The sequence below is a fragment of the Argiope bruennichi genome, chromosome 5, assembly GCF_947563725.1.
Source record: "Argiope bruennichi chromosome 5, qqArgBrue1.1, whole genome shotgun sequence".
Lineage (NCBI taxonomy): Eukaryota > Metazoa > Arthropoda > Arachnida > Araneae > Araneidae > Argiope > Argiope bruennichi.
In genome coordinates, this window is record NC_079155.1 from 82305572 (window position 1) to 82424547 (window position 118976).

General features: G+C 28.0%; 2 protein-coding genes across 2 annotated transcripts; both read left to right on the forward strand.

Annotated features, from left to right (window-relative positions):
* The first annotated feature begins 21079 nt into the window (after positions 1-21079).
* LOC129968630 (GAS2-like protein pickled eggs) lies at positions 21080-47618 on the forward strand. The gene is made up of 6 exons (XM_056082725.1): positions 21080-21430; positions 25707-25834; positions 35885-36020; positions 38086-38687; positions 44959-45057; positions 47292-47618. The coding sequence occupies exons 1-6, from the start codon at positions 21346-21348 to the stop codon at positions 47454-47456; spliced, it is 1215 nt and encodes a 404-aa protein (XP_055938700.1). The 5' UTR covers positions 21080-21345; the 3' UTR covers positions 47457-47618.
* Positions 47619-53070: 5452 nt separating this feature from the next.
* On the forward strand, positions 53071-89983 carry LOC129968865 (phosphoinositide 3-kinase regulatory subunit 4-like). The gene is made up of 35 exons (XM_056083174.1): positions 53071-53277; positions 57781-57895; positions 58089-58133; positions 61075-61154; positions 61314-61369; positions 61454-61603; positions 61989-62090; positions 63043-63278; positions 64644-64770; positions 67103-67275; positions 68349-68598; positions 70143-70237; positions 71255-71294; positions 71585-71667; positions 71945-72032; positions 72639-72786; positions 73307-73353; positions 73506-73607; positions 73688-73822; positions 74127-74279; positions 74924-75100; positions 75233-75289; positions 76573-76616; positions 78364-78501; positions 78605-78650; positions 79418-79625; positions 81274-81469; positions 82156-82286; positions 83555-83639; positions 84320-84417; positions 84570-84674; positions 85097-85222; positions 86282-86442; positions 87684-87862; positions 89426-89983. The coding sequence occupies exons 2-35, from the start codon at positions 57807-57809 to the stop codon at positions 89634-89636; spliced, it is 4161 nt and encodes a 1386-aa protein (XP_055939149.1). The 5' UTR covers positions 53071-53277; positions 57781-57806; the 3' UTR covers positions 89637-89983.
* The last annotated feature ends 28993 nt before the right edge of the window (positions 89984-118976 follow it).

Genomic DNA, 118976 nt, shown 5'->3' on the forward strand with positions numbered 1-118976 from the left:
GTGCACCTGGGGTCCCTTTTTTTGAAATTTTAATTAGAATTTTAATTATTAATTAAAAACTAACTTTCCCGCCAAAAAAATCTTCCATTTTCCCCACCGCCAACTTTTCCGCCAAAATAATCTTCCATTTTCCCCAAAGCCAAATGATTTAGGCTTTAGTTCTTTTTTTCTCCCAACAGTAATGAGGCTAGGGTTAAGATTTTTCGGCGGATTATTTCAAACGATTCTGTTTATTTTCTTAATGTTTTATGCATTTAAAATTAAACATTGTTAATTAATCCATGTTTCAGATTCATTCTGAAGTACTTTTGAATTAAAATAACACAGAATAAAGGAAATTAAAAATGTATAATCTGCATAGCGTTACCCCAACTGGGGTAGAAAAATTCACGCATTTGCGTTACCGTAAAAGGCGAAGAAAATTCACGCATGCGCACTGTGTTCTGATTGTTGGCATGGCAACCATTAGCAACGGACGATTTAAATTACTTTTAGGTTAGTTGCATGCTTTTGTAATTAAATTGTATTTATGTTAGTTATATATTTTTTGATATATGCTTATAGTTTTAAGTACATCGTTTTTTAAGTAGTTTTTTTAAACCTGTTTTCGACCGATTATTTTAAACGATTCTGTTTATTTTCTTAGTGTTTGATGCATTTAAAATGAAACATTGTTAATGAATCGATCCGTTCATGATGAATCTGAGAAAATTTTGTTGACAAATTCTTGAGATATTATATAAATTAAGAAAGATATTCTTTAGTGCCCATAAAGTTTAAACGCTGAGTGACTCTATTTTCATTAATCAGATTATAAAAAAATTCTTTGTTTCAGTAAAAAATATTATTATATTAATTGCAGATTAATCCTTTCCACTTTAATTTAAAGTATAAATTCTATGGGAGTCAACAGAAAATGAGAGAGATACATATCACGTTATGACTGAAGGCCTTTATAATATTATGAGTGAATTATATGACTATCAAAATTTGAAGTTTTAAAATATTTTGCTGAAGAATCTATTAAAGTTGGAATTGCATAAAATATTTAATTATTAAAATTTTAACGAACATTAAGATTGGCGAACCGGCTGGTCGCCAAAGGCGGCTAGTATACAATAAATGCAAATAAAATCAAATGTCTTAAAAGTTAGCTGATAAAATCCCTTTTATCATTTCCCCTTATCAGGCCTTTCCAAACAACCCCGTATTGAAATTCTCGTCTCGTCCGAGATTCCTCTTTAAACGGCTGCATTAATTTTTAATGGTGCTTTTCGACTCCACAACAGTCCAGCAATTATGACTGATGTCATGTTCCTCTGTCATTAGACACCTTTAAACGGTCGTTAGGGAATATTCCCCCGTGATATATGCGGACGTCTATGATCCGTTACGACACCGAATCGTCCACGTTTCGCATTTGGGACCCTTTTATATGCTCGCTGAAACGATGCTGTAATTTATTTCTAGGGTTCTCGGTGGCATTCATGCGAAGCTACCCTCAAGTAAATTTTCAAGCACGAGTGACGACGGAAGGCCGCTGGACTGTGGTCAAGTTAGGTGTTACTGAAATATATGAAAGATAAATTGAAGCTTTTGGCCATTAAGTGCTTTAATATCTACTTTGTTGTGAAAGAATGAATGATTTAAAAGCGTCATTAAGTTCGGTGCCTTAATGTCAAGTATGGATTTGCTAATTTCTTGCCTCTTAGCAAAGTTTACGAACGGCTTCAAAGTAAGAAATGCTGTCATTAATTAAGTTATCAGTCTGTCAAAGAATCAGATTATTATCTTGTTATAATGTTTTAAGCGTGTGATAAAGAGATTGATTTTATATATGTTTGAATTGCAAACACATTACTGTTTTAAAATATTTAATGGATGAAAATAGTTATGTTAATACATAGATCACGCAAACTCTGCAACCGAAATAGAATATTTCCCAATTTTGTAATGAGTACGATGCTTTTTAAACGATTCATTGCATGTTTTTTTTTTTCAAACCTTCTTGTTTAAGACTGTAATCAATGGAGAAAAAAATCAGAAATCGAATATGTTTTTATAAGATTAAGATTAGGAATTTTAACTCAAATATATCTTTATTCAGACCAGCCATTTGGCTGCCGTGTTAGTTGTAACATACTAAAATGTGTAAAATTTAGATTGAATAACCAACATTTCATATCTTGAAGTCTTAAGCAAATTTGAATATTATATCGTGGTGCTGTAACTAAAAAAATGGAGCTTCAATCATCAAGTCCGGTAAAAATTCTTCTTAAGATTCATGTCACGGGTGGAGGTGGCCTGGTGGCAAGGTCTCGGCTGGACTGTTTCAGGTTCGAGACCTGATTCTACCGAAAAACCGTCGTGTAAGCAAGTCTGGTGCATGTTAAATTTGTCGGAGCCAAACGTCCTCCTACTGGTGTCGTGGGGAAGTTAAAAGAGGGGGTGTCAGTTTAGGTGTCGCTCTCTTAATCTGACGGCGGTTCAAAATTATTTTAAATGGGACATTAATATATCTGAACTGAACTTAATATTCATTTAGTCATGAGAAATACAATTTTTGAATCTATGCAGTAGTGAATCTTATGAACAGTATTTATACGTACGTATATTTTAAATACCTCAAATATCGTTCAAGAATTCAAAAAAAAAAGTTATTATGCAATAACTTTATTCAAATAGGTCGTATCTTTTAACAATATTTGTTTTTTCTATTGCTTATTTTCTTGCTTTTACAAATAAACTCTTTATCTTTCTTTTATAACATCTCAAAATGAATATTTGCCACTGACTGAGAAAAACCGTAGATTAGTCTATTATTAACGCTTAGAAGTATTGCCAATTAATCTTTTTGGCTTCAGATTATGAAAAAATATTAAATGGCAAAATGATTTTAAAACAATGTGTATCAGATATCACAACTTTAAAATATTATAATACAATTGAGACCAAACAATGTCGTTGTAGAGTGCAAAGAAAATAATGCCATCATTTCTAGTTTTTCTCGCCACATAAAGGAGGTTTGTGCAATTTTGAAAGAGGCCGTTTGCTCTGGGATAATTTTGAGAAACAGAGCTTTTCTGTCTGGAAATAAGGATTTATTCCTTGTAAAGTTTACAATTTAAACACTAAATATTTGTAGAGTTGTCGTAAATATTGCGTCAGATATTAGGATTAATGCTCTAAGACAATATATATTCAGGAATATGGCTATCAATGGAAGGACCACACTTTAACACGACAGTAAATAGATTTATGTTGTTGATGTTTTGATGCTCCCTCATACCAACAGAATGCTGCGATGCTGCGATGAATGTGGTTTGCTGAGATGATTGTGGTTATTTAATGCTGCGATGAATGTGGTTTATTCGACTATCAGATATATTCTTGAATAGAGAAACACACTGAGCATTTTTAAGCTGTTTCTCCACTCATCAAATTATACTTTATTAAAAACGATCTGACAGTTGTAAAAACTGGTGGTTTCTAGTGCAAACATTTTTTTCCGATAAAAAATATCAATTTTTCTTTTTATCTTTTTAGATTAATAATCTGATTATTAAAGTTGCTGATTATTTGCGAAAGGCCTTTGCATTATAAATTTAGGGTAAAGCACATTTTTAAAATCTTAAGAAGCATACATGATAACATAAATAAAGTAATAAGTAATGCTCTAGTAATAAGGTCTCGGCATTGAAACTAAAGGGTTACTAGTTCAGCACCCAATTCCTCCTAAGAAATGCCGTTCAAGTGGTCTGGTGCATGTAAACTTCGTTGGAGGCCAAACGTCCTTCTTCTAATGAGGCTCAGATGTAAGGGAAATGAGATACCAGCTCAGATGCCGTGTTCGTCATCTGATCACGGTTCAAAATTACAAAATCCATCCCAAAATAGTGTTGCTTCTAAACGGGATGTTAATATGACTAAATTAAACAATTCCAGATGCAGTTTCGAGCTTTTTCCGATAAAAATAAAACCGCACTTTAGTGAATTTTATGTAAACAAATTTTTACATAAAATTCAGCAATTTCTAGTCAGTTATCAAGTAATTTTTTTAATAAAATTGAAAATTATGAATGCAGTAAATAGGCAAGAAATGTGAAAAACACTTTTTAGATAACTCCAAGACAAATATTTTCCGAAAGAGTGTGGGCTTTTGAGAACTTTGAAGCTATCATAAACTAGAAATGTGCACAATTAGAATGATGCCGAAATAGCGAGGAAATTTTTGATGAACTATAAATTTATAACAGCGGTCAAAATTTGATTTTAAATTCAGAAGAAAAGATTTGAAAATTTTATTGCTATAGTAAAATACTGCACCAAAAGGCCTAGATACTTGAAAATTTTGAAAAAAATTAATTACATTTTAAAATTTGGTTGTGTATAATTTTATTATTTTAGGACACATTTACTGGTAAATAATACAATTATCAATAACAAGGTCGTATTAGATTAAAAATTATTAAATTAAAAGTGTTATAAAGAATTAAAAAACGATTTTAGTGGGGAGTGGGGGGTCTTTTATAAAGATACATAAAACTTGATAATTTATATAAAATCAACTGTAATAAGATAAAGGATGCCTTGCCTCTTTCATGAACACAATTTATATATATACGTAATAAAAACAATTAAAATTAAATCTTTCTAACTCGGGAACATTTGAGTTTGTTTTACCTTACATTAGCAAACCCCCGGGGGGGGCACCTCGAAATGAGGATGAGATGCTTCTGGCATGGTGGTTGGATCTCGCCACCCTGGAGGGTACACTAATAGGTGAGGGATCTGGCTCCTCCCATCGATGACGGGACGTACTTCCTTCGGGGAGGGTTGTACCGTGGCCGGTGACGGCCCTTAGGACTCAACCACAGTTCCAGCAAATTATGCTGTTGCGGCGGTCCGGTCATTCAGTTTTATGGTTTAAATCCGTGTGCCTTCGGGCGGATCGGAGAGTTAGATGGTTGACTTACCTTACATTAGCATATGAACAAAACTTTCTGCCGAAAACTATACATAAACAGATATAAAAAAACTCATTTACTCTTTTATCTGATAGTCAATTAATGGGTTCTTCATAGCAGTAATATTTCTTGCCTTACATTGCTTGAAAGAACCGGAGGAAAAAGGTTTTGTCATTATAATCCCAATGCTATCGAATGTAAAAATATCAATATAAAAATTTTCATCAATCTTGATTTTTGGAGTTGTAAACTTTCTGATACAACTCGTATACTCTCAGTCGTTTGTCTTTAGATGCCCGCGCAAATCAAATATTTTTATGTGCTTCTGTTCGCCACATAACATGGAAAAAATGAATATTTTCCGTTTTTTTTTTAGATCATTTTTCCGTTTTCCTTTGAAATCAGTAAATGAATAGCATAAGTAAGAAATAAGATTTAAGAGCTGTTTAGAATCATTCGCGTTTCACAATAAATTAAGTGAACTGCCGAAATCATGAATTTCAGCTCATACAGAAAGGAATGAATAAAGACTTGGAATAAACATAATAAACTTGTAATTATATTATGATTCAATTCAGTCACCATCGTCGGATATATTAATTACAAATTAACACTTTAGAAGACTAATAATTGCTACATAAAAATTAAAAAGTTGAAACAGAGGGAAATATTTCAAATTTGCGTAACTTTATCATTCTTTCAGCACCTCAAAAATGTTCTGATAACCTTTTTTTTTTCTTTGGCTTTTTTATATTAAATAATAACTTTTCCATACTATTAAAAATTATTAAAAGGAAAAAAATATGTTCCATACAGTCATCGTGTTTACTTTTTAGATGAAAATCTTTTAACAAATGTCTCCATTATTGAAATTATTATTGATAATCTTTTTATAATGTTAATTTTGGCGCTATAAATTCATCTTGGATATATTGAACACTATATTTTTCATGTTTTATTTTTATGTTGAGATTTATACAATTATCATTAAATTCATTGGGCACTTGATGTTCGTCAAACTGTAGCACTAATCTTAGCGTTTAATTATCATTTGACTCTAACACTTATACAAATGTCTAATTATCATTGAGTTAATTACTCACACCGCATACTTATAATAGAAGCATATTAAACACATTTAAATATTACGAACAGCCTTTGGAAATACTAGCTGTCTCATGTATCAATTGGGACATTTGAATAGATGTTACATTAACATCTTTCATAAATGGTAATAAACTCAACCATGTATAGTTCGAAACTTTTTATCTATTCCATTTCGTATGGCAATTATTACATACTATTAATCTTAGAATACCATGAAGAGCACACGTACACTGTATTTCATGCCAATTTTCAATAAGCAACCCGATAAAAGGCTTAGAATATTTCATATTTATAGTCTATTATATACGAATAAGCCCCTACTTGGCTAGTGTCCTAAACTCTACTTAAAAGGCTTCAAAAAAAATAATTTCATTCTGCCGATAAGGTATTAAAGAAATACATAATTAATCATTCTCTTCTTCATATCCTATTATCTCGCCAAATCCTCTCCGAGAACTGCCAGTACATATTCTCCCATCTGCAAAGAAAACTTACACCCTAGATTCCTTTCTATAGGGGGATAAATCAGAAGGAAAGAAGAGGATTATGTGCGGTTCTTTCTTCTCAAAAGCAGAACGGATCCCCGGGACGCTTCTTATCAAAGAAAGAAAAGCACATTTCTATGATATCTGTCTGTTGCAGAAATCTGAAAAGCTTTGGGATTCAGATAAGCATGCGATTGATTATTGAGCTGGATTGGAGGAATTAACACTTCATTGAATATCAGCAATTGGATGCAAGTTGTTAATGTTTTGCTATGTTCATTTTTTCCAAATTGAGATAAACCCCCGAGGGGGGGGCACCTCGAAATGAGGATGAGATGCTACTGGTATGATGGTTGGATCTCGCCACCCTGGAGGGTACACAAAAAGGTGGGGGATCTGGCTCCTCCCATCGATGACGGGACGTACTTCCTTCGGGAAGGGTTGTACCGTGGCCGGTGATGGCCCTTAGGACTCAACCACAGTTCCCGCCAGTGTTGCTATTGTGGCTGTCCGGTTATTCAATATTCTGATCCGTGTGCCTTCGGACGGGTCGGAGAGTCAGTGGTATGACTTTCCAAATCGAGATAAAAGGAATTTATTAATTTCAATTATTTAAAATTATATAGAATGTGTCAAAACCAAATTAAAAACAAGTTTAATTATTTGCTGTTCATTTAAGCTAATAATATTGAACACAATAATAAAACTTTCTTTTGTAGTTTGCACTTTTAATTTTTACCTTCTCGCATGCGAACTGTCCAAAAAGAAAGAATTGTAATCGTTTAAAAAAAAAAAAAAAATTTGGTTCCAGATTTTATCCGAATTAGACTTTTTTGGAATTACGTCTATCTACAAACACTATTACTTGAAAATGTTTTGAGATAGTTTGCTGATTTCTATCAAATTTTGAACGCAATCCATTCGCAGGAAATTTGTCCTCCTGCCTACCCAAAAGAATGCGTTAGCTATAAAATGTAAAGAGTGGGTTAAATGAAATTTGATACACAGTTTTAATGTCTAAAGCGTAGATCCTCATCAGAATTTGAATCATATTTATAAAATGATTGACAATTTGTCGATCTGTACATCTGAATGAATGTAAACCAGATTACTCAAAAATGTAACGACGTAGATAAATGAAATTTAGTATGTTATTTTATCATAAAAATTATAGTTATGTGTCACATTTTAGCTGCAGTTCATTGAAAAACTCTTCAAAAATGCGTGCTCGGATTTCTTCATAGTATAATGAAACATAATATGTTTATCTGTTAAACTCTGAAAATAAAAATCTGAGCTTTTTATGCATTTTTCTATGAGATACATTTTTGAGGGAAGGGAGGATAACACCTTGGATGACCTCTTTCTCTGGTTTCAAAATCGAATTTGTGGGATTTATTTCCATGTTTTTTTTAAATATAAGTAAGCCAATTCAAATAACATTGCAGCCCCTGCTTAGTGATAAGGTGTATCAAATAAGCAAATCTGACGTATTTTAAGTTCGCCGGCACTAAAGTACATTCCTATTGTTGTAGTAGGCAAATTTTGAGAGGATATCGGGTAAGATGTTATCCTCGTCATCTGATCACGCTTCTGAATTATGTAGTCTCTTCCAAAATAGATCTTCATCTTAAAAGAAAACGTAAATACTAAACTGATCAAGTAACATTGTAATTAATGACACGGGGAGCGTCACTGCGCTTGTCATCATTACAGAATATTTTACTGTATATCGATAATTTAATATAATCTCTTTATATTACAGATATCTGTGCTGCAGTATAACCTACACTTAAATGACATGCGCAGACTTGATATTTATCATTATTATTTCTACATGATGCGCGGTGTGACGTGGTGTGGAGAGGGGGGTGCCAGCTCAGGTGTCGTCCTCGTCATCTGACCGCGGTTCAAAATGACGAGGTCCGTCCCAAAATAGCCCTAGTGTTGCTTTGAAACGGGACGTTAATATAACTAAACTAAACTAAACAAATCTACATGATGCGCAGGCTGTGATGACATAGTGGTAAGGTTCGCATAGAACACAGAGTTCCCAACCCCAGTCCCATTGAAAAACCATAGTGCATAGTGTAAGGGATCTGATTTATGTTAAATCCGTCGTTTGCAAATATCCTTCTTCTCGTGATGCGTGGAAGTTTGGACAGAGACGGTCTGTACCAATGTCATCATCGTCATTCCACAAGTTCAAAATTACGGTTTCTATCTCAAAACAGTTTTCATATTACTTAGAAACAGGGAGTAAATATAGCTAAATTAAGCTAAAATTGCAAATGTATTTCTAATTTAAAATTTCACAGCTCAATGGACGAATGCCTTCGAAAAACTTTACGCTCATTAAAATTTTAAATCCTTTGTTATACTTTTTTCCAAGAATTATATGCTAGCTATCTTGTATTTTTCTGTGTCTATCAAGTTATTTTGCACTTCGAAACACTTAAATTCTTGATAACCTGAATTAAACTATCCCTAGCTAGAAAACTGTGGATAAAAAAATGAGCTGTCATAAAAACGCCAATTTTCGAAGGTATACATTTCAGATCATACAGAAACTAAACATTCATAATTAGTATCAAAACTATATGATAAAGGAAGATAAAATAATCCTCAGAATAAACATAATTAACATGCAATAGTTTCAAAGTCCAATTCAGACGCCATCGTCCTACATATTAATTACGAATTTTAAGTAGTGTAACAGATTAACAATAGCCATGAAGAGCGAAATGCCATTGTAACAAAAACATATAAATTATATAAAGTAAGGAATTTTAGATTTTTTTAAAAATAGAAGGTATTTTCATCAAATATTATTTTTTAAATTTTGGCATCAGTCGAGTCGACTCATTTTGTTTTGTAACATATGCATAGATTTTTTTCTTTTTTGGTAAATGCCTGTTTTTAACATACTAATTATACTATATGTAAATTTCGTCATGTCTTACTTGAGGCGATACTTATATTGAAAAATTTTGTTCAAAATTCTCGTTCCATACTTAGGGCTAGCAAATTCGACTTATGGCTTCTTCTTGCATATAGGTGTTTTAGGAAGGGCTTTAGTAAAATGTTATTAAATACTTACATAAAAAATAATCAATCTATTAACTTTTTAACGTTATATTGAAGCGAAAGTTAAAAATTAACTTTCCAATGAAACCCATTTCTGTACAATTAAATCAAGATAGACGAAATTAAAATTAAGATAAAACGAAACAAATTCAAAATTTTTTTCATTCCATGAAGTCTCGAGCTAGAGGTTTGAATCACCTATAAATTAATATCTTTTTTTATGGTGTTCTTTACAATGCATTTCAGATAACCTATATTTTAAGTACAAGGCTAAGAAAATTTCTTAAAAACTTCTTCACTATTCCATACTACAAATATCAATAATTTTACTTTCTGATTTACAAGGAGCCTTATATGAATCGTTCAGAAACTATTCTTATCTGCGACTATTTAATCAAGAGAAAAAGGCGATTACACTTCTTCGAGTACAGAAGAAATGTCAACTGCTCCTTGTAAACCGATCCTCAAACTACGAATCTCTGACAACGAAAGGACATCTCTGCTTTTTGCTTTTTGCTGCAGCACTTCCTCTTCTTTTATCTGCTCCATTAAGTACAAACATCTTCCAAAAAAAAGAAGAGGACAACCAGAGAAAGAAAACGTCACGTCTTTAAGTCACAAAGAAGAGAAACGTAATATCTCTCTTTGGCGACAGGCAAAAGAAAAAGGTAGAGATCAAAATGATTATCTCGGAACCTGGAGAGTGGTTTTTGGAAAGAATATCTATCCGTACCTATAATTGAAACGGACTTGTCAAAACGTCGACATCGTGGCATCCTTGGACACTTGCCATCGCCAAACCTCTTGAAAAGATACGTAACCATTTCTGAATCATTATTTGCAAAACTTTTTTGCTATAACGAAACAAAAAAAAATCACGATCAGAAGTATTTTCTGTACCATTTTCCGAGAGTATTGCGGCTACTTTATCTTTCTTCTTCGACTAGTTCTTGACTGGTGCATTACATAAATCAAAAGCACGCCAGAGGCCTATTTTGTGTTTGCTTCAGACAGACGATAGAAACAGTAAACTGAAGAGGGAATTGTTTTTATCTTTTTATACATATTTCTCTTTGTCTGAAGGATTTCCTTTCAGATGTGATTTCGTGGCAATTTTTCATTGTTACATATTTGACTTCTTGATAAAAAACGTGCTATTTTTCATTTTTCACCGAAAAGAACTGCCCGAAAAATTTTATAAAAACTTGGCTATTTCATTTCATAAAGGCGATATCTTTCAGTATAAATTTTCGGTAACGGAAAAGGAACTGCGATGGATTGATGACAGAGTCACGAAACTAAGATCTATAATTGCTAGTAAGATTCTTGATTCCGCAAAGGATTATCTATTGAACCTTAAAATTTTCATTTTAAATCTAATATATTTTTCATGTTGGAGTTATAGTGAACTTTTACACGGGAATGTCGGTTCAGGTATTTTCTTGCTTGTTTGAATGTAGAGATCCGCCTGTAAAATGAACTGGATAAGAATATGCTGACTAACTTGAAGAATTTCCAGTAACTGAAAAAACTATACAAAACTTACAAATTTTGTGAATTGCTTGGGGGTTTTTTTAATATAGATTTTTATCTAAAAATATGCAAAAATTGAAACCAAAAGTGAAAAGAGCCAAAATTTAAAAGTGTAGTGGCAAAAAACTTTTCTTGTGATGGTCAGGACGACTTCACTTTCGTTTCCTCACAAATTCTTTTCCGTCGGGCCCCACGTTGGGCGCCAATGTGGTGGTATGTAGATATATTACGATAAAAACAGGAAGCAAGTATTATAAGTATTGTATTCTCCGGGTGATAAGGTTTGGGTAACATCACATCCCATTAGTAACAAATGTAAACGTAAAACGTCGAAATTTGCACCACGTCGAGATGGTCCATACATCATAACGCAGCGTTCTCCAACTACCTATGAAATTGCCAGCCCAAGTGATCCACCTACCTCCTTAGGAGCATATCATACCTCAGCTCTACGTTCGTACAGTCGAAACATGGAAGCGGATACACCACTGCATCCGATTCGCAAAAGAGGCCGACCACCAAAACTTAATTCCCTTTACTCAGGAACCAATAGACTTCCAGACAATTCAAATTCTGTCTCCTTGCCGGGACGTCGTCGGAGCCAGAGGGAGAGGATGTTGCAGTTGCATTACTCTTATCTTCTCTTTTGGATTACTCTTATCTTCTTTTTTGGCGATGCCTGATTAGGCCATCCCATATGTCATCCCATAGTGCATTGCGATTGTAATTAGAATGAGATGTGACGCTGAACTGTGAAGCCGCGAGTGGGAATGTCTTGTCTTTGTGTTTGTTTAGTGTGTGAATGTGATTATTAAAAGAAATGTTCCTAAAAACATTCGTCCTGTTGCTTCCTGCATGGATCATAATAATTTACATACCACCACAAAAGGACTTTCTTAGAGTTGAAGAAAACTCTAAGAATGTCTCTTTCAAAATATTTTCATTTTGCCTGTCCATTACAATTTCAGATTGATGAGTTATACGTATATATATACATCAATATTAATTTTTTCAACATATTTCCTATTGCTAAGAAAAATTTCAGGGACTCAAATACTATATACATTGATGGCACAAAAAAATTCCCATATCAGATTAGAAACCTTCTGGGGTGCTCTCACAAAATCTATCATCCATACTCTCTTTTTGACGATTACTAAACTTCCTCTATTCTACCTATACGAGAAAGTAAAAATCAATATAACTTTCCAATGATTGAACTTAGAAAAAAACTTTTAATGCTGAATGAAGAAGACAGTTCAGAAATTATGAATATTGAAGGGGTAGACATCTATATTTTAGCCTAAAATCAACTTTTCCAACGAGGTCCATGGCTTTATTTGGCTTATAGGTTTTTAATTTAAAAAAAAATGCTTTCTATTTTTTAAAAGTATTAATAAAAACGTGTTTTAAAACATTTGTTTCAACTATTTTCATCTTACTGTAAAAAACATCGAATATTTTGATATTTCACGACTTCTTGTTCGTACTCCCTTATTAAAGCAAACAGAAAATAACTTTCATGTTCTGACGTTCTGACTACACGCCTTCCCACAACCCAACGTCCTACTGTGAAGACAGGCAGGAAACATCTTAATTAAGCATTAGATCAATAACGCGTCGGCTCACTTTAATCAAAGCTAAAGCTCACAGGACTCAGGGTATCTCTGGGGGACCTGAAGACGTGGACATGTTGCGGCGGAAACCCGCCATCCCGAATTATTGCCAATCTCTATGGACTGCTTGATATGGACAGAGCAAACCTTTTACTGTTTCTCGGATTTATAAAAGCAAGATATGTTATTGGATGAATCAGAATTTAGAGTAGATCCTTGTGGGTGGAATAAGTTAGGTTGCCAGAATTGCTTCCTTAGAGAATGATTTTCTTGTATTTTCCTTCCTTAGACGCATACATCTGATGTATTACTGTGATCAAAAGTAATGTGCATTTAACTCTTTATATAATTATTCAATTACAAATATTAAATTTATGAAAGAAAGATTTTTTAAAACTTTATATTTTATAAATATATATATATATATATATATTTGTATCAAAAGGTTTTGATTAAACTAAACTCGGTTCTATTTTTCTAGAAATTTCTTCAAAAACTTTATAAAGATCTAAAAACTGAATCAAACTTTCTTATTTTCAGTAAAAATTTAAAAATGAAAGCTTTTCATCTTCTACAAGTCTTCTTCCTTTTAATTCTCTTTTCCAAAACTAGAATTTTTCTATTGGAAAATCAATGAAGCAAGTATGCTATTATTAAAATAAATTATAGCCTTCAGAAATCCACTGCAATGTTGAAAAAAAACGAATACCAGAAACTGAACTCTAGAAATGCAAATTGAGTAAGATGAACAAACAGTGAAGCAAAATGAAAACTTATTTACATTTTTGCACATCTTATTTCGCCGCGAGCGAAACAAGCATTTTAATAAATCAGAAACATAAATTTTCCACAACACCAGCTCCCCTTTAAACCCGAGGCAGCAACAAACAATTCCTCTTTAAAATCCATTTTCCTTATTCTATACAGAGTAACAATTACTTTTTCTACCAAATATATTTTCAGCTCAATTCTACTAAATCTTCAGATAGAAGTAGGCAGCAAGAAAAAGCAAGAGAAAAGTCAATACCCTACCTTTAGAATGTGGACTAATTTATTTTCGCGATTTATTCCAAAATACTCTGCATCTGATAGATCTGAACAAATAATTTCTAAGCATTTTTGTATGATAAAAAAAGAATTAAATTTGATTAAATAGAAAGAACTAGACAAACTTGTCCTTAGGTGATTCTCTCAAACTATTAAATATTTTGTAATTTCTATTTTTCCCTGTATCACATGATGAATGAGAAAGGATTTCTATTATAACTTGAAAGAGTTTTGTAAAAGTTGTAGGTGAATGTCTTTTGGGTTATTTGTTTATTTTTACGGCTCTTAAGATAAATCTCCAAATAATGCAAACTTTCGTGAACTATCCTGACTAAATCTTGGCATATTATATAAAATGGAGCTTGGTGATCTTGGTTTAATCTGAAAATTGCGAACACACTGAGAAATGCTACCATTTTGGCAAAATCTTGGCATCTTATGTGTAATGGAACATATCTATGGAGTTATTACATTAGCTAATCAAAAAAATCTCCAATTAAATCATTACTTCGTGCTGTGAAAATAATCGCGTAAGTTTCGATACCTCTTTCCTTTGATCTATGAAATCAAATTAAAATATAACGAATTTAATTATAATCTATAATAATGGCGGTTAAACTAAATGCCAGATTTCGTTTATCAGTTTCACTGTGGTTTTGAATTATCGTTCGCTTACGCATTGGCTAATAGACAAGCAGACGATATTTACGAATTTCATCCAAAACCTGAAAAAGATTAGCAATTTTTGTGTAACATTCAGATTTCATTTATCTTATCGTATAGACAGATATAGACAAACGATTTTCGGTTTGAAAAAATTCGAAAACATGGAAACTCATTAAAATTTCGAATTTTATATATTTTTATTATTGTTACAATACTTTCTCTTTTCTATGCTTCGTATAACCAGATGCAAATTTAACTATTTTGGGATTTTAGACAGAAAGATTATCAGATCTCTCATTTAATAAACTTGTCAATTTTAGTTAATTTCCAAAATATTCTTAACTTAATAAATATGTTAATGACTTATTTTATATCAGTTATCTTCAGTTATTATACATATTTTATATCAGTGATCAGTTTAAGTTCCACTTCAACAATGAAATATATTGTTGTAAAATACGCTTAAAATATTTTCAAAAAGTTATTAAAAATGGAAAAAAATTGATATAATTGAAAAGAAATTTTTTTTTATATTTCAAAATGCTGTACAAATTATTTTTTTGCTGTAATACTTTCTGAAGTTACCACAAAAAACATCAAAACACCAACCACAAACCACCTTTCTGAAGTGATCGCAAAAAACAACACCATTTCGATTAATTTTTAATTAATTAAAATTCAAAAAATATCTCTCGGAGTTGTACATTTCCATCCTTAAAAATATATATGTGGCAAATTTGGTAGCTATAAGTCAAATGGTCTGGTCTATATAGGTCAAAACATGAATATTTGTCTTTATTATTAATAGAAATAAATATTCTAATAATAAAGTAAATATAATGAAACAAATGAGCATCTGATGAATTATAAGATGCAACACTATCCTTATATTTTTTAATTAACAGAGGTTGTATTTTTTTACAAATTTATTAATTTGGTAATGAGACCCATTTTATTCTTGATTGGTCACTTTCAGTCCAGCAGTCCCAGGCAGGTGCCTAATTTGGCTGTTCAAAAATCCGTTAGTATGTAAATAAAGAAATTCTTTTCGGAGACAGACATGTTTTTTATTTTATTTAGAATTAAAAAGCTTACATGAAAAGCAGTCAGTTGATATACATTCAGAATAAAATCCAGCCTTCCGAATTTCATTTTAATAACGGAGAAGAAAGCTCAAAAACTTATTCAGAAAATGCAAAACTAATGAAAGGAATAAACAATAGAATGTTTCGAAAACTTATTTACATTTACAAATCTTATTCCCTCGCCAGCGAAACAGAGGCATTTTAATAAATCAAAAACTCAACTTCTTCTCGAATCACGTATTATTCTTTACCTACGGCAAAAAGCTATCCACTTTAAAATCCATTAAGCAGTATATTTTATTCGAAACAGAGTAACGATTACTTTTCCCGCCAAATACATCTCAGTTGCATTCCATTGTTCGTGCTCGGCTGTAGACACAGCAAATAAGATGCTTCATCATAAGTATGCAACATAGAGGGCAAGTGGAAAAATCAATAGCCACTTTTTGGAGGAATGTGGAAATTCTTTTATGCATTTTGCTTTTAGATGGATAACCGAATTTGCTTTGAAGTGAAGGAATATAAATTGCGATGAATTTTGAATTGTGATATGCGTCTTCTCTTGAAATTTTCGGGATCGATTCCGTTCCCTTTCAGAAAAGTGGGTCGTTTCGGAAGTTGAGATGGTTGAAATTGTTTTATTCTTTCACCTCAGGTCTTCGAGTCGTAAGGATGAAATCAATCAAAATTGGTTTATTATTCTTTCTGTGATATTCCGTATCTATTCTGAATTACTTTGGATGGATTTCTTTTCAAAGTTTAGTGCTTATGTGGCTTAAATGAGTAATAATGAAAATGCCAATACATAAAATGTGTTGATTGTTTCTCGTTAATCACTCACGCCTAGTTGGTTCACTAGCAATATTGGTTGTATTTAATTTCAATTCATTTTCTTAAACATAACTTGATGTTAATTTTTTTTCCAGCAAAATAATTTTAAGCAACACATTGTAACAAATATTAAAACATTGTATTTAAAAAATTTTACGATTGCTCTATTCATTCTATATATGAAACGTTCTAATAGTGTCGGCTCGTCTTTGAAGTTTGCCAAAAATGACAGATACCGGCTAAACTTATTTTAAAAATTAATTTTTTTTTTATTGAATTTTCTTACTTTTTCACTTAAAGACTTCAATGTTCTTTGCTTCGAATCTGAGAGTCCAATGATAATCAACAAAAATGAGAAAAAGAAATATTAAAAATTAAGGCAGAAAATGAACCAACAGGCACGAGAAACTTTTATTGTGGAAGGAGGGGGTCATCATGCAGCCAATGAAAGCTCACTACATACACAACCTATTGGTTGATTTGGAAAAAAAAGGCAAACCTTTTCACCTTTCAAATTTTGAGGCTCTCGAACTGCAACCAGAGCAAATATTTTTCTACTACTATCCAACATCCACCTTTGTTCCGATGGTAATATTTTCTCTCTCTCTCAATTAATGTTTGAGTTTAGATCTCGAGTCTTGTCGCCTTGACAGAAATACAAATACTTTATTGAATATTCATATTCATTTATTAGAATATACTCTTCCAATAAAAAAAGTAAATAACTAATTTTCTAACACGTCAATTAATTTAAATTAATTTTCATGAGGGATTAATTACAATTAATTATTACATGTGACACACGATGAACGTTTCAGATCTTTTATTTTACATCGCATTTAATATTCATTTTTAAACAAGCACTTTTAACTAGCACTTTTGTGTGCTACTGTTCTTCTCTCTGTTAAACTATCAATTCAACATCCTCCTAATTTACTGACAAAACTACAAAAAATTTATATCATATACTGATAAATGTATACCATATTTTTGAAATGCTAAAACTTCATATACGGGTTTGCAGTTTAAAATAAAATGATAGGCTATTTATGGGTAATATATATGTTCTAGACAACAGGTTGTCAACATACACACACACGCACACACGGAGAGAGAGAGAGAGAGAGAGAATTCCACAGGTAAATTGCACAACTATTAAATAGAATCCTTCATGGAAAAACATAAGAAGAAAATATCACGCGAAAAAATATGGAGTGAAACAACAAATGCATTTTGAATTTCATTGTAGCAATGAAATCTATTGTTGAAAATTGATAAAAAAAAAATATATATATATATATATATATATATATATATATATATATATATATATATATATATAATTAAAAATTGCCAAAGAGACAGTGTTTTGAATTTTGAAATAGTGTGATATGTTTTTCTTCACTATTTTCTGGAATTTATCACAGAAAAAGACCGAAATTTTAATTCTTAAATTAATAATCAAATTTTCAAAAAAAAATTCCTTTAAGGTGGACGTTTAAACTTTTCAAAGTATATCTACGTTCAATTTGACAACACACACACACACAAACACACACACACACACACACACACACACACATACCTTTATTGTTAATTGTAATTGGCTTGTAAGTATTACTGTATTGTAATGTAATTGGCCTCTAAGTGCACTGTATTGTTAATTGTAATTGGCCTGTAAAATTAATCCTGCAATAATTTCAAGTAATAATAATAAAATGATTGAGGAATATAGGGTGCTTCTAAATATAAACGATAAAATTTAGTTGCACAATCGTGTTCGAGCTAGACAAAGACAGTTTAAGTCTTATAGATCATTAAGGCAGCCGAGTGTATTCATATACTTTAAAATCCAAGAAATTTAACGAAAGATATTTATCAAATCCGATCAAAATTTTGCTTTTATGTTCAAATTAAAAGATTTACCAGAAAAAAAATTATGGCAATGTTTAGTAAATAAAATTTATCGATTGTGGCTCCAAGACGTTTGGCATTGAAATAGTACTTTTGTAAAACTTACTTTTACTCTATCTTATTTTTCCAAATATTAGTAAATAAATTTTGTTCTATTTTTAATTTCTGAAATTTAGAGAAATTTGGATAAAACATGGACATGGTTAAATGAAGAATTTTGATTATAATGTTAGAGTAGCATATAGAGAATTGTTCTAATAGAATTGCTAATAACAATTTTAAAACATTAGATAAATTATAAAAAAAAAACAAAATAGTAAATCAAGAAATTAAAAATAGTTAACACAATTAAATAATAATATTAATTAATTAATTAATTCAAAGCTTTTTAGATTTTTCGACTTAAATTAACTTTATATTCAATTTTTATAAAAAAAAATATTTGATTAATTGATGATTGAGGAATATAGGGTGCTTCTAAATATAAACGATAAAATTTAGTTGCACAATCGTGTTCGAGCTAGACAAAGACAGTTTAAGTCTTATAGATCATTAAGGCAGCCGAGTGTATTCATATACTTTAAAATCCAAGAAATTTAACGAAAGATATTTATCAAATCCGATTAAAATTTTGCTTTTATGTTCAAATTAAAAGATTTACCAGAAAAAAATTATGGCAATGTTTAGTAAATAAAATTTATCGATTGTGGCTCCAAGACGTTTGGCATTGAAATAGTACTTTTGTAAAACTTACTTTTACTCTATCTTATTTTTCCAAATATTAGTAAATAAATTTTGTTCTATTTTTAATTTCTGAAATTTAGAGAAATTTGGATAAAACATGGACATGGTTAAATGAAGAATTTTGATTATAATGTTAGAGTAGCATATAGAGAATTGTTCTAATAGAATTGCTAATAACAATTTTAAAACATTAGATAAATTATAAAAAAAAAAACAAAATAGTAAATCAAGAAATTAAAAATAATTAACACAATTAAATAATAATATTAATTAATTAATTAATTCAAAGCTTTTTAGATTTTTCGACTTAAATTAACTTTATATTCAATTTTTATAAAAAAAAATTATTTGATTAATTAATTCCCATAAATTTAATTAAAATACTGTATGCAGATTTGAAAATATTATAATAAGTTTTTTCATGCCTAAATTTAGTTTTTAGCAATGATACATGCTTTGAAAAAATGAAACGGTAGACTTTTTTCATTTTTTTTTACAGTTATGTTGATACAACTTTACCATGTGATATATCAGTTATTTCCATTCTAAATTGTTTTTATTCAATTAAATTGAATAATAAGTCACTGTAATCGAATATCTATCAATAAGAGTAAAACTTTTAGAATCAGAATTATTTACTTACATTAAATGTTTAATTCTGCCTATTAAAAAAAATCTAAACCATATATCCTCCTAAAAGTATAAGTATTTTTGTAATAAAAGAAGGATAGAAATTGAAACTATTAAAATAAAATAAAAATATGGCTTCCTAGGACAAAATGCTTAAAAACTGTAATATTTTAAGAATATGAATATTTCTCATCATCACATATTTTTATCATTTATGAAACGCAAAGAAATAGTACATTTATCCTTCAATCAATGGATAAATCTTCTTTGAAATGAATGGACAATATGTTACTGATTTTTTTCATTCCTTCCTTTTTACAATTTACTAATAATCTGCCTTTCTATTTATCTTAATTCATCCTTATCTTATATCTTATCTCTTCATAATTATAATATTTTTTTTCAAAATCAGATTTTATATGTTAATAATGGCATTAATGGTACGAAAAGTATGTAGACATGATGAATGATGAACAATTCACAATTTAAAAAAAATGAGGGATATTTTTTTGCAAGAAATGATGACATTCTTTTCAAGAAATAATGCCGGCTGAATCTACTTATATTCATTAAATAAAAGCTGGATTTGATTCCCTTGAGAATTTTACAAAGCAAAATATTCACAGCTTTTTGATATGCCTGATAAAAAACGGTTGTCACCAAAAAATCTTAGATTAATTATTCTAGATTCCATTCTAAAAATTTATTTCAAAAAACTTAATTTTTTTTTATCCTTTAAGATAAATTTCACTTTTCACAATTCGCTTTTTTTCACCCATTTTTAAAGTTTTTTTTTCTACTTATTTATGAAAAACTCTGCAAATTCCTTCATTTATCCGGGCGAAAACGTGAATTTTATTATTATTTTCTAAAACATATCTTTTATAAAAATTAAATGCTGCTTAAACAGAAGGTCAGACACTTTCTCTTCGAACTATATTCCCCTAAAAGAACAAGTACAACATTAGTAGCACTTTTCCAAAGGTCGCTGAACTTCGCCATTCAAAAGGGGTCAGGATAAAAACTAAAAAATATAAATCACCTGAAATAGAAAGCGAATACTATTTTAAATCCCACGCGATAATCCGTCTAAATGCACTGCGTAATCGTCTCAAACCCTGGTCATCGCGTGTGACCGTGAACGCGGTCCTCTCTGCAACAGGCAGACTGCGCAACCAGGTAGCTGAAAGCAAAGAATTGGTGAAAAAGAAACCCCGACAATCGTTGGGCCGTGAACATCACCACTTTGGGACAAAAGATCTCTCTGAATGCTAGCCCCACCCATTTCGGACACAGACCAAAACACGGTGATTCAATAGCCGGAAACGAGGCAAACAATCCTTTTTCAACGCAAAAACACCACACTTTCTCCATTGGAACACAACGGCTGATGTAATGCAATCGTTTAATTGCCACCTTTGACCACTTTGCGTGCTTTTCATTAAGAGCCCTGTTGTGAAGTTGGCCCAGTTGCTGAGATTCCAACCTTCAACTTGGCACAGTCCAACGTCTAGGGTCATACTTTACAACGGGGCGAAGGTTTCTCGAGAGCGAATGGGATAAATAAGTGTGCCTTTGCAAAGTGTTAAAGTATCCAGCGTCTCTTTGCAAGAATTTTGTAGCGTTTAATGGAATGAAAATGATTATTTACGGGAAAGAAAAGGAAATAATAAAGGCTCAAAAGCGGTCTCTGGCAGCTTGGATAAATAACACTCTGGGTAAGTAATGTACTGTCACCATAAAAAGAAATTCAAATATATTCCAAATTGCAATCTTCAAATTGTTATTTGAATCGAAGTAAAACTTTTAGATTTGAAGATTCTTTTCTAACTTGGAAAAAATTATTATCCATGGATACTTTCAGTAATAAATAACAATTTAGATGTATTCAGTTTGAAATTTTGTGCTATGAATATCGATTAATTGTTTAATCCGTTATGAAATACTGCTTAATTTAATTTTCGCATTACTGTTTTAATTCTTTCTTAATACAACTGCCGTTATCTCTATTTTAAAATTTAAATTCAATTATAAAAAATTTTGAATGAGATTTTCAAAATTATTATTCATTTCTCAGTTAAATGCATCCTTATTCGTTCTGAATCAATCTGAATTAAATATTAATTCTCTCAGACGTGCAGCAATATAAAATTATAAATAATTGCTTATTCCAATGAAAAAAAATTTTGATATCCTCAGATAATAAATGCAAATATAAAGAAAAAAGAAAGTATGAACGAAATAAAATATAAGAAGTAAATTAAAAAGATAAAAATTCAAATAAAACAAATACAAAAAAAAATCGGAAAATATTTGATTTATTGAATGTATGAATCAAATAATGAATGAATAATAATGTGTTAATATTAAACTTTGAATGTAGGAATCAAGTCAGTCAATCAAATAATGAATGAATAGCAATCAATTAATATTAAACTTTGAATGTATGAATCAAGTCAGTCAATCAAATAATGAATGAATAACAATCTTTTAATATTAAACTTTGAATGTATAAATAAAGTCAGTCAATCAAATAACAAATGAATAGCAATCAATTAATATTAAACTTTGAATGTTTGAATCAAATTACGCATTCAAATAATGAATGAATAAAAATCAATTAATATTAAACTTTGAATGTATGAATCAATCAGACAATCAAATAATGAATGAATAATTATCAATTAATATTAAACTTTGAATGTATGAATCAAATCAGTCAATCAAATAATGAATGAATAACAATCTATTAATATTAAACTTTGAATGTTTGAATCAAATCAGTCAATCAAATAATGAATGAATAACTATCAATTAATATTAAATTTTAAATATATGAAACAAATCAGTCAATCAAATAATGAATTAATAACAATCAATTAATATTAAAGTTTGAATGTATGAATCAAATAATGAACAAATAACAATCTATTAATTTTAAACTTTGTTCCAGAAGTTATAATCAAAGTTATAGAAAAATAATGAATAGAAATGCTTTTTTTTTCAAAAAATTCTTTTTATAAAGGGAATAAATTAAATGATAACACAATCGGATGACCGATAAACTAAAGATCTACAATTTTTTACATGATTTTTTCTACGTGATTTTCAAATCATCCGTTATATTTCATGTAGTATTTAGTTAGTGATTATTCCAAAATTTTTCTTAATGTAAGTCAAATGAATTTTTAACTATTCAACTAATTTGTTTATATGTACTCAATTTTCTGTTTTTCTAACCTAATCTCTTTTGATGTATAACTCGTTTGCCCGGATTACTGACTTTCTTAACGGTTAAAATATTAATATGAAATGCATAATTATTTACAACTGCACCCTTGTTATTGAAAAAAAAAATTGGAAAATATGAATTTAATGGAAATTTATATTCATGTTTGAATAAATTAGATTTTTCATTGCCTTATTTTAAAATAAAACTTAAACATAGATATAATCGTTAGATCATAACACTTTAAACTTAATGCCAAATTTTTTACTTCTTGGAAAATTTAAATTTGATTTCCATACCATGTTTTTAAAATAACTGAAATGGGATATAAACAAAGATAACTGTCAGAATTTTCCAAATACAAATATTTTAAATGATAAAATTTTCTTAATCGGTTTGTCTAAAAGAAAGATATCCAGATCATTATAATTACGAAATTTTAATGGAACTAAAAATCTGTATTTAAAAGGAAAATGTCAATTCCCTTGATTTAAAAAACTTAATATTTTACTAATACGAGAAAATATTTTACTATACAAAAGATACAGAATGAAATAAAAATTATATCAATTCTGTGCTTAAATCGAGAAATAAATTTTATTTTAAAACATTATTTGATTAGGGTGCTTTTTTTTTACCTTCACGAATTCGAAGAATACACAGAGAAAGTCCTGTAATTCGTCCAAAAATTCGAACTCGAGAAATTAACAAGTTTTGGTTTTCTCTGAATCCGAAAAACACATTTTTGGAATTATGTCTATCTGCCTGTCTGTGAACAACATGATTTAAGTAACAGAAACAATTCAAAAACCCTTTGTGCCTGTCAGACGAAATTTGGTATATGATTTTTATCCCAAAATTGTAGAATTCGGTTGGATTTTGAACGAAATCCATTCTGAGGAAGTTTGTCTTTCCTCTTGTCCGAATATAAGTTAATAAAATATGTATAAATCGAATAGTGATAAGTAGATAAAGTTTGGTACACAGTTTTAACGTCTAAAGTATAGCTATATATTAAATTTAGAACCGAATCCGACAAGGGGTTTAACGTCTGTCGGTCTGTAACTTCGCAAAAATGTAAACGGGAAAGCGCAAAAACGGGATGTCTTAAATATATGGAATTTGATACCTGATTTTGCGACTGAAATTGTACTTTTATATCAAATTTTAATCGGTTGGAAGAAAGAACATCCAAAATACGTATTCGGTTTCCTCGGAATTGTGCATTACTCGCATTTCGGTAATTAATTGGATCAAAAGCATGCAGACAGACGATTTTTTTGAAATAGCAATAAAACAAATGAAGCAAAAGTCGCAAAATAATAATATGAAATCATAGCATAAGTGTATTACAACAAAGAAATATTAGTTAAGGAATGTTAATTTGTATTTTTTTAAATAAATAATTATTTTCTAAAAAAACTAAATACAAAATAGGCTGTTCCAAAAATTATGAATCTTTCGAGCACTTTGTATTCAAAATTTGTATACATTTATTTTAATTATATTGAAAATTCTGTCAGTTATGTTTCAAATTAGTCTTTGGAGAATGTGTGGTTGTAATGAGAACCGACTCTGCTCTACTTTTTGTCTTAATTCCTAAATAATCTAAAATTGGAACTATGGATATGCACTACCCTTGTAAGTACTCCTTAAAGGTTTTCAAATGGAATGAGTTCTGCCCTGATGGCTGTTCAGTTTATATCTGTCACTTGATTCTGCGAAAACCAATGACTTGTTAAGTAGGAGGTATGAATCGATACTTTGTCCTAGTGGAATTTCCAATTTTCCCTTTCTAATTTTCTCGCTTAGATGGTTTTTGATGACATCATGATAATGCTCAAAACAATCAATCCTTTCATGATTTCTGCGTCGTTTTAACTGATATTTCAAAACTTCGCTTGCCTTTATTATTTTAAGATGCATGATAGTGCCTAAAATTCTCTTTTTGTTCAAAAATAGCATAAAATCGAATCAGAAAGCAGTATCTCTTGTTCTGTCATGGTAACCACTGAACTTCGACCTATGGAAGAAAAGAAAAATCTGGACCTAGGTGGAGGGTGCAATGAAAAAATTTTAGTCAGATTGCAATCCAACACAAAAGCAATACAGGGCCCCATTTTACCGCCACCAACACAGTTTCATGACAAGTAATATGCGCCGAGCGTCATTAATAAAAAGATAATTCCTCTACTTTATAATTACTTTCTGAATCGGAAAACCAGTAACAAAATGACCCCATAAGATTTCTTCATCTCTTATCTCATCTATTAGAGTGGCAAACTCTGACGATAATCTCAGATCAGATTCGAACCGTAACAATATGCATGACATATCAGTATAATATATAAAATCGCGCTGAATGCTCTTTGTTAGATGTAACAAATAATGCATCTCTTGCAATAAAACCCATGATACAATCCCTCATCAAAAATGAGGTCATTAACTGGTTTTTTTGTTTTTTTTTCATTTTAAACATGAAACAGACTTCCAGTTATCCTTATGTTGTCTGCTAATCTTCATATTTGTGATGACCCTGAATAAGAAAGAGGGACTTTATGAGTATATAAAGTTATTATTTCAATTTCAAAAGCGGAATGTATTATGAATGAAAATGTTTTGATCTTGTGCGAAATCACTTCACTCTGAAGTAAAAATGTTGTTTACACAGCATAGAAATTTCGAATACAGATGTAAAATGTTTAATCAAATGTTTTAGAAAATTAATTCAAAATTTTATAAGCAACTGATCTATCATTTTGTAGGTGCTACTCTGGTGGATACTGACAACTTGATTCAGAAACTTTCAACGGGAGTCATTTTGTGCAAACTGGCAAAGTGCATTCAGAAAAAAGCCGACGAAGTAAGAGGATGTTATGGAAGCAAAAGCGAAGTAAGCGATTTTTCATTTTTAAGTATTTATAATCTCATTTGTTGTTTTTTCTTACTGGTTATAACTTTTTTATTTAAAAATTGAACGAAATTATTTATTGAACGAAAGTGCAATTTTGATGTATGAAATAAATTTATTTATAAGTATTCACAAAATATCATCTAAACTGAGCTGCTACTCGATGGGTTATTCAAACAGTTTTTGCTGTTATACGTGAAGTTGACCATGACAACCATTGTGAAATGACAAAATATATATTTGATATATATTTACTACAGATATATTAACTATAGATTAACTGATATTTAACAAAGCATCATTTAAAAAATTAAATTCAATGCAATAAGTTTGAAAAGATAGCTGAATTGTATAGAAATTTCTCTATAGAATGATCAGCAAATGATAACATAAAAAAAGATTGATATATGCTATGAAAATACTCAGTCACATACTCATGCTTAATTAAACAATCTTTAACTTCAATGAAAATATTACACTGTTAAAGGAAATACAATTTAACAATAAAAGTGTTCACTGCAAAACCAGATTTCAAGGTATTTGAATTTTTATCACAAATCAATTTGTTCTTATAAATCTCAAAACTGAACTTACGTGCAATTCATAATTCGATATTACAAAAATTCATTTACTGTAAAAACATGAAATACAAAAAAAAATTAAATTATATTCAAATTCAGCAAAATAAATTCATAATTTACAGAAATAAAGCTTTAAATCTATGAATTTTTTTTTTAATTTTTAGTAAACAAAATGTTTTGTAAAAATATAGTTCCTTAGATAGAGATTTTCTGGAACTAATGGCATCAACAAAAACCAGAAATGTCGGATAGTGATTCATTTTTATTATTATTATTATTATTTAGGATTTTTTTTATTGCTATTGTGTTTAAAAATGGACTAGGGTTATTAATGCTGAAACTAGGGTTAATAGATTTCAACTCGAAATCTCAAATGCTTGAAGAAAACATTCCTTAATATTATGATCGATATTTTTCTGACTATATATATATAACAGAATCTCCATAATTAATGGCAAAACTTCCAAAGAACTAAGAAGAATAAATCAATATATCTTGCAGCTACAAAATATCCCGCATCACCATATCTCAGCAGAAATGGAGCATTAATTCCAGAATGTTTAATACCAGACACATTCTTCCACGAAAACAAAAAAGAAAATGGCTGACTCAATAACTTTCCGATTTCACGAAGAATCGCGAAAGAAAAAAATTTTCTTCTTTTGTGAAAAGAATACCCGTGATTTAAGGACGGATCAATAGGGAATCTTGGTCATCAGAAGAATTTTAAACACGTCTTTCATTACCACGCCGTTTGTGAAGCAAACGATTCATTATTAATTAAGCTGTGAGATTGATTAATCTGGCAACGGTATTCTTTCAGAAAATTTCGTCCGATCTCTTCTCACACGTTCTTTTTTTAATGTCAAACATTATTTTTATTTTTCCAATCTAATCTGTTAGTTCTCTGACCCAAATCCAGCATCGTCAAGTTCATCCTCACTAAAAATCTTAATTCAAGCGAACACTGTTATTTTAGGGTTAATGGTGTGATTCAAAATAAAGATTAACTTTTTTTAGAATTTAAGAATTGATTAACTTTCCTCAGTTATAAATAATAGGCGGTTTCTGGGGCTAATTATCCTTTGGTTTTATTATTAAAAATGACATATCACCGTTGTAAATCTCGCCTTATAGTTTTCTAGATCATAGATTAAAGTAAGAAATGCGGAAACAATTTTTTTTAAACAAAATTCCGAAAGACAATAATTATTTTATTTATTGATCTTTTTCGTGTTAATGATGAAGTTTCGGAGAAAAAGCGATAAACAAATAATTTATAACAATATCAACTTAAAAAATTGCATTTTTAAGGAATTGATATTTATAGGTTAGCAAACGGGAAACAAAATTGCCCAAAACGAATTTAGAACTATTAAATTTGGCGAGTAGTTATTTCTTGAAAGGTAGGTATTCTCTCAGAGAGGGCTTTTCAAATTTTTAATTCAAAATTAATCAGTTTTAAAGTTTTCTTTCAAACATTTCGAAACATATTTACTATATCAAAAAAAAAAAAATTAACACTGTCTTTAAATTTAAAAAAAAATTACACTTTTCGGTTATATCAAATTTATCATCTTACTTTTCGTCCCTGAAGTAAATAAATTTTCAAACCATTTTTAAGTATATTTTCAGCATGTTACAGAACATGTATGTTTATGTTATCTCAACTAAATAATTAAATGTAAATTTTAAAAATAAAATAGAAGTAAATGAATCAAGTCTAATATATTACAATATTTTGGACTAGACGTGTAAATCTCCTTTAAATTTTGGTTATTTTATATCATGCATAATACAAATAAATAATACCATAGTCTTGATTGTTAATAAAGAAACATAGTATAAGATTTCTATTTCTAGGTTGAAGGTTTCTATTCCGTTATAATTTTGTTTATTTAATTATGTCCTCTTGAGAGACATAAAATTTCACTTACCAGCTCGGACGGAAATAATCCGATCAAATAGGATTCGACATAAAGCAGATATCCAGAAGTCCGAAATATAAAAGAGTAAAGGTATAGAAAAGAACGAACCAAACTGCTATATTAAGACAGTGGTATTTCAATGGTAGATGTATAATTACTCTCTATTCGTTGCGATGGTCGCCAGATGATGGCACAATCATAGACCGGACGGAACATCTTTCATTATTCTGCCCTTCCTATTATACAATTAATAGATAAGTACAAAAGGAAGCAATGTCATTTAAAAGTGTCCATACAGATGTTTAGTAGGATGCTCTCGCTATAGTTAAATGCTTAATGTGGTGAACCCTCAAACACTGAGCTTTCTTATATCGAATCTTTTTCCAAAAACTTGGATTTTCAACTGAAATGGCAATCTTAAAAAAATAATAGTTCTGTGCATTGAATAATGTTTCTGTATATCGAATAAAATTTCTGTATATCGAATAAAGTTTCTGTATATCGAACAAAACTTTCTTTATTAAAAGAATGTGTATGCATACTGTAATCAAGAAGCACCATTGATTTCTTTCATAAAAAGGGATTTAAAGTAAGTAAAATGAATTGTTTCGCCCATATTTATTTCAACGGAAGTTTTTAGAAGACTGAAAGACTGCTTACAAAAAGGCAATCAAAATGTACGAGTGATTAATGTTTCATCCATTTGATTTTTTAAAATTCTAATAAACTTTAGATTGTTCTTAGTGACTATGACCTCTAAACGAAAAACCTTTTAAGTATAAAAGAAAATTGCAGCTTAGTTAGGGTAATAGGAAGAGGGATAAAAATTAAACTGCAGCAAAAAAAAATGTGAATTTTCAACATTTACATTATTAGTAAATTTGAAAAATCTTTATTATTTGTACATTTTTTTAAATAAATTTCTTTGGTAATTTAATTTTTCTGATTTTCTTAAATCCTAAAAAAATTAAATCAATTGTTTTTAGTTAAAAACTGATGAAGATTTCAATATAATATTGTAATTTCAATACCCCTAATTTTTTTCCATGAATTTTCAAGTTCATTGTATAGAGATTTGACTGTAATTTTAACCTTTTTAACATATTGCTTTTTTTTTCAAATTTATCACTTTATCCCATTCGTTGTTATGTTAAATCATTTCGAATTTAGGAGTGTACAAATTATTGAAATTTTTGTGCCTACAAAATTTTTCTTCTCTATTTTACTCAAAATATCACGAACTTCATATTCCAAACAAACTTGAATATACTATTAGTGTCCTGATAATAATGTTATCTTATTTCTAAATTGTTAAGAAATTGTTTATTAATTATTATCTCGTTTTATTTATTATCGCCTTATACTAATGCACTCACCAATACATACATTACTTGTTCAAAGTTTTCTGAAAGAATGTTTTTATCTTTATCTTTCCCAAAACGAATTGGGAAAAATTTAAATCTGAAAGAAGAAGCTTATTTAAAATCAATATCTTTTTAAATAGACTGTCTGACGTAATGTAAAGGCTGAGATCATTTCATAAAAGAAAAATTTCATTAAATTTCTTCGCAACTCTGTACATTTGGTATTTAAAAGTAAAATTCAAAAATCTGAAACACTCCCAGTTTAAAATGAGCTGCGAAAGAACTAAATTAAAAGTAATATGGTGACGGAAATCAGAACGGATCTTCCCCCGCTAGAAACAATAACGTCAGCAGAAAAATTCTACTTCAGTTTCAAGTTTTTTCACAAAAGTTTTTGAGCATTTTATCTTTAATCTCTCTAACAAAAGATCTCAGATCGGGAAATGAATGTCCAGTATTCTATCGGTTAATTAAATCTGCACCATAGTGTGACAGTTTAGTTTTAAAAAGAACTAAACTTCCAGAAAAGCTTCATCCTTTCTATTTTTAGCTATTCTATTTGAGAATGATTCGAGTATATTTGGTTTTTTTAATTATAGAATTTGAAGGGGAGAGAATTGATTGTTGAATCCATTCTTTTGCTATTTATCTTATCAATTTTAAATTATTAACTTACTTATCCATGTTTGGCGTCAAAAAAATGCTCACAGAAACAAAAGCTAGTTAAATTTAGAGAAATTCGATAACTTTCGTATCAGGTCTGACCCGCCATTTTGAATGTTGTTTGATCTTGGCGTTCTTGATAGATTTTGATAACCACGCAAAATGAAAAATGTCATCTAATTGCAAATTATTATTTTGGTATTAAATCAACCATCAACTAAATATATAGCTCTCGAACCGCTTTAATTAACTTCCATTCAAAAGTAAATAATTATTCATCGGATAACGTTAGAAAATAATCAATTGCTTAATACCATATTCAGAAACGTGATCTAGTCCAATCAAAACAACAAAATATTATATTTCAATTTATCATTTTTTCGTATACCATAACTAAACTGACTTGAAAGACTTCTTTAAATAATGTAAAAATAACCTAACTTACACACAGCTTTCATATAAAATATTTTTTATATGTTTGGTTTGAGATGATAAAAAAACATTATATTATATATCACAACAAATTACAAATGATATTTTATGTGAGAATTAAATAATCATATGCTTGATATGATTGCTTTTGAAGAGTTTGTAGCGTTTGTTTAACACTAGATGCCTACGGTGACCAATTGGTACCAGGGATATTAATTATGTTTAATTTTAATTAAACTTTTCATATATAACTTGTTGTTCATAAATACTCAACAAAATATTTTTGAGCATCAAATTGTGATAGATATTAAAGTCGTATTATTTTATTCACCTTACCTTACGCTTGTTCTGTTTATTGCGAACATATACCTTCCTGATAGAATTAAATGCCTCGATATATCATAGAGCCATTAAAAACTTAACTATCCGGGTAAACTATTTTCTAATTGCATATTGTCTCAATGGTACTATAATTTCACTTTCTTATTTCTCACCTAAATTTTACAGATAATAAAGATAATTTTAATAATGGAAGAAAGCCATGCTATTAAATATGTGATGAAACAATGAAAACGGCTTACATTTTCTTGCAGTAATAAACTGAGTGAAACTTGAGCAAAATATATATGGGTATTTCTACAAAAAAAATATCAAAATTCAGAAAAGAAGTTTCAAGAAACTATGTTAATAGAATTTAAAAGATTTTTTTTTAAATTTAAAATGGAGCAGAAAATGTTTTCAGAAATTATCCCGAAAAACATCAAAATCTTGCTAGACTTTTATTGATTAAAATTTCAAAATTTACCTCGAGTAAATTTCATTCTTAATTGGTGGCCGGGAGATTGACTGATAAAAAGTTAGACATCGTAGTATTTTCATCGGAGCATTAATAGATTCAAACAATATAAAATGTAATTATTTACGCCGTTTAAATAATTTTTTTTCAATTTGTAACATATACCTATCTCAATTATGTAGAAATTAGGCCACGTTTAGAATGGCCACTTTGAAATAAATAAATCTAAAAAGGTGATGTCCTTCTGACTGTCCTTTTTTTGTCCATAAAAACGATATAATGTACTCTTTACCCCTTTAAAATTATATTTTAAAAGCTCATTAAAGGCTGATATGCTTTCAGTTTTAAATTTGATTCTATCTCAATTGAACTTTCATTAATATGATGATGAAATAAGATAATATGAATTTTTAAAGTCTACGAATTAAAAATGTTCAAATATTTCAGGAAAAGATAATAGAAAATGATGTGTGCTCCCATGACATACATCAATTTTGTCATGCCCAGAGGAAGATTATGCCTCATATTATGAGGTCTCTCTTTTAATAGAAAAGTCAATATAATTTCATAATTCAGTATATTTTTAACATAATCAAATGTTAATGATTTTTTTATTTCATTTAGTGAAGGTGAATTTCTTTTATTTATTTATCAAGATTCAAAATTAATAGAAAAGTCAATATAATTTCATAATTCAGTATATTTTTAACATAATCAAATGTTAAAGATTTTTTTTATTTCATTTAGTGAAGGTGAATTTCTTTTATTTATTTATCAAGATTCAAAATTGCATACCACTCATATTTGTTTAAATGCCATTGAATCTCAATGTTTATTAATAATCTAATAATTAAGTAAACGAAAGGTATTTAACGGAAATTGATCAATCATTCCTTATAGAATATCAATGCGTTCTAATGTTTTGTAATTAATATAATTGTATTTTATAAATCATTACTATATTCCTGATATTTTATAATAAAAAGGATTAAAAAATTTTTACTTTGAAAATAAAGCTTTTAATCGACTTACCTAGGTGGAAATTCGACGTTGATCGTATCACTTTTAGAATCCATGGCGCATCTTATAAGCGAAAAAGACTTGACATCATAACCCAGCATAAGACAATGTGCTATCACATGAGATATTACGTAATTATTTTATTTTACTACATTGTTTATAATTGTTTGGATAAGGGATAAAAATTCCATTATCTAATATTCATGGCAGCAATGGTCAAATTAATTACTGAGCACACGGTTGGATCTATCTCTACCAAATTAAGAACGTAATTATTTCTTAAGTTATAAGTGGCTCTAAGATAGTTTTCAAATTTTAAATTAGAATATTAATAAAAGATTAATCATGATTTTAGCGCTTCACCTTCATAAAGAACAGAACATGATTATATAGAAAAACATTTTTCCGCCAATTTAATGTCTAGCCTTTGAAAAATATTTTAAAGCTTTTCCTACAACTACTTTTTATTATTTTATGTAAGGAAAAATATCGCAAATTTTATGGAAAAATAGGAGAAATGCTGGGGAAAATGAGAAGAAATGTTCAGAAACGTAGAGGAAATTTTAGAGAGAAATAATGAAAATTTTTGTATAAAACAAGAAAAAATAGGATAAATTTTAGGATTAAAAAAATAAAATAAAATATGGATTTAAAAATAGGAAAAAAATATGGACGTTGCAAAGATATTACATACAAAATATAAAATTTATATAAAAGACAGTAATTGCAAATTTGTACTATAAAATTAAGAGCAAATTTTTTAAATAAAAGATAGACGAATGAAAAATTATAATATAACGATAGGCGAATGAAGCCTAAAACATACTTTTGCTTTGAATTTTGGATTAGAATTTGTCTTTTAATTTCTTTTTTTTTTTAATTAACAAGCATGGTTATGGTTAGAAGAATTAAAATTATAAAAAAAATTAAAAACACAATACATAAAAGAGTATATAAATACATAAAAATTATTCGCTGTTTCAACAATTTTCTGTTAAAAATTTTAATCAAAACTTTTAATTAAGTTGCGTTTATCCAAAAGAGAAGTCGTTTAGAAATCTTCTGAACATAAAAAAAAGGATTTCTTTAAAGTTAACATCTTTAAAATGACATGTTTAAATGGCATGTTTGATGAAATGCCAAGTACTTTTTTCACTTCACAAAAGAAAAGTTTCATTAGCTTCACTCTCAATTATGCACATTTGACATTTGGAAGAAGAATTCAAAACTTCAAAAACACGCGGTTGAAAGCGAGCGGTGAAACAATTGAATTAAAAGCAATTTGAGGGCGGAAATCAGAGCGGAACTCTTTCCAGTCGAAACAATAACATTGGTAGAAAAATTCGAGTTTTTTAGAAAAGTTTTTGTCATTTTTAAAACTTATCTCTTTGGCAGACGATCCAAAATCGCGAAGTGAATACTGCGACGCAGTCTATCTTTTAATTAAATCTGTTCCAAAGTATGACAGTTTAGTTTTAAAAAGAACTTTTAGAAGGCTTTTTACCCTTTTGGTTTTCAATGAATTGGCCGAGAAGAAAGTTAATGCTTTTAGTTCTTTAGTTCTTGAACTTTATAGCTAAATCTTATTATCTTTTTTCTTCTTTTGTTATTTTTTTCTTCAAATGGTTAAACTAAATTTTCGGTATGCTGAATTATTCAGATAAAATAACTTGGAAGGAAATCTATTATGCAAAACCAGGCAATAATAACTGAAGAACATAGGAGAGTAAACACTATATGTGACCTCAAAAGGGATGGCTGTGGCAAAAAAGCTACTGATTCAACTTCTAAACTTTACCTTATTACCCTCCCACCCCAAAACGAAACAATGATTTTATTACATGCATGCAATTTTGCATATCTCACAACTGCATCATATTTTGTTGTTTATTTTAATTCTTTTTATTTTGAATTTCTAGCCAAGTTCATGAAGGCGTAATCTTTAAATACGAAGGGAAGCGAGGCCTTTTTAATAATTTTTTTCGTTGATCAAAGCAATCTTTAAACATTCAGATATGGATTAATAAATTAATAATAATCAAATTAAGTAGCTGACTAAGAGCTCCACAGGATTGAAGACCCCAGAAGCAGCAAATTTCTTATGTGGTATTTTCAGGAAAATTCAATTTACAAGGATATTGTACTCGAACTTATTCATTGAAATAAAATCTCGATGAAATTTTGTAACATGGTTCTAACAGCATTCTTTCCTAGTTTCCTTTTACAAGTTTTATAGTATGTTGTTTTTTTAAATTCTAATAAGATATGTTGTTTTATAATTTAAAAATTGTCCGATTCTATGATTAAACGGTACTTAGATTGGAGTAAAAAAATATTACATTTTATCTTATTTTGTTTTAAGTTATTTTTAAATTTTAATTCTATATTTTTTTTATAAGGGAGATGTTGAAATCAACTTCCGTGAAAGTATGTCGAAATTAACGGTTTTACTCTTTCAGTTTATAATTTTATACTGAAATTGGCACATATAAAGATAAAAATTAAATCAATAAAAAAAATATCTTTCTTGGGGAATAACAGTTATATTATCTAAGAGCGCCTAGAGATTTCACTAAGGTAGCAATTTTATATTTATGGCAGTTTTTGAAACTTTTTCTACTGAAACTGACTCATACTTGTCTTTTTTAAGGGAAAAGAAACTCTAACTCATCTACTGGAAGCAATGCGTCATATTTTACTCTATTATAAACTAAATAAGCGATATTTTTCAACTTTTAAAAATAAACGATCGATCGATAATATCGATCTTAATATTGATCGGTTCAACTAATCTTAGTTTTTTAACACAAAAATGTAGAAAAATATGCACAACTAGAGTACATTCAGTTTTCTTTTATCTAATTTTCTTCTGCGCAAGATCGAATTGTATTTTAATATCCATCTTTTGTTACTTTTTATAAAAATGGCAATTTCCCTTGTAATAGTAAATATCGCCAATCATTGATTAATAATTTTATAGACCAAAATTATGGTTTTTAATACACACATATTTTTCATGAATGATGTCAAAACTTTTGTGTGAAAGGAAATTAGTTGAACTCTTACCAAACTACTGCAGCACATCAAATTTCATTAATTCAGATCAGTTCAGGTCTTATACTCTTACGATAATGGTTCCAGAAAATCAGTGTTCTGAAAATTCGGACACCTACGGTTACGTGCCTTCTACAAGCCATAAGTAATATTTCATTTCCAAACAAATTTTTTTTTCTTTTTGTTTTTTCCAGCGAGTCTTGCAACTGAAGTATTGGGAAAGTGCCAAACGAGAGACATTTTTCGCCAGAGACAACGCTGAAATGTTTATCCGTTGGTGCAAAAGTTTTGGAGTTAGAGACGCTGTTCTTTTCGAATCCGACGGACTGGGTAAGACAGCCATTTCGGTTCTCTTTTTCATTTATCCCTCGGTCTCTCTCTCTTTTTCTTTTCTTTTTCTTTTTTTTTTCTTCCTCTCCTACGAAACTCACAGGAACTGTCAATTTCATTTATATCACATGTCTTCTGACTTATAGATTTTCCCTTGTTAAGGAATATTCCGATTTTTTCTTTCCATTTTTGACTTCCGTTACTAGAGCGAAAGTGTTATGAAAAAAAAAAAATACGGGAGGGATAATCGAATAAGATGGAACGATGCAAGGAAACCAAATCATGAATAAGTTTTTTTTTTTTCCAGTAAAATGTTTAAAAATAAAAATTGGAAAAATACATATTTGGATGTATATTTTTGCAATGGTACATAAATATTCAGGAGACAAAAATTCCTTTTAACAAATTGGAATCGTATCAATTTTGTTATATTTTTTTCTCCTTTTAATTCAATGAAAAATTTTACAGTTTTTAATACCATTTGTGTTTTGTTTAGATTCCATATCCTGAAAATTCAGCAGGTACTTCTTTATGTTGGTATTTTTGACGGAACTTTTTATTACTGAATTATAATAAAGTTAATACTTAAATAATACATGAATGGAAAATGTGTATTTTTAACTAAATATTTATTGTATTTGCTTACAAACGAAAGAAACTTTCTTGAATCTTTTATAAATGTGCAGAAGTGCATAAAACTATATTTAAAATTGAAAAACCATAAAAATGCTTCTGATGATATCAGAACTCAAAAATTTTAAAAGCTTTCAAACAATTTTAAAATTTGGCATTTTCTCTTATATTATTAGCAAAGTGAGAAAATAAAATCACCCGGTTTTACCGAGATTATAAAGTTCTTGCCAACTGTCTCTGTAAAAGTTGTTTTCTTAAAAGGAAAATGTTTGTGCAGTGAAAGACTCATCAATCTCACGAGTAGAAACTTCCTGCTCTTAAAAGGAGAATTTGGAATTTCTTAAACCCTGCTGCTGTTATTCTTTTTTATGTGAATAAAGTAGGTTTTCAATTTAATGAAGTACAAAGTGAAATTTGTATCTTAAATTAATACTTCATTTTCAGTTTATATGTTTGTTTGTTTTTTAATAAAACGTTCAAAATTTTCTTATAGTTCATTCAGGATTCAAATGCAGATCCAAATCGCAAAGGCATCATTTATAAATTTAATCTTTATTTCAATGAATTGAAGATATCTACCAAAATATATCTGCCATAAAGAATAGCTTTAATTAATATTGCTATTGTCTCAAAGGAATATCAACTTTTTTAAGAGCTGCAAGTTACGAGCTTATTTAAATTATATAGACATAATTCTGTTAATTAAATTATTATTTTGCTTAGATTATTCGCTATAAATTAGCAAATTATTTATTCACTCAACATAATGATGATTTTTTTTAATGCTTTCAATAAATTGTTAATAAATGTTGGAATTTTTAGTAAACTTCATTCGGAATTTTTTTTTAATTTCTTCCTTAAGATTCAGACTAATTAGTGTAGAATTTAATTGCTTTTATTTCAATGGGTTAACAAAAATTAATTCATCGGATCTTCTTAATCTCTTGGTAGTAATAAATCTATTGAGGAAATGGTGTAAAATTAAATAAAGACTTTATGTTATGGAAACCATTCAATAAAAATAATTTTAAGCTTAAAAATTTTTTTAATAAAATGCGATAATGTAAAGCTTTATTTCGAAAAAACATAAGATTATTTTAAATGGGAAAGGATAAAATTTATAGCTTTCAGATCTCCTTTGCACTAAAATTGAATTAAATATCAGTCAAAATATGGATTTTTTTCTAACATCATCTCAAAAACAACTTGCATGTATTTTACAGAGGTGTTGGTTTATGTTGGTATCAATATCAATATATAGAATTATCAATACTTAAAAATCAAAGGCCTCGTATCTTGCTTCAGTAATTAGTAAAAAATTTATTAGCTAAAAATAACTAAAAATATAACAAATTGCAATAGTGAGTTATTGTATAAACATAAGAAATTTTCAAAATGTCTTACATCATATATTTTCTCATTATTATATTAGTTCTTCAGACACAGCCTCGTACTGTGATCCTCTGCCTGTTAGAACTGTCCCGTCTGGCTTCCAAATACGGAATTCTGCTTCCTCCACCCATCCAGGTTCCCGAGACAGCAACCTTGGCTTTAGAGGAAGAGGACATCTCAGAATGTTCAGGAGACGAATTTTTCTACGCCACCACTATCCCGTCTCCAACTAAATTCCAACGCTGGGATTCGGGGTGCTCCAGCGGACCCAGGAGTCCTTCCCCGAATTCGATTTACTCCAAGAACTCCTCTCCCAACTCTTCCCTGAAACGCAGTGGAATTCCTCTCAGGAAGAAGGACAAGAACGTGGTGGTTGTTGTCAGAAGTCGATCTGAAAACCACCTGCAGGATGAGCCCAGTCAGAAGATGACCTTGCCACGGATTTCGTCTCCACCGATGAGACGAAGTTTGTCGTCGGTGAGGTCGGATACAATCAGCAGTCGAATGAGATCCAATTCGAACCTCTACAGAAGCTCTTCATCCATTGCATCTTCGAAGAGCATAGTGGAAAAGTCGGAGAATCGACCCTCGGATTATGTTCCCATAATGCTACAGAGAAAGAGATCTACCCTTGACAAAAGGGTAAGTTAATATATTTAAGAATCTATTAATGGGTTCATATTATGCTGATTACATTTCATGGAATTTTCATTGGTGACTTTACAAAGTTTTGGACTTCCACCGGGGAGCACCTCAGAAAGAGGATGAAAAGCTTTCAGCATGGTGTTTGGTTTTCACCCCATGGTGGGTACAGAAATGGTAGGGGTCGGCTACCTCCTATCAATGATGGGACGTGTTTCCCACGGGAAGTGTTGTACTGTAGCTGTTGATGGCCCTTAGTTCCCGCCATTGCTGTCGCGGCGGTCCGGTGATTCAAATTTAATCCGAATGCCTTTAAATAGGAGAAGAAGAGTAACCATGTGTGGTTACAAAATTTTGGAATGTGGTTTGTATTTGATTCCTCTCTAATTAGTGTTACCATTTACAGATGCGTGACCAATTAAAATTACTTAACTTTATAATGAATGTAAGATCAGTTTCTAAGAGTATGATTTTCAATTAAAAACAACGTTTGATTATTTTAGAAAAAAGAAAACGGGGGATAATTCGGTGAAGAAAAAAGAGGGCAATCTATAACTTTTGAATAAACTTTATTAACGATTGCAACATACAAGAAAGACAGTGTTTATATAAATATTTAAGATAGAATAAATTCTGCTTAAGAGATTCTTATTTTCAAAGCATATTTCTATCAAAGATGAAAATGTCTGTTCAATTAGAACGACATTGATTAAGAAAGATTAACATATGAATATTTATTATTGAAAAGGCGCGAAATCAGAGAGCAAATGAGAGTATAGTTGATCTTTAAGAGCATAAATATATAATTAAATATAATGATTAATTATCACTGTCGCGAAACTAATTGCTCAGATGGTTGTGTTTTGTTCCGACTTTGAAATAATTAGAGAATCTGTGACATTTCTGAAAAAGGAATGTTGTGCGCTGAAAACCCAAGATAGTCGAATAATAAGTCCAATTCTTTTGGAAGGTCTTGTGTTTATAGTAACGGGTTACCGATTCGAGAAAAAACTACACAAAATGAGTGAATCCTTTTCACGCCATTTTCTTAACAAGCATTTGAGATCGATCTCATATCGCTGCCAAAGATTTGAAGGAAAAATATTGGCTTTACTCTCTATCATTTATTAAAATTCATGTACATTCATGTTATTAAAATTTATGCGAAATGAATATATAACTGCATGTTTCACTGCAAATGAAACATTATATGTTATATAAACACTTTTTTTCCTCATCATCATATTTGATGTTAAAAAAAGCTCTGAATGTGTAGATACTTTATAAAATATGTGAACAGTGCCGAATGTAGATACTTTGAGGACCTATGTAGTGTACATTATGAGGGCCCTTTTTTAATTAAATGATCATTTTAATTTCATATCGGTACATTTTAATGTATTAAATGATTCATTTTAGGTTAATATTTTATATTTTATTAAATTTGTGAATATTTATTTGTTACGAATCTAGCCTGCTTGGTATTCAAGTTTGTATGCGTTATTATTATAACAGGTTTTCGGTTTTATAAATAATCTAATAAGATAATAAGGAAATTAAAAGTACACGACCCCTACTTGGAAAGTGTTTATATTATATAGGCTTTTATCATTCATAAAACTATATATTTTTTGCAAACTTATTCATTTAGTAACTAGGGAGCAAACTGTTTAATCGATTGATTTACTTGCGGTCGTAAGCAGCTACTTATTTTTCCTAGTTAAAAGTTTTAGGTATTAATAAAACAATCAAAAATAATTACTCCATTTTCAGAGAAAAATTTTTCAGTCCCACTTTTATCGGCATGATAGGAACAGATCTAAATAACAGTAGAAAAATATGTAACATTATTCACTGTTCTTAGAAAATTAATAGATACATGAAACTCAATAGCATCGGAGTTATTTTGAAATGCAGCTAAAAAAATCCCCTTCCTAATTTTTATAACGTTTGTAAACTCACGAAAAAGGTCTTTAAATATCATAGTTTACATTCTAATTGATTTACACCCTAAAATTTCTTTAAATAAAGGAATTTTGTATTTTAAAAAGGAAGAGAGTATTATTTTTTGTATTTTTTACAGTTGTACCATTTCTGAAATTTTTCTTATGTTTAAAAGCAAAGCCGAGTAATTTACCAACTATACAGTTATATCGATAATCAAATATTCTTAAATGAAACGGGGAAGAAAAGGAATTTTTACAAATAGCTTTTTTAATCGCTGAAATAAATATTTACTAGTATTGTTTTATGATAACTAAATATACGATGTTTATTTAATTATTGTGCTTTCTATGCATACAGCAATTTTTGATATTTTCGAGAAATATTTTAAAGATTGGAGCGGTTAAAAAATTTAAAACTAAAAACCGGCATTCTTAGAAAAGAAATGCAACTTAAGTATATGTTATCTTTTTTTTTTTTCGGTAGTAAACGGTGGCGCAATGTTTTCTCTTTAATGTCTGTTTTTAATGAAAGGCCATTAGGATTAATGAAACCTCAACAATCTACATTATAAAAGAACTTTTTTGTAATGAGTCATGAACTTAAACGATATGTCAAAACTTTTAATATTTGAAATTTGTAAGCTTTTATCTTCTTTTAACCTTTATTATAAATTCCTAGCGCATAATTTCTTGCTGAAATAGAATTATAATTCATTCTGTAAGGAAAAAAACATTGCAAACTTGAGCAATTCATTAGAATACATTTTTATATTTATCGAGAAGAAATAATTTTTTTAAAAACTGAAATATAATAAATAATATTATTAAAAAGAATTAGGAACCGGATTCTGGTAGTATTAACTTAATGTCATGCTACAACAGCGGTTCTTAACCTATGGGTCGCGACCCAAAATTGGGTCGCGAAGCATATTTCTTGGGTCGTGCTGAGTCGAACCAAAAAAGTTAGTTATACAACAAATTTCAGACATTTTAGAAATGACGACTTGAATAAATATCAACAATCGAAAATGAATGTGAACTAACTGAAAAAATTACATGTTTTAAAAATAAACTCAAATTATGGAGAAATAAGGTTGAAATAAAGAAACTTGCTTCATTCCCGACTCTTAATTTACTTGTTGAAGACAATAATATTGATATCACAGATTTTGAAATACAGAAAATTATTATTAATCATTTAGAAAAACTAATAGCAGACTTTGATCGATATTTCCCTGTAGACGATGTTTTCAAATATAATTGGGTTCGAATGCCATTTAATTTTGATGTAAGTGATTTGCATGAGGAATTTGTTAATATTAATCAATTTCAAGAGCAATTAATAGAAATACAAAGTGACCAAGCACTTCGATACAATTTCTACAAAAACACTGAATCTTTGTGCTTTCTGGTTAAAATTAAAAACCGAAAAGCCAATAATTGTTAAAGAAGCCCTAAAAGTATTATTGCCCTTTGCAACAACATATATGTGTGAGGCTGGTTTTTCGGCTCTGTGTGTAATCAAAAACAATTACCGGAACAAGTTAAATCCTGAAATAGATATAAGGTGCTCCTTGACAAGCATTCAACCGAGGTTTGAAGATCTTTCAAAATGTATTCAAGCACAAGTTTCTCATTAAAACTGTATGACTTGCATTTAAAATTTAAAAGACTTAACATATGCTTTGATATTTCTTTTTTTTTTTTTTTAGGAATAAGTTAAAATGTCAATTATTTTCAAAAAGTTATAAATATATTTTAATTTGGTCAATAAAAATTATTAATAACACTTGATTATTAAATAAATTTTCCTTGGATCGAAAAGTACTTTTGTTTATCTTTATTATTAAAAAAATAAATAAAAAAATTGTGAGTTAAAAAAATTTTCATCGTAGGATTGAAGATTTTTTAAAAATACAATCTAAAATAAAGCAATGAAAAATTTTAACTTTTTTTTGGGTCGCGACATGAGCATATTTCTCAAATTTGGGTAGCGGCTTAAAAAGGTTAAGAACCACTGTGCTACAACAAATAGCATTTTTTTTTATTTCTTCATTATTCTGATCAAGAAATAATTTTAGTCATTTTAATTGTATAGGATTAATGTTCCATTTTGAAGCTACAAAAGAGTTATTTCAGACTCGCATTGTAACTTTAACCTGTGGTCAAATAACGATTGCGGCACCTCGCCAAATATCCACATAACATTAACAGGAGAAAAAGTTATTTTTGAATTTATTGTTAAGTTAATTTTAAAGGAATATTTCATTACGGGTAATGATTTTTATAGGATTATTAATTATCTGCTTCGAGTCATATTGGCGCTGAGTCCAAAAGATCTACTTTAAAGAACAATGATGTGAAAATTCTCTTTCTTTTTTTTTCTTTTTTTTTATTGTTGCAAATTTTGATGGTGTTTTTTTTAATTTAATATTGAATTAAAATAATTCTGAATTCAAGGAATAATATACTTGAAATAACTTTAAATAAAAAATTTCCGACTTAGCTCATTTCTAATCGATGTGAATGATATTATGTTTTAATGCATAAAAATCTATACTACTATTATAAATGTGAAAGTTTGGATGGATGTTTGTTAGTCAATCATGCTAGAACGCCTGAATGGAATTGGACGAAATTTGGCACAGAGATAGATTATAGTATGCAATAGGGCATAGGCTATTATTTATTTCAGTTAATTAAGTGGTTAATTTTTTATTAATTAAAAACTAACTTTCCTGCCAAAAATCTTTTCATTTCCTCACCGTCAAATGAGTAAGGCTTCAGGTTTTTCCCACGCTATTGAGGTTAGGCTACACATGTTTTCGACAGATTATTTCAAACGATTCTGTTTATTTTCTTAGTTTTTGATGCATTTAAAATTAAACATTGTTAATTAACCAATCGTTTGGATTCATTCTGAAGTACTTTTGAATTAAAATAAAACAGAATAAAAGAACTTAAAAATTTCTAATCTGTATTGCATTACCCCAACTGGCGTAGAAAATTCACGCATTTGCGTTGCTCCGATTGGTGTTGAAAATTCACGCATGCGCAGTGTGTTCTGATTGTCGACAGCTGTATTTTCAACGGATACGGACTTGATTTTGTTTTGACCAGACTAATCAGCAAAACTATAATTCATGTTTTCATATGACATTTTTGGTGCTAACAGAATGATTGCAATGCCAGGATTTTCACCGACTTTTACCATTCAAGGTCAAGTATATCATAGAATTGGGTCTCTACTCGCTACTTCGAACAGGCAACCAGAGTTCTTATACAAGTCTGTTTCATGGGTAACGAAGAAGCCGAAATTGAGCGACGGTCAAGGCTTTTTATAAAAGCTACCATTATTGCAGGAGCTTCTAAAGGAGACAGCGTTTTAATTCCCCGCCTACCTTTTATTCCAAACAACTTGCCATTTTGTTTCAAGAGGTTACAATTTCCCTTAAAATTGGCTTTTACAATGATGATCAACAAATCCCAGGGCCAAACGTTTAAAGTGACAGGCATTCATTTGAGCACTCCAGCTTCTCACAAGGTCAATTATACGTTGGTTGTTCACGCCTTTCAAGTGCCTAAAACGTGCATGTGCTGACGGAAAATAATAAGCCATTTAATGTTGTATACAAAACGGTATTGGAATAAAAATAAATGTTGAAATTTTCTCGTACATCTTTCAGGGATTTACAGGTTTCTTGATTATATCATATCAGGCTCTGTTTTCAACAGCACCATAATGATACCTTTTGATATCATTTTACATTGTGATCAGACCGTCAGTTCTCACACATACACATCAAAATTTCCACCCGTACGAAGTCGCGGGTAAACGCTAGTACAAAATAAATTAGTTTAAAAAGTGTGGAACCTTCTATTTACTTATCTGTTTGCTCGATGAAGCTCTATTGTTACATAATGTAAATAAAATTCTATTTTAGAAAATAACATTAGCAGGGATAAGAATGAAATGAAAACAAATATGATTGGAATAATTAAAATTCAATACCAGTTTCCGCCCTTTTATCTTAAGTAGATTCTTCAATCTATGTAAGCTACTATTGGCTAGTTTTGCACATGCGCCGATTGAAACGAGATCTCGTTTAATGGTTACGTCACTTTTGTGTATATAAATGAGTACATGCAATCCTTTCTTTTTATGTCTTTGATATTTAATCTCTTGTTGTATTTTTGTGAGTGTTGTCATGAATGAATTCTTTCTTGAATCATCCATTGCGCTAAGCAAGAGATATTTTAACATATTCATCAATTCCATATTTCAGAACATCTTTTATTTCTAACCCAAATTGAATTCTTTATAGGTATTGGAGATAGCAAAGAAATATCTTAAAGACGAGAGTAAAATACATCGTGTATCCGAAGGTCATTACAACTTCAGTGGCAAAAATGTTTATCTCAGAGTAAGTCTTTTGTAAGCTTCTTATTAGTTAAGTGCATTCATGTAAGAATGAATAAATTGAAACATATTCTCAAAATAAATTTCAGTAAATGTTGCTTGATATTACACTATCACAGATTAATTATTCACAGCAAATAAAATAACGACAATTTTTTATGTTTTTATTTCTTTACTTTTGCAGAAAACATATTTAGAAATTCAAAAAAGTAACTTCTTGGTATTCGTAAATAAATCATTAATCTTTACTAAAACTTTCGCTGAAAAAGATAATATTTTCTCATCTTCATCTTACTCCATAATTAATAATTAGAAAAAAAATTTTACTCGTCCTCTTTCAGCTTTACCGATATCATTTTTAAATACGAAAGAATTTAGCTTAAGAATTTTTATCTTTAATTTTCTTTCATGTCCAGATATAATTGTACTTCAACTTCGAAACTACCATTAGTTAAAACTTTTTTTGCGTGTTTTTAAAAAGCACTATCTCAAAGAAAATAATAACCATTAATTAATTTTAATTAAAATGATGCCGCAGTTTGATAATGATGATTTTATTGATTTATATTCTTACAACGCAACTGAATTCTGTGAATAATCTTACAAATGGAAGAAAAGGCACGACGTCACAGCACAGTGTAGGAGGAATTCAGTTAGATACTTCATGACATTCGAATTTTATTTGAGGAATGATTATGATATCAAGTGAAGAGACTCACTTAAGTCATTTTTTAAACCCTAGTTACCTTTGATGACCAATTAGTTTGCTCAAAATATATTCTTTCCTGACGATTTAAATTCTTGTTACGGAATACATTAGTTTAAATTTTCACCTCGTTACTTTATAAGATGGAAAAATATGAATTCGATGGAATTAATCTCTTACAAATCGTAATTCTTGCATATATATACGCAATGAAATAAAAATGAAAGCGCAGGCCCTATTTCAGAGTTAATTATAAGGAGTATATTAATGTTAATTATGTCAGAAGTATGCAGTTGTATAGTTTATGGAACATTGAAATTAGTATATATCCTATTTTAATAGTAAAAATATTTTTACGAAGGGTGTATCAAGTTAATTTTTTTAAATATAAATAAATTAAAATTAGGGAGGAAATTTATGGTAAGTAAATTTGTATATTTAGAAATATAACCTTTGCCACTTTTAAGATAGTGTAAAAATTAATTTTTTGAGATAATAGTGTTTAAAGATATAACTGAAAAACATTAAAAACTTGCGTCTAATTTTTTTTATTTATTTATTTGGACCTTTGAAAAGTTAATAACGACTTTTGTTTTGATGGAGCGTAGATGCCAAATTGCACCAAGACTAGACAAAAAAGAAAACTATATATTGTAATAAAAAAACATACAAGGAAACATTCCTTGATTAAAGAATACCTTGACTGAATCAAAAATAATAAAGGAAATGGAAAATTTTCTTGTTTATGCATAATTTAATCTCTCTCGTCAAGGAATATTTAAAACATTAAAACTCAAAATGAAAGTGGTCTTCTGCTTCTGCTGCTGATAGATAGACATTTAGAGGAAATGATCTCAGAATACTGTAAATTAAACAAGCATTGAGCAGTGTTTTTATCAATTACTCTAATTTTTAATTGCAAAAAAATTGTTATTAAATTATTTGATGAATAAAATATATAAAGAAGTACTAAAAAATTTTAATTTCTTCATCTTTTAGATTATTTTAATTAATTTTTTTAATATCCCTTTTTCATATATGATAAAAACTTGGTATAAAGCATTAGTTTAGTCTTTTTAACTATATTAATACTTCGACGTAATTTCTAAAATTGTTTAAAAATTTTAGGAAAGAATGAATAATGATATAGCAGCTGTTTTATATATTTCATTTATTTCTTTGTGTCTACTAATTAAAATTAATGAACAAAATTGTATACACCTTTAATTTAATTTAATTGATTGAAATATTCAATAGAAGACAAATATATTAAGTAACATCTGTGAAATAATTGAAATTGAATTTAAAGAAGTGATTATTTTCTGTTTTATTTATTTTGTTATGTACTTGATAACTAAAGTTTTAGAAAATCTGAAGACTAATTTTTTCTTCAGAACTAATATTTCGATCTGAAAAAAATGCTTTGTTTTATAATCATCAGAATGATATGTGTTAAAATAAGTCCAAAATATTTTGCGTTGTAATAATTTATTGATGTATTTTTGTCTTTTTCTTGTGTTTTGACTTTTCAGATCGTTCGAGGAAGTAATGTGGTTGTGCGCTTAGGAGGAGGCTGGGACACACTGGAACACTTTTTGACGACTTTGGATTTCAAGAAACCGTCTGTTTACTACAAGCAACCCAAGAAGCATGAGAAACAAAAGGAGTTTCATTCAGTTAAAATTTCACCTTACTGAACATTAAGATTTATCTAAATGAAAAAGATATGATTTCTTTATGTCTTTGATATCCTTGACAATCCTTTGATATCCATTTTGATTTGATATGATAGCAATTTCATATGTTGCTATGACAACTGTTTATATATATTTTAATAAAAAAAAGTATTGGAATTCAAAGATTTGGTTTCATTTTATTAATTAAGCAAATATCTCAGTTTCGTAAGTATTCTTCACTTGAAAAATGAAAGAAGGGTATTGGCAACAATGAATTAAGTTATAAAATCATGAAATATTCTCAGTTTCTAACACACACACAAAAAAAACGTTTGAATTCTTTAGATGCTTTGTCTCAAATTAATGGAATAACAGCTTAATGAAATAAATTTATAGAATGTCAGAGTTACATTGCGCAACTAACTTTGAATATTTCCCGAATAGATATTATACTTCAGTTTTAGTTCCTATTCAACCCAAAAGTAAGTTTTCCGAAACATAATTATGTGCAAATATTTTTTATACAGATTAAGTTACTTTTCAATACAAAAACTACCGAAATGAAGGATATGTCTTGCCGTAAGACCAATTTCTATATATCAATTTCGAAGAAATCCCCATCTAAGAACAAAGTAAGGGTGTGATAGCTTCCCAACACTGTTGCTACTGAAAAAAAAAATACAAAAGAACAGGGTCTTTCTTAGATGTTTGAACTTTTGGTGGTTCCTGAGATAATGATCGAGATTATAAATGAAATAACGAAACACTCCCAACAGAGCCGCTACAGCAATTGTTATCTATGCAAAGTAGCATTAAGACGAGTGTTAACGTGAAAAAAGAAAAAGCAAACATGTATTGTTCTTACCATCCGTTCCAACACGGGAAAAGGAACATATCCGGACATCATTTCCTCAATGAAGACGATAGGCAGGCGGCTGGCGCACGTTGGCTTCGATTTTATCTGACAGATTTCACCGATACACAGAAATGTATACAGAAATTGACCTCACGGTATGACGTGTGTTTTAAATACAGTGATTCTTATTACAAGAAATAGTTAAGAGTGGTGCACCTTTTTCAATAAAATGCTTCCAGGTAATTTTGTTTCCTGACTCTTCATGGCCTTCTTCTTGTGTACATCCGACCACTCCACCACCACTGGAAGAGGCAGTATCGACAGGACTTGTTGTGTCCGACTGTTGTGTTTAATATAATCTATCCATATTACTGCCAAATTCTCCGAATTGGCATACTCTTCGAGGCAATTTACCTTATGCCGCAGGTAATCAATCTCTGAGCATCCTCCTGATCTTCCTCTTCATTTATCTTGTTTTACGAGCAACAGGTCATTACTTTGAGAAGACCTTCTCAAAATTCTTTGTATTCCTCCAAATGTGCATCCCACAATAGAAGAAAGGCAAACACTTTCCAACTTTCAAACAATTGGTAAAAAAAAACTGACAATTTTTAACATCATGCCCTTTAAAGTTTTAAAATTTTCTGGTACTTTTAATACTGTACTGAAGTTGTAATTTTCAACTTTCAGGTTCTTTCGTAGTTTCGAGATTTCTATGCATTATTGAAATTATAGCAAACTATACCGATTCCTCCATAGATGCATTTATTTTCTTGCATTCTTCGAAATCTTTGGGAATATGCAAGGAATCTCCCATGTCCTGATCTAATTTGGATTATGAGTAGATGGTATTTTCTTATTTTTATTTCTGAGTTAGGAATAAAGTCATAATTTACACTTCCGTTTTTGGACATATACCATCTGTCAAACCATTGTAAATTAATTTCTTTTCTTAATTCCCATTTTAAGACATTATTTGATTTGGAGACAATTATATCAAAATCTCTCTTCATGGCTTATGGGGAAATTTACTTTTCAAATGATCCAAATAAATTCATTTTTTCAAAAGATAAAGTTTAATTATTTCAAAATCATTTTCTTTTTAATAGACATATATAACTTGTATTAGAAAGGGTATAGTTGCAAGATATTTATTTCCCATTTTACATATAACTAGGTTTGGACAGAGGTGCATTGACAACATTCTACTTTTCATCCTAAGTTTTAATGTTTTTCCGACTAAAATCTCCGATAATATTGTACCATCCACTCAATCAATAATTAATACAGTGAAACCCCTCGATTAATGAGTACCTCACATAACGACTGATTCATATACGGAGCTAAATAGAATTCAAAAAATGGATGCACTTAACTAGCTATGTTCGTAGAACGAGGTGACGAGAAGTCGCCGTGACATCACATGCTCAATTGACCTATATCATTCTGTGGAAGAAGTTTTGTCCGTTTAGCAAAGTCAAGCGTGATTCAAAGGAGTTTGAACAAGTGCATGTGGAGCCTTAATCGAAGAGATTTTGTCTCTGGACAAACTTATGGGACTATAGGTGGATGGCAATGACATTAATGAGGTGAAATAACATAGCTAGAACTACCGAAGAATTTACAAAGCTGAATTCTGTGTCACAATATAAAGCTGCGGGGAAAATTTGGTCAGGTGAGGAAAAATATAATAGACCCAGTAACCTTCCAGTGAAATAAAAAAGATGTTGAAAGAATGAGAAATTATTGCATCGTATGGTGAGAAGCATCATACTGATTATGCAGTAGCTATGAGTGCTATAAACTTATTTAATGATAATGCTATATCTCATTTTCACCAAATTTTGAAGTGTAGCAAAACATAAATGTCTTTAGACAATTTTCTTATAAAAAAGCATGAATTATAAATTATAAATTGCATTATTATAAAAATTCTGAGTATTTTTTCGAAATGGAACTCACCTGTCCTATTTTACATGGATTTCTTTAGAAAATATTTCGCATAACGATTGTTTCGCCTTACGAGTAAAATTTCGACGAATTAGGGTTGTTAAATGAGATTCGACTGTACATCTTATTGGTTATCGTCTGATTATCACATTCCTTATCTCAGAACTTTTATAGGCCGCGGTGGCCTGGTGGTAAAGTCTCGGCTTGTGAGCCGTAGGGTTTCAGGTTCGTGACCCGATTCCACAGAAGAACCGTCGTGTAAGGGGGTCTGTTGCACGTTAAATCCGTCAGAACAAACGTCCTCCCGCTGGTCTGGTGTAGAGAGGAGGGTGCCAGCTCAGATGTCGTACTCGTCTTCTGACAACGGTTCAAAATTACGAGGTCTGTCCCAAAATAACCCTAGTGTTGCTTTACACGGGACGTTAATATAACTAAACTAAACTAAACTAAAAACTAATCTCGGAACTTTTATTATCCTAGAGTTGATATCGTTATAAAATCCAAATTCTTGATAATGATGTTTTATATTTAAGATACTCCGCAAGAATATGTTAACATCCTCTGGTGGAAACTCGGTCCTTATCAATGCGTCAAAAGGATGACGGGCATTGCACCAATGAAAATCTTTATTAGAATATGTTTTATGAATTTTATCGCTTTATGTGGGGAAAATATGGAGATTTGCTCAAAGATCTGCATGGATTAAATCAGCAAGAGAAATGGCAGCTAATTTGATTCAAATCTGAAACTATAGCTCAATTAGAATTTCCAAGAATGGGACCAATTTTAAACGTTCTCAAAATCACTTTATTTTGAATAAAAAATACGTTCATTACAAATTGAAGAAAAATTGAGACAGTCTTTAAAATGCAAAGTGAACAAACAGCTGTGACAGATTTTTACTATCCAGGAACATTTCTTAAGTGCATTATCCGAAACTAGTTTTATGATAAATATGTTACTTGCTAATTCAAGGTTATGCATAGCAGTGATTCAAAATTTTATTCATTTATTCAAAGACGTGAACTTTTAAATATATTTTAATACTGATACTAACTACTGTATCAGTATTTGATCAGTATTTTATACTGATAACTACTTATAAAATGAAGTTAAAATCGTTAAAGTTTTTCATTTACTCTTGCAATACTAATATCGCTGAAGGAAAATAGTTCGACATTAATTTTTAACTAGCTGTTAAACTGCATTATTGAAAGACTATAATTTGAAGTAACTTGGGACTTCAAAATATAAAAAAAAGGTTTGGATTCTTGTCGATATTTAGGGGCTTAGAGGATTTTTCGAGACTTGTTGACATTTAAATTTGTAGACTAAACAGATTTTTTTAATGATTTCCTTAGCAAAAAAACACAGGATTTAATATCTAGTTTGGTAATCTAGCTCAAAGGAGAAGAAATGGAGCGGTGGTGAAATTTTTATTTTAATATGACTCATTTACTATCAAAAGACAAAAAGATTATTCAAATTAAGCAAATGGATGTCTCATCAAAATGAATAATTTTTGCACTAAAATTCCCCCCCCCCCCATTGATGTTCTTGTTATTAAACTTCACCAAGGATATTTTTGATATGATAATCAAACGATTATTTTGCATTTCGAAACGGCTCTAGAAATATGCACTCATTTACAAAGGATAAAGATATATCTGAACTTTAGATAGAATGTAGATGAGTCATTGTATGTTGTTCACTAAACAAGAGACATATTCGATTTATTTAAATTTCCATTCGATGAAACTACTATTCTGTAACAGAGAGTTATAATTTTGGAACGTTCAAACGGTACTTTGTGATTTGTAAGAATCGCAATATCATCAAAAAAAATTACTAATTGATAATCGGAAATTCTTAAGTCTATGATATTTTCATATCAAATAGTTTTATTGTTACCATTTTTAAATTTTGTTTATTCAATCATTTTTTTATTTTTAAAATACCGTATTAAATTTGCACAAAGTTTTCTGTTGCAAATAATAAGGTAAAAATTTGTCTTTTTTTTAAATTTATTTATTATTTTTTTCAAACTTTACACTTTGCTTCTTCATACCTTCAAAAGGTGGAGCCTCAACTTTTGGTCACAGTATCAAAAATCAAAGAAATCCAGCATTGATACTAAACTTTAAATACGACCTTTGCGGTTTTGAATAATTTCAATTATAGTTATATAAAATTTTAAATAATTATAAATCCAATAAATTCTGTAATAAAGCTATTCTGAGATTTGAAGCAAAAGATAACCCTTTACTTTTCATCTTATTTTCGAATTCACCAATTCCCTTCAAATAATTAGAAATGGAGCTGCTTGGGAGGATTTCTTTTGAATATAGAATCCCGTTCTGGAGGACAACTGGATTGGAACTGTCTTATCGAATCCAATTATCCACTGAATTTCTAGTTCGATAGCTAAAACTGTAAAATTATGAATTTCGTATCGATGATTGAATCAAATCTCTATGTCAGTTCATTTGTATTTATTCCCTTTGATACTAAGAAAAAGAATAATTAGGGGAATATTTCTCATCCCCAACCTATGGCCAATGTGAACACTAATATTGTACAATGTTGGAAGCTGGGGTATTTTGTTAGGACACTTGTTCTTGGGAATTCAGTATGCTAATCATTCAGCTAGAAAAATAATTGCAGATATATATTCTGTTATATTACTTTATATTTAGATCTTGTCCAGGGATATATATTTTTAATTTTTCACTTTTTTGTATTCGTAAACTAACAAGCAAAATTAGAATTAACGAATTTTTCTGTCATGACTTTCGCTGAAAGGAACTGATGTGAAACTATAATGTTTATAAAATTACAAATTATTCGTAGGGTTTTGTTTTGTGATGGGTCTTTTGATTGTGAATTTCGCAGTTTGTATTTATTAATTAAAAATAAGTTAAATAGAATAGTAATAAAAGTTCGAGTAAAAACCAAAAGCTGATAATTTTTTCAATCATATTTCTGTTTTGACAAATACTAATAATTTTTTTAAGGTTTTCTGATTTTGTTTTTATTGTGAGTATTTTCATGCCCATTCGATTTTTATTTACCTAGTGTAATGAATGCTTCGATACTAATGCCTTAAATCTCCTTATGTAATTCGTTGTCTTGAAACTGATTATATACCGCTTTTTTTAGTCAACTTATTAATCCAGTTCTCAATTGTTAAACATCTGATATTTTTTCTTTCTATATAGACGCAATTTTCCAGCTTTAAATTTTATTAATAATTTATTTGAAATTTTAATTAATAACAACAGAGCATTAATAAAGAAAAATTGAACGCCTTTTTCATGTTTGTCATTTATTTTGTGTAACTATTGTATTAAAACCATTCTATTAATTTAGAAAAAATTATATATATGACATTTGATTCAATAACTAGTGAATTCTGAATTGATTTTCCTTTCTGCTGACACTTTTTCATTTTATTTTCTGTGTATATATGTGATATTCACAGAAATAAAATAAAGTTAAATTTTAGTTTTTTGAGAAATGAAAGTTTATGAAAATTAGTTGTTTCATAAATTTCACATTTCATCACACCTTACTTTATTAATTTCATCCTCCCCCCCCCTCATCTTTATGAAATTAGTATTTTTATCCCATGAGATTTATCAGAAACTTATTAACATTCTGTATACTGACTTAAGAATTTAATAAAATTTAAATGATTCATTTTCACTTCTTAATCACTAATATCACACATCCCTTAATCAGGGGATATTGTAACTTTTATTACTGTACTATTCAATGATGTATGTTTTTGCTGTTTACAACTTTAACTCTTTTAATTTGAATAAAGTAATGCTCTGCAAAAACACTTTGCAAACAAAATTTTCTATATTTTTTTAATGTAGAGCTTACAGATCCATGATATTTATCCAATTAAGATAAATATCATTCTCTCGAAGTATTTTTGTCTTGAGATTAGACCCACAATGTTCTGTCTACAAAGTTTTAATAAAATAATTTACTTTTGAGATGGATAATTGTTTTAAATAATAATCAAATTCCAAATTAATTTTCTAAATATTTTTTCATTTCTAACATTTATAAAAATTTGTATATTTACTGGTGAATAATTCAAAATTTGTACAGTGTAGTTAACCATAAACTGCACAAACAAATATATAGGTAGTAGTATATATATATGTAATATATTCCATTACTAACTGCATTTACTATCAGCTTATTTGCTAAGAATACTGTTTTTTGTTTTTTTTTTAATTTTATTTAAATCTCTTTTGAGCTTGATCTATGTTTTCTTCAACTAAGTTTTTTTTTTTTTTTAATTTCAGATTGTGATAATCTAATTTATACTACTTTAGAATCTCCTATATCTGTTTTGTTCACTTCATCTCATCTAAAATTTGATTTAACTTCTAGCTTGCGGCCAGTACAACTGTTGTACCAGATTTTTTAACCTTTCCTTACGGCTCGGTACAATTGCTGTGCCAGAATATTTTAATATAATTTTGTAATTTTATAATGATATATGGTTATAGTTGGGATCATCTATTTTTAAATATTTGAACCAAAAATTTACTAATCATTTGAACAAGAAGAATTACTTGAAGTTTCATTTCTGGTGGAATGCTATTATGAAGGTTATCGGCACCGTTGATAAATTGTTACTTCTTTACTCCCATTCGTCACAATTGATGCAGAAAAACTAAATGGAACCTCTAGTTTTTTTCACTCTGCCATTATATTTTCATTGAAAAGTGACGAAACAATTCTTGTATTTTCTCCATGCTTAAACCCCCCCCCCCTCCGTCCCTGCTGGAGTCTTGGACATATATACAGCCCAGTCACTAATGTATTAGTCTAATATAGTATTAAACGGACCAAAAAAATTTTTTCAGCTTCAAATTCTAATACTTGATCTGGATATATTCCTGCTAAAAATACATTTTGGTTTAGATTTTTAAGGAAGCTGTCGGTTTCACCATTATTTTTCATAATTTATGAAATCGATTGATTTAATAATTTACAATTAATCATCCATTAAAAATTATAAAATATTGAAGGATGTTAAAATCTATCAAAAATAAAAAATAGTAGTTTTTCTATATCAGAAGAGAAATATTAACCTTAAATATTATATCTTCATTTCAATCCACTGAGAAGTTACTAGACACTTAAATTATTCCAGAAATATTTGTATTGGAATAAAATAAAGTAGCTGCATAAAAAAGTCAGGAATTCTCGATTTAATTTTAAGCATTTCTGAAAGATAATCTAAATCAGCTGCTAATGGAACTTGTATTTAATAACAAATGCTGATCATTTAGAATGCCAAATATATTGTTTTAAGTTTTTTAAAAAAAGTTTTTTGTTATTTACTTTTCAGCATAATATTATCGCAGTGTAATCTTATGTATTGAATTCTAAGTAAACCATATCTAATCTTACTTTTTAAAAATTGTCTTAAATCTGATGATTACTTACATATTATTAAATTTGTCTGCAGAAAAATATTTTTTTGTTATATTCAGGTATTTATTGTCTGCAAAATTGAGCATGGTTTTCAAAAATACTACACTGCAATAAGTAATTGAAATTCTCAGCAATAAAAAAAAATCACTATAAATTGCAAGAATTGACAATAGAATAAGAAAATATTACTAGTAATTATATTAAAAACTGTTCGAACTACATTAGGAATAAAAATTATATTCGATTTCTGCAAGCGCAATATATTAAAACTAAAACATTCAAAGATATTTTAATCTACAAAACAGCAGATGATTGTTATCTGTGTTATGCATAAAGAAATGGGAATATTTTTAAAAAGGAAATATAAACAATTAGAATCTTTATGCACGATATATAAATTGTCACATTTAATCAAAATTGATGAATTAGAAGAATAACAAAATAAAATTCACAATGATGTGTTCATGCTTTATAAGAATTAAATTTACAACTTCAGTAAAGCTTGAGAAATTTATTTAATTACAAATATGATTGAAAAATTGATAATATTTTTTTAATGTGCTAAATAAAAATACAGAAGTTATTTCTATTTACAATTTATTTAATGTCATAATATTTAATTCAATATTTTCTCCTACAGAATTAGTAAACTAATGTTTCAGGGGGGGGGGAATAAAACTATGATAAAAAGCTTTTTCTAGGGTTCAGACATGGTAAAACCGCAAAAAGCAACCTGGTTACGACGGAGAGGACAGATGACCAATTATCACTACAGGTGGTCGAAATCGGAAAGACTATTTCCAACAATCACCTTTAAAAGAAGGGGAAAGCATTTTCTAGCTTTTCTCACTGAATGCCTGTATTCAAAGTAACTTTTCTGAGTTTTAGTTCCCGAAGCTTAAAGGTTAAAACAAGAAACTGTGAAAACCTGGCAGCATGAAAGCTGAAATAAAATATAAAAACAGAATCATTCATCATCTGTGTTGTATATAGGTTATTAAATAGGGTTTATTATCTCAGTAATATCTCATAAAGCTAATATAATAAAGTAAGCTATATTATAATAAACTAAGCTAAGCTATAATAAAGCAAGCTAGTGAATTACAATACCAAATTAAAATCTCTAGTTAAAATTTTTTTGATATATGCTAATTTTAATTAATTAAATATCTGATTAATCTCTGATGTACAGTGTCATCTTCAAACATTTATTAGGTAGCTCTAAGTATAAGAATCCAATTTCAGATTATGTAATTTGCTGTAGTTTGAAGGACATTAATATTTATTTTCAGAAATGACTTAAGATAATTGTTGACAATGTTGGATGATAACAAAGAATAGTTTCTTTCATAAAGTAGTATTAACTGCTTGGGAAGATCAGTACTTTATGCGTGGAAATTATTTCACAACCACATTTTCAAAATTTTTCTAATTCTGGGTGACAAATTTAAATTTAAACAATTCCTCATTGTTAAATCTTTGCCTTTTATCAGAAATTAGATGTCAATTTGCAAATGAACATAAATTCTATGATTGTTGAAAAAAAATTTTTAAAAAATTTACTGTTACAATTTGCAGTTCTCACACAGTCGATAAACAATACATGGTCATGAGTCTTAACAAACAAATAAATAAAATAGGTACTTGTATCTTACAATAACCCCCAGATTTTTTCACTGAGTAATGAAAATATGTTGCTTGGGGGTTCTATTATGCATAATAGATCTTGGTCTAATCTGAAAATCACTAGTGAAACTGAGAACCACCATATTATTGAAATACTGTAAAATATCCTGATAAAATTAACAAAATAAGAAATTAATTTAAAATAAATCTTTGTAACATGTTGATGAAGTTCAAAGTGTCTTGAACTATTTGACGAAATTAACCAATTTATTGAATAAGAGGCATTATAAAGTGCTCTATTTATGGTCGCAAATCCCCTACAGTTCAAAAACATATATTGTAAGATACTTAAATATCTATTCTGTTAACTGTAAAATTATGAATATTTTAAACTATTGATGTGGTTTAGTATAAGTTTTAAACTTTATTGGAACTATTATTATTTTTTAGATGCTGTCATCTTGAAAAATTTAATCATGGGCAATTTGACATCCATTGCTCCATCTCAAATTTATCCTGTGGAGTACTATCTAACAGAACTCCCTGATTGTACTTTTGATTCAAAGTAAGAAATGTGTTTGTGTTAAAATTATTTATAATAATAAATAATTTGTATAAATTAAAAATATTTGTTATGATGCATATTTTTAATTCTATTTTGTATTCTGAATTTAAAATAATTTTACATTCAGGAAATTTGTTCAATTTCCTATTACAATTCAACATCTTTAGACTATAATGTTCTTTTTATTGTTTAGCTTGGGAAGTACTCGTTTTCTCAAAGTTGCTAGAGCAAAACATAGGTAGGAAGGCTTTTTTTTTTTTTCTTTAATTAAAATACTTCTTTTATACATTTCATCTATATTATATTTTACAGATATAGTTATTCATCCAGATATCTATTTGTAATAAAAATGTCTTGATGTCTTTAAAGTTATTCTTTGCTTAATCTTTGACACATGCACACTACTAATTCCGAAGTATTAATGCATAATTGTAATTTTACATATTATAGAATTTATTTTGGACCAATCACCTTTAGTAACCAGATGACTCACCAGACATTATTTAAATAAAATTTCAACTAAATATTTTGTAGGAACTTAATGGCTTCCTCATTCAAGTATTTTTAAATTTTAAAGCATGTAATTTTTACTATTTTAGAGCTTTGTGCAATTATGCTACATGCTTCCTAATTTTCTGTCACTTCCCATAAGATTTGAAGTTAAATTTTGAAAGAGAAGTAACTTGTATTGCATGTTATTAGATTAGTTGAAGTTGAATTACTTCATGAAGTAGAAAAAAAACTAATGTATAATTTTTTAAAAAAATTAAATGGCAAAAGCAATAATACAGAAATGTTTAAAAATACATGATTTTTTTAAACCCTTCTTTGCATGATTTCTTTTTTAATGAAATAAATCAGGGTGGTATAATTGTATAATTCATGCTGTAGATTAGAGGAAAAATGTTTAAAAAATCCTTGTACAAATATATAATATGAAATAATTAAAAAACTGGTATGATGGAAATATCCATCATCATGCAAATTAACATGTTAAGCTCAGAACAAAATAAATAAAAAAAAAATATTATATCTTTGTACTATTTTTATTTTTGATGATAATTAAAAAAAACAATAATTATTCTTATTTAGACACAAATTAATTCCACATGAACTGCATGAGATGGGGGAATACCCTTTGCATTTAGGGTATTTGCACTATAGTTAACACCCACTTTTGGTCAATCTTCAATGTTGCTCTCTTCTAAATTTCTCTACAAAAATAACATAAAATAAACATAAAGTAAAAAACATTTTTGTCATACATTCGAAATGAAATAACTGCATAGTGATGTAAATTTTTGTCACATGGTTTTGGGGAAGGTTATTGGGGTATTCAATATAAATTGCTTAGAAAATAACAGAAACATAAAAAGCAAACCTTTTTTCCACTCATTATCGCTTCTATTTAGTAGAAAAAATCTCAGTTATAAAAAAATATTTAAGAAATTACACGTTTCTTCTAACCACAATGAATAGCAGAATGATAAGTTCAAACCCTCTGTAATGATCGTGGCATTTGATTTTTTGCCAGCTACGCTCCTAATTTTGCAATAGTCATGAAAAAAGTTGCCAGCAACAACCAATTTTTAGTACAATTTTTTGCTCGCTAAATGTTATAATACAAATTTTCATCATCCTGCAAAGAAGGGTTAAATTTATTATTGCTTCTTTTGAAACTAAGCATTAGCTATAATTTTCACAGTATTCAAAAATTTTATTCAAAGTATGCTTTAAACAAAATTGTATGCAATATGGAAAAATAAAACAAATCTTCATAGCTTGATTTTCAGCACGTAAGAAAAAAATCCATAAAGAAATATTAATAGCAATAATGAAAATAATTTTGATTTCATTCATAATAATGAAAATAATATTGTGAAATAAAAATATGTTTTTAAGTTAATAAATCTAGATAACAATTTTATAAAAACTAAATTGGTGGCATTGAAATTATAATTTTTTGAACTTCCTTCCTTGGGTGCCCGAATCAGAAACATACACATCTAATTTATAAAAAAAATGTCACAAATCTGTTTCCCTCATAAATGATTATAAAAATCATTTTTCTGTAGAAATATTTTTGGAAATCACACGCACATGCACACACACACACAAAAAAAAAATATTGCTTGGTTTTTTTTAATTTAAAATTTCTAAAAAATTGTTCTGTTATGAACATTTTCACCCTTTAAATTTATATATGTTTCAAATTTGATAGCTCTGGCTAATGTTCTGTACTTCACCTTCGCAGACACACATATTCTAATTCATTATAAATAGCGATTGTATTGTTAATTTTCTATGATATTGTATTGATAATTTTAATTGATGATGATTGTATTGATAATTTTCACCTATATGATAAATAATTAAACATTTACAATTATTGTTTCTTCATTTTTTTTTTCTTTATTTGCAACTATTAAAGAAAGGTGAGAGTTATTCATAGTTTCTACTGCTAACTATGATCCACAATCTCATAAAAATATAGGAATCTTGAACTCTTATTCTCCGCAGTAATCTTACTATCTAATTAACAAATATGATTTTGTCTGTTACTAATATGTAATTAAATTTGTAAAATTGATATTTTCAGAGAGCTTTCATAAGACTAAGACTTTCAGATTAATTTTTTCATATGTAAATAAACATGGGTCATCAAAACCTTTCTCCTCAGTTTCCTTGGATGCCCAATTCAAAAACATTACATATCTTTAAATGTATAAAATAATATCACAAATCTGTTTCCCTCACAAATAGGATTATAAATATATTTTTTTTTGCGTATTTTGACAGAATTAAATTTGATCTAATGTAATTGCTTGCTCAAGTTTATACTGTATAAAGATTGTGTTTAATTTCAATATAAATAAACAGATGTAATCTCAGTTATAGAAAAAATTCCTGATTCTATTTTAAATATAAGCAGCTGTGTTATATTTAAAACTAAATCCTGATTTCTTATAGTCGAAAATGACAACTTGCTACAAATTCTTTACCTGTTTGAGACACTCAGATATAAAATAATACATTTTATAGTTTGTTAACTTGAAATTTTGTATTAAATTAAATTTTTTTTTTTCAGATTTTAGATTTTAAATTTATTTTCTAAGTCTTTTTAATGTTTTATATTTTGTTGCATTAATTTATTGTAAATGTAACCTCTTATATTATAGAGAAGGTTTGGTAGTAGTGAAGGTGTTTGCTGTAAGAGACCCATCCTATCCTTTAAAACCATATAAAGTTCAATTAGAAGGTAAAATTTTTTTATATGTGTATAGATATTTACCTCACTTTAAGTGGATGAAATTATACTTTAATTATTATATTATTATTAGGAAAGAAATTATTATTATTATTATTATTTTTGTAAATTTCTGATTGTAATTTTTTTTCTTTTTTTTTTTTTTAACAGAAATGAAGTTGTTACTAAAAAATGTTCCCAACACAGTTGCATTCCAAAGACTTCTGGTATGTTTTATTTCTGGAATTTTTAAAATTAATTTTCAAATAAACCTTCATATGTTTAATTTAATCTGTGAATATTTTTTTCAGTTATCAGAGAGGGCTGGAATTCTAGTTAGGCAATATGTTAAGGACAATTTATATGATAGAATAAGTACTCGTCCTTTCCTTAATAGCATTGAAAAGCGCTGGTTAGCTTTTCAACTTCTACAATGTTTGAGTCAATGTCATGAACTTGGGGTAATTTATTTGTTTTATCATTTTATTAATTTGAATCAAAATATGTTAATTACTTTGAGTTACTTATTTGTATATATTTTAATGAAACTGAAATAAATACTGCTGTTTGTAATAAAACTTTCAATGCTTGCATTATTTTTTATCTTGTATTTGTGTTATACAGTGTTACTGTTTTTTTTTTTTTTTTTTTCCATATGAAAAATTTATACACTGATAAATTTCAGCTTAAAAAATTATTGACAATTTTTCTAAAATTATATTGTTTTTTAAATTTTATGGCTTTTAGTGAAAAAAACATTTCATGAAAGGGTTTTGCATTATTTCCTTTCATTTTTTTTTTTTTTTTTTTCTATTTAGTATTCTGTTTTGAACCAATATTTTTCAGGTATATCATGGTGATATTAAACTTGAAAATATAATGATCACCAGCTGGAACTGGGTTCTACTTACAGATTTTGCTAGTTATAAGCCTACACATTTATTTGTGGTAAGTAGCTATTCTTGTTGTAATGTCCTTTCTATTTTTCTATTCCATCTATTTTTATGAATAATACTTATTTACAGCCTGTCATTTCATCAAATTATAATGCAATTTTTGAAATTCACAAGATTTGTGTTTTGTTTAAAATATTTAACATCAAAAGTTGTTATTTTATTCTCGCATTGCTTATATGGTTTTAATGTGTAAATTCATGCAAGTTGTTTGAATAAGGTATATTTTTATTTATACAGTTTGTTTGTATAAAAATTTCTGCTCCTGGTTTTTAAATAATCTGACATTCAAATGCTAACATCATCATTCAATGACATCAATCTTAATTAGGATAGAAAAGGCCCCTTTTGTTTTTTAATACTTTCTCTCTCTCTCTTTTCTCCTCTCTCTCTCTCTCTCTTTTTTCTCCTCTCTCTCTCTCTCTCTTTTCTCCTCTCTCTCTCTCAATCATTTACAAACTATAGAGTCAGATTCAGTTTTTAATTTTAGAAATATGTCGGAAATGTTAGGATAATGCATCTGTATGGTTGCACATAACATAAATTTGTACAAAACTTTAATGAAATTTTAAGTCATTCATTAAGACGATATTGCTTTAGGATTATTTATTTTTTTAAATAATTGATGATTATGTAAACAACATAGTACATACTCTGTATCATCATAAAAATTAAAAAAATTTATCAATTTTGTTTTTAAATAATTTAATTTGATATTTAAGTATAATATTGTATTAAAAGCTAAAAATGATACTTTTTTTTTTTTAAATTATTGCATTACTTGCTTTCTCAATTGGTTACTTCTGATAATTTAATCTGGCATTTTAATGCACAATAGTAATAATTTTTAAAAAATGTACAAAACATTGGAATTTTTTCTTTTGGTTCTCTTTCTTTAATTAGTTGGTTCAAAATATTCTTTTGTAATAAATGTTTTGTTTTTGCAGGACAACCCAGCAGAGTATTCATACTTTTTTGACACTTCACGGAGAAGAACTTGCTATATTGCACCTGAAAGATTCAACAAAGTTATGAGTGCTGAAAGAGAGAAATCTGCTGGTACAACAACCATTTCTTCTTCATCCAGTGGCTCAATTGCTCCATCTTCTCCTTCTTTAATAATTCATTCTGATGAGATTAAAACTGGAGATTTAACTTATGCTATGGACATATTTTCACTTGGGTAAGTTTAAAATTATATGCCGCAAATTTTCTGTTTTTATTATTATTATAACTATTATTTACAGTTCTAATTTTAATTTATTCTTAAGGATAATTTTTATTTAATTGTTTGAGTTGGCATTAATATCAGCGATTCTTTTCTTAGCATTTTTGCATTGAACATATACATTAATTTTATTAATAGATTTGATTAGCATTTGTTAAAAATCTGGTACATGATGGTAAAATTGAAGGGAAGGGGAGTAGCTGTGTTATTCTATCTCTGTCATTATATATAAATTGAAGGGGACAAAAGTAAAAATGAGTAATCTTTTTAAAATAGCGATTTTAGAAGATCAATCTTTATGTTGATAGAATAACCATCATTCAAAGATGATGCTTTAAAACATATTTTTTTTTTTTTTTTTTTTTTTTTTTCCTTACATTAGTATCTTTGAGGAAAAATTTTTAAGTATTCTAGTTTTGTTACTTTGAAATTAAAATTTATGAGTAAGAAATAAGTGTATTTTCTTTTGCTTTCTAATTGTTGGAAACATTGAGCAGGGGTGTTTGTGCTCCGGGGAAACCCCGGAATTCCGGGGATTTTGAACTTCGATACCCGGAAATTCCGGGGATCGTCGTTCAAAAGGAAGTAGGAATAATAATGAATTATTTATTTTGATCTGGGTAATTTTGTTTGCTTTGAAAGCAGAAAGCGCAAGGTCAGTGTGTGTGGTGAAAATTTTTCCTTTCTTTCTCCAAAGGCAGTGATAATGCGTGAAAGGGGGGGAAAAAACTTCTTTTTTGTTCTTTCCTTATTGCGAGTTATGACTCAATCCCCCCGGTTCTCGGACATTCTCTTCTGGATTCTTTTCGGCAAGTAGGCGCGGCAGAAAAAAAAGGGAGAGACTTCGTTCGACCAGATGTGCGATCACGTGACCTGGGTTCAAAGGTCTTAATTTTGCAAAAAAAGTAATTCATTGAACTTTTATAATTAGGTCATTCAATACTTAATAATCGTAATTTTTCATTTCTCTCCCCCCCCCTTCTCGAAACTGCAAAATGTCGGTAGTAAGTCCGTAAAAGTTTCCGGGGATTTTTTGGGGTCCCACAAACACCCCTGATTGAGAGAAGGCTGTTGGGATTTTTAAAGTTTAAATATAAAATGTATTGTCTAAATTTAAATCAAGTATATAGAGCATCATGATACTAAAATTTTAACATAGTTCTTTTTTGCTATACCTGTTGATCTATCAGAAAAAAACACTTATTTTTGTTTCTGTAGAAATCATGTAACTAGATTAAACTTTAATATTTTTCAGCTGACAGACTTTTAGATAATTTGTTCATATATCTTGTGTTTAATTGTTTATTTTTATTTATGTAGGTGTTCTTTAGCTGAATTGTTCACTGAAGGTACTTGCCCATTTGATTTCTCACAGTTGTTGAAATTTATAACTGGAGTTTTTAATCCTCATGAAACTATACAGAAAATAGAGGATTCTAATATGAAGGTATGATGAGCATCATTAGTTGATTTATTATGTGGTTCTCCTTTCTCTATAAATCACTTTTATAAACTTGCATCAAGCTTATTTACTGAATTAGAAATGGAATTAACAGTTACAATTAAAATAATAATTTTATATTTTCTAACTAAAGAAAAAGTTTTTATGCTAAGTTAAGATTTAAAAAATTCGAAGACTATTTTCATGACTGATAATTTGGAATTATTATACCAGTGCATAAGATTTTTTTTTTTTATATAATTAACCTTTGTAAAACGGAAGTACTTAATACCTATTGCAATTTTCATTTTTAAAAGAATTATTTTATATATTTGTTGTAGAATTATTTTATATAATTTCTTAGATGATTTTCTAAATTGTATCATAAACTTTTACATGGTTCAATAGTTTTCATGGTTCAATAGTTTCGTTGTTGTTGTTGTTGTTGTTGTTTTCATAGATTTTCTAAGAACTAAAACTTCATAAATTATGAACATCCAATAAAATTTGAATTATTTAAGCTGGAATGTTATGGTTTAACAATTTCCATATTTTATCTTACTATACTATCAGCTTCATATGTTAAATTTCAATTTATATATTTCCAACTTTCTTTAATTTGAGAAACTGATATATGTATTAGCATATTCCAAACAGTGATGTTTTTTCAAGGAATATCAAGCTTTTATGTTCCCAAAAAATTTCCCTACCCCTTTAAAGGGAATAATTTTTTCACTATCTGTAAAAATCGTATGCTTTAAAAAGGAAAATGACATTCTTCTCATCTGTATCCTGACACATTACTATTTATGAATTAATATAAATAATTGAATGCTTACATTTCTGTAGCTAATTATTTCATAGAATCTCTTCATTTGACATACTGTGATTACTGAACATATTCAAATACTTTTTGATTTTATTAAAATGATATTCTATTAGTAATACTTCAGATTGAAAATCTTGCTTGATGTGTATTCTTTTCTTAATAAAGCTGTAAAAATATTTTGAATACTCAATAATATTTTTATTTAGAAATCAACAAAATGAAAAAATACTCAAAAAGTACCTTCATAGATAGATGTAGATATTTCTAAGAACATCATGAAAAATCAGAAAGTATTGTAATATTTTAGTAATTTAGTATTAAGTAGAATATTTTTGATTATTTGCATGAAATTGTAAACATATGGATGTGCTATTTTCTTTGTAACAAATGCTCGAAAATTCTTCCATTTTTTTTAGTTAATTTGTTAATATATTATAATATGAAAAGGTGTAAAATTGAAATTGATGACTGAAAATGGATAATATATGATCTATGTATTATTGATTTTGCAAAGAAAAGTCTGAACTTTCTGTTTTATACTTTCGCACACACATACAAAATAAAAATTCTTCTATTTGAATATCCATGAAATTATTATATCATACAAGCTAACTAATTTCTGCATTTTTCATTTAGTTTCAAATTAAACCAAAAATAAATATTTTTTATTAAATTTTGTAGAATTTTTTTTAAAAAAAATGAAATGCAAATTTTTTTGAAAAGAATTTAAGTAATAAATTTGTGACCATATCAAGTTAATCTTGCAGAATGGCATTTTCTTGACATTATTTTTTTAAATCATTTCTATTTAACTATTCATATCATCTATTTCTATTCACTGTAAACAGTGAAGTGGAAGAATTTTGCTAATTTAGCATTTGAAGACATTTTTTGATAAAATGAATCTAACATTTTTATGATAAAATGAAAAATCAATTTTTAAACATCATTTTTAATTTGCCTTTTACAAACCAATTTTAGGTAATAAATATTTTTGTAAATAAATTTTGGTTAATTTTTTTAAAAAATATATTATGTTTTGATGCTCAAAACCTTTTGTCACATACCTCCTCCCCCTGTGTCAATTTGAGTTTTTATTTTCACAATAAAAATTATTCAATATTTTAAAGCAAATGATTTGAGATTTTATTGAGAATCAATTGACAATGATTTTATTTAAAACTTCCTCTTCCCCCATTTGAGAATTTTTTTTTTTTTTTTTTTTTTTGTATGAATCTTATTTATTTTTTAAAATATTTTTTCTTAGAATCTATTGCTATTTTATAAGTTCTTGAGTTATCAAATATTTTAAGAAACTATTATATGTTTGGTTAAGTACCTAATTATATTTCTTAAAAAAAAAAAAAGAGCTAGTAATATTTGATGCTCTTATAAGATGTTGATCTATATAGTATTAATTAATTTGCTAATATTGATTGTTTAGCAAAAATATGTTGTTTTATTGAATTTATATTTATTATTAGAAATTCTCTCTTTTTCTCCCTCCAGAAACTCATTCAGAGTATGATGCAGAAAGATCCAACTGCACGTTTGACTGCTCGAGAATATTTAGAACTGCAACATGATAAAGCATTTCCTGAATACTTCTACACTTATTTGTATGATTACATGAAAAAATATGTATCAATTCCTGCTATGTCACCTGATGAAAAAATTTATATGTATGTAAATATATATCTAAATTTTTTATATATTAATTATTTTAAAAATTATTGTTGTTTAAATTTTCTTTAAACTTTTGTTATTACCTTAAAAAAAATACTTTCAAACTCCTTATAATTTTTTTTTGATTAGACTAATCATTAATATCACTCGTTCTAAATATATTTCATTAGATTTGTAATTAAGTTTATTTTGAAGAATATGCTTGAAATATATATTGTAAAATATAACCTTTATGAACAAACTGATTCAATATTCACTTTTGATATCAACAAATTACTGAGTTGCTAACTGAGAATCATTTAAGTTGCTAACAAATTATTGTTTAAGTAAAATTGTATTTCACCAGAGTTGTATAGAATTTTTTAAACTTATGTGTTATAAATGGCAGCAATATTAGTGGCTCTCCTCTAGAATATCTTGTAAATACAAGAATGTCATCTATAATTAGAAAAGGGAAGAACTGTGATATTGTTAATTACAAATAATTCAAAATATAAAAGTCTTTGAGCTTATCATACTGTGGAAGCTCTAAAAAAATTTAGCAATAGAATTGATTATGGAAAGTTTATAGTTAGTTTTCTCTTTTATTTTAAATGTTTATTAGAATAAAATTTCATTGGTTTATATTCTCATTTGGGACCAAATTACAGTAACAAGAGTTTCTTCAATAAAAGTTTCATCAATTTTTATGAAAAATTCAGACAAAAATAGCATTGAAACATATTTTCAAGTTTTAAGCACTTTTTGTAATAAATGAAATTTCTTCCTGTTGTACTTTTTATTGTCACTATATTTTACAATATCTGTACATTTTATGTATTATATCCCTTTCAATACATTTTGCTGCCTATCATGGGCTATAGACTTGAGTTGGCAATGACTGAATATCTTATGTTTTTTGGATGACTGAAAATGTTTCATTGACAATTTCAATCTTTATGTATTATTCTCAACGAATAAATGATTTGTAATTGATTTAGCACGACAAACTTTTATAATGTTTGAATGAATTCATTTTTTTAAATGTTTGTGTTGAGGAATTTTTATTCATTTATTCTTTCTTTTTTAGATTGAAAAAAGATATAAACCAGATAATTGAGGTTATTACTTCTTACGAAAAATCCATTAGTGTGAATGAATGTTCCAATAATAAAGAAAATGTTGTTAGTGAAGGATTGGTTTTAATAGTTCCTTTATTAACATCTTTGCTAAGATCTGTGAAACACTGCTCAGCTAAACTGAATGCATTAGATGTGCTTAGAACCATGGCAAACTACCTGAGCCCTGAAATAATTTTGGATCGCTTACTTCCATACTTGGTAATAATATTTACTCTCAAAAATACTTATTATTTTGATTGGTTTTATGATAAAAGTGTTGATTGCATGCTATTATACGTATAATTAAATTTAGTTTTTCTTTTCCATACCACTAAAATTTACAAATGGAATAAAATTTGTAAGTGCTATTTTTAAAGAAAACATATGTTTTGATCATATTTTTTTTTGTTTATTTATTTGTGATTAAAAGTGTGCAAGGATAAATTCATGATGAAGGCTTGTGATCAACATATTTAAAAACTATACAAGAGTTATTTTGGAATGATAATTGTAAATTTCAATTTTGATCAGATAATGAAAACTACACCTGAGCTGTCACCCCATTTCCAATTTCTTTGTCTAACAAATGATAAAATATTTTATCTGTTGCAAATTTAACATTTTTAGGGATCCATTATGAGATATGATTCCTTGGTATTGGATTTCAAATCATACTAATCTGGCCTCAAAACTGGAACTTAATTGCACATAAATACTTAGGAAGCAAAATATTGAAATTACTAAGATTTTATTGTGTATCTTACACTATGTAAAATCTTATATCTCAAAATAAATAAAAAATAAACCTCTGAAAATTATCAGCTTAATTAATAGTTCTCAACAGGATTAAATACTTTTCATAAATTATTTTGTAACTTATGTCTTTCATTTTCTGTTTTATAAGAAAGAAATTTATGAGCTGATAAGAGTTGACTTCAAAATTCAGCATGTTATAACATTTGTTCTTTCAGTATATAATTAAAATTTCTCAGTTGTTTTATTAAAATCTTTTATTAAATTCTCATTTGGTCATTTGTTATGAGGATTAAAGACGGGTGCATTACTTCATTATAAAGATATTAAACTTTGCTTTTTTAGTAGACTTTCTTTTTGATTTTCTGTTGATGCAAAAACTGGTAACTTCTTAAAATATTTCAATCAGAATATTCAAATTATTGAAATTATAATTATCTTTGATAATATAAATTATTAAAAAATATCAATAGATTAAGTCCTAGTACTGTTTATTCATTTGAAACAAATTGCATTCATAATAAATATTTTGATTATATCTTTTTATGTTCTAATAAAGAATGACATTTAATTCAGTTCTCTTGTCATTTGAATCATGTAATGCACCTAGTTGAATGAATCAAATTTTTGTACTCATGAATTGGTTGAATATTTTGAGTCTAGTCTGTTGTTTGCTGCAGCTAACTGTACATAAAAAGTAAACATTGTAATAAGGATTTAATATACAGTAGGAAACTAAATGGTTTTTTATTGAAAGTTTGTGGCTATATAATTATTCTTTATTATGCTTGTAACAAATAGTGCCTTCATAGTCTATTTAAAATTAAAGAATTATTTTAATCTTTCCCTTTTCTTCAATTAAACAATCCTTAAAATTTTTAGACAAATAATGTCAATGATACAAAGTAAATACTTTTTTTGTGTAAGTCTGTACTTCTGTGTGTGTGTAAGTCTGTACTTCTCTGGGATGTAAATAAATTCTTATCTTGTTTTTAATTCCATTTATAAAGGTCTTCTTAGCCAAAGACAAATATCCTAAAGTCCGTGTTGCAGTAATTCAAACTCTTACAGAATGTCTAGGTCTAATTAAAAGTATTTCTCGAAGGCAAGTCTTTTTTTTTTTTTTGTTATTACTTGTTTAGTTTTAAAACATATTAAATCTTTTTGGCTTAAACTTATTAGTGGTGAAAATAGCTGTCCCATGTATTAGAAACTGAAAAAAACTACTTTCTGGTATTGAATATTACTTTCTTTCTTTTTTCTAGCTTATTGTGCTTGATTTGGTATACTGTTTTAATTTAAAATGTGATTACATTTTGTAAAAATCAGGTTTTCTTTCAATTAATTTTTACAATATTCTTTATGTTCTGTGAAAACCTGCGTTTTTCAATTCAGTCATTAATTTATTCTTTATGAATTGATAATTGAATCAAATAACTAGAATTTCTAATGGAATATTAAATAGATTCTGCAGAGTATAAAATTCCTTGAAGAGCTCTATTTATAGGAAATTTACTTCATTCTGAGTTTAGATCTATCTTATTTTTGTGTAGAATTAACTGATCTTCAACAGAAATTGATGCTTTCTTCAGAAATTAATTAATTTCCTTTAAATATACTGTTGTATTTTGTATTGGAATGTACTAAAGTTTTAGTATTTACATAATATAAATGCTATTTACATATTTTTTTTAAATTTGCAGCTTTTAATTTAAAAATATCAATTTTCGTATAGAATATGTTATTAAATTTCAAATAAAATGTTAATATTTAAAGCTTTTCATAAGAAATGGATAATTTATTTTGAATATTCTGATAAAAATTATTAAAAAATTATTTACTCTTTTAAATAAGTCTCTTGTTCCTTATGAAGAAGGGAAGGTATTAGTTAAAATATAGATGATATTATTCAATATTTATAACGATGTTCTTTAAACTAAATTTTATATATATATATATATTTCTGTTTAAAACCTGTAAAATGTAAACTAATTATCATATTATTCATTTTTTGTTTAAATATTGCTTAATTGTTAATTTATATATAATTTAAACTTAGACTACCTTTTTTGTCATTCTTTTGTTTTTAAAATTTTAATTGCATTTTATTTTTATTTAATAGTGACAGCAATATATTTCCAGAATACATTCTCCCTAACTTGGTAAGTCCTTTTATTCTGCATAATAATAGTTATTATTCATGTAAAGACTCTTTGAATTACAGTTTTTTTTATAAAAATATATTTCATTTCCATGCAGCTTATTTTTAAATTAAAAATTAATTTTATCTCTATAATTCAGATTATTCAGATGTTATAAAGTTATTACAAAATTTAACATGTTAAATGCTTCTGTAAATATACTTTAATATATAAATAATATATTATTTATAAATGTAAACCTTTTAAATATGCAAGCAGTTTATGAATTTCTATTATTTTGTTTCCAACAGTCCCATATTGCTCATGATGAAGCTGTAATTGTACGAATGGCTTATGCTGAAAATATTGCTTCTCTTGCTGACATAGCTATGAGGTAAACATCTTTTTTTAAATATATTTGTAGAAATTTAATAGTCAGAAATTCAAATCCATACTTATAAAGTATTTAAAATTTTAAAAAATTATAGTGTGATATAATTATTTTTGTTCCTGAAATTATATTTACAGATTTATGAAATCTTAAATTCTGCAGATCTTTTTTTGCTGCATATTTATAATCATTTCATATGCAGAATAATCCTTTGATTTGTATTGCATATTGTGAATCTTGAATATTATAATATCTCTTGTACCTTCATGGTTCCACATAGATTTTTGGAAATGACATATTCCGATATGGAACCAGATCCTGATAGTGATGCTTTGTTAGATGAAAAGGAAAGAAATTTGTATAACAAGGTGAGATATTTAAAAGATAAATATATGTTCACTAAATTTTATAATCATTGCATAAAAAATAATAAATTCAACTTTAAACTCATTTATTTTTCTTTATTTCAAATTGCAGTTGTTTTACTGTTTGTAATAAGAATGTGTGACTGAAAATGTCTGTTGTATGAATTATTAAACATCTGTAGCTAATAATTTTATCCATATTATTAAAAAAAGTTAAAATCCCTGAAATTTGCTCTTTTTTGTTTTCTATAATCTTTAATTTTGTATTGCTTTTTTATAAGCTATTAGATGTAGATGTTATATAATCATATATTTTGATGCATTCTTCCATCTAATTGAATACTGGAAATTATATAAAAAATGTCACATTGATTATTAAAATATAGTAAATACATATAAATATCTTGTTTCTCCCTGGGTTTAAACTTTGGATCATTCCAATATTTTCTGTCATATTTTTAAAAGATGACCATTAAATTTAAGGCAAATATCAGGGTTTTTTTTTGACCGAAAGAAACTGAGCAATAATTTAATACTTTTGTATGAATATTAAAGACGAATTTTTAAAATATGATTTATAATGTAATTTGGATATCAAATTTTTATTAGGTTTCATATGAACATGAACTGCAAGCATTACAGGAACTTGTACAACAGAGTGTTACTACATTATTAAGTGATCCAGAAAATGCTGTGAAACAAACACTACTTGAAAGAGGCATACGGCGATTGTGTGTATTTTTTGGTCGTGAAAAAGGTAAAAGCTCCTGTATATTAATATTTTGCAATTAACTTTTCTGAATCGTAATTTTCTTTAAACAGATTAATGGTAATGCTTCGTACAATTTCATTATAAATCAAATAAGAATGCTTTTATTATTTTTATTGTATACAAATTTTAAGTCCTGACAGTTTCATTATGAATGATTGTCTGGAAAATTTGTTGGAATTTTAATTAATATTTTTGGATATTACTGTCCTTTTTAAATGAAAATTTTACAAATAAAATGAAAAAGAACTTTTGCATCTATGCAATTGGAATAATATTTTTCATTCATAATTAAATAGATTTTTTTCACTTTTCATTACTTTGAATGTTGATATTTGTAAAAATAATTTTTTTTAGGATATTTTAAAATAGAAATCTAGGCCCTATGTTGAAAATTTATCATACTGCTATTAATGTCATTAGATTCCTTACATTTACCTCATTATTCATTAGATTCTTTTGAAAAGAAAAAGATTTTTCTAATAATTTAAATTTTATTTTATTACAGGCAATGATGTTTTGCTTTCACATATGATTACTTATTTAAATGATAAGGTATGGTTCTCTGTTATTTTATAACATATGTAAATGAAAAATGATTAAATTATTGTGTTGATATTGAAACTTTAAATTAAAACTTTGGGATTTATTACTTTAAAAAATGTTTTAATATTTTTTGCATCGGTGATTTTTTTTAATACTTTTAGGAAGACAGGCATTTAAGAAGGGCCTTTTTTGATGCAATAGTAGGTGTAGCTTCATATGTTGGTTGGCAGTGCTGTCCCATTTTAGAGCCATTATTGCAACAGGTAATAAATTCCAAATATTTGATAAGTTTTCTTTTAATATGTTAAAAATACCAATTTAAAAGAACGTGATTAATTTACAGGGTCTTACAGATTGTGAAGAGTTTGTTATATGCAAAGCTCTTGCTGCTTTGTCAGATTTAGCTAAAGAAAATTTATTGCAAAAACAGACATTGAATAAGATTCTGGCTGAAGCAGTTCCTTTATTGATACATCCTGTAAGTAATATTCTAAAAATATTATTTGTTGTGAACTATGGACAGAATATGTATTTAAGAATGTAAAATTGTTTGCTCTTCAAAGCTACTGTTTTAAACGTATTTTGCTACGAAATTAATTAAAGATTTAATGCATTAATTTTAAATTGTGTATACTTGTAACTGGAAATATCTACTTGTTATGGGCAAATAAAACAAGAAGAATCTCGTAATATTCTTGAAATCAACATTAGTGATATATATTAACTGAAACTATACTAATATTTTATATTATCTGAGTTTATAACCTTATTATTTTTATTAGGATTTATGGATTAGGCATTCTGCTGTTGGCTTTATATCTGTTGTTGCTAGGTCATCAAATGTTGCAGATGTTCAATGTAAACTGATACCTCTTCTTTTACCATATTTGAACAATTCAGGGAACCGAAAAAATCTAATTCAAGTGGAGAGTGAGGCAAGTCCTTTTGATTCTCATTATGTTAATCTTTTTTAAATTCTTATTATCAATTAATGTTACTATTGTGTAAATTGATGTTTTCTAATAACCTTGTTGTACTAAGTAGTCATCTATTTGAAATGTTTCAAATTCAGCTTGTTATACCCCTTTTAACTGTAATTTATTTTCATGGAGAAACAGTTTAACTTTCTTAGTTTTAAAAGGAGTGATTCATATAGAAACGACGCCCCTCCCCCATAGTTAAAAAAATCATGAATAAAACTTTTTTTTAAAAAAAGAGTCAATTCCCAATAATGTCCAGAAAGAGTAGCTGATCATTTCCAATTTTCTAAAAACAGTTTATGAAGAGCTGAATTCAATATTTCAGTTCAAAGGGTTAATTAACTTTTAATGAATTGCCATGATTTGCAATGAAAAGTACTTCAGTTTTACAAAAATTATTACAATTTGTTAATTTAATGCTGTAGTGTACTGCTTTTTATCTAAAAATATGGGTATTTTAAAAAAAGTGATTTCTTCCTTTTTTTTTTTTTTTTGATTAGCTGACAATATTTATGTGAAATTATTATGACTATTAGATGCCTGCTTTTCCATGTGTATGTGATTGATATTATATTAAATATATTATTTATTATTTTCAGCTGGCATTATTGTATGCCCTTAAAAGTCCCCTTCCTAGATGCATTTATGATTACTTGGTTAAACTTCCAAGCTTGAGAAGCCTCTTTGATTGTTTAAGTGATAGGAAAATTTCACGATCTATTACCAGGGTTGGACACCCACCTTCATATCGTGAAATGGAGCCTAGTCTTTTAACGGTAATTGTTTTTGCTTCGATTTATATAACTATAAACTATTCTATTATGTGATTGCAAGCAAAGCAAATGATTGTAGCCTATTTTAATGTGCTTTGATTAAACTGTTGATATTCTTTCTTTAATTTTTTTAAGGTTTATAATAGATTGCAATCCGATGGTATGACTGAGGAAGTTGAAGAACAAATATTGGTAATTTCATTTAATTATTTTTTTTTAGTGAAACTATTCTAATATTTTTTTGATATTAATTGATTTTAAGCACTTGAGAAAATACACACACACATGCAACCTATAAAATGAATACAGTTTTGGATTTATTTTTCTCTCCTCCTATCTGTATTCTTTTGAGTTAAACTATATGTGCAATTTTTCTCTGTATAATTTTCCATTCCATTTTTAATATTCAAATATTTTGTATGTAAATAAATAGTAGTTACAAATGAAGGAAATTAATTTTTTCTTCTTATTTATAGGTTCTTATTGACCTTTCTTAATTTCTTTTGTTCTTCTTATGATATGATTTTTTTACATTGTTTTCTGATAAAATATCTTTTATTTAAATTTATACTACGTCAGATTTTTTTAAAAATTATATATATTTCTAGTACATATGTATATGTATTAACTTGTTGCTTGCATCTTCTAGTTGTTTATTTGCTCTCTTTTTGTTGCACAACTCATGTATATTGTACTGGATAGCAGTGGATACAGATTCATTTTTAAAAAATATGAACTTGTGATGATTTTGTCTTGAATTAGCTTTTTCCTAAGAGGGGATCCATATGCTATACCAACAAAATTTTAACTTTTCTTAGGAGCAATACATACATCAACAAAATTTTTACCTTTGCTTCAGGGCTTGCTCTTTTGCCAAACTCGTAAACAGTTAGGATTTCATTCTTCTCTTGTAACTAATATTTGATCATTTCATTCTTTTTTGTTTTGTTGTTGTTCACTCAACTCGTGTGTTAAGTAATTTTATATTTAATGAGGAAATCAGAATAGTTGTACAAGCTGTTGAAAACTTCATACTTTTACATCTAATTTCCTGAAGAAACAGAAGGATTTTTTTTTTCAGTCATTTAAATATTATAAGAAGTTTTGAAGTTCCTGCAGTCCTTAATCTAGACGTTTCTAAATGAAAATAGTTTATAGTTATAAATAACTTGTTGCAGCCATGCAACTTATTCAACAAAACGCAATATTTAAAAAAAAAAAAAATTATTTCACAGTTGCTTGATTGTTTTTAGCAGTTAACTATATTTCTGATTTTAATAATTTTTATCATAATAAAAATTATATTCTAAGAAAAATATAATCATAAATATCTGTTTTTAGTTTTGGAAATAATGAGTAATTGAAAATAATAAAAAAATAATAAATGTATTTTCTTAATTTATTTTCATTCTGTTTTTCTAGAAGTATTCATTTAATATTAGACAAAATAATATTTTCTTTTTTTCCCCCTTCAGTTATTGAAAGATCATTTACAGAAAGTTCAAATAAAAAAATGCAGGTAAATATCATATTCTTTTCTATAAAATAAAGATGCAGATATGACACATTTAGAAATGTAGATTTCATTGTTTTCTTATTGGAATTTTAGCATAACAATATCAATAAATTTTCTTTTACATAATATTTTCCCAAGCACTTTTTTATATGGATTTATTTTATTGCCCAATTAATCATGTTTATTTTATTTCTCAGCGTTTATGTTTAGCACACTTTATTTTTTTTATAAAATTCTGCCTCCCCCCCCCCCAAGCTTGTGCTATTTTTGGGAATGCTCATATAATTTCATTAGCTAAATATTAATGACCATTTATAATTTTTAACTTATTTTATGTATTGAGTTAAAAAAAAATTATACTTTCTAGTAACATTATTGTATGAATTTCTAATAGTGAAATCTTGTATTTCAGTTTTACAGAATCATTGTATATATTTAATATGCATAATATGTATACAGATTATATATATTTTTAATTTCTTGTATACATATTTTCTTGTAAAGAATATTGATTCTGAATTTTTTCATCATGAATTCATAGTAATTTCAATTAATGATTTTAATCATAATTCCAGGGTTCTATATTGTGCATAATTTTAGAGTATAAATTTTAACTTAATTTTGATATATACAGTTGTTTTATTTTGTTACATATTTTAATAATTTATAATTAAATACATTAAAAAACTGTTTGCCATCTTTTTAAAAAATCATTTTAGAATGTCTACAGCAATTTTTTTCAGCAAGCTCGTTATCATTAGAAAACCTTAAATGAAGCATTGTAGCGTAAAGTAATTTTAGCGTAATAATTTTAAGATTAATTATTAAATCTTAATTTTTAGTGTTACAGACATGTGTAATTTAGATTTGAGCATTTGAAAGACCAAAGAAATCAATACCATGAGCTTTTGTTTTGTTATATGAATTTATTTATGCGAGAATTTATTTATTTCTGATTAAACACAAATATCTTTTTCAAACTTTACTGTCTGTCTACAAAGCAAACAATCTCTCTGCAATTGGGTAGAACCATAATTGTAGTTTCAGATTCTGGTATTCTCCTTTCAGCAGGAAAAGCAAGTTGAAACTTATGTTCTGTACATCTTTAACTAGAACCATATGAAGGAAGAACATGAAACAAATACAGGGAAGACTTATCTGCTAATGAAGATTTTAGTACAACAAAATCATTCCATAATGTGAAACATGAAAGAATTCTAGTATTTACATTTTTACATATGTTTAAAAGAAGGTTTCATTGAAATAAAATGTTTACTGTTTAGTTATAATCATATTTGTGTGTGAAACCTCTTAAAAATTCAACTAGATAGGCATTTGTATATTGTTCTTAAAATTTTATAAACTGTTTCATTAAAAGTTAATTTTTTAATAGTATTTACTATAGCTTATTTTTGAAAAAATTTATATTCTTTTCTTATGATATTAGTAATTTAAGAAGATCAACTTTTTTTTTTTTTTTTTTTTTTTTTTTTTTGGCAATATGAATGTTAATATATCTGCTAAGTTAGTGAAAATGGAGAAGATATGTTTACTTTCATAATACTATTCATGTTATTTAAATAAATCAAATAAACCTTTTAGAGCCAAAGGAGTCTTAAAATAAAATTTATTGTAATTCATTATTTTAGCATTGATAATGATTAATTTTTCCAGATGCTTAAAATATCACAATCTTTTTTTTTTTTTTTTTACCATTTTTACATGTTTGCTGAAAACTTTTTTTTCATAGTGAAATGTCAGCATCGGCATCAGAAAAAGATACTGGAGAAATTGACTTAAATATGTTGCCAAATCCTCCTCTAGTTCATTATGTTTCTCTTATCAATTCTGGTAATCAATATGAAAGACCATTTCAAACCATCCAAAGGTAAAGATATCTATCTTAATAATATTAAAATATATTTAGATTTTTTTTTTTTACTTATAATCATGTATTTATTTGTTAATGAGTATTTGTTTCCCCTCTGTAGCAAAAAAGCATCAAAAAAGAAATCTGGTGTAGAATCACCAGTCATGGTAAGTATTTTGAATAATTTTAAATATTATTAAATAGTTTCCTCATTATTATAATAGCTATATTATTATTATACTATTATTTTTATTATTAGGTTTAAGTTTTTAAATTTTAATGTGGCAATTTCAAATTCTTTTGAAGATATTAAAAAAAGTTTTATATTATTATAAAAAATTTTATATAATATAATTAATAAAATAAAATAATAATATAATTTTATTTATTTTTTATTTAAAAAAAGACAGGTGACAAAAAAAATCCTATAGAATTTGTTCAATATATCACATAAGGTATATAAATGCAAAAAACTATTTGATAAAAATACAGAAATAAAAACTTTTCTGTTATCTTTATATGAATAAATATTAATGAAAGTGGTTTAATTATGCTTAAGAAGATTGCAGGAAAATATTGTAATTTTTATGAAAATGCCATTTTTTCAACTATTCTGTTATATTTAATTGCTTATGACTAATGGTAAAAATATTTTAAAATAAATATTTATTTTTTTTTAAGACAGTTTATTTGTTTTTAAAATTTCAAATACATTTTCAAAAGAAGGAAAAAGGGCATAATTTGTAAGTTGGTGCAAATTGAAAGATTGATTATACAAGCTGATTTACTCACATTATGCTAATTTTTATATTCTTTTGTATTTATTTACTTTATAATTTAATTCATATTTGAATGTTTATTTGGCATTTTCAAAGCTTAAATTCTTTTTTTAATTCTGTTCTGTCAGAATTTACCTTTCTTGTACTTTATTTAGAATGAAGAATGGCAGCATATGTTTGCAACAAGTGATCCAAAAGGTCCACCATCGCCAAAGCTTTCCCATCAGAATTCTGATAATTCTTTGAACTCTAGTTCCAAAGTACTTATCAGTGGGAAAAGTACAGATGAGAGCTTAGAAATCATAGCTGTGGATGGTAAAATTTCCCCTCTTCAACTCTCTGTTATTGAAGACATAAAACCTAGTAAGTGTATTATATTTTATTTTAAATCCTTTGAATAGTGGCATATTATAGTCTAAAAGTATAATAGCTTTTTTTTATGTGTTTGAGAAAATTTTATAATATATATAATTGCTACAATAATCAGTGTGATTTAATTGGAGTAAGATGAAACTTAATAGAATTTTACTTTTTTCACTGTAAGATTGATGATGATGAATTTTCGGAACAAATCAGATATATTTTTCCTGTAAAGATTATGAAGTTGTAAATTAAAAATTTTGAAAGAAATGTCATTGTTGTTGCGTATATATGTAAATTCTTCTCTTAAATAACTCAATCAAGTTCTATCAAATTTTGCTCATTTATTATTTGAGACAAGAGAAAGAATGTTTTCAACATTACAAAAAATTAATTCAATATTCCAAAATTATGCCCCTTTTTTCAGCAGTAGTTTCAATAGAAATTTCACTGGGAAAATATTTTTTATGCCACATTAAAATTTAAAACTTAACTTTCAAATGATATCATTTTCATTTCTGTTCAATTTTTTTCTTCAATTGTTGCTAATTTTTTTTAAAAAAATTTAATGTATATGATTTTTAAATAAGGAAATGCATAGGTACTTCATTGTTAGGTAACAGTAAAATTTTGAAATTGTTTTTTTTTTAATTCTCTTTTATTTTAATATATATATATATATATATATATATATATAATCTTCTAACAATATTTTTATTGATTTTAAAGTAGTTATATAATGATTTTTATGGTCAGCATAAATCAATCACTAAACAAAGGTTAATAAAAGTAAAACTTTTGTTTGCAAATGAAACGTGTTTGACAGCAGTAATGACTATTAAATAAATTTTTCCTTTTTTTCTTCTCCACAATAGTTTTGGAGAAAATTAATCTAGAGAATATATTTTTTCATCGTCATAAAACTCAAAATTTTGCCTTTTTAATAAAATATATAATATATTCGTGAAATTTTTCTTTCATTTTTATTTTTTTTAAAAACTTAAAAGGGCGAACGATTTTAAGGAGTAATAAGGAAATTTATTAAAAAGTCTCAATGTTGCACAGCAAAGTACTCCTTTGTGGGGCAACATTGAGACATTAAACTACCCTAGCACTAGTTTTTTCTTTCTCTTTTGTTTTAATGCATACTTTTTAACAATCCTTCTATCACTAAGAAAAAAATAGGAAAAGGTTAACTTTTGCAAGCTATGATTTTTTTTTTAAATTATTATTGTTGAAGAACAATAATACTTATAATGAGCTGTTGCCAGAACACAATAACAAAATGTTTAAAATACTTTAAAAGTAAACTTAAATACTTTAAAGTTATTAATGAGGAATTAACTATTTAAATTATTGACTTAAAATGTGTTTTAAATATTTATTATTTTTCTGTATTTAACAAAATTTTAAATTTTAATATGACAAATAATTTATGAGAGAAATATGTAGTGAGTTTTAAAAAAATCATTTAATTCTATTATTATTTTAATAGCAATTAAAAATACTTCATACAATAAGAGTTTTATATGTGAATTCAATTTTTATATAAGTATTGGTAAACAGTTATTACAAGCAATATCGTTTTATATTTGATTAGTTCATTTTGGGTTTTTTTCATCAAAATGTCATATAATTGTATTACTTATAGATCATTGTGCCCCTTGCAATGAAGAACTGCATGCTTTAATTCATAAGAAACAAGAAGAATGGGTAAATGATGAGATTGCTAGAATTGCAAGTGAAATACAATTAAAAGAAGATAAACCTATTAGTAAAAAGAACATCAAAATTCCTTCTGGTCATCTCATCGCTCATCTTCATGAACATAAAGGAGCTGTAAACAAGTAAATTGAGATTTTTATTGATTATTTTTATTAGTGAAATTTATAATTGATGGAATTCATCCAGAATATGATTTCTTTTTACCATCAAATAATTCATGACTTAAAAAAACAACTAACCATTTTTATGTCATTATGAATGGAAAGAACATTGATAAAGTTTAAATGTATATGCTTCATGATACTCAACTGATATTTTTTTATTTCCTTCCAAGTTTGATAGGTATAGTTTATAATTAAAGAAGTTTTCTACCTGCTGAACTTGAATCAGTATGACATCCTTTGAGGAAGCTAGGTTAGCAAGAAAATGAAATTTAATAATAATAAAAATACTTTTTCCATGCTGAAGATGATTATAATCCTGGTATATGTCACTCATGTAAAATAACACCCACATATTAAAGAATTACTCGTATGATTTCTTTAACTTGTCAGTTATAATTAAATGAATAATTATTCTCATTATCAACATATTTGCATATTAAATTCATTCACATATAGTACAGATAATAATTTTCAGTAGAAAAATAAATTTTAAAAAAGTGGATAATTTTATACTGGCATTATCTCATAAAAATTACAATTCTCTACATTTTCAATGCAATCAAATTTCATGTTTGAATTTTTCCCACTGCTTGCTTCACCATTATATTAATGCCATTTTTAATTTCAATGATTTTGTTTTTAAGGATTCAGGTGATACCTACAACTGCTTTATTTGCAACATGCTCAAATGATGGAACTGTTAAAATATGGGATTGTGAGAAAATGGAAGGCAAAAATGTTGCCAATCGTTCTAGGTTATCTTACAATAGATTAGGTAAGTAGTAGTAGAAATGTCTTATTGTTGTTTATTAATCAAATGTTGGTTTATCTCATTTATGTCTTTATTTTATTTTGTTTGTTTCCCCTTCTATATTTTTTAAAAATATAAGCAGAGCTAGATTATTAAATAGGCAAAGCAAGCAACTGCCTAAAGGCTCATGAGTTTGCTGTATTTTCAGGGAAATGAAAATTTGTTTCCATATGATTTAAATGGACCATGTGTTTGAGTATATTCAAATTAAAATCGAGCATCATTCAAGTTTCAAAATATTAATCATGATTTTTTTTAGTTTTTATTTGAATATATGGAATATTTTTTTAAACTTTTTTTTTACACTGAATTACATTAATTTTTTTAATTATTGATGAAAACTTTTTGAAGGCTTGATTATTTTTTTTTATTTCAATCTTTCATAATATTTGTTACTTAGAAAATATTTATATAGAGATTAGATTGGGATCAAGAAAAAAATGTCTAGTTTTAGGAGGGTAAAGATGGCCCTGAATAGCACATTGCCCAAGGCTCAAGCTTTATCTGGCCCTGCTTATTAATTTTAAGTTTCTTTGTGACAAATTTGCATGCTAATTTCACGCAGCAAGATTAATTTGATGATTACTTTAGTGCATATGCAGAAGAAAACTATTGTAAGCATTTGATAACATCTTGTTTGTTATTGTAAAATTTATAAGAAACTTCAGTTGCATTAAATTTTATTGAAACTATGATTAACACAACACTTTGGTGTTTCCATTGAAGGATTGTTCTAAGGATTTTATGACATAATTTCCAAAATTATAAACGTGCAAATTCATTGTTAAAAAAAGGTGTGTTTGGGCAATTTCAATTTATATTCCTTATTGTTTAAAAATATGCATTTCTGAGGGGAAAACTTTAGCAGATACATCAGAGCAGTTTGAAATATTTTATAAATATACATTTTTACTTAAAATTCATTTATTGTGTATAGGACTTTGCAGTATTACACAACTTTATCTATTATTCTGAAGAACAGAATTTTCAAGATATTGCGTTTAATTTATCTAAAGACATTCAAATCTCTGACTAAAATAATTTATGCTCAAAAGAAAATTAATGCCATATACATTTTTTTTTTATTAAATTGAAATTTATCCTTACCACACATGCTGTTCCTATGGTGTCATTTTTTCAACTTTCACCTTTTAAAAATCTTTATAATATTTCAGAACAAAAGTGTGCATTTTCCAATTCAAAGGCTTATTTGTGCTGATTTTTATTTTTAGAGGGACCAGTTTCTTGCATGACTGTATGCCAAAATATGCAATCAATTGCAGCTGCTTCAGATACTGGAAACATCCATGTATTTAGGTAAATTATTAAAAGGTTATTTGTAGTAAGCAAATTAGCTTGAGTATTTGTATTCAAAAAATAATTTAAAATATTCCTTCTTCATTAGATGTTCAATTAGCTTGTAAAAGAAATCAGTGACCTAGTGTGATCATTTTTACTAATATCTGGGACTAGAGAATCGAATTATGAAAAGAGCTAGAAAATTTTCTCATAACTGTTTATACATTTTTATCTTATCTGTTTTTTACAATTTTGACGAACATCATAATCCGTTTAAACATTCTTATTTTATAAAAAGTAATATATTAAGATTGATTACTATGAGCAACCATTTAAAGTAATTTGAAGTATTATATAATGATGGATATTCTATACAGAAAAGTGTGGATACTTATTTAAGAAATATATGTAAATAGGTTTTTAATAAAGATAAAAATTGAAATTAAAAATCTATAAATTATTTAAATGATTTTATTGTTAGTATTCAATGGAAATTCAAACTTTCATTGATACTAACATTAAATGACCAAATGAACGAAATTTATCAAGTAATCCTATGTCAAGTAATGTCTCACTAATGGGGGGAAATAATATATTAAACTTTATTATGAAACTTTTTTTCTGAAAATTGTTGTTTCCACCAATTTTCAATTGAGCATTTTGTTAATTTGTGTTTAATAATAAATGTTTATTTATAGGATAATGTATGACAATATAAAATCTACCCTTATGCATACTAGAAACCTTGATCCAGTTGAAGAAGTATCGGTTGTAGATATAGATTACTTTGACACAGGTAAAATGCATTAAAATTGGCATTAAATTGATCATTTAATTATGCTTGTATCATCATTTTCATTTTATATTGACATTGGCAAAACAATTTGTGTGTTAATATTTTCTATGTGAAATAATGTATGTTCTTCTCTTTTTCTTTCTTGTATAAAGGTAGCCAATCTGTTCTGGCATATGCTACCGTTACTGGATCCATTGTTGGTTGGGATTTGCGTTCACCTGGAACAGCTTGGAAACTGGAAAATGATGCACAAAAAGGCATGTTTTCTATCCTGAATTTTAGTTTTTTCTTAAATAATTATTTCTAATAGCTTTTATTTGCATAACTGTTTATTAATTAATTGAAAAATATATGAAAGTTTAAATTATAATAAATTTGAAGTATCAGATCTAAGTCTGTTGTAAAATGTATTAAATGCTGTCTGTTTGTTAAGAATATAGAAAAAAGTTTTTTTTAAAAAAAACTAACGATATATTAAGTTCTTCTAAACGTATTCATTGTCTGCAGTGAATTCATACCAAGTAACTATATTACAGTAAAATAACCTTAAAACTAAACATTTATAAATAAAAGGATACGTGATGAATATTTCTTTCTGTTAAACAGATTAATATAAAAACTATTTTATTTTCAGAATTGACATTTTATTAGTTATGAGTTTAGTTTTTTATTATTATAGGACTTATCACATCCTTTTGCACTGATCCCCACCACTGCTGGCTAGTCGTTGGTACTGCTAGAGGTAACATGATTTGCTGGGATTTGCGATTTCAGCTCCCCATTACAACAATAACTCACCCAACAAGTATGTCTAATTTGTACATTTGGATTTATATTTCGATAAAATATAATTCAGCTATTTGACTGATTACAGTCAGTATTTATTTTTATCTTTAAAAAATAAATATAAGGTGCTTTTTTCCATCTTTTTGTTTGATGTGAAATGATATTTATATTAAAAAAATACACTTCCTTGGTATTCTTCCATTTCAGTATTTGAAAAAAAGGCAGATTCAAGTGAATTTATTTGCCTGATTAAAATATTAATTTTATTAATATAATTATGCAATTTTTAAAAAATAATATTTCATATTTTTTTTATTTTTTGCAATATTTTTTTAATTGTGCATTAGTCTCATTAATATTATATAGTTACTTTCTCTTAACAATACTCGCACCTTTTATAAATGAAGGTGGGCTCTTATTATCCAATATAAAAAGAGAAATTTTATATGATGTTTCAATAGAAATGTATTTATAATATTTAATAATTGGTAATTTTACTGAAGAAACTAATACAGTTGTTTGAATGCAATAGCTGTATAGGGTGGGAAATAAAATTTATGAATTATGTTGTAAATAATTTATACAAATTGCATTGTTTTATTTATAATAAAATATCAATTTATATAAACATTCTGCAGCAGTAAAAGCCTTAAAGCAGTATTCACTGAGGGCACAAGAGTATTTTTATCTAACAAGAAGAATTCAGAAATACAAACAACTTTCATTACTTTTGGTTTTTTAATATTTAAGTATAAATAAGAAATTTGATAGATCATGGATAAAATTTAATATAAAAGTGTTTGAATTACCCATGTTCAACTGCTTTCAAACATTACATTAATTAATATATTGTTTTCCTTAGAATGTAATATATTATTAAAATTTAGGTTTAATTTATGTAAAAATTGTGTTATATGTTGTGTACAACCAACCACTTCGCCACTACCGAACGTAGTAGTAGTATCAACAGGATTCATGTATTATATACAAAAGGGAAAGCAGATAAACAAAAATTATGCACTATGGTATTCATCATTAATAGTTTTACTGTGAAAATATAAATAATATCTTTTTCCAGATGCTCGCATTCGTAGTATGCTAGTTCATCCGAAGAAACATTCGTCCGTTTTTACATCAGTCCAAGGTAATAATGAAGTATCTCTGTGGGATTTGGAAACTCAAGGTAGACAGACGACTCTGTGGTCAGAAAAAGACATCCCTCCATTATCTCAAACTCAGGTATGATTTTGTTCATGAGGTTTATTCTCATCTTTAATTTAATTCAGAAAATAGGTTTCCCAAAAGTTGTGGTTGCTGAAGAACAGGATAATTAGATTAAATACTGCAATACCATAGAGTATCAGTGTATTCATCACATCTAGAGAATCAACCTCTGTTTTGAAAATATACCGAATGGGATTGTAAACAATGTGTGTTCAGATGTTTAGTAGTCATGTGGTATTTTATTTCCTGAACAACATAAATTTCATGGCTATTTTAAGCTACAAGAGCCAGCCTATCTGAAAATTCTTTATATCTAGTGCAGAAGTCCATAATTGTTTTCTTCACTATGCACTTCCCCAATAGTACCACATGATGATTATCTATAAGAGACTACTACCTATTTTACTCATTATCTTGGCTATTTTGACATTATATAAAAATATTGTTGCTTCAATTCTCAAAATAAAAAGTAAGATAATTTCAACCATAAGCATTTGCCCTAAATCTTTATAACATTTATACTTACCTTTTGCAGCTATTGACAATGTGTGATATTTCTTCTCTAAATAACCATCACATTTTATATAAATTTATTAGGTTGATAAATGTACAGTAAAGTTTATTTTGGAAATATGTTTTGAAAAATCATTTTATTTTGATAGCAAATGAGTAGGAGTAAGGAACTGCTCTCCTTGGATATGGGAGGCAGAAAGCAATTTACATCTAGTGTATATAATATAAACATAATTTCACAGATGTGTGGCCCAAAAGGAAGAAGTTTTGAAATTTTAACTTCGATTTATTCCACTACTGGAGGCATAATTTATACAAGAGCAAAGTGACAGAAATGTTTCGCTTTAGTGCTTTTATTACGAGATTCTGATAGGGATTTCATTCACCTGTGTCAACTTAGGAAATGAAATCTTTGAAAAACCTGAATAGCCACTGGGATTCTTATTTCATCAGTCATGGCGTAGGAAATTTTAGAATAAAGTAATAAAGATTAATTAAGATTTAAATTGGATTAAAAAATATCATTACATTATTTATATATATATAAATATGCATAATATTACTTGTTTAGAAAACTAAAACCAGATTTCTGAAATGAAAAGAGATTAGTTTATAATTCTTAACTTCGAGAATTAGATTATTTTCAGAGATTTTGAAAAAGTTATTTAATAGCTTTAATAGGGACTTGTCTGTTACTGTAATAATTCAAAAATAATGACTCAGTTTTTTCCCCCCTTTTTCAGAAATCAAAACATTCCGTTTACTCTATGTGCTGGTCATATCCAGAACAAGCTTCATCTCTTCTGACAGCAGGTTCTGATATGCGAATCCGACACTGGGATTTGGAAAAACCTTCTAATTCACACATTATTGTAGGATCAGCTTATGAAGCTCAAACTCCTGCTACAAATACTGCGTACAAGTAAGTAACATTTATATGAAGTAGAAACAAATAAAATACATTTTTCTACTTTTTTTTTTTTTTTTTTTTTTTTGTGGAATATTTATTAGAGTAGTCAAATATGAAGGTCATCATCTGAAGAGCCATATTATTTAACCATTTAACTACTATTGGTGTGTAATGTAATATATATATATATTAGTCAAAATTCTTGCATGATGAGATTGCTATAACAGGCTCAAATATAATCCTTTAGGAAAATATTTGTTAAACAATGAAAACTGGTTGAAATATTAACCTTTCTGTGTCTTTTTTTTTAAATAGTGCTTTAATACCGTAAATGATAATTATTTTTAAAAATTTACATCAAACCATTTTAAAATTAACTTCTTGTTGTATTTTGAATATATTCCATCATTTTCAATATAAGTTGTCATGCATATACATTTAAAATTTCAGTTCACCACATCAAATTTCCAGTCTTTTTGTTTCTTTGAATATAGTAGCATATAGATAAATGAGAAACTGAAAAGTGTACAAATGATATTTATAGAAAATTGACTGCAATTATTAATAACGAAACTTTAATTTTTCAAATACTTACATAATAAGGATGGCAATAATTGCTTGAATTTCATTAAAAATTGTTTTCTCGGATGGATGACAGATTTTTAAAAACTAATTTTATGAGGTCATGTTCTTTCTTTCTTAACTTATGCTATAATCAGTTTAATATCATTGCATATGTATTTTTGTAATATAATTTTATTTTGGTTAATATTCATTTTGAAAATACAATTAATCTTTTATATTAAAAATAATATAATAAAATCTTTTACCTTTGTTATGTATTGCACCTCAATACATAATTGTGGCAAGTTTGCAACAAACTTTCAGTTACATCATATTATTGTCTCTGTGTAGAAGGAAAAAAAGTAGCAAATTATTATAAATAGGCAAGACTTAGAAGAAAATCTTTTATATTTTTACAGAAATCTCTACTTCCTTCACTAGCGAAACATTTAATAATCAAAAATATGCTTTCTTTAATATTTCAAATAAAATTCTTTGTAAAAAATGTGTTGCTATGTTAGAATTAATTCTTTTTCCAACCAAGCAGGCATTATTATCTTTTTCCTACTTTACTCAGGTGAAATTTTATGCATGACTATTGCACTTAGAACAGCAGATTTGATTTCAGCAATAACTCACAATCCTTTTCCAAAATCGTCTACATACCCAATGCTCCTAGTTTTAAATATTCTTTAGGGATGTTTTTTACAGTCAGGAATCTAATTCACATCAATTTTGCAGAACTTGATAAATCTACTGACTATGTGTTCATAATCAGTTTATTTGTATCAGTTTGTGAATCGCAAGAGCCACTTTTCGAAATACTCAATAGTTTTAATTGGGTATTTTTTAGGCATTTTAACTAATTACCATGCACTTTTTAAATGAAATGTAGTTTTGATCAATCACATTTTTTATAGCATTTTAAAATATTCTTATTGTTTCATTTAAAAAAAATAGAACAATACTTTCCTTTTAATGAATTTTCCTGTCCAATTTTTATCATTGCAGTCGTCGATTAATAGATGGCACTGTAGTCATCTGTGAACAAGGACCAAAAGATGAGAAAGCATCATCCTCATCAGAAGATCAACCTCGACGATATCCAGAAACACCACCTGTTGGTCATTATGATATAATTAGTGCCATTTCTACTATTCAAACTACACAACCATTAATTATATCAGGATCTAAGGATGGTGTTGTAAAAGTTTGGAAGTAGCAAGAATGTATGGGCACTCTATTATTTATTGTGATTCATTTGTACACATGTAAATCACAATTTAAATTATAAAGCTTGCATCAAATTAATCTGTAAAAAATGTTCTCCAAATGCCTGTAAACTACATGGAGGAAATTAATTTAATGAAGACTGTGATATTTTGTGTGAGGAATATTGTGCATTTTTTTTTTTTAATTGAGAAACATCTTAATTCGATTCAAACTTAATTTTACATAATATTGATGTAATTTACTTTAATTAACTATTAAAGAATGTAATCAAAAATGCATACTATTTTGTAAAATTATAAATGTTTCAATATGTACATGTGTGAAGTGATTAATAAAAAGGCCTTTCTGGCTAATATAATGTGTGTATTTTATTTAAACATGGTATAACCTTTTATTAAAGGGGTTTCTATGTAAATAGATAAAAACTAAATTATTGGAAATGTTTGCATTTATTCATAATAACCGCTTTAAAAATCACTTTATGTTAATTTATTTTTATTTAATACAGTGTGTGCTGTTTACTTAAAAATGTCAATAGAAAAAGTAATGATATCTTAATATAATTTAATTTAACAATAAACTTATATATATTACAAAATAGCTAGAAATTTTACAAGAAAGTTTACTTACGACTAATGAAGTTTGTGAGCCAGATGGATTTTTCTCTCATATCAAACTCTTTCTTACTATCTTAATGAAATCTTTCAAAAAAATGGAATACATTTCTGATCCTCTGAAGAGGTATTATACACTTTGATGTGAAAAAGTTTACTTTTAAGACTGTATATTGAAAGTTATATTTTGGAGATCTATTTTAAAAAAATATTGAATGAGATAAAAAATAGATAATAATTGATGAAATTGAGAAGAGTTTTTACTATATAAAGATAAATTAATAAAGAATAAATTAAATGAATAGAAAAATTACATTTTTAAGAATGAGAATTACTGTGCCTGTCTCCCACTTTACATGAATTTAAATTATCAATTATTTCACTAAATATATGTGAATAAAGTGACTTGAGAAATTGACAGAAAATACATACAGAAGTCTGGCATTCTGAAACAGAAATATAGTAGTGTTTTCCCCTACATCTTCGATCAGTAAAATGTTTCTTTAATAATGTAAGAATAGTAAAAGCTAACTTGATTGAAGATTTGGTGATTATTGCAAAAAAGTCCTATGAATAAAAAGGGGGCATATAAGATCGAAATGTTGTATAGGATACAAAAGGTTTTGTTAAAAAATATCCCACCATTTGCAAACTGCAGGTTTTGCCATTATGTTTCTTTATAAAATGTCTTAATTGGATTCTGATATATATATATATATGTCGCAAAAAGAAGATCTGCACATAGTCAGCATGTCTCAGAGGTAAAGTATGTGCTTTCAAAACACAAAGTTGGGGGCTGGAATCGATGTTAAGTCGCATTACATTAAAGATTGAACTTTAAATTTCTTGTTATTTATTTGTTAATGCTCTAGAAGCCTTTAAAACTTTGTAATTCTAGATTATTCTGTAAAGGTATAATGAGTTCACTGCCTGCATGTTACGATTTACTTAGAGTTTATTAACTTGATATAGTGTTACTTTGTGACCTGCTATTCTTTGAATCTTCGTGACAATATATACGTATCGCTCAGTATGAACTAAACAAGTGGAAACATTTTCTTTCATTTCATTTCATTGAAAAACTACATTAAAGTGGCCGTTGTGGTGTTTTGATGATATTTGAAGTTGCAAAGATAAAGATATAAAATATAATACTTTTAAATTAAAATCTACAAATCGCGAAAAATTTCTCTATCATTTGTTATGTCGAAAAAGAAATTGACTGATTTATAATTATCTAAATAAATTCGTAAGCGATTCTGAAAATTTCGAATGTTTCAGTGTTAGTGAGTTTCGATATAAATTGGAATTGATAAATATCAAGCCACTTACAATGAATATGGAAATATGAATAAAAATATGTGCAAGGATCATCCAGAAGGCAAGTTGTCCACATCACGAAAAGATGACTTTGCAAAAGATACGAAAAACAAAGACGCAAGCCGCATACTTTGTTGGTGTATCATCGTATACGGCAGTTGTAACTTCCCTATCGCTTACTTTAATGCCGTTGAAGTATGCAAAAATGGTGGTCCTCATTTCATCCACTTACAACGAGGTTAGGTCTATATTAAAGCTTTTAAATGAACTCAAACTATGGAGTTCTGAATCCATTGGCATGAGATTCTCACATGTGGCCTATTGATCCACGATTATATTCGCTTGCTTACGACAATTTCCTCATATCTGCTTCAGATATGTGGAAGCAGATTTTGGCCAATCACCCTGTAGTCCCGATTTTGCTCACAAAGACTTCTGTCTTTTCTTAAAATTAAAGAAATTCCTGTCCCGTCATTATCTTCCCACAGACGAAGGGCTAGAGACACTTGTAATATGCTGATTCCATCCCCAAGCGATAAACTTCTATAACACTGGACTTCCAAAACTTATTTCCCTGTATAGCAATTGTTACAATTTCGTTGGCAGTAGCATAACTAGTGTAGGACTGACAGGGCATGTGCTCTGAGCAATCGGGTTCGTTGTATTTAACAGAAAGGAGGTTCTTTCTTTCTTACTTTTATTCTTGTTCCTCAGATTTTTAAAAATTTAAATGATTCAATCCCATTGAGAGATAACATACAGACTACAGTCCTTTTTACAAGCTCAGAATTGTCTTAAGATAATTTTTACCAATCAAAATAACAAATAGGAATTTTAAACAGAAATCTATTAACCAGAACTATAACTTTGAGAAACAAAAGTATTTATCAAAGATTTTTACCTCAATTGATCATCTTCAGAACTCCATAGAGTTTCTTGCAATATCTAACCATATAATAAGAACAATGAAATTATAGTGATTGCTATAGTGATATGATAAAGTGTTACAGTCGTCATATTCAAATCTAGAACAAATAAGGAATAAAGTATGTTTCCTGTACTCAAAAAGAACAGAAAAACGATTTTTACATGTTCGATAAAGGGTTAAAAAAACTCTTCTAAATTATCAATATTTAAATTTTCTAGAATTAAAGAAAAAAATATGCATGATTTTTTCCCTCTTATTTATACTTATTTATGTCCTTGTTACTTGATTAAATGCATTTTATCATGATTTTTTTAAGTATAAATTCAATCAAACACATAATTGTTTTACATTTTTCTACTATACAAAATATTTACTCAAACAAATGTTTGAATTTCTTATTTAAACCTGTTTTAAATTATTTAAGTGATAGTATATCAAATTTTATAAGCAAGTTCAGCAAAATTTCTTTCAAAATATTATTATAAATTTTTTTCAACGTTTTTATGATATGGTCTAATAATGCTTTTTAGCAAAAAGACCTATCGCTATTTAATACCTATTATGCAATTATATCTTTTAATATCAAAAAAGAACGTTTTATCTGTTTCCTATCTGTCTACTGACATATTACTGGTTATTATTCTAAATCATTTGATTTAGAATAACAATTTAGCACAAATATACTTAGGAGATTTGGAATGTGTACCTCGATTGTTTTGAAACCTTTAAATAAAATTTTAATTAATTATAAGATTAGCGAAGTTCCATTTTTTTTTAATTTGTAACTTCAAAAAATATTTTCGTACAACAATAATTTGTATTCCACTTTAAAATTCCAAATATTACCCTTTTAATAATATAAAGTTAATGTGTAATTTTTCAATTATTTTAAGAAATTCTGAAATATGACTTGCAACAATTTTCATTGATGAAATTTATTACAAACTTTGTTAATTCATCAAATTTTAAAACGTTTGTTTTTATTATATCGATTTTTGCAAAATTTTGATCGAAATAAATGGATGGTAAATCCGTCCATCTGTGTGCATGGAAATAAGATTATTTTCAGAAGTAATGAGCTAGATGGACGACATTTGGTGTATCGTTCCATCATTAAAACGGAAAGTTTAAATCAAATTTTGGCTAAAATCTGTTTTCGAGTTGATTACTTGTAGGCCTGCCTAGTCGCGGATTTGTGATTGAGTGAATTCTAATGCTTGATTATTTACTCTAAAATTGTAAATAAGCATCTAATTTTTTCCCTCTATTTAGCCTGCCTGTTTTTGAAGTCTATAACTTAGCAGTCGAAAATGGTTTCCTCGAAACTTTCTCGCATACTTTAATAAATATATTTGTGTATTATTTGCTATATACCATTGGTGAACAATTACGAAAGAGCCTATTAGCGTGCGATTTTTGACTTTAGAGCTGGATTGCTGTTAATACACAAATACTGGAATACGAAATGCGTATTTTGGACATCTTTTTTCAGGTCGACTGAAACCAAAATATGCCCCAGAACTATAATACAATCATATCAAATTTCAAACATTTAAGTTCATTACGTTTTTGAGTTATCGCGTTTGCATCCTTGTGAAAGTACAGACCGATAAATGATGAATGTCCTGATGGATTTCGTTTCAAATTTGATACCTGTATAATTTTGAATCCGTGTATCAAATTTTATGAACCGAGTTCTCTTCATTTTATTGTAATCGTTTTAACTTATATTCGGATGGACTGCAAATCAACTTTCTCTGAATTGAATTTGCTCAAAAATTGGTAGAAATCTATAAATTTGGAGTAGAGACCACATAACAATTTATATCCATCTCGCTCAACGTTTTTATGTTATTGCGTTCAGACAGACAGACATAATTCCATTAATTTTGTTTTTCGGATCCAGGGAAGTCTGAAACATGGAAATTCGTCAATTTCTCAAGTTCGAAATTTTCTACGATTACGGCATTTTCTCTTTATTTACATCGTATATGAGAAATTGTAAATTTAACTAGCCAGATGAATGAAATTTGGTATGCGGTGTTAACGCCAAAATAGTAGACATATGTAATCTACTCCGTCAACAGAAACAGATCCAAACTGAACATCCGATTATTTTCACGCTTCACCGAAGTTAAGCACAAAACTCTCAAAAGTCGAGGGGTAAAAATCTCATTGGTTTGATACTGAAAGTTTTTAATCAAGTCTTTTGTAACAATTAATATCAAAGTACAAAAATCGTAAAGACTCACAATAAACATCTCATTTGTCTTTTAGGTTTTTATATAAATCGAAATAAAAGTAAAAGTCTTAAAGAGGAAGTGGCATCTAATTAGAGGGCAGAACAATTTATATGTCAATAAGAATTATGAAAAATGAGGCAACAAGTGATAAAATCTAGGCAATATATGCCAGAGGCCGAAAAAGTTTTTATATTTCAAGAATGGAATTCAGAGTTGTTCTCATATAAATAGCATGGAACGAGGAATAAAACTAGATGTGGAAATGCCAATGACTTTTGATTAGCTGCATGCTGAACATTCAATTAGCTGTGTGCAATATTTCAAAGCTCTGGGCTGATTATGGTTTTCATTTAATATTAATTAGCACATCATAAATCTCCATGGAACAAATAGATACAGAGAGTGACTATCGTCCCACCCTTTTCAAATTTTTAACATTTATTCTTTAACTGGAACCAATAAATTTAGTCAGGGAACATTATAATTATACCGATTTCTGTCAAATTAACAGTGAAAAGATCGCGCGATAAACGATATAAAAATCACTTTCATTGTGCAGTCTCTTCGGGTATTAATAGACGTATTCCATGCATGTGACCATCGCGCAGATGTGACAAGTTAGTGACACTCGTCTGACAAATTTGCCGAATAATATTAACTCGGTGTTTAGAAACACTAATGTATGTATAATTACTACATTCTGCTACATAATGACTACTTTACCTTTCTTGAACACTGGTAGATATGAATAATTTATTTATTAACTACTAAATTCATTTATAATTTGCTGGTCAACACGAAGGAATGGATTATTAATGGTTCAAGAGGATGATTGTGATGAGATTTCGGTTGTGATAATCACAATAAGCTAAACCACCTGTGCTTGTTGCAGAGACCAAGGTTGAGAATTGGAATAGATGATTGAATTCATGCGAAAGTCCCTAATGTTTCTGGCAAATTTTGAAATCCGGCATTCTATAGAATGACAAAGTGTGAATGAAATGTATCATCGATAAATTTTTATAAGAAACAAAGTTAAGCCCAATTCAAAGTAAAATTATTTTCTTTCTTAACAAGTTAATTGTTTCGGGCTCTTCGGAAAATGCGTATCTAAATTGTGTCGCAAAAATTTAGCGATGACGAGTGTACTCATCAAACACAGAGTATGTGTAATATGAAATTATGTTGTCTTATTTTTTTATTTCAATAGTCACATTTATTTATTTATTTAAACATACATTTGCGTATGAACGAAAAGAAACATAAAAAATTAATTTATTATTTTAATTTGATGTTAGAGAATGGTATTCAGCAAAGCATGGTGCAACGCATAATAATCTTTTATTTGTTCCTTTGATTTCGACTTGCTTCAAAATATTTTAAACTTCTTTAAATTTACGAATATGACTTTTTCTAAAATTGTAATTCAAACTGCAAATTGTCACTACTTATTACTCCTGACGAATAAACTCGTCATAATGCAACATTTTGTACTTTTTCCATAACGAGTACATTCGTTAAAAACAGTTAATGGAATAAACAATTTCATATTTTATTTTATTTTTATTATAAAGAAATGCATAAACTTTTTTTATAACTTTCATTTCCCTTTACATATTTTGAATAAAAGTTTAATGGCACTCCTTTATTATTTTTTCGAAATTTTTACATATCTATAAATTGAAAGTGTTTTAAATAAACGCCTTATAATGTTTTTTTTTTTTTTTTTTCATACTTTGCCTAAATAGTTTTTGTCATTCTACAAAACTCTTAAGTATTACATAAAATGCCAAGTGAGTATATAGTGTATCCAAACAATTATCATGTTTCATATTTTGCCTAAAAATGCATTTGCATCCTCTAGATTGGTGGCAACAACAATATAATAAATCACTTTTAAAGACTTTGAATAACAGTAATCCTTCAATAGGTTCAGTAGTAAAAAAAATAAAATTACCGCTTCTAGTGAGACTTCAGATTAAATGTCCGATCCCCAAAGGTGGAACAATTTTTCGCCAAACGTAATCTTTTCAATTTTTTATCGCCAAATGTAATTTTTTCAAAATATTTGTTAACACTGCTTGTAGTTATCCAAGATGGCGGAATTTTGGTGCGTATTGCCATGCTAGACTCTAACTTACTTAGATCTTACCAAGCGTTTATCTCCCGGTGTTTGTAAATGTATTTAATTTATAATCCAGATTTTAGGTATAAGGGATCATCAAAATGGAAATGTATCAACAACAATTTACTAGTTTTCAAAAGAAAAATTAAACTTTTTCTGGGATATTATTAAAAAAATGTTTAATTTCTATATAGAATCTTTCTTTGGTCCGTTCAGATTTTAACATGTTTATAGATTAGCATATTATATGTAAATTAACATGCTCGTGATGATAAAACGGTTCGAAATATTCTACAGGGTAGGTCATTGGATCTAGATTTATGAAATTTGTTTCAAACGAAATCACGTTTTGAATAGTAGATACTTACTAATAAGGGATTTTCAAAAAGATTTTTAATTAAAAATCAATCGAAATTTCAATTTTCTTTCTACAGTAACAGTTTTTAACACTTTCTCCTCAATAACCTCTTAAGATTCAGCCTTAAATGTTCTGAATATATTATAGAACTAAAAACATTTTAACACTATTTTAAAATTTAAAGAAAACATTTCAGTGATACCAATGTATAATATTTTCTTTTCATTTAATAAACTTCTAAAAATATTTTTAAACAATATTTTTATTGTTTTAGCTACTAAATTTATTATCATGGGCGTTATGATGATATTAAATGCACTTTTTGAGTGCATATCATAGCTTCTATATAATAATGAATTAATCTTAAAAATAAAATAAAGATGGCTGAATTAAACTAAAGCATTCTCACATTACGAGGTTTCGAATAAGAAATTCGAATCTCCTGAAAAAAAAAAAAAAAAAGGAAAAAAAGATAGTATTGTGTTCATTACCGGCTTTGCTAAAACCATATAGATACTGAACTTTAACTTTGCATTATAGAGTTTTAATAGCAATATCATTTTTATATTACAACAAAATAACTTATTTGGAAATAGCGAAATATAAACCTAATTTCAATCTCTTTTTTTAATATATATAAGTATAGAAAAATTATGAAAGTAAAATTATTCAAAAGTTAAATAGATAAAATTCGAGATAAAATATCTTGATATTTCGCCTGGTATGAGCTGTCAACCTCTCATCAGCTAATATCATCTACTAATGTTACAACAGAGGTGCTGTGTCGTCGAATGTGGTGTCTCCATAGTTTGAGTTCTATGCTACAGAAAATTTGTTATAGATATATTTGCATAATTTTATTATTTTTATTGTTTTATATGAGTCTCTGATGACCAGTCGGTTTGCCGTGGTTAATTGTTGTTGAAAATTTCTATTATTACCTACGGGAAATATTTTTTAATTGCCATATAACTTATAATATTTCAAAAGCCTTGCACGGTTCTTAAGTTCTTGTCTATAACTACAACCAATTATATCACAGGAAAAACCAGAAGTATTTTAAACTGGAGGGTATTTAAAAATGTTTCTATCATTGCCTGATTCTGAATTTAAACATCAATTTTAAGTACAACAAAATATCAAAAATATTAATAAGAGCAAGCCTATGCAGAAACCCAAGCCGTAATAAATAGCCGATTCTATCTGATTGATTAAACTGTTTCTAAGAAGTTCTCATTTTCCCTTTTGCATTTCTTTAATGAATGATTTTACTTATGAATCTAGGTTTAAATAATATCATAAAAATTATCTTGTTTATTTAAGCAATTTTAAATCTGTTACAATCAGACCTTTAAGCAATGTATTCCAAGAGGATCTAGTGCTAATAAACAACAGTTAAATAAATTCCATATAGACACTAAGCTTATGAAGATAAAATTAAAGAATTACATACCCAATCCAAATCTTTCAGAACGGATAATATGTGGTCCAATTCTAATCCATAAAAAGTTTCTATTTCTTAAATGTTTTGTTTTGAAATGAACCTATGAATTGTTGACATAGAATCTTGCCCTATTTTAATTTAAGTATTAGAAAACTGAAAGATTTTTAAAGCAGTCCCTTCTATTCCCGTATATCTCATACCAACATAAAGACATTCATTAAGAATTCCAAATAGAGGTGTATTAATACACCCTCTAACGTGGTTCCTACAGAAGGTTTACAAACAGCCTGTAACGAACATGACTTACATAATATAGGAAATACTGAAATACTCTTCATTTTGTCACCCTCTTAAAAACCTAAAATATTTCACCAATTTATGGCATTTACTGATGCGTTTGCAAAAAGTTTGTGTTATTACAGCCGTCGCCATGGAAACGGATTTTCCGATTTTTACAGCTGTGAAGGAAAATAAATTCGTATATTTTTTGTACCTGTGTTTGTTCTCATGATGAAGTATCAGACAGTGATCTATACTTATAATAAAGCTCAATGTGTGTGTGTGTGTGTGTGTGTGTGTGTGTGTGTGTGTGTGTGTGTGTGTGTGTGTGTGTGTGTGTGTGTGTGTGTGTGTGTGTGTGTGTGTGTGTGTGTGTTGGCGCTCTACAGGCCAGGTCATTTGACATACAGCTACCAAATTTGGTACATGTATACCTTAGAGGTCGGGAATGTGCACCTGGGGTCCCTTTTTTTGAAATTTTAATTAGAATTTTAATTATTAATTAAAAACTAACTTTCCCGCCAAAAAAATCTTCCATTTTCCCCACCGCCAACTTTTCCGCCAAAATAATCTTCCATTTTCCCCAACGCCAAATGATTTAGGCTTTAGTTCTTTTTTTCTCCCAACAGTAATGAGGCTAGGGTTAAGATTTTTCGGTGGATTATTTCAAACGATTCTATTTATTTTCTTAATGTTTTATGCATTTAAAATTAAACATTGTTAATGAATCCATGTTTCAGATTCATTCTGAAGTACTTTTGAATTAAAATAACACAGAATAAAAGAAATTAAAAATGTATAATCTGCATAGCGTTACCCCAACTGGCGTAGAAAAATTCACGCATTTGCGTTACCGTAAAAGGCGAAGAAAATTCACGCATGCGCACTGTGTTCTGATTGTTGGCATGGCAACCATTAACAACGGACGATTTAAATTACTTTTAGGTTAGTTGTATGCTTTTGTAAGTAAATTGTATTTATGTTAGTTATATATTTTTTTGTATATGCTTATAGTTTTAAGTACATCGTTTTTTAAGTAGTTTTTTTAAACCTGTTTTCGACCGATTATTTTAAACGATTCATTTTATTTTCTTAGTGTTTGATGCATTTAAAATGAAACATTGTTAATGAATCGATCCGTTCATGATGAATCTGAGAAAATTTTGTTGACAAATTCTTGAGATATTACATAAATTAAGAAAGACATTCTTTAGTGCCCATAAAGTTTAAACGCTCAGTGACTCTATTATCAGTAATCATATTATTAAAAAAATGCTTTGTTTCAGTAAAAAATATTATTATATTAATTGCAGATTAATCATTTACACTTTAATTTAAAGCATAAATTCTACGAGGGGTAACAGAAAATGAGAGAGATACATATCACGTTATGACTGAAGGCCTTTATAATATTATGAGTGAATTATATGACTATCAAAATTTGAAGTTTTAAAATATTTTGCTGAAGAATCTATTAAAGTTGGAATTGCATAAAATATTTAATTATTAAAATTTTAACGAACATTAAGATTGGCGAACCGGCTGGTCGCCAAAGGCGGCTAGTACTTATAATAAAGCTCAATGTGTGTGTGTGTGTGTGTGTGTGTGTGTTGGCGCTCTACAGGCAAGGTCATTTGACATACAGCTATCAAATTTGGTACATGTATACCTTAGAGGTCGGGAATGTGCACCTGGGGTCCCTTTTTTTTTTAATTTTAATTAGAATTTTAATTATTCATTAAAAACTAACTTTCCAGCCAAAAAAATCTTCCATTTTCCCCACCGCCAAAAGAGTAAGGCTTTAGTTTTTTTTTTTCTCCCAACAGAAATGAGGCTAGGGTTAACGTTTTTCGGCGGATTATTTCAAACGATTCTGTTTATTTTCTTAATGTTTTATGCATTTAAAATTAAACATTGTTAATTAATCCATGTTTCAGATTCATTCTGAAGTACTTTTGAATTAAAATAACACAGAATAAAGGAAATTAAAAATGTACAATCTGCATAGCGTTACCCCAACTGGCGTAGAAAAATTCACGCATTTGCGTTACCGTAATTGGCAAAGAAAATTCACGCATGCGCACTGTGTTCCGATTGTTGCCATGACAACCATTATCAACGGACGATTTAAATTATTTTTAGATTAGTTGCATGCTTTTGTAAGTAAATTGTATTTATGTTAGTTATATATTTTTTGTATATGCTTATAGTTTTTACATCGTTTTTTAAGTAGTTTTTTTTAACCTGTTTTCAATGATTTAAATTATTTTTAGGTTAGTTGCATGCTTTTGTAATTAAATTGTATTTATGTTAGTTATATATATTTTTTGTATATGCTTATAGTTTTAAGTACATCGTTTTTTAAGCAGTTTTTTTAAACCTGTTTTCGACCGATTATTTTAAACGATTCATTTTATTTTCTTAGTGTTTGATGCATTTAAAATGAAACATTGTTAATGAATCGATCTGTTCATGATGAATCTGAGAAAATTTTGTTGACAAATTCTTGAGATAATACATAAATTAAGAAAGATATTCTTTAGTGCCCATAAAGTTTAAACGCTCAATGACTCTATTATCAGTAATCATATTATTAAAAAAAAATGCTTTGTTTCAGTAAAAAATATTATTATATTAATTGCAGACTAATCATTTACACTTTAATTTAATGTAAAGCATAAATTCTACGGGAGCTAATAGAAAATTAGAGAGATACAGATTACGTTATGACTGAAGGTCTTTATAATATTATGAGTGAATTGAAATTTGAAATTTTGAAATATTTTAATGAAGAAGCTATTAAAGTAGGAATTACATAAAATATTTAACTATTAAAATTTTAACGAGCATTAAGATTGGCGAACCGGCTGGTCGCCAAAGGCGGCTAGTTTTAAATAAATTATGAATTCACATATTCAGTGGATATAGAAATTTGCAGTTTAAAGCAGCAATTCCACTAATAGTGTACTACATTAGAGTTGACTGAGAAAAATGGTATAGTTTATATAATTAAAAAAAAAATACCAGATCTGCAGGTGGAAAGTTTATTTGTATGATAAAGTTTGATGACCGTGTGCCTAACTAGAGTTCGCAAATTGTACAGACTAACTCTATGGCAAAGGATACCGACGTGCTCTGATTGGTCGATTTCTTTCGCACAGACTTTCTATGCTGTAGCTACTGCAACCCTGTTGCATTGTTTAGTTTCTACGTACTTTTTTTGCCTGCCATTTTTCAAAATGGAGGAATTAAATGTTCCAGAGAAATACAATTATAAAATAATTGAGATTGATGAGAATGGAGCTATTTTTCGTATTTCAGATCTTGTACATAAAGAATTAGCACAGGTAGAAATTTTTCTGTTAAGTATTATTAAAATAAGACTTGAAAATTAAGCTTTTATTTTACGGGAAATGATCGGCCAATTTTTTAATTAAATTTTCACGTTAAAATCATTACCATAAAATATTTATATGAAAATATACTATATTTATTAAGATATTTAGATGACATTAAATGGAATAGAAATCATTATAATTCTTATTGAATATTCATGCAAAATAAGATAACACACGGATTTATTTATTTATTTATTTCGTATTCAAATTATTACCATAAGTTGTCTATCTGCAAATGTGCTATATTTGTTAAGATATTTAGATTCATATAGTTATTAACAATCTAATTATTAATCTTGATATTTGTTATTAATTTAATATTAAGATTTATAAATATATAAATAGTTTATACATTTCTTTTGCATACTTATTTCTTGCATTTCTGTAACACATATTTTAGGAATGGATTCAAGAATATCAACAAAGATCGGAAACAGTTTGGCATAGTTTTGCAAGGTTTGAGCCAAATAAGCGATAACTACACTATTATGAGTGCAAAACATTGCCAAAAAGATGCCAAGGCTTAAACCAATCAGAGCACGTCGGTATCCTTTGCCATAGAGTTAGTCTGTACAATTTGCGAACTCGCGTGCCGAACCGTATTTCATTAGTTTCAAGAAAGTAAAATTGTGCACAGAAAAGAAGCAGAAAAACCTCTGACGCACATCATAAAGATTAGAAAACTAAGAAGTTTCTAATCTTCAAACTTCTTAAGAAAACTAAGAAATGCAGGAAGAACCAAAGAGAGTTCAAAGAATTCGATTGGTGTTTAAAATGTATTTTAAAATAGTTAACTTCTGTAAAACTACTTCTATTTTGAAAAATATAGGTGCTTGCAATATTTTAACGTTATAAAGTAATTAAGAAATAACTCGCAAGTACTGTTGAAATATTATTGTTAAAAAAACCCTTCTGATTCGGTGGTGTGAAGTTTATACGTATGAATAAATTTGGTGATCGAAATATATATAGAAAATATTTCAACCCTGCATTTTCCATTACTCCCTATTGCACTGCAAATCTGTTATGCAATGGATTGTAGATCATTCGATTTTGCAAATCATTCATAATTAATATCTGTAACATAAGTAATTCGTAGAAAAAGTAATCTAATATATAAAAATAAATTTTTGTTTGTTCATATTCCTGCCATATCATTCATCTGACTGCAATAAAACTTTGTCAACTTAGTTGCACTTGCACGAAGGTTATGTGTATAGTATAATTATCTTAATATATATAAATTACGTGTCACGTTGTTTGTCCGCGATGGACTCCTAAACTACTTAACCGATTTTAATCAAATTTGCACACCGTGTGCAGTTTGATCTAACTTAAAAGATAGGATAGCCCTTTTTTTGAATTTTTAATTAGAATTTTAATTATTAATTAAAAACTAACTTTCCCGCCAAAAAAATCTTCATTTTTCCCATCGCCAAATGAGAACGGCTTCAGTTTTTTTCCCCAACAGTCATGAAGCTAGGCTTAAGATTTTTCGGCTGATTATTTGAAACGATTCTATTTATTTTCTTAATGTTTGATGCATTTAAAATTAAACATTGTTAATTAATCGATCTTTCAGATTCATTCTTAAGTACTTTTGAATTAAAATAAAACCGAATAAAGGAAATTAAAAATTTCTAATCTGCATAGCGTTACCCCAACTGGCGTAGAAAAACTCACGCATTTGCGTTACGTTTCGAATCCGAATGTTCGAATTATTTATGATCCTATCCGGAAGCGTTTCTCAGGAATAAGATATCATTTTCCACAATTATTTTTTAATGCATACAATAAATTTGATACGTTGCAAAGGATAAAGTATCACGATCTTAAGTTTGAATTTTGTATTACTGTGCACGGTGGCAATTCTCAGAAATAAGATATTTTATTTGAAAATGATTAATTACAAACGTTTTAACGGATCACTGATAAATATAACATACTAAAATTCTGCTTTTTTTTTATTATAAAGGAGTTTGGAAAAATACTTGGAGGTGCACACGGATAATTATTATTTTTCGTTTTGAATGAATTCCGATTCTTTATCTGACTGTTTACTAAGAAAAATGTTGCACGGCAATAACATTTGTTACTTTCATTGAATTTTCAATTAAATGATTTTATTTCTTTTGTTAAGGATATCGTAAAAAAGGTAAGTGAACGAGCCAATAATAAGTTCCTCTAATCGGATGGTAAAAAAATATTAACTCATTTGTATGCTAAATGAAATTTAATCCTTTTTTATATAAATTGAAGATATGATAATAAAAAATGGTTACAATAATCGTTTCAGTTTTTCATTTCTTTACTAATAAACTGCATGTACGTATCAAGTTATGTCAGCTATCATCAACTCAGCTATCATTCACTTCAGCTACAATGCTTATCATCATTTAATAAATGTTTCTGAAACTGATTTCAAATGTAATTTTGTAAATGAATTTTGAATTATTGCAACAGACAAATGTATCAATGACGGAATAAATCTCATGGCAACTTCATGTGTGGAATATATAACTTTAAAAAAAAAAAATCTTTCCTTTAAGCTGAGGAAGCCAGAATCTGTATCACTGAAGTTAGAGGATTTATTATACATCATAAAGGGTTTATACTAAGGAGGAAGGTATTAAGAAGGAACAAATTATTTGTTCATTATTTGACAGTCACAATTATCTGTTAGCTCCAAGCGATTCTAACAGATGGCGATATCTGTTGACTGGATTGAGTAAGTATTCTAACAGATGGCGTTGTGTTAAAAGTACCAACGTTTCACATAAGCTACAATTTAATAGCATAACCATCACGTGTTGCTGAGGCTAAAGAATAAGTTAAATTTATTTCGTAGTAAACGCAATACAATAAAATTCAATTGTTCTTACTTTTTCAATTTTTGGTATTAGCATAGCCGACCACGTGTTATTTAGACTGAAGTATAAATTGAATTTATATTATAGTAAAAGTAATACAGTGGAATTCTTCTTGCTTTTTAATTATTAGTGCTTCATTGTTCAACAATCTTTAATTAAAATGCATGTTTAAAACAATCATTCTTATGGCGAAGTGTTGAAACACTTCGATTGGCCATAAACATGCGCGTACAATTGCAAAATGATCCATCAGCACAAATATTTTCTGAACAATTACTAGATATTGGGAACGGTAAAATAGAACTGCAACCAAATACGCAATGCATTAAATTGCCAGACAATTTCTGCACTGTTCTTCAGGGAAAAAATGAATTGATTCAGAATATTAATCCGGATCATAACTGGCTCAGTGATCGGGCTATTTTGGCAGCCAAAAATGTTGATGTTGACGAAATTAACTTCCAAAATACAACAGTTGTTACCAGGCGATCTGATGTCTTTTAAATCAATCGATACTGTTGTTGATGAAAATGATTGTGTAAATTTTCCAATTGAATTTTTAAATTCACTAGATATACCTGGAATGCCACCACATAACCTTCGATTAAAGATTGGTTCACCTATTATTCTCCTGCGTAATTTGAATCCACCACGATTATGCAACGGTACGCGTTTGGTCATCAAAAAGATCACCGGAAATATACTTGAAGCTACCATTTTAACTGGAAAGTTTCAAGGAGAAGTGGTCCTGTTGCCACGTATTCCGATGATACCATCAGAATCTACGATACCCTTCAAAAGGTTACAGTTTCCAATTCGTTTAGCTTTTGCCATGTCTATAAATAAATCTCAAGGCTAAACAATGTCCATTTGTGATTTAGATTTGGAAAATCCATGTTTTTCTCATGGGCAACTATATGTTGCATGTTCACGTGTAGGAAAACCGTCAAATCGATTTGTGTTAGCTAAAGACAGGTTAACCAAAAATATTGTGCATCGATTAGGGCTAAATTAAATTGAAATTAAAAGTATTTATGATTCAAAATAATAAACATTATTGTCAAAGATGTAAAACTATCTGCCCTACCTACCTCATTTATAAGTTTAAGTGTTACGTGTTTTTTACTAACAACTTTGTAATGTACTCATTTGTTACAAACTTAAATACAAAAAATAAAGAAATTTATACTTATTTCTTTTTGTATTGATTTTTGCTCAATATCAACGGTACCAGAAAATCAATCATAGAGGTCCCCATGTTTTTTTTACAAATGGCATCTGTGTGAAAAAGCATGGTGGTCCCCATGACCGTGTTATCCTACTGTTTCCCTTGAATAGTTTACTACTATGTAATATAACAAAAACCTTAGCCACAGCAACGAGTGGCCGGGTCTGCTAGTTATATCTAATATATAAAAATTAATGTTTGTTTGTTAGTATTTTATACGCTGACGTATTGTTCATCCGATAGCGATAAAACTTTGCCTACTTATTGTTTTAAACCTAGAAAATCTATGTTTTTCGCATGGTCAGTTGCATGTTGGATGCTCACGAATCGGAAAGCTAAGAAATGTATTTGTTTTTGCTGAAGACCGAAAAACAAAAAATATTGTCTACCTTTAAATATACTTGAATAATAAATTCAAAAAAAACAGAATAAATATTATTTATATTCTACTTTATATATCATTCAATTTTATTGAGTGTATTCACTGTCAATAAGAAAATAAATATTCTTTCTATCATTCCTAATTAAACAAGATAGATATTTCAAATTTTAAACCATATTTTCAAAATTATTTCTCCTGCAGCAGCGCGCACCGGTTACCAGCTAGTCCGTAATAAATAGTAATCAATATATATGGAAATGAGGAAATAACTCCCAAGTATAACTGATACAATTGTTTCCTTAACAACAACAAAGAAAAGAAATTCAATCTTGCATTTTCCAAATTCACTAAAGCATTGTAAACTACGTCTGCAACGAACTGAAATTGGTTCGATTTTGCAAACTGAACACAATTATTTATGAACCCGAAATTCGTAAATTAGTGGCTGGTTCCCAGCTGCATAACTGCCCCGTTTGTCTTTTGCAGTTCAGGAGGTTTCCACGTGTTTAGTCAGCAACCTGGTAACTTTAATTAATAATGACTGAATAAAGAAATAAAATAATTATAAATAATTACCTTATTATTATAATGACAAGGTTGTACTTGCACGTAAGATAATTTAACCGACTCGGAAAAGCAATTTTTTTCTTGTGCAATGCAAATATGCAATTAACTACCTGTTACCATAATTTAGCATCCATGACACTTATCCTATATATTATTTCTGTTGTCAATGTCCCCTTTTCTTAACTAATATAAAGCCTACAGCGACGAATAAAATATAAATAGACAGTGTATTTTATAAACTTCTGACATAGCATGCTCAGTTTTCGTCAAAGAACATTGCTTGTTAGCAGTGATTATCAATAAGTTTCATGAACAAATGATTGTAAAATATTGTATTATTTTTGGCAAATTTTGTATTTTCTTATAAATAATTACAAAAAAATACATTATTAATATTTATTGTATTTGCCTGTAATATTTATTTGTTGTAATAAATTATTTATAGTATTTAAATTTTGTCAAATATTGTAAATAAGGTTTTATTTTGGACAATACTACTGTTGTCTTTTAAAGAGTCACTAAATCTAACGATATTTTTGTATCAATTACCAAAAATGGCGAATAAAACATTCAAGTTGATTGCATTCTAACATCATATATTTTATAGAGAGATGTGTTTGTTATAAATGTGTTCACGCATCAATAAATTGTATTTGTTATTTTGTATACATGTTATAGTATAAGTATAAAATCCATTATTTCATAGAATATGATTAGTTATTTCTCGAAATAACTAGATATTTTATAAAACATAACTGAAGTTCCGTTTGTTTGTTTATTTTTTTTATTAAAAATTCGCACTTGTTGACAAAATCGAACAAAATTTGGTACGTAAAAAACACGTGCTTTATACACTATTAAAAATTCATACACTTATTAAAAATTTCTGCAAGAAGTTACTACTAGTTAAAAATTTCTACTAACACTTATTAAAAAAGAATAGAATGATTTTATGTTTTTCTATCATAACTTTGGAACATAACATTGAACAACAATTAGTTTTATACTATCTTAAAATTTATAAAGCCCTTTTTAATGACATAATTTTCAATTCTGTCTAACTATTTCTCTAATTTTAATCAATTTTACCAAATTTTTGTGCACTGATGCTATTCAAATTTAAATTAAGAATTCTAAAATATCTTAAAGATTTGAATATAAAAAAATTTCGAAACTGTACAACGAGAAATAATTTGCATTTTTATTTTACTTATATAAAGAAAACGAATAAACGCATGCGGACCGCGGATAATACGTCTAGTAACTAATAAATAAAATCGTTTATTCCATGAAATAACTGGGAACTGAACGAAATAACTGAATTTAAGCATTTAATAGCAACGTATATAGATGGACATTTAATGTCAACAGCCCGACCAAAGACTCGATCATTATTTTTTGGAGGGTGGGAAGGCCATGTCACGAAAGTTTCACACGAATTTGCTGATAATATCTTTATCCACTAAACTTTCTCTTAATAAATTTGCTGATAGATAGAGGGAGCGAAAGCATTTCGGAATAAAGTAAAAATAAAGTTTATTATAATGACAGAGAGGGTTAAAAAAATCGAGGGAGACATTTTAAATATGAAGCCTATTTCACATGAAGAGTGATCTGTCAATCTCTGTTCGTAATATTGCATAAATATTACATTCATTTTAGAGAATAAGATGTCTGATAAGACAGACAGACATTTTATATTGTCTCCTTTTCTTAAATTTAAATTAAAAGAAAAATTTTTAATGTGATTCGAACCGTTTATCCAAACATTGTAGCATGATTGATAAAATTTCCAACTTTATTCACCGATCTTTATTTTTAAAATTTATTCTAAACTATAAAGCATTAATAAAATGCAAACAAAAAAATATGTATTTACTTTTGCATTGCTGATAAATATAAAACTAGTAAATAATATAGAATATTGTAATAAAATATATTTAAAATTTTTTTAACACATTGATTATTATTTAATTGCAGATTACTATAGTATTGCAGGTTACTATAAGAGAGAACAAAGAAAACAACGTATCAAAATGTTTGTTGAAATGAACAAAAATCTGTGCACGTTTATATGAACAACTAAACCACTCCCTCTTTTTTAGAAATGTTTGTACTTACAGGCAGCTTTGCAAATTCAACTGTAATGCAAAATTTAAATGACGGTTACCTCAATGAATTTTGATGAAACACATCATACATGCCTATTATTTCTAAACCCCTGCCCTATTTATATGAACCGAAAACCGATAATTTCATCGCATTCTGTACATGAAAAATTGCATATAGAACGATATTAACCACATGACACCACTATGTTTTTCAGTATTAATTATAATCATAAGTGACTATTGATTAAAAGATAAAATGAAATCCTTTGCTGACGGAGCTTGTCTCGCATCAGTTTTATTTCCAAATGATGTAAGTTGACATTTAACAACTTAATTATCAAATGATAAATCGCATAAGAAACAGCATAATGATAGGTGATTCGCATTTAAACAGTTTATATCTAGAACAAGACATTAATCTTATCAGAGATCTTTCTTTAATATTTCCACATAGTTTTCTTATACGAAAAGCATAAGTTTGTCTCTTATTCCTTTACCGACTAATTTAAGGATGCCAGTTTAATGCAACTTTCCAGACTTACTTAAATTCGGCGCACTATGGCTTGAGCAAGTCTTCGGACACCCCCGGAGTGAGGCAAAATAGTTAAGAGTAAGTCGAGATTGATAGAGATAGATACAGCGGAATTTACAATCCAGCTCTAGCAAACAGCAACATTAAAAGATATATTAATGTACTAGCTATTACTTGCGACTTCGTTCGCGTGGAATTTTTGATGTGTATGAATGAGAACTGAGGGTCTGATCAAAATGTAAAATGTTACCAAACCGTATCATTATAGTGCTGTTGAAAGCAGAGTCTGATATGATATAATCAAGAAACTCAAGTCCGTATTTCTTTAAAATCAAGTCAAATCTATTTTATTTATCGATCGAGTTTGAGATAGCTACAACAGTATAATACGCATAATTTTTAAACTTTTAATTAAAATGAAAATACAGTTGTCAACAATCAGAACACAACGCTTGCGTGAATTTTCAACGCCAGTTGGCGTAACGCAAATGCGTGAATTTTCTACGCTTGTTAGGGTAAAGCAATGCGGATTAGAAATTTTTTATGTCCTTTATTCCATTTTATTTTAATTTAAAAGTACTTTAAAATTAACCCGAAAGATCGATTAATTAACAATTTTTAATTTTAAATTCATCAAACACTAAGAAAACGAACACAATCATTTGAAATGATCGATCGAAACCATATCAAGCCTAGCCTCTTTAGCGTGAAAAAAAAACTGAAGCCCTATTCATGTGGCGGTGGGAAAATGAAGACTTTGGCGGGAAAGTTAGTTTTTAATTAATAAAATTAACCACCAATTAACCGGAATAAATAGTAGCCTATGTCATATTCCAGACTAATCTACCTCTGTGCTAAATTTCATCCAATTCCGTTCAGCCGTTCTGGCGTGATTGATTAACAAACATCCATCCATCCATCTATCCATTCAAACTTTCACATTTATAATAGTAGTATAGATATAATGCAAATAGAGAAAAAAATAATGTATTCATGTATAATTCAAAGCCAATTATATATGTATTTTAATTAATAAAAATGAGTTTTCTTCACTTTCAGTGTTGGCAAATTTGTTGTCAGTCTTAAAATGGATTCATTTTGAAGCAGGAGCCAAACTTCTTGTTCCTTTTATTAGCAAGAGCATTTCTTCTATCGGGTAAAGACTTACTATATATTGAATTGTAGAAGCGTGTTTACCAGTTACTATAACATCTTCAACAAACTGATTTACTTACAGACTTACTTATGTTTTAAAAATATATTCAATGTTTAAAAAAAGTAAATAATCTTCGTTCAAGTTTGATGTGTTTTTTTTTTAACTTTTTATTTTTTCAATATTTATCTCTTAATAATGGATACTTTTTAAATTTTTAAAGAAAAAAGAACATTTGAGCAGAGATATCGCTTATTTAACCATTTAATTTATATTATATATATATATATATATATATATATATATATATATATATATATATATATATATATATATATATATATATATATATATATATATATATGTGTGTGTGTGTGTGTGTGTGTGTGTGTGTGTGTGTGTGTGTGTGTAATGATATTTTAAACTTTTAATTTCAATTTAATTAATTTCCAAGATTTTATTTTAATTTAGCCCATAGTAACTTCATTCTAAAATATTCTCTTATTTCGTGATCCAATTCCACTTTCTCTACTTAATTAATTCAAGAGAAGCTTTATAAAATTGCTTAGTCAGCTAAACGCCGATACTTTCACACGCTCGGCGTGAAGGGGTAAAAATGTCCAGTAAGCACATTCTTTCTTAAAAGATCCCTGTGTTTCCCTTACATGTGATTGACATGTGTCAGAAATCCCTATCAGACTCTTAATAATATATTAGCACTGTGAAGAAATATTTTCCCTATCAAAATCTAAGGTTATATAAGGCGAGGGATAATTTATTTCTCCCCTTCTTCCCCACTTCTGCTTTTTGTACTGCTCTGTGGCGGACGTCTTGTCCGTGTCTCTGCTTGTAAATAATTATGCTTTCCCGATGGATTAAAAAGAATTTAAAAAGATAAAAAGTCTCTTCACTGTCTCAAAACTGCATTCTGCTTCACATAAAATAATGCTTACATATATATATATTCTGTCGTATATGTATATATATATTACGAATATATATACATTAAATGGTTAAATAAGCGTATAATATTCTGTCGTATATATTCTGTTCGTAATATATATTCTGTCGTATATATACACATGTAGTATATATTCTGTTCGTAATATATATTCTGTCGTATATATACACATGTAGTATATATTCTGTTCGTAATATATATTCTGTCGTATATATACACATGTAGTATATATTCTGTTCGTAATATATATTCTGTCGTATATATACACATGTAGTATATATTCTGTTCGTAATATATATTCTGTCGTATATATACACATGTAGTATATATTCTGTTCGTAATATATATTCTGTCGTATATATACACATGTAGTATATATTCTGTTCGTAATATATATTCTGTCGTATATATACACATGTAGTATATATTCTGTTCGTAATATATATTCTGTCGTATATATACACATGTAGTATATATTCTGTTCGTAATATATATTCTGTCGTATATATACACATGTAGTATATATTCTGTTCGTAATATATATTCTGTCGTATATATACACATGTAGTATATATTCTGTTCGTAATATATATTCTGTCGTATATATACACATGTAGTATATATTCTGTTCGTAATATATATTCTGTCGTATATATACACATGTAGTATATATTCTGTTCGTAATATATATTCTGTCGTATATATACACATGTAGTATATATTCTGTTCGTAATATATATTCTGTCGTATATATACACATGTAGTATATATTCTGTTCGTAATATATATTCTGTCGTATATATACACATGTAGTATATATTCTGTTCGTAATATATATTCTGTCGTATATATACACATGTAGTATATATTCTGTTCGTAATATATATTCTGTCGTATATATACACATGTAGTATATATTCTGTTCGTAATATATATTCTGTCGTATATATACACATGTAGTATATATTCTGTTCGTAATATATATTCTGTCGTATATATACACATGTAGTATATATTCTGTTCGTAATATATATTCTGTCGTATATATACACATGTAGTATATATTCTGTTCGTAATATATATTCTGTCGTATATATACACATGTAGTATATATTCTGTTCGTAATATATATTCTGTCGTATATATACACATGTAGTATATATTCTGTTCGTAATATATATTCTGTCGTATATATACACATGTAGTATATATTCTGTTCGTAATATATATTCTGTCGTATATATACACATGTAGTATATATTCTGTTCGTAATATATATTCTGTCGTATATATACACATGTAGTATATATTCTGTTCGTAATATATATTCTGTCGTATATATACACATGTAGTATATATTCTGTTCGTAATATATATTCTGTCGTATATATACACATGTAGTATATATTCTGTTCGTAATATATATTCTGTCGTATATATACACATGTAGTATATATTCTGTTCGTAATATATATTCTGTCGTATATATACACATGTAGTATATATTCTGTTCGTAATATATATTCTGTCGTATATATACACATGTAGTATATATTCTGTTCGTAATATATATTCTGTCGTATATATACACATGTAGTATATATTCTGTTCGTAATATATATTCTGTCGTATATATACACATGTAGTATATATTCTGTTCGTAATATATATTCTGTCGTATATATACACATGTAGTATATATTCTGTTCGTAATATATATTCTGTCGTATATATACACATGTAGTATATATTCTGTTCGTAATATATATTCTGTCGTATATATACACATGTAGTATATATTCTGTTCGTAATATATATTCTGTCGTATATATACACATGTAGTATATATTCTGTTCGTAATATATATTCTGTCGTATATATACACATGTAGTATATATTCTGTTCGTAATATATATTCTGTCGTATATATACACATGTAGTATATATTCTGTTCGTAATATATATTCTGTCGTATATATACACATGTAGTATATATTCTGTTCGTAATATATATTCTGTCGTATATATACACATGTAGTATATATTCTGTTCGTAATATATATTCTGTCGTATATATACACATGTAGTATATATTCTGTTCGTAATATATATTCTGTCGTATATATACACATGTAGTATATATTCTGTTCGTAATATATATTCTGTCGTATATATACACATGTAGTATATATTCTGTTCGTAATATATATTCTGTCGTATATATACACATGTAGTATATATTCTGTTCGTAATATATATTCTGTCGTATATATACACATGTAGTATATATTCTGTTCGTAATATATATTCTGTCGTATATATACACATGTAGTATATATTCTGTTCGTAATATATATTCTGTCGTATATATACACATGTAGTATATATTCTGTTCGTAATATATATTCTGTCGTATATATACACATGTAGTATATATTCTGTTCGTAATATATATTCTGTCGTATATATACACATGTAGTATATATTCTGTTCGTAATATATATTCTGTCGTATATATACACATGTAGTATATATTCTGTTCGTAATATATATTCTGTCGTATATATACACATGTAGTATATATTCTGTTCGTAATATATATTCTGTCGTATATATACACATGTAGTATATATTCTGTTCGTAATATATATTCTGTCGTATATATACACATGTAGTATATATTCTGTTCGTAATATATATTCTGTCGTATATATACACATGTAGTATATATTCTGTTCGTAATATATATTCTGTCGTATATATACACATGTAGTATATATTCTGTTCGTAATATATATTCTGTCGTATATATACACATGTAGTATATATTCTGTTCGTAATATATATTCTGTCGTATATATACACATGTAGTATATATTCTGTTCGTAATATATATTCTGTCGTATATATACACATGTAGTATATATTCTGTTCGTAATATATATTCTGTCGTATATATACACATGTAGTATATATTCTGTTCGTAATATATATTCTGTCGTATATATACACATGTAGTATATATTCTGTTCGTAATATATATTCTGTCGTATATATACACATGTAGTATATATTCTGTTCGTAATATATATTCTGTCGTATATATACACATGTAGTATATATTCTGTTCGTAATATATATTCTGTCGTATATATACACATGTAGTATATATTCTGTTCGTAATATATATTCTGTCGTATATATACACATGTAGTATATATTCTGTTCGTAATATATATTCTGTCGTATATATACACATGTAGTATATATTCTGTTCGTAATATATATTCTGTCGTATATATACACATGTAGTATATATTCTGTTCGTAATATATATTCTGTCGTATATATACACATGTAGTATATATTCTGTTCGTAATATATATTCTGTCGTATATATACACATGTAGTATATATTCTGTTCGTAATATATATTCTGTCGTATATATACACATGTAGTATATATTCTGTTCGTAATATATATTCTGTCGTATATATACACATGTAGTATATATTCTGTTCGTAATATATATTCTGTCGTATATATACACATGTAGTATATATTCTGTTCGTAATATATATTCTGTCGTATATATACACATGTAGTATATATTCTGTTCGTAATATATATTCTGTCGTATATATACACATGTAGTATATATTCTGTTCGTAATATATATTCTGTCGTATATATACACATGTAGTATATATTCTGTTCGTAATATATATTCTATCGTATATATAAAAATATATACGACAGAATATATTTTTACTTTCTCGTACACCGAGTACAGAAGAAGTACTGTGATCATCGAAAAATTCGCCGAATTTCCACGTTTCAGATCTCCTCGATTCCGAAAAATCTAATTTTAGAATTTATCCGTCTATACATTTGTGAATGCGATAACTCAAAAACGATCTGAGCTAGATAGGTGAAATTTACTATATGGGCTTACGACTAAATGTGTAGATTTCTATCAAATTTTGAATGAAATCCATTCGTAGAATTCTGCGTGTCTAGCTTTTGGATTACTAGGGAACTCGATAAGTACAAAAATCAAAGAACTACTTAGATAAATTTCGTGAATAGGTATATAATATAAATTCTTATCAAATTTTGAACCGCATCTGTCCAACAGTTGACCGTTTATTGTTTAATACGTTCGCAGGCATGTAAATCCAATAATATATAAATGCAATGACTTAAATCAAAGAAATAAGTTGTGTTATCTTGCGACTACAACTGCAGTTCTGGTTCTGTGCCAGATTTCGTCGTCAATAGGTCTATAAAAAGGCGCTCAAAATACGTATTCTCTCCATGGATTCAACAAAAATGCTAATCAAAGATCTATATTTTGTAGCTATCGTTCAGGTCCATAATTTTATGAGGAAGGAGGAGGATAAAAAATCTATTGGAGAGTATGCGAGAAAGTTTCGGGGTGACCATTCCCGCTTGGTTAAGTTCTGCGATGGATTGCCCTTTCAAGGGACTATCTCGAATAAATAAAACATATAATCATTCCCGATTGGAATTTCTGAAAGGCAAAGTATATCGAGGCAATTAAAAATAGAATTTATGAAAACTTCTAATAGATAGCAGCACTATCGCTCTGGATGAGGTATGGGCTCGTCCATTCGGAAATCCATTATGTTGCGAAAAACACATAGCAAGATAATGCAGTATTGTAAAATAAAAAAATGAAGAAAAGGAAGTTACTTTACCTATAAGTAGCGGAAGATTTTTAATTTCAAAGCCAAATAAAGCGTTTGTTGCATTTAAAAACATTTAATAACTAGAATCTATACTACTATTATAAACGTGAAAGTTTGACTAACAAACATCAATCCATCCAATCACACCAGAACGGCTGAACAGAATTGGATGAAATTTAATTGAGAGATAGATTATAGTCTGGAATAGGACACAGGCTACTATTTATTCCGTTTAATTGAGTGATTAATTGTTCATTAATTAAAAACTAACTTTCCCGTCAAAAATCGCCAAATGGGTAAAGCTTCAGGGTTTTTTTCCTCCACGCCAATGAGATTAGGCTTAACATGATTTTGATTATTATTTCAAACGATTTTGCTTATTTTCTTAGTGTTCGATACATTTAAAATGAAACATTGTCAATGAATCGATCTTTCGGATTCATTCTTCAGTACTTTTGAATTAAAATAAAACAGAATAAAGGAAATTAAAAATTTATAATCTATATTGCGTTACCCCAACTGGCGTAGAAAATTCATACATTTGTGTTGTCCCAATTGGCGTTGAAAATTCACGCGTGCGCAGGAGTAATAAAAGTAAAGCCATTGATGCTATAAATTTCAATCTATTTCCACGAAAAGCTATTATAATATAAATTCTTTATAATTTTAGCAATAAAAAAATTATGTGATGTTGAAATGCTGATTTAATAAATAAAAATTTCAGGACCTGCCTTCTGTCTCCTTCCGTTAGATCGATAACGCTCCCCCAAAAATTTATATTAAATAAGATGTGCAATAAATGATCTACTTTCATTGTTTTTTTACATGTAATAATTAAAAATTATATTTTTTGAATAATTTTCATTTGAAATGTATTTTTTTAAATTTAACTAAGTGCTTTTTTACGAGTAAATTCTAATAAAAAAACTGAATATCCAATAAATCAAATATGATTCAATAGAGACAGCGCAAGAATCGTGACGAAAATTCATGAAAGACAAATTAAAAAGGAAAAAAAATACTGAGGAAATGAAGTCGAACCTTGAAAGAGAATGGAAAAAAAGAAAAAAAGAAAGGAATGAAAAAAAAAAAAATTGACTCAGCTCCAAGTTGGAGCTGAACTGACTGCAGCTCTAGTGCATCTAAATTTAAAAAGAGAAAGGGTTGCTTTTGGTCTCCAAATGAATAAATAACAGTGGTTATTTATTCATACAGTGGCCTTTCATATGCTATTTGTTGATAGCACCAACCCGAGTTTCTCTTGCTCCTTGTTTCAATTTCTGCCTTCATGTTTTCTTGTGTGTTTTTCCTCCTCTAATTTCCCCTATCACCGAATTCAGAGTTTAAAAAAATTAGAAAAATACATAAACAATGAAAATGAAGCTTTAAAAAAATAATATGAATTTGCTGTAGCTTTGCAGTTTTAATGGACGAGCCATCACTGTAATGAACTTCTTGAAACTATTACATTGGAACATTATTTTCCCCATATCCTTTCTTCTTTTGCATTGATTTTTTTGTGTGTGTGTTTTCAGATTTTCTCTGTATGGAAGTGCCAATAAAAAATTTTTTTATAAGCATTATGATTTGTTAATTTCTTCCATATATTTCCAGTTTCAGTCATTTGACGATGAAATTACTATGTATTTTTGTCAAGCATGTAATATTATCACATCATTCAAACAGCAGAATCCATAAGAAAAAGGAAAAACAAAAATAAAAATAATAATCGCTCTACATTTTCCATTTCATGAAAGACTCTGCTTTCTTAACCACGATTTTAGCAGAAATGTTCTGCACAAAATTTTCTGCTACACTCTCTAATAAACGTTATGCCAAAGAACGTCTTGCATGACATTGACGTACAATAGTTACGAAATATTAACTTTTGAGGTGAATTTGGCATTTTTACTGAATCTATCACCTCATCCTTGGCGATTAATCGCTGGCATGCCGCCAATAGTATTCGAAAATAGAATTTGTGCTTTAGACACGTTTTTCTCAATCAATTGAAACAAAGATTAAGATTGTTTCTGAAATTTCATACCGACAGACAGTCAACCCTTTGTTTGTTTTGTCTCAAACTTTTACAGGTGTCTACTC

Excerpts from the sequence above, each read along its gene's own strand:
- LOC129968865 (XM_056083174.1), top strand. The coding sequence starts at position 57,807 with ATGGGCAATTTGACATCCATTGCTCCATCTCAAATTTATCCTGTGGAG. Across the intron at positions 64,771-67,102 it reads TAGAGGATTCTAATATGAAG|AAACTCATTCAGAGTATGAT; the intron begins GTATGATGAGCA and ends TTCTCCCTCCAG. Across the intron at positions 73,823-74,126 it reads TTCCTTTATTGATACATCCT|GATTTATGGATTAGGCATTC; the intron begins GTAAGTAATATT and ends TATTTTTATTAG.
- LOC129968630 (XM_056082725.1), top strand. The coding sequence starts at position 21,346 with ATGAAAATGATTATTTACGGGAAAGAAAAGGAAATAATAAAGGCTCAA. Across the intron at positions 25,835-35,884 it reads GTTATGGAAGCAAAAGCGAA|CGAGTCTTGCAACTGAAGTA; the intron begins GTAAGCGATTTT and ends TGTTTTTTCCAG. Across the intron at positions 36,021-38,085 it reads TTTCGAATCCGACGGACTGG|TTCTTCAGACACAGCCTCGT; the intron begins GTAAGACAGCCA and ends TTATTATATTAG.